At 45.9% G+C, this 144,179-nt stretch overlaps 1 protein-coding gene and 1 non-coding gene across 6 annotated transcripts; both read right to left on the bottom strand.

Annotated features, from left to right (window-relative positions):
* Positions 1 to 35,472: 35,472 nt before the first annotated feature.
* LOC140719258 (somatostatin receptor type 5-like) lies at positions 35,473 to 116,455 on the bottom strand. 5 transcript variants are annotated; one of them, XM_073033749.1, is made up of 3 exons: positions 116,311 to 116,455; positions 51,767 to 51,830; positions 35,473 to 37,858 (listed from the first exon to the last, which is right to left on the bottom strand). In XM_073033749.1, the coding sequence occupies exon 3, from the start codon at positions 37,831 to 37,833 to the stop codon at positions 36,649 to 36,651; it is 1,185 nt and encodes a 394-aa protein (XP_072889850.1). In that variant the 5' UTR covers positions 37,834 to 37,858; positions 51,767 to 51,830; positions 116,311 to 116,455; the 3' UTR covers positions 35,473 to 36,648. The 5 variants fall into 5 exon arrangements, 4 of the variants coding, with proteins under 4 accessions (XP_072889850.1, XP_072889849.1, XP_072889851.1 ...); XM_073033748.1 differs by lacking the exon at positions 51,767 to 51,830; XM_073033750.1 differs by lacking the exons at positions 51,767 to 51,830; positions 116,311 to 116,455 and adding an exon at positions 115,844 to 115,968.
* On the bottom strand, positions 63,024 to 63,147 carry LOC140719526 (U8 small nucleolar RNA). Its single transcript, XR_012096941.1, has one exon. It is a non-coding gene; the product is annotated as a U8 small nucleolar RNA (small nucleolar RNA).
* Positions 116,456 to 144,179: the final 27,724 nt, after the last annotated feature.

Raw genomic sequence — 144,179 nt, 5'->3', positions numbered from 1 at the left:
GTGCCATACATGAAGTTCAGTAGAAAATATTAAAAATAATGCTGACCATAAGACAGGAGATCAGAATTAGGCCAAAGTTCAAAGTAAATTTATTATCAATGTATATGTCACCAAATACTACCCTGAGATTCATTTTCTTGTGAGCATTCCCAACAGATACAAATAAACACAATGGAATCAATGAAACAAACAAAGACAGACAAATAGCCAACGGGCAAAAGATGACAAATTGTGCAAATACAAAGAGAGAAACAAACTGGTGATAATAACCATATAACCATATAACCATATAACAATCACAGCACGGAAAAATGAGTTGTCAAGACCTTAAAAGTGAGTCCTAAGGTTGTGGAATCGTTTCAGTGCCATTCAGCCCATCTGGTCTGCTCCATCATGGCCGATGTATTAACCCCCTCATTTCCATTCCCCAGCCACCTCCCCTTACTAATCAGGAACCTATCAATGTCCACTTTAAATATATCCACCACCACCCAGTTTCCACCCCCCCCCCCCCCCGAGTATAGGTGTAGAGCCATCAAACGCTGCACACACATTAACCTTTTCATTACCAGGATCATTCTCATGAACCTCCTTTGGACCTTATGGCCATAAGATGGTTGGCATCCATCTGTCTTGAAGGACAATGGGTGATTTTCATCATCACAAGCCTGGGTGGAAGGTATGGGGACCCTGAGAAGCTCGGTCATCAAGATCCCCCTCTAGCTTCACCGGTATAGTCCAAAGGAAAGCTTATGATGCAATACATTTGGCACCAGCTTGGCTGCAGGAGCTGTTGAAAGGATGTTCAATGACGTCCAGTCCCCTTGGGGGCTGCACTCCGAATTTGCTGTCTGGCCTTACTCCTGGAGCCTTCGTCTCTCCCAAGGCAGTGGGGCTATTTACCCATAGCTGGGGATCCGGTTCATGAGCACCAGGGTGTGTCAACATGTGTAGGGGCCAGACCTTCTCAGTAGTTCAGCCTGAGTCTGAAAGGAGTTCATTTTCCATGTGTCGTCAGCAAGGAGGCACTACACGAGGCTTGCTGCTGGAGAGGCGATGTACTGGTGGGGAGAGACTTACACATCCTGCGCTCCTTTTTGCAAGACTGCTAGCTAGCGGTGGAAGCTGAAAGTGAGAGGGACAAGCACTACCCACTACACTACCACACCAGGTGCATCACAACAAGCATTTTGACCGTAAGATATAGCAGTAGATTAGGTCACTTGGCCCATTGAGTCTGCTCCACCATTTCATCATGGGTGATTCAATTTCCCTCTCAACTCCTTCTCTCCATATCCCTCCACTTTCTGACTAATTAAGAATCTATCAACCTCTGTCTTAAATATACCCAATGACTTGACCTCCACAGGTGTCTATGGCAATAAATTCCACAGATTCACCACCCTCTTGCTAAAGAAATTCCTCCTCATCTCCATTCTAAAAGGATGTCCCTCTATTCTGAGGCCATCAATTCTGTCATCCAAGTCATTGATTTATAACATAAAAAGAAGCAGTCCTAAACAGACCCCTGTGCTATACCGCTAGTTACAGCAGCCAACCAGAAAAGGTTCCCTCTATTCCCACTCTTTGCCTCCTGCTCTATCCATGCTAATATCTTTCCTGAAATACCATGGGTTCTTAATTGTTAAGCAGCCTCACGTGTGGCACCTTCTAAGGCCTTCTGAAAATCCAAATAAAGAACATCCATCGATTCTCCTTTGTCTATCCTGCTAGTAATTTCATCAAAGAATTCCAACAGATTTGTCAGGCAAGATTTTCCCTTGACAAAACCATGCTGACTTTGGCCTACGTTATCATGTGCCTCCAAGTACCCCAAAACCATGTCCTTAACAATCAACTCAAGCATCCTCCGTACTCCTCCAAGTAACCTTATACCTCATTCTTAATAATCGACTCCAATATCTTCCCAACCACTGAGATCAGACTAATTGCCTATAGTTTCCTTTCTTCTGCCTCTCTCCCTTCTTGAAGAGTGGAATGACACTTGTAATTCTCCAGTCCTCCTGAACCATTCCAGAATCAATTGATTCTTGAAAGATCATTACTAATGCCTCCACAATCTCTTCAGCCACCTCCTTCAGAGCTCTGGGGTGTAGACCAACTGGTCCAGGTGACTTATCTACCTTCAGACCTCTCAGTTTCCCTTCTCCCTAGTAAAGGCAACTTCACTCACTTCTGCCCCCTGACACCCTCAAACTTCTGCCATCCTGCTATTGTCTTTCACAGTGAAGACAGTGAACCGTACTCTCTCCGGTCCTGTTCACCCTGTACACATCAGACTTCCAATATAACTCGGAGTCCTGCCATGTGCAGAAGTTCGCTGATGACACGGCCATAGTGGGGTGTGTCAGGAATGGACAGGAGGAGGAGTATAGGAAACTGATACAGGACTTTGTGATATGGTGCAACTCAAACTACCTGCGTCTCAATATCACCAAGACCAAGGAGATGGTGGTGGACTTTAGGAGATCTAGGCCTCATATGGAGCCAGTGATCATTAATGGAGAATGTGTGGAGCAGGTTAAGACCTACAAGTATCTGGGAGTACAGTTAGACGAGAAGCTAGACTGGACTGCCAACACAGATGCCTTGTGCAGGAAGGCACAGAGTCGACTGTACTTCCTAAGAAGGTTGGCGTCATTCAATGTCTGTAGTGAGATGCTGAAGATGTTCTATAGGTCAGTTGTGGAGAGCGCCCTCTTCTTTGTGGTGGCGTGTTGGGGAGGAAGCATTAAGAAGAGGGACGCCTCACGTCTTAATAAGCTGGTAAGGAAGGCGGGCTCTGTCGTGGGCAAAGTACTGGAGAGTTTAACATCGGTAGCTGAGCGAAGGGCGCTGAGTAGGCTACGGTCAATTATGGATAACTCTGAACATCCTCTACATAGCACCATCCAGAGACAGAGAAGCAGTTTCAGCGACAGGTTACTATCGATACAATGCTCCTCAGACAGGATGAAGAGGTCAATACTCCCCAATGCCATTAGGCTTTACAATTCTACCGCCAGGACTTAAGAACTTTTTAAAAGCTATTATTAATGCTTTTTGAGATAGTGATTTAGATGCATATCATATTTTTTTTACTGAGTTAAGTATTGTATGTAATTAGTTTTGCTACAACAAGTGTATGGGACATTGGAAAAAAAAGTTGAATTTCCCCATGGGGATGAATAAAGTATCTATCTATCTATCTATCTATCTATCTAAATTACTTATTCATCTACCATTTCGATGTCCCCCATTACTACCTTTCCAGCTTTGTTTTCCAACGGTCTGATAATCACTCTCATCTCTCTTTTACACTTCAAATATCAGAAGAAACCTTTGGTATCCTCTTTAGAATTATTGGCTAGCTTACTTTTGTATTCCTTCCTTCTTTTTAGTTGCCTTCCATTGGTTTTTAAAAGCTTCTAACTACCCACTAATTTTTTGCTGTAATATATGCCCTCTCTCTGGCTTTTGTGATGGCTTTGACTTTTCTTGTTAGCCACAGTTTTGTCATCTTGCCATTAGAGTATTCCTTCCTCCTTGGGATTGTCACGATCATGATCGTTAATTCCCTATCTTTCTCCTAATTTCCTTTGATTGGGTCATGGTTCCGACTATTAAATTCTCATTAGCTTCTAACTTTCTTTGATGACGCCACACCTAGTTTCCATGAAGACTTGCAACTTAAGAACCCTGACATCGCAACCACTAGTTGCCAGATCATTGATTTTGCCTGTGTGGTAATTAATGCTTCCCGGCCGCTTACGACTGTGTTTTGTAAGCTTTGCTCCAGTTTCAAGGTTTACCTATGAAACTCCATCTCTCCATGTCAAGATCCCACCTGTTTGCTGTTCAACATTCACGTCCACGTAAGCATCCTAACTCAATCTTCGTGCGTGTGTCCTGCATTTGGGTTTGCTTCATTCACTCATTGCAACAGAACGATCTGGCCACAATGGACCCAGTGGACACGAATACCCTGCAACAAACCCTCGCCAGCCAGGGCTCCCTACTGGGTCTGCACCATCAACCGGGATGTCGTGGAGAACCTCTGTTCCCTGTCTGCTAACATAACGAAGGTCGGTGACCAGGTGGACCATGTATCCACTCATTTTACCACATCCACTCCTGGAACCCTGTCTAACCAGCCCAGACAATCTGTAATGGCAACCCCTCCATGTCAACAACAACCTCCCCGCCAAGAGAGCCGCACGTACCTAAACTAGAACACTATGCTGGGGATTTGGGGAAGTGCCGGGCCTTCCTTCTGCAATGCTCCTTGGTGTTCAAACAGCAGTTATCCACGTACTCCACGGGCAAGTCAAAGATAGCTTATATCATGGGGTTGTTGTGGGGAAGTGCCTTAGCGTGGACTACAGCTGTTTGGGATAATGCTCTTCTTTCCCTACCTTTATCACGGAGATGAGAAAGATCTTTGACCACCCCGTCCATGGTAAAGATGCCACTAAGCTTCTACTCACTCTCCGTCAGGGCTCACGCAGTGTTGCCGAATATTCTGTGGCATTCCGGACGTTAGCGGCCAGCTTGGAGTGGAACAATGAGGCACTCCAAGGGGTATTTCGGAATGGTCACAGTGACATGGTGAAAGACAAGTTGGCGGCAAGAGATGACACCAACAGCCTGGATTCCTTGATCTCCCTAGCCACCAGGTTGGACAATTGTCTCCGAGAACGCCATAAGGAAAGATCTGGTTGTCCTCCATCTTTGGCCACTCCATGGTACTCATTACCGTTTCCCTCCAGCACAAGCCTCTCTTCTCCTCCTGCTCCTAGTATAGCTCCCAGCCCGGCCGTTTTTACCACCCCGGGAAAGGAACCCCTAAAGCTGGGACAGGACCAGCTTTCTCCCACAGAGTGACTCCGAAGACTATTGTGGCCAGTCCGACCACTTCCGTGCTACCTTTTCCCTTCAGCCAAAAGGGAAGGCTCACCAGTAGAAAGGGAGATCCTGGTGAGCCAGACAACATCCCCTTCCGTCCCCCGAACCCACCAAGCATATTGGGCATTATTTTTTCAGCCGATTCAGATCCTCACTCACCTATCGTCCGGGGTCCAAGAACAGGAAGCCCGATGCTCTTTCACATCAATATGTCTCCAGGGAGGGCCTTCCCAACCCCAAATCCATTCTTCCACCATCCTGTGTAGTGGCTGCCCTCACCTAGGAGATTGAATCCATGGTCAAAGAGACCCAATAGACTCAACCTGACCCAGGAAATGGACCCTCCAATCGCCTCTTCGTGCCTGACTTGGTTCAGTCTCTGGTTCTCCAGTGGGGGCACACTTCTCGTTTCGCCTGCCATCCCGGAATCGATCGAACTCTGTTACTTCTGAAGAGACATTTCTGGTGGCCCTCCATGGATGTTGACACTCACTCCTTCATCTCTGCCTGCTCTGTTTGTGCCCACAGAAAAGCCTCCTGCTGGGTGGTTTCGTCCCCTACCTGTCCCTAGCTGCCCTTGGTCTCAAATTGCGCTGGATTTCATCACGGGACTACCCCCTTCACATGGGAACACTGCCGTACTCACCGTGGTGGACCACTTCTCCAAAGCTGTGCACTTCACAGCTCTTCCCAATCTCTCTACAGCCTGTGAAACAGCCGACCTTCTTGTTGATTATGTCCTCTGCCTTCATGGAATTTCCTCTAACATTATTTCTGACCGGGGCCCCCAATTCGTCTCTCAAGTCTGGAGATCCTTTTGTCAAGCCCTTGGACCCTCAGTAAGCCTGTCTTCCGGCTTCCATTGCAAACTAATGGTCAAACAGAACGAGCAAACCAGGATTTGGAAGCAGCACTGCGCTGCATAATCGCCAACAACCCATCATCCTGGAGCACCCATCTCGTTTGGGTGGAGTACGCCCACAATTCCCTGGTCAGCACCGCCACTGGAATGTCTCCCTTCGAATGCTCCCTCAGTTACCAACCCCCTCTGTTTCCCACACATGAAGATGACACTGCTGTGCCTTCAGTTCAGGCCCATCTCCGCCAGTGCTGCAAGATCTGGAAGGATGCACACGCAGCCCTGCTCCGCTCAGCTGACCGCAACCGGAGGATTGCCAATCGCCATCGGATTCCTGCACCTAATTATCAGCCTGGGCAGAAGGTTTAGCTCTCGTCAAAACACATCCCCCTCAAGAATGAACCCAAGAAACTCGGCCCTCGCTACCTGGGACCATTCAAGATTGAGAGTGTCATCAACCCCTCGGTGGTCAGACTCAAATTGCCAGGAACCATGTACATTCATCCCACGTTCCACGTCTCCCAGTTGAAACCTATATCTGTCAGCCCTTTGTTCCCTCCTGCCAAACCCCCTCCACCTGCCCGGATCATTGACGACCACCCAGCGTACACCATTCGGCGATTACTGGATGTGCGCCACCAAGGCAGGGGCCTCCAGTACCTGGTCGAGTGGGAGGGATACAGCCTGGAGGAATGTTCCTGGATTCCCCGCTCCTTCATCCTGGACCCTTCCCTCATCTGTGATCTCCATCGAGACAATCCAGACAAGCCTGGTGGTTCACCTGGAGCCTCCCACTGGGAGGGGGGGGGGGGGAAGGTATTGTCACAGTCCCAATCATTAATTCCCTATCTTTCTCCTAATTTCCTTTGATTGTGCCACGGTTCCAACCGTTTATTTCCATTTGCTTCTAATTCTCTTTGATGACGGCACACTTGGTTTCCATCAAGACCTGCAGCATAAGAACACTGGCGTTACAACCACTAGTCGTCAGATCGTTGGTTTTGCCTGTGTGGTGATTAATGTTTCCCAGCCACTTAGGACCGTGTGTTCTAAGTTTTGCTCCAGTTTCAAGGTTTATCTATGAAACTCCGTCTCTTCGTGTCAAGATCCCACCTGTTTGCTGTTCAACATTCATGTCCACGTAAGCATCCTAACTCAGTCTTCGTGCCTGTGTCCTGCACTTGGGTTCATTTCATTCGCTCATTGCAACAGGGATGTATATATCCTGTGCCTTCCAAATTGCTTCCAAAAATTCCAGCCATTGCTGCTCTGCCATCATCCCTGCCGGTGTTCTTTTCCAATCAATTCTGCCCAACTCCTCTCTCATGCCTCTGTAATTCCCTTTACTCCACAATAATACTGGTACATCTGACTTCAGCTTCTCCTTCTGAAACTGCAGGGTGAATTTGATCATATTACGACCACTTGCTCCTGTGAGCTCTTTTACCTGAAGCTCTTTGATCAAGTCTGGTTCATTGCATACCACCTAATCCAGAATAACTGATCCCCCTAGTGGGCTCAACCATGAGCTGCTCTAAGCAGCCATTTTGTAGGCATTCTAGTAATGCCCCACTTAGGATCCAACACCAACATGATTTTCCCAATCTACCTGCATATTGAATTCCCCCATGACTATTGTAACGTTGCCCTTTTGACATGCATTTTCTATCTCCTATTGTAATTTGTAGACCAAATCTTTACTACTGTTTGGAGGTCTGTATACAACTCCCATCAGGATCTTTTTTACCCTTGGATTTCCTAAACTCTACCACAATGATTCTACACTTTCCAACCCTATGTCACCTCTTTCTAATGATTTAATTTCACTTTTTACCAACAAAGCCATGCCACTTCCTCTACCTACCAGCCTGTCCTTTCAATACAATGTGCATCCTTTAATTTTAAGCTCACCACTTTAATCTTCTTTTAGCCAGGATTCAGTGATGCCCACGCTGTCATACCTGCCCATCTGTAACTCTCCAATGTCTGCACAACCTTTCTTAGATAAGGGGCTCAAAGTGCTCACAAGTGTGAACTAACCAATGCCTTTGTTTTTTATATTCCAGTCCTCTTGAAACAAATGCTAATGTTTCATTTGCCTTCCTCACCACTGACTCAACCATTAGGGAATCCTGCACAAGGAGTCCCAAGTCCCTTTGCACCTGAATTTCTGATTTCTCTATATGTTTGGAAAATAGTCTAAGCCTTTATTTCTTTACCAAAGTGCATGTCCTTACACTTCCCGACATTGTATTCCATCTGCCATTTCTTTGCCCGTTCTCCTAATCCACCTGTCTGTCTGCAGACTCCATACTTCCTCTGCCCTACCTGTCCACAAACCTGCCACGTAACCATCATCCAAACTATTGGCACCAATAGTGCAAAAAAATAGAGCAAAATAGTGAGGTGGTCTTCATGGACCATTCAGAAATCTGATGGCGGAAGGAAAGGAGCATTTCTTAAAAAATTAAGTGTGTTTCTTCAGGCTCCTGTACTTCCTCCTTGATGGCAGCAATAAAATGTTGGGTGTAATGTACTGGAAAGGGAGGGAGATCTTGTTGAAACCTATCCAATATTGAAAGGTCTGGATAGAGTGGATGCTTCCTATAGTGGGAGAGTCTAGGACCATAGGGCACAGCCTCAGAATACAAGGGCATCCCTTTAAACAGAGATGAAGAGGGATTTATTTTTCTGGAGGAGGTGAAGCTGTGGAATTCATTGCCAGAGGTGGCTGTGGGGCCAAGTCACTGGGTATACTTAAAGTGGAGCTTGATAGTTTCTTGATTATAATAGCTATCAAAAGATACAAGGAGAAGCCAGGAGAGTGGGGTTAGAGTTACAGAGTCATAGAAAATGACAGCGCAGAAACAGGCCCTTCAGCCCATCTAGTCCATGCCAAACCAATTAAACTGCCTGTTCCCTTTGACCTGCACTGGGGCCATAGGGAAAATAAATTAGCAGATTTGTTGGGCTGAATGGCTTAATTCTGCATGTCTGTCTTATAGTCTTACAGACTATAGAACAGTGTAGCTCCGGATCAGGCCTGTTGGCCCAAGGTATTGCGCCAGACTCATTAAATCAGTAACCTTGGTGTAATGATGAATCAGGTTTGCAAGTCTAGGAAGGTCTGAACAGGTATATTAATCATTTATTTACAAAGAGTAAAAATTCCACCAAACATTCGTGTTCCCCAAGTTACAGAAACTACAAAGCTAAATACACAGCAATCATAGACACGTTCAACAAACACACGTAGTTAAAAGTGTGTGCAGAGCATATCTTCCCCGTCGTCTTGCCCGAAACAAAAGGAAGAGAGCGAACCTCCCACACGTGCTCTCTATATATGCAGGATATTTGAAACTGGACACCAGGCAGCTAACCAATGGGAAAAGCATCTGCAGCTTCGAAACTACCTAATCAAGACAAACTGATTTTCAACAGACAGAATAAGGCACCCCCCACCCACAGAACACATGGCCAACTAAACTAATCCATTCTCCCTAAACAATGTCCATATCTTTCCATTTCCCTGTGGAGCGTTGGCCAGAAGAAACTACAATCTGTTCAAGGATAGGGGAAGCAGACAAGCCAGTTGTCTTTGTTTCCCCCCTTCTCCACCATTTTGTGGACTTTGAACTGATTCTTGCTCTTGGATAATCTAATCAGCAACTGAGTGTGGACACAGGAAGCTTCAGGTAATGATCTGCTAAACCTGAGACCATTCTCAAAGAAGTAGCCATTTGTTATGTAAAGGAAATGGACTCTGAACCGATTCTTAACTCTGGAACAATAAAGTCAGAGCAATAAACCTGAGACCATTCCCAAAGGAGTAGCTACTCATTATGTAAAGTGACAGAGCCACCAAAGAAGCAATATGTAATCTCGTTAGACTCTGTCTGGGTTGCCTCATTTAACTGGTTTGGACCAGTCGGAGTGTAAAGACTCAAATACACAAGGCTGGGGTGGGCAGAGCCATGAAACATTGTTGTCTGTAGCCCTGTACAATGACCAGAAAGGAGGTGACCCAGGTAGGTCAGGTGACCTTGAGCCAATGGGGTGGAGATCCAATGGTTCAATTGATGAGGAACAGTATAAGAGCTTCATATACACAGGGGCGATAAGTCTCCAGCAGCCAAAGACTAACCATCACGGAACACGATGACCCCACGGACACGTGGAGATCGGGACCACGAGGAACGCCTGGCTAGTATGGACTTTTTCCCGGGTAATACCTTTTCTCTTCGTTAACTGTTCATGGAGAGTCAGGGATTCTAGTAGGGTGCACACAGGTGAATAGAATGTGAACCCATGTCCTTTTTAGTTGAAATAATAAAAGTTACTTGTTGGTAACTACAGATTCTCTGTGCCTCACTGATCATTATTTCAAGGGGTGATTCTTGTAACAGGAGCCTCTTGATCTCCTCTCTCATGACTGCCCCAGCAATGTTATCCAGGCGCTCACTACTCCACGTGAAAAAAAATGTCCCACACATCTTCTTTGAACTTACCTCCTCTCACCTTCAATGCATGCCCTCTGATGTTAGACTTTTCAACCCTGGGAAAAAGACTCTGCTTGTCTATTCTATCTATGCCTCTCATAGTTTTATAAACCTCTATCAGATCTCCCCTCTGTCTCTCCCGCTCTGGAGGAAAAAGAAACACAATCTGTGCTTCCCACCTCATTTCTCTCTTCCCTTCCTCTGTCTCATTGCCTCTCCCTCTTTCTCTCACACACACAAAACTCCCTCACTCCTTCCTCTGCCTCCTCCCCTCCTCCTTTCCAATACCCCTTACATGCCCCACATCCCTGCACTACCTTTCTCAAATGTTCAGATGGTCTGCACCCTAGGGTACTAAAGGAGGTGGCTCTGGAAATTGCGGATGCATTGGTAATCATTTTCCAATGTTCCTTAGATTCAGGATCAGTTCCTGAGGATTGGAGAATGGCTAATGTTATCCCACTTTTTAAGAAAGGAGGGAGGGAGAAAACAGAGAACTATGAACCTGTCAGCCTGACATCGGTGGTGGGAAAGATGCTAGAGTCCATTATTAAGGATGAAATAGTGGCATATCTAGATAGCACTGATAGGATTGGGCCAAGCCAGCATGGATTTACCAAGGGTAAATCATGCTTGACTAATCTGTTGGAGTTTTTCGAGGATGTAACCAGGAAGTTAGACGGGGGAGATCCAGTGGATGTAGTGTACCTCGATTTTCAGAAGGCATTTGATAAGGTCCCACATAGAAGATTGGTGGGTAAAATCAAAGCTCAGGGCATCGGGGGGAAGGCATTGACATGGATAGAAAACTGGTTGGCAGATAGAAAGCAAAGGGTAGCGGTGAATGGGTGTTTCTCGGAATGGCAGGTGGTGACTAGTGGGGTGCCACAGGGCTCGGTATTGGGACCACAGCTGTTTACCATTTACGTTAACGATTTGGATGAAGGCATAGAAAATAACATCAGCAAATTTGCTGATGATACTAAGCTGGGTGGCAGTGTGACATGTGATGAGGATGTTAGGAGAATTCAGGGTGACTTGGATAGGCTGGGTGAGTGGGCAGATACTTGGCAGATGGCGTTTAATGTGAATAAGTGTGAGGTTATCCACTTTGGGAGTAAGAACAGGAAGGCAGATTATTATCTGAACGGTGTAGAGTTAGGTAAGGGAGAAATACAAAGAGATCTCGGAGTCCTTGTTCATCAGTCACTGAAGGTGAATGAGCAAGTGCAGCAGGCAGTGAAGAAGGCTAATGGAATATTGGCCTTTATTACAAAGGGAATTGAGTACAAGAGCAAGGAAATCCTCTTGCATTTGTACAGAGCCCTGCTGAGACCACACCTGGAGTATTGTGTACAGTTTTGGTCCCCAGGGTTAAGGAAGGACATCCTGGCTGTAGAGGAAGTGCAGCGTAGATTCACGAGGTTAATTCCCGGGATGTCTGGACTGTCTTACGCAGAGAGGTTAGAGAGACTGGGCTTGTACACACTGGAATTAAGGAGATTGAGATGGGATCTGATTGAAACATATAAGATTATTAAGGGATTGGACAAGATAGAGGCAGGAAATATGTTCCAGATGCTGGGAGAGTCCAGTACCAGAGGGCATGGTTTGAGAATAAGGGGTAGGTCATTTAGGACAGAGTTAAGGAAAACCTTCTTCTCCCAGAGAGTTGTGGGGGTCTGGAATGCACTGCCTTGGAAGGTAGTGGAGGCCAGTTCTCTGGATGCTTTCAAGAAGAGGCTAGATAGGTATCTTATGGATAGGGGAATCAAGGGATATGGGGACAAGGCAGGAACCGGGTATTGATAAGGAATTGATCAGCCATGATCTCAAAATGGCGGTGCAGGCTCGAAGGGCCGAATGGTCTACTTCTGCACCTATTGTCTATTGTCTATTGTCTATTGACATTCCCTCCCTCCCTTCCACACTTGCTCTACAATTTCAGCACATTTACTACCCCCCACCCCAATGACTGGCAGACAAATAATCACAGCTGGCAAAGCATGAGTCATTTCTTCTCGCTAAACGCACCAGCTTGGAGAGTAATCACAACAGTTTAATTGAGATTATATTGCACATCACTGGTGGTGTTTTACCTCCGAGTATTGTGAGTCTGATCTGCGCTTCCACTGATATCGCAAGGATTTATTAAGCCTAAAGGAATTTACCATAGAAACACTGACGTTATCCACTAAAAATAACAGCACACAAATACCTCACCAAAATCCACCCTAACTTTGGCATGTGGCAGAGAAGTGGTTGAAATAATGATTGCAGACAGAGATGTGCTCGTCTCTTTACAGTGTAAAGATGTAGCCCAGACCTTCAAAGGAGAAGTCCTCCCCACCATTGAGCACATTTACAAGCTGCACCCATCATCAAGAATCTCCCCCACCCCCACCACCCAGGACATGCTCTCTTCTCGCTGCTGCCATCAGGAAGAAGGTGCAAGAGCCTTAGCTCCCACACCACCACGTTAAGAAAGTTATTACCCTTCAACCATAGAACATAGAATATAGAATAGTACAGCACAGTGCAGGCCCTTCAGCCCACAACATTGTGCTGACCCATAAACCCCATCTCCCATATATAACCCCCACCCTAAGTTCCTCCATATACCTGTCTAGTAGTCTCTTAAATTTCACTAGTGTATCTGCCACCACCACTGACTCAGGCAGTGCATTCCACACACCAACCACTCCCTGAGTCAAAAACCTTCCTCTAATATCCCCCTTGAACTTCCCACCCCTTACCTTAAAGCGATGTCCTCTTGTATTGAGCAGTGGTGCCCTGGGGAAGAGGCGCTGGCTGTCCACTCTATCTATCCCTCTTAATATCGTGTACACCTCTATCATGTCTCCTCTCATCCTCCTTCTCTCCAAAGAGTAAAGCCCTAGCTCCCTTAATCTCTGATCATAATCCATACTCTCTAAACCAGGCAGCATCCTGGTAAATCTCCTCTGTACCCTTTCCAATGCTTCCACATCCTTCTTATAGTGAGGCGACCAGAACTGGACACAGTTCTCCAAGTGTGGCCTAACCAGCATTTTATAGAGCTGCATCATTACCTCATGACTCTTAAACTCTATCCCTCGACTTATGAAAGCTAACACTCCATAAACTTTCTTAACTATCCTATCTACCTGTGAGGCAATTTTCAGGGATCTGCGGATATGTACCCCCAGATCCCTCTGCTCCTCCACACTACCAAGTATGTATCCTGCCATTTACTTTGTCCTCTGATTTGGAGTTTGGCCCTCCACCTCACACTTCTCTGGGTTGAACTCCACTTGCCACTTCTCAGCCCACTTCTGCATCCTATCAACGTCTCTCTGCAATCTTCGACAATCCTCTACACTATCCACAATACCACCATGCTTTGCCAATCCACCCTTCTACCCCCACATCCAGGTCGTTAATAAAAATCACGAAAAGTAGAGGTCCCAGAACAGATCCTTGTGGGACACCACTAGTCAACACCCTCCAATCTGAATGTACTCCCTCCACCACAACCTTCTGCCTTCTGCAGGCAAGCTAATTCTGAATCCACCTCGCCAAACTTCCCTGGATCCCATGCCTTCTGACTTTCTGAATAAGCCTACCGTGTGGAACCTTGTCAAATGCCTTACTAAAATCCATGTAGATCACATCCACTGCACTACCCTCATCTATATGCCTGGTCACCTCCTCAAAGAACTCTATCAGGCTTGTTAGACACAATCTGCCCTTCACAAAGCCATGCTGACTGTCCCTGATCAGACCATGATTCTCTAAATGCCCATAGATCCTATCTCTAAGAATCTTTTCCAACAGCTTTCCCACCACATACGTAAGGCTCACTGGTCTATTTTTGAACAAAGAGACAACATTTGCCTCCCTCCAATCCTCCAGTACCATTCCTGTGGACAACGAGGACATAAAGATCCTAGCCAGAGGCACAGCAATCTCTTTTCTCATGTCATGGAGCAGCCTAGGGAATATTCTGTCAGGCCCCAAGGACTTATCCATCCTAATGTATTTTAACAACTCCAACACCTCCTCTCCCTTAATATCAACATGCTCCAGAACATCAACCTCACTCATATTGTCCTCACCATCATCAAGTTCCCTCTCATTGATGAATACCGAAGAGAAGTATTCATTGAGGATCTCGCTCGCTCTACAGCCTCCAGGCACATCTTCCCACCTTCATCTCTAATCAGTCCTACCTTCACTCCTGTCATCCTTTTGTTCTTCACATAATTGAAGAATGTCTTCAGGTTTTGCTTTACCCTACCTGCCGAGGCCTTCTCATGCTCCCTTCTTGCTCTCCTCAGCCCCTTCTTAAGCTCCTTTCTTGCTACCCTATATTCCTCAATAGACCCATCTGATCCTTGCTTCCTAAACCTCATGTATACTGCCTTCTTCCACCTGACTAGATTTTCTACCTCACTTGTCACCCATGGTTCCTTCACCCTACCATTCTTAATCTTTCTCGCTGGGAGAAATTTATCCCTGACATCCTGCAAGAGATCCCTGAACATCGACCACATGTCCACAGTACATTTCCCTGCAAAAACATCATCTCAATTCACACCTGCAAACTCTAGCGTTATAGCCTCATCATTTGCCCTTCCCCGATTAAAAATGTTCCCGTCCTTTCTGACTTTATCCTTTTCCATAATAATGCTAAAGGCCAGGGAGTGGTGATCACTGTCCTCCAGATGCTCACCCACTGAGAGATCTGTGACCTGACCCAGTTTGTTACCTAATACTAGATCTAGTATGACATTCCCCCAGTCGGCCTGTCAACATACTGTGACAGGAATCCATCCTGGACACACTTAACAAACTCTGCCCCATCTAAACCATTGGAACTAATCAGGTGCCAATCAATACTAAGGAAGTTAAAGTCACCCATGATAACAACCCTGTTATTTTTGCACCTTTCCAAAATCTGCCTCCCAATCTACTCCTCGGTATCTCTGCTGCTACCAAGGGGCCTATAGAATACTCCCAATAGAGTAACTGCTCCCTTCCTGTTCCTGACTTCCACCCATACTGACTCAAAAGAGGATCCTGTTACATTACCCACCCTTTCTGTAGCTGTAGTAGTATCCCTGACCAGTAATGCCACCCCTCCTCCCCTCCCCCCCATCCCTTTTAAAGCACTGAAATCCAGGAATGTTGAGAATCCATTCCTGCCCAGGTGCCAGCCAAGTCTCTGTAATGGCCACTACATCATAATTCCATGTATGAATCCAAGCTCTCAGTTCATCATCTTTGTTCCTGATGCTTCTTGCATTGATGTACACACACTTTAGCCCTTCTACCTTACTACCTTTACACCCTTTATTCTGCTTCTCTCTCCTTAAAGCCTCTTTATATGTTAGATCTGGCTTTACTCCATGCACTATACTTGCAGTTCTCTCATGACCTTTATCTTCCTCCACCTCACTATCTGCTCTAACGTTCTGCTTCCTCTCCCCCTGCAAATCTAGTTTTAACCCCCCGGAGCAGCACTAGCAAACCTTCCCGCAAGGATGTTAGTGCCCCTCCGGTTCAGGTGCAGCCCGTCCTGTCGGAACAGGTCCCACCTTCCCTGGAGCAAGGCCCAATTGTCCAGAAACATGAAGCCCTCCCTCCTGCACCAACTCCTTAGCCACATATTTAGCTGCATTATTTCCTATTTCCAGCTTCACTAACATGTGGCACGGGTAGCAATCCTGAGATTGCAACCCTGGAGGTCTTGTCCTTCAACTTTGCACCTAACTCCCTAAACTCTCTTTGCAGGACCTTCTCCTTCTTCCTATCTATGTCATCGGTCCCTACATGGACCACGACATCTGGCTGCTCACCCTCCCTCTTGAGAATACCAAGAACTCGATCTGAGATATCGTGGTCCCTGGCACCAGGGAGGTAACAGATCATCCAGGATTCTCGATCTCTCCCACAGAACCTCTTATCTGTCCCCCTAACTATCGAATCCCCTATCACTACTGCTCTCCTCCTTTCCCTCCTTCCCTTCTGAACTGAGGGTCCAGTCTCGGTGCCAGAGATGCAACCACTGCAACTTGTCCCTGGTAGGTCATCCCCACCAACAGCATCCAAAATGGTATACATATTATTGATGGGAACGGCCACAGGGGTGCTCTGCTCTTCCTGTCTATTCCCCTTCCCTCTCCTAACAGTCACCCAGCTACCTGTCTCCTGACTTTTAGGGGTGACTATCTCCCTGAAACTCCTGTCTATTTCTGCCTCTGCCTCCCGAATGATCCGAAGTTCATCCAGCTCCAGCTCCAGTTCCCTAACACAGTTTGCCAGGAGCTGTCAGTCTCCTCAACTGGCGTGAACAACTGAACTCACCTCAACAATGAACACAGCCTGTGGACTCACTTTCAAGGTTCTCCATATTATTTATTTATTTGGCTGTTTTGTATAGTTTGGTTTCTTTTGCACATTGGCTGTTTGCCAGTCTTTGTGTGTAGATTCAATTGTATCCTGAATGCCTGCAAGAAAATAAACCTCGTGGCAGTGTATGAGGAGATACAGTATACTTATGTCGATAATCAATTTACTGTGAGCTTTAAGGGCCTTTGATGTGTAGATTTAATTGTTCATTAGCACCTGATACATTGGTATGTCACTTAAATATGCAAACGTCAGGATTCAGAAGTGCCTGTTCTCTATTGGGTCAATATCTATATAAAACAAGTCAGTTTCTGAATAAGAATGTCATTTCTTTGTTCAAACCAGAACTGTCTGGTGATATGGGGATGGGCTGCTCATGTTGCGTACAAGTAAATAAAGTCAGATTGGGACCGAGTGTGAGGCTTCATGGTCCGGTTAATCGGCGATGACACCAATACCAACAATGAACAATGCTATAAAATGATGCAGAGGTAGATCGGAAACGTTCTTGAGAAGCGACAGAACAGGCTCAAGGGGCCAAGTAGCCTACTGCTGCTCCTTTTTTATCACCCTTTTCATTTTACCCACCTTATTCACTCCCCCTCCACAAACCACAGCCGCCGTTCCTAATCGCTGAGCTGGCAAATTCCATGCCCGTTGCCTAGTGACAATGGTTTCTCCATCACTCTTTAGAGTCACTTCAATTAGCAGTAGGTTGTTAAATGTAAGATGCAAATGTATGCTGTCAGTAGTCTTCACTAACAAGTCCTTCCATTTAATGTCGTTGACACCCAGAATGGCGAGTGTGCGAATTAACATCAGTCTGGCATTATTCCACTCAGGGGTGAAATGTTAGGTACTTTATTGAAAGTCTTCTTCCATTGTTATCTTCAGCATTGAATCCTGGGAATTATTAAATTGCACATCCATTTTCACAGTCTAATGTCTTTGTGCTCCTAATTCATCTATCCCCTCAGTTTATCCTTTACATTTCAAACAGTGATGAAACTGTCCCTTTTGACCAAATTTACCAACTGTGATGCCTAGTCAAACTGATCCCATTTGCCTGTATTACCCCCGTGACTGTGGGGGATTTCCCTGAATGCTATGGCTTCCTCCCACATCCCAGCACAGTGTGTATTGGTGGGTAAATCTTCACTGTAACACGCCCAGACCCTCACTTATGTACACAGCTAGATACTCGCACTATCTCACACACACCCCCCCAACACACACACACACACACACACACACACACACACACACACACACACACACACACACACACACACACACACACACACACACACACACACACTCTTCTTCGGTTGTCCATCGAAATCCGATGACGATGTCCACTCCTTTAACGGTGAGAACTTTGATGACTATACAGTCCTACCCTGGACCCACAAGTTCTATTGCAGGTGGGACATGTATATGTGGTAGTGGTGGTAGAGGTGGCAACCATGGCTGCATTTCTCCTGGCTCTCTTCTGCTGTCTTCTGGTTGTTCTTTCCATCTCCAGAATACGAACCCCGTCCCTACACAGCTGTCACCAAGTGATACGGTCAGCAGCAACATCCTCCAGGTCCACGGGTCTGATCTTGCACTTCCTTAAAGCATTCTTTATCTGATCCTTACAGCGCTTCTTCGGCCCTCCAGCTGAGCGTTGACCATGATGTAGCTGGCTGTATAACACTCTGCGGGGTAGCCAACATGGGGGCATCCTTATCACGTGCCCCAGCCACTGCAGCTGACGCTGGGTGATCATGGCCTCAATACTTCTGCAGTTGGTCTTTACAAGTATTTCAGTGTGAGGCACCCGCTCACTCCAGGAAATTCCCAGGATGCGCTGAAGGCAGCTTATGTGGAAGCGCTCCAAAGACTTGATGTGACAGCTGTAGGTTACCCAAGCTTCACAGCCACAAAGGAGGGTGGTGACACAGACCGCTTGGTATACAGCAACCTTAGTGGAGGGACGAAGGCTCCTGTTCTGAAAGACTCTACGCCGAAGTCTCCCAAAGGCAGCTGATGCCTGTTTAATGCGGCTCTGGATGCCGTTGTGAATGCCGCTATCCTCAGAGAGAATGCTCTCCAGATATTTGAAAGATGGCACTACTGACAGCTTTTCATCACCAACAGTGAAGGCAGGTAGGGTGGGTGGGACACTGGTACTCCATTGGCAAACCACTTGTGTCTTGGTGGTATTGACAGTCAGCCCCATCCTGCTGTACGCTCTCACCGCCACAGCAAGGACAGTCTGAAGATCCTCCGGAGTATGGGCCACAAGAGCACAGTCGTCTGCATACTGCAGCTCCAGGGTCCGTTCTCTATGGAGTTTGGTGGTTGTGTGGAGCCTCCTGATGTCAAAGAGGTCGCCATCTAATCTGACGTCCACTGCCACACCGCTGCTGTCTTCAATCTCGTTGTGGAGAAGCTGGATAACACACGAGAGGAAGATGTTAAAGATCACTGGCGCTAGCACACACCCTGCCTCACCCCTGTGCGTACAAGGAAGGGCTCAGACTCTTGTCCTCCTATGGTCACCCGAGAAGTCATCCCATCGTGGAACACACACACACAGACTTCCAGACATTCAACACCCAAGTTCATTGGATTCAGTGGAGACAACTGCTGAAAGCAGTGTGCTCTCTGCCTCTGGGCTGGACAGCCAGTGAGACATCTGTTACTTTTCATTTCAGAACATGACATTCTCAGACAACAAGAGCACATCGCAGAACAGGACCAAATATTGAGCTCAGTGCTGTCAGCAGTCAGCCTCTGGAGAAAATACTTTGCAACCTAAAGTCAAGTCAAGTCAAGTCACTTTTTATTGTCATTTTGACCATAACTGCTGGTACAGTACATAATAAAAATGAGACAACGTTTTTCAGGACCATGGTGTTACATGACACAGTAGACTGAAACTAGACTGAACTACGTAATAAAAGTACACGGAGAAAACTACACTAGACTACAGACCTATACAGGACTGTGTAAAGTGCACAGAAACAGTGCAGGCATTACAATAAATAATAAACAGGACAGTAGGGCAAGGTGTCAGTCCAGGCTCTAGGTATTGAGGAGTCTGATAGCTTAGGGGAAGAAACTGTAACATAGTCTGGCTGTGAGAGCCCGAAGGCTTCGGAGCCTTTTCCCAGGTGGCAGGAGGGAGAAGAGTTTGTATGAGGGGTGCGTGGGGTCCTTCATAATGCTGTTTGCTTTGCGGATGCAGCGTGTAGTGTAAATGTCCGTGATGGTGGGAAGAGAGACCCCAATGATCTTCTCAGCTGACCTCACTATCCGCTGCAGGATCTTGCGATCCGAGATGGTGCAATTTCCTAACCAGGCAGTGATGCAGCTGCTCAGGATGCTCTCAATACAACCCCTGCAGAATGTGATGAGGATGGGGGTTGGGAGATGGACTTTCCTCAGCCTTCGCAGAAAGTAGAGACGCTGCTGGGCTTTCTTTGCTATGGAGCTGGTGTTGAGGGACCAGGTGAGATTCTCTGCCAGGTGAACACCAAGAAATTTGGTGCTCTTAACGATCTCTACCGAGGAGCCATCAATGTTCAGCGGGGAGTGGTCACTCTGTGCCCTCCTGAAGTCAACAACCATCTCTTTTGTTCACATTCAGAGACAGGTTGTTGGCTCTGCACCAGTCCGTTAGCTGCTGCACCTCCTCTCTGTAAGCTGACTCCTTGTTCTTGCTGATGAGACCCACCACAGTCGTGTCATCGGTGAACTTGATGATATGGTTCGAGCTGTGTGTTACAGCACAGTCGTGGGTCAGCAGAGTGAACAGCAGTGGACTGAGCACACAGTCCTGGGGGGCCCCGTGCTCAGTGTGATGGTGTTGGAGATGCTGCTCCCGATCCGGACTGACTGAGGTCTCCCAGTCAGGAAGTCTAGGATGCAGTTGCAGAGGGAGGTGTTCAGGCCCAGTAGGCTCAGCTTTCCAATCAGTTTCTGAGGGATGATTGTGTTGAATGCTGAACTGAAATCTATGAACAGCATCCGAACGTGTGTGTCTTTTTTGTCCAGGTGGGTTAGGGCCAGGTGGAGGGTGATGGCGATGGTGTTGTCTGTTGAGCGGTTGGGACGGTACGCAAACAGCAGGGGGTCCAGTGAGGGGGGCAGCAGCGTCTTGATATGCCTCATGACGAGCCTCTCAAAACACTTCGTAATGATGGATGTAAGTGCAATGGGACGGTAGTCATTTAGGCAGGACACTGAAGACTTCTTCAGCACGGGAACAATGGTGGCGGCCTTGAAGCACATTGGAACGGTGGCGCTGCTCAGGGAGATGTTGAAGATGTCAGTGAGAACATCTGCTAGCTGGTCTACACATCCTCTGAGCACTCTACCAGGGATGTTGTCTGGTCCAGCAGCCTTCCATGGGTTGACTCTGCACAGGGTTCTTCTCACATCGGCCACGGAGAGACACAGCACCTGGTCATTTGTAGGAGGGGTGGACTTCCTCGCCGCCACGTCATTATCCGCCTCAAACTGGGCGTAGAAGTTACTCAGCGCATTTGTGAGGGAGGCATCACCTGCACCTGTAATTGGTGATGTCCTGGATGCCCTTCCACATGCGCCTGTCCTGGAAGTGGCTGTGGATTCGCTGGGCATGTGCACGCATTGCCCCTCTGATGGCTTGGGACAGTTTGGCCCTTGCTGTTGTTAGAGCTACCTTGTCGCCTGCTCTGAAAGCAGAGCCACGGGTCCTCAGCAGCGCACACACCTTCGCTCTCATCCATGGCAGAATCTCCAACAAAAAATCATAGAATCTGCCAGGAAATATTCAGCAGGACAGGCAGCATCTGTGGCGACAGTTAATGTCTCTGCCCCTGTAATGTTAATTGTCTCTCTCTCTCTCTCTCTCTCTCTCTCTCCCTCTCTCTCTCTCTCTCTCCAGATGCTACCTGACCTGCTAAGTGTTTCTCACAGTTTCTGTTTTTATTTCTGATTTGCTGCATTTGCAGTTTATGGATTTACAGAATTTCCAACAATATATTTGCTGTTACCTGTTTGAAGATACTGACAATAGGAAGACCAATGAAATAGATTCAATTCATCTTTATAAAATATTAAAGTTTTATTTTGATTAATAGATATTCCAATTTATAAGGTATAATAAATTAATAATCTTTAAAATGTGCCAAAGTTATCTGTTTAAAGTTGAGTCAAAGCCTTGCACTGTCTCTTAAACTATTTATAAACTGAGCACAGGAGGTTCTGCAAATGCTGGAAATCTTGGGCAACAGACAAAATTCTGGAGGAACTCAGCAGTCAGGCAGCATCGATGGAAGAGAATAACAGTCAATGTTTCAGGCTGGTAGGCAGCCTTATAGGAAAATGTCACCATATATTACCCTGAGATTCATTTTCTTGTAGGCATTCCCTGTAGAACAAACAAAGACAATAGAATCAATAAAGATCTACACACAAAGGCAACCAACGTGCAAAAGAAGACAAACTGTGAATAAATAAAAATAATTAAATAACACTGAGAACATGAGTTGTAGAGTCCTTGAAAGTGAATCCATTGGTTGTGGAATCAGCTCATTGTTGAGGTGAGTGAAGCTGTCCACCCTGGTTCAGAAGCCTGATGGTTGATGGGTAATAACTGTTCCTGAACCTCCTCTCCAAGACAGCAATGAAAAGTGAGTGGGGATTCTAATACATGAGAATTAGTATAGTAACTGCCCAAAAGTCAGCATTGCCCCAGAATCCTTCATTTGCATCTTTATCTTGGCTGGGTGACCTTGGGTGCCAGGCTTGAACAGAAATGCTGTATGAGAGTTAGGTTTTCAAGAGCCACATTCAGCCGGGGTGACCGCACTATGTCCGCACACCGACCCTGTCTGCTTCTCCTTGCCTGTTTCCACACACACAGAAGGCTGTACACAGTGTCTGCACCATCTTACCCCTTTCCTTGCCCAACTTCCACACTGGCACTGGTATTGGTTTGTAATGACCACAAGTACCACTACACAGAGAAAAGCTTGTTCATACAGATCAGAGAAGAGTAGATGTGCAGAGAATGTTTCCAATAATGGGAGAATCTACCAGCACAGGACACAGTCTCAGAACAGAAGGAACAGAGATGAGGAGGAATCCCTTTAGCCAGAGGATGGTGAATCTGTGGAATGCTCTGCCACAGGCAGCTGTGGAGGCCAAGTCATTTGGTATATGTGAAGTGGAGGTTGGTAGATTCTTGATTAGTCAGGCTATCAAAGATTATGGGAGAAGGCAGGAGAATTGGGATGAGAGGGAAAATAAATCAGCTGTGATTGAATGGTGGCCTCCAAGAGGACCACAACCTTGTCGTGGTTTGGAGGCTTGCATGTCTCAATAACCTGGAGAGCCATGTTGGCTGGAGTCCGGGCTTCATGCTTTGGCTGCACACACAAAAAGAATGAGAGACTCAGAAGGCCAGGCAGCATCTATGGAAAAAAATGAACAGTTGATGTTTCAGGCCGAGACTCTTCATCAGGACTGGAAAAAAGGATAAGAAGTTAGAGTAAGAAGATGGGGGGGAGAGAGAAGTAGAAGTACAAGGTGGTAGGTGAGAGGTGAAACCAGGAGAGGGGGAGGGCTGAAGTGAAGAGCTGGGAAGTTGACTAGTGAAAGGGCTGGAGAAGCAGGAATCTGGTAGGAGACGGTGGAAGACCATGGAAGAAAAGGAAGGGGATGGAGCACTAGAGGGAGGTGATGGGCAGGTAAGCAGGTAAGGTGAGGGAGGGAAACAGGAATAGGAATGGTGAAAGGGGGGGGGGGGAGACAATTACCAAAATTTTGAGAAATCAGTGTAGAGATGTTTATGCTTTGGCTCTTGGTAGGGTCACCCATACCAAACAGGTCAAAGGGTAGAGGCCAGACTAAGAGTGGTCACCTGCCCTCCAGGTTCAGGGGGTTCAACTTAGGGTTAACAACCCTGACTGGTAAAACAAAACTGCTACAGAAATAGCAATGAAGAATCCTTCTATATCCGAGTGAAGCAGTATTCCTGAGTCTCCACCCAGGACTTGCATGACTGACAATAGTGAAAATGAAGAGAAAGATGAAGGAAGATCTGAACACCACCAGAGATGAAACATCTTAATTTCTTCCCCAAGTGCCAGTGGCGTAATGGTCAGTAAGTAGGATTGAATGGTGAAGTAGATTCGATGGACCGAATGGCCTAATTCTGCTCCAGACAGAGAGCCCCAGGAATGATGTGGATAGTCAGCATTAGAACCAGTCTTCAAAAATAAAACCTGTTTTGAGTGTAAAACTAAAAGGGGTGATCAGTTTTGAAATTAAAACTACAGAAATCTAAATAAACAGTACTCCCTGAAGAATGCAGGCTACTCAGGAGATGTGGTTTGCAAACTGACATGTCCTGAGACCAAAGGCAGCAACGTCCTCCTCGTGACCACGTGGACTTCGTCCAGCTGCTCCAGTTTCTACCCAAGACATATATGGGCATGCTATAATGGTGCTTGGCCACAACTCACTAAAATAAATTTATAAAATAGTGAGGTAGTGTTCATAGGTTCAGAAATCTGATGGTGGAAAGGAAGAAGGTCTTCCTAAAGTGTTATGTGTGTGTCTTCAGGCTCCTGTTACCTCTTCTCAGATGGTAGCAAAGAGAACAGGGCATGGCCTAGGTGGTGGGGGTCCTTAATAATGGATGTTGCTTTTTGAAGGCGTCCATGATGGTGGGTGGCTGGTACCCATGATGGAGCTGGACGTTTTACAACTCTCTGCAACATTTTCTGATCCTGTACCAGATGGTGTTACAAGTTTTTTAACGTACGTCAGTAATGTGACAGTAATGAACCAATTTCTCATATGCATCAACCAAGCAAGACACCAGGATTATACTAATTGGCTCACATCAAATCAGGCGTCAGACACCTGTTAAGTTACACCATTGCGACTGAGATCAAGGAAGCTTCCAGCGAGGCTTAATATTTTTTAGCACATCAAGCAGAGTTATAGGCATACACTTTATTAGGTACTTCCTGTGTATGTTCATGGTCTTCTGCTGCTGTAGCCCATTCATTTCAAAGTTCTAAGTGTTGTGCGTTCAGAGATGCTGTTCTGCACACCACAGTCGTAACGTATGATTATTTGAGTTTCTGTCACCTTCCTGTCAGCTTGAACCAGTCTGGGCATTTGCCTCTTATTAGCAAGGCACTTTAGTCACCGAACTGCTCACTGTTTTTCACTCCATTCTCTGTACACTTTAGTGACTGCTGTTAGTGAAAATTCCAGGAAATCAGCAATTTCTGAGACACTCAAACCATCCCATTTGGCACCAGCGATCATTCCATGGTCAAAGGCACTTTGATCACATTTCTTCCCCATTCTGATGTTTGACCTGAACAACAATTGAACCTCCTCACCATGTCTGCAGGCTTCTATGCAATGACTGGTTGATTAGATGTGTGCATTTATGAGCAGGTGTACAGGTGTACCACTGAGTGTCTCTATCTTACAATAACTAGAACATTTCAATTCTGGTGATGTGCTATTAGGAGTCTCTGTACGTTCTCCCTGTGGAATGTGAGGTTTTTCTGGGTGCTCCAGTTTCCTCCCACAGTCCAAGGACCATAAGACATAGGAGCAGAATTAGGCCATTCAGCCCATCAAATTTGCTTCACCATTCCATCATGGCTGATCCTGGATTCCACTCAACCCCATACACCTGCCTTCTCGCCCTATCCATTGATACCCTGACCGATAAGGAAACAATCAACCTCTGCCTTAAATATACCCACGGACTTGGCCTCCACCACAGTCTGTGGCAGAACATTCCACAGATTCACCACTCTTTGGCTAAAAAAATTCCTCCTTACCTTTGTTCTAAAGGGTTGCCCCTCAATTTTGAGGCTGTGACCTCTAGTTCTGGATACCCCCACCATAGGAAATATCTTCTGCACATCCACCCTACCTAGTCCTTTTAACATTTGGTAGGTTTCAATGACATCCCCACACATTCTTCTAAATGATGTGCCAGGTAGGCTAATTAGTCATCGTAAATTTGCCATGATTAGGTTAGGGTTAATTGGGTTTGTCGGGGGTTGCTGGGGAGGGGTGGTTCGAAGGACCAGAAGGATCTACTCTGCACTGTATAGCAAAATAAAATAAAATTTGTGGACTCAAAGCAACACCACACCACTTTCGTGTGCCCAGATTCTCTGTCTTTAGAAAGCTTTTAGATGATCTTTGTGAAGTACTCTGTAACAGCAAAGTGTTTGAACATTCAAAGGCTTCTTGTCAATTACAGTGTACTCCCATTGTAACCTTCTAATTCTAGAGAAGCATTTGTCAGACACAAAATATTGAAGCAAATGATGTCATTCAAGCTATTGAACAGCATTGAATCACTCAGTGTTATTTTGTTCTTAGGAGTAAAGAAACCTGATGTACTGAGATTGAAAAATTTTCTACTGAGTGGATCTCAAATAGAATGGTGACTAATTATGATGGATGAAGGTCTATTGATGTCCCAGAATCAGGTTAAATATCACCAGCATATGCTAAGCTTCAACATCTTCATCACCAGCTCAACACCCTCAAATAAATTGCTGATGAACAGCAATACAAAATACTGGAGGAAGCCACAAGTCAGACAGTATCTTTGGAAATGAACAAAGCATCAAGGTTTTAGCCAGGACGGGTGTTACGTACCCCGTAACTGGGTCACTTACCAGCAAAGATAGAGAGGTCCGTTGAAGTCTGATGGTACTATTTTTAACAGTATTTATTGATAAAAATACACAAAATAATATCAATGCAAACATACAGATAATATACGTTGTCAATACTAAATCTAAAAGCACGGGTCTAATAATAATCAATAAGAAATAGCTCTATCGTTGTCTAGGGGATAATGTATTGTCCGATGGAAATATAAAAGTCACTTTAGTTCATTCAAGTTGCAGCTTTTGGGTTGGAGAGAAAGACGGGTTAAAACTTGCCCATTCCTTTTATGATGTCAATCCTTCGAGAGTCGTTGGGAGTTGATTTCCCCGTTGTTAGCTAAAAACTGTTCTGCCGTGGTAAAGGGCCCACCGATTCCGGGGCAAACGGAAAAGGACGCACGTGGCCTTCCACTGGTTTTTGCTATTACGGGATCGCTAGCGTTTCTTCTGGTGCGTCTGAAGGGGCTGTTCCCACAGACCCTCTTTTTATCCTGATTCACAGGGTCTCAGCTGTCAATCAGGTTGGGATGATGCAATCCCTCCACCAACCTCCCCCTCGGTTCATTGCCTGGGGGCTTCGATGCATCGTGCAGGATGCAATACACAAGTCCGTCTCCAAGAGACAATAGCCGGTATCAATGGGTCCGCCTTTCGGAGGCCAGGACACATTCCAACTCTTTGTGGATTCTGCATGTCTTTCTCTCATTTCCTGGGTCTCCTGAACTGACTTAATAGTGATCTTGCGATTCTCACAAAGGAGGGGGCTACCCCGCACCCTTCGGCCCCTCAGAGCTGTGGCACATTCGTAACACGGGAAAGGAAGGGAAAGAATAAAAAGGTGGAGGGTGTGAAGAAGGACAAGCTGGAAGGTGGTAGGTGAAGCCAGGTGGGTGGGAAAGGTAAAGAGCTGGAAGGTGATAGGTGAAGCCAGGTGGGTGGGAGGAGGACAAGCTGGAAGGTGATAGGTGAAGCCAGGTGGGTGGGAGGAGGACAAGCTGGAAGGTGATAGGTGAAGCCAGGTGGGTGGGAAAGGTCAAGAGCTGGAAGGTGATAGGTGAAGCCAGGTGGGTGGGAGGAGGACAAGCTGGAAGGTGATAGGTGAAGCCAGGTGGGTGGGAAAGGTCAAGAGCTGGAAGGTGATAGGTGAAGCCAGGTGGGTGGGAGGAGGACAAGCTGGAAGGTGATAGGTGAAGCCAGGTGGGTGGGAGGAGGACAAGCTGGAAGGTGATAGGTGAAGCCAGGTGGGTGGGAAAGGTAAAGAGCTGGAAGGTGATAGGTGAAGCCAGGTGGGTGGGAGGAGGACAAGCTGGAAGGTGATAGGTGAAGCCAGGTGGGTGGGAAAGGTCAAGAGCTGGAGAAGTGAGAATCTGACAAGTGAGAGGAATGAACTATGGGAGAAAGTAAAGGAGGAAGGGCACCATGGGGAGGTGATAGGCAGGTGAGGAGAAGAGGTAAGAGGCCAGAGTGGAGAATAGAAAAGGGAAGGGAAGGGGAAAAATACTGGAAGGAGAAATCAATGTTCATGCCATCATGAGGTGTTGCATCTTCACCCCAAGAGTAGCCTCATCATGGCAGAAGAGGAGGCCATGAACTGACATGTCAAAATGGGCACAGCAATAGGAATTAAAACGGTTGGCAACTAGGAAATTCCACTTTTGGAACAAAGGTGCTTGACAAAGCATTGCCCCAGTTTACGTCAGGTCTCACCAATGGGGCAGAGTTCTGAGAACAGGCCAAGCTCAACAGTGGAGAATAACATATTAGGACATAAACCTTTTACAGTTTTCAGAAATATAATAATGCATTGGAATAGGAAGAAAAACATCAGTAATAAACTATAATAATCAGTAATAATGGCATGTAATGCAAAAAGTAATAAGAATAAAATAAGCTTGCTGGAATTATATGCAAGTACAAACAAGTATGATATAATAGCAATAACTGAAACCTGGCTGTGCTCAAAGGATGGTGATGAATATAGTATTAAAGGATATATTTTACTTAGGAAAGATAGGGAAGATCGTAAAGGTGGAGGAGTAGCCATATACATAATAGAGAATTTAAACACGAGGCTGCTTATAATAGGAGATGAATTAAGACTTAGTGAAGATATCTGGGTGAGAATTGAAAGCTATAAGGATAAAGGAATAACACTGGGTGGATGTTATAGATGCCCTAATGCTGGATTTTAGTAAACAACTCTATCAGAATATTAGAAAAGCAAGTTCTGAGGGTGATGTTATGCTTATGGGTGACTTTAATTTCCCAAATATTGAGTAGGCGATCCCAGTGATTAATAGATTACAGCAAAGTGAATTCATTGAGCTATTGACTGATTGTTTTTTGACCCAGTATATTAATCAACAAGAGGGCAGGTCTGTCTAGATTTGTTATTCTTTAACAATCAGGACAGAATTTTGATTACAGAAGTTGTTGAGCCTTTAGAAACAAGTGACGAAGGGTCTCGGCCCGAAACGTCGACATCGCTTCTCCCTATAGATGCTGCCTAGCCTGCTGTGTTCCACCAGCATTTTGTGTGTGTTGTTTGAATTTCCAGCATCTGCAGATTTCCTCGTGTTTGCTGATCATAATATTGTTAGTCTGAAAGTACTTTGGGGGAGTATATCTGTAAAAAACAAAGTTATTAAATTGAATATCAGAAAGGTAAAGTTTGTGCCGATGCAGCACCAACATCAGAAGAAAAACTGGAAGGATCTGCTTGGACACTGAGGCAGCTGAGGAACAATGGGGTCGATTTAAAGAGGTAATACACGCAATGCAGGAAATGTTTACACCCAAGGTCAGGAGAAGCAATAAAAACAACAGATCAACTACATGAATGAATAAAGATACATAAAAATTATAGAGAAAAGACAGCAATATAAGGAATACAGAAACAATAGTAATGACATTAGACGTGGGGCATATGAAAATATGAACAAGTGGGAAATTCATAGTCAAAAGACAGGTCAAGAAGGATATTGCTGATAATGCTGATTGACCCTAAGAGATGTTTTCAATGCTTTAGTAGTAAAAGAAACATCAAGGATGAAGTTAAGCATATTAGGAATAATAACAGGGTGTTAAATTATGCAGAGAAGGATATAGTGGACACTCTTAACTCATATTTTGTTAAAGTATTCACCTATGAAGATGTAATCAATATGCCACCAAGTGTAGAGAAAAATAAGGTTGTTTTAAGTGACTTGGTGAACTTAGAAAGTGAGGTGATCTGAAAAGGCTGAAAGCTAATAAATCTCCAGGGTCAGACAACGTATATCCGAGGGTACTTAAAGGGGTCTGTGATTATATATACAAACTCCTAACATTTATTTTTCAAAAGTCACTAAAGACTGGTGAAATCCTTAAGGACTGGAAATGGGCTAATGTTGTCCTGGTATACTGTATAAAAAGGGTGACTGTACTGACCCTGGTAACTATAGACCAGTAAGGTTGACATTTGTGAAGTGGGGTGACGTGCGTAATCATAATCGATTGAAAACGGATGTGGAAGCACGGAGAAACATCGGGAAATTCCAGGAAGACCTGCACGAAGACCTTCTTCATTGCTGCTGCTGTGAGGTCCAGGACTCTGCTGGGAAGAACAGGCCCCCAGTCCTCAGGGTCGCATTGCCCATGGCTGTTGGCAGGGCCGTCTTAATACGCTCGGCAGAGGATGGTGCTCGGAGAAGCTGTGCCGGAGGGGATGGTCGTCGGCTCGGAGGTTCGACGGACTCAGGTCGCTTTCGGTGTGTGCTGCGTCTGCGAGGCTGAGTGAGGCGGCGCCTTGGAAGTCCATAGCGGGTGGTACTCCCTTCTGCCGCCGGCGTGGGAGGGTGAGTCTGTCGGGACCCTGGGGACTTGTGGAAACTGTGGTGATTTCTTTTGAACATCTTTAACATCTTGGACTACTTTTACTGTGCCCATAGTCTGTTTTTTTTAATCAATTATGCTATTGTTTGCACCATTGTAACTGTGTGTGTGTGTGGCATCCGTCGGTCTCGAGAGACCATGGATCTGCGCCTGGAGTTTCCAGGGCGCAGGCCTGGGCAGGATTGTATGGGAGACCGGCAGTTTCCCAAGCTGCAGGCCTTCTCCTCTCCACACCACCGATGTTGTCCAAGGGAAGGGCACTAGGACCCATGCCGGTTGGCACTGGTGACGTCGCAGAGCAATGTGTTATTAAGTGCCTTGCTCAAGGACACAAACACGCTGCCGCAGCTGAGGCTCAAACCAGTGACCTTCAGGTTGCTAGTCTGATGCCTTGCCCACTAGGCCACGCGTTGTAATTATGTGGTTTTGTGCAGGTCTTGTAGCTTTAGTTTTTGGTCTTGTTTTTTTCTGGTTGATTTGGAGCTCCTTTCCGGGGAACACGCTAGACGGTAGCGCGATATTAGTACGCAGCAGCCTCTCCGGACTCTGGATTGGGGATTGCCAAACGTTACGTGGATTTTCTGGTGTACTCTGTTTTGTCATGTGCTTTTGTGATATCATTCTGGGGGAACGTTGTCTCATTTTTTAACTGCATTGCATTTGTGGTTTCTAAATGACAAATAAACTGAAATCTGAATCTGAATCTGAATGTACCACTGGCAAGATAATGGAAACAATAATAAAGAATGAGATGGAAAAGAAGATAATAAGAGCAGGCATGTTAACAGAAAGCCAGCAGGAAAGGCAAAATCATGTTTTACTAATATGCTGGAGTTCTATGAAGATGCAGCTTCATTAGAGCGATTGATATCATTTAGTTGGATTTTCAGAAGGCTTTTGCCAAGGTACCCCACGAGAGGTTAATATTCTAATTACAGGAGGTAGGGATGAAGAGTAAGATGTGCAAATGGGTGCAGAATTGGCTCAAAAGCCAGTTATAGTGAGAGGATCATTTTCACACTTAGAAGATGTTAAAAGTGGGGCTCTGCATGGATCAGTTTTGTGGCTGCTGCTGTTTATAATTCACATTAATGATTTGGATAAACCAGTAAAGTTTGCCGATGACACAAAATTAGGGGGGATGGGCTAATGAAATTCTGGCAGCAGAATCAATACAGTTAGATTTAAACAAAATCCAGATGTCGGTAGATAAATGGCAGATGAAATTTACAGACAGACAGACAGACATACTTTATTGATCCCGAAGGAAATTGGGTTTCGTTACAGTTGCACCAACCAAGAATAGAGTAAAAATATAGCAAAATAAAACCAAAAATAATTAAATGATAATGAGTAAATTATGCCAAGTGGAAATAAGTCCAGGACCAGCCTATTGGCTCAGGGTGTCTGACACTCCGAGGGAGGAGTTGTAAATTTTGATGGCCACAGGCAGGAATGACTTCCTATGACGCTCAGTGTTACATCTCGGTGGAATGAGTCTCTGGCTGAATGTACTCCTGTGCCTAACCAGTACATTATGGAATGGATGGGAGACATTGTCCAAGATGGCACGCAACTTGGACAGCATCCTCTTTTCAGACACAACCGTCAGAGAGTCCTTGTAAATAAATGTAAAGTGTTATATATAGGAAGTAGAAATACTAGATATAAATATGCACTGGGGGGGGGGTTCTCGAGTTAGAAAGTGCTCTGTATGAGAAGGATTTGGGTGCCCTGGTAGACCCATCACAATCAACATCTAGACGATGCACAGAAGCGATTAGGAAGGCTAATAGAACGTTGGGCTATATAATGCACTCAGTGGAGTTCAAGTCTAGACACATTCTCCTTAAGCTGCATAATACGTGTGTGAGGCCACACCTTGAATACCGTGTACAATTTTGGTCCCCATATTGTGTAAGGGATGTGAAGGCACTGGAGAGAGTCCAGAGAAGGGTGACTAGACTCACTGCAGGTCTGCAGGGTATGAGCTGTGAAGAAATATTGAAAGAATTAAATCTTTTAAGAATGTGAGGAGACATGATAAAAGTGCTCAAAGTCATTAAGGGTATAAGTAAGGTGGATGCCAGCTGCTGCTTCAAAATTAATCCATCAGCAAGGACACGGGGCCATAGGTGGAGGAGCTAAAGGGAGATTTCAGACTAACATCAGGAAGCATTTCTTTACATAGCGAGTTGTGGACACATGGAACAACCTAGTTGTGTAGTTGAGAGTAGTAGCTTAGAGACTTTCAAATCCAAACTTGATAGTTATTTCAACACACTATATGAATAGGAATGCAGCAGGCTTTGTGGACTGTATGTCCTGTTCTTGTCAAAGACCTTCTAATGTTGTAATGTTCTAACGTAGAGAAGGTTGCATCGGGAGCGCCAGATACAACAGATGACCCCCCAGGTTTGCAGGTGAAGTGTTGCCTCACCTGGAAGGACTGTTTGGTGCCCTGACTGGAAGTGAGAGAGGAGGTGAATAGGCAGGGTAGAATTTCAGCTGCTTGCAGGGGTACATGCTGGGAGGGAAATCAGTGGGTAGAGACAAATGGACAAAGAAGTTATGGAGGGTGCGATCCCTGTGGAAAACCGGGGGGGGGGGGGGGGGTTGGGTTCCGTTGAAGATGGCAGAAGTTGCAGAAGATCATGTGTTGGATGCAGAGGCTCCTGGGGTGATAGGTGAGGACAAGAGGAACTCTACCGTTGTTATGAAGCTGGGGAGAAATGTGAGTGCTGATGTCCGGGAAATGGAGGAGATGGGGGTGAGGGCAGCATGAATGTTGGAGGAGGGGAACCCCCATTCTTTGAAGAAGAAGGACACCTCTGAGTCCTGGAAAGGAAAGCCTCATCCTGGGAACAGATGTGGCAGAAACGAAGGACTGAGGAAAGTGAATACACAGGAGGCAGGATGGGAAGGGTTATAGACAAGATAGGCATGGTTTATAAAAGGTGCTGGTACACAGTTTGTCTCCAGAGATGAGAACAGAGAGATCAAGAAAGGGGAGAGAGGTGTCAGAAATAGACCAGGTGAAAGTTAGGGCAGGATTTAAGTTGAAGGCAAAGTTGATGAAATTGACGAGCTCAGCATGGGTGCATGAAGCAGCACAGGAAGAGCTGGGAGGCATTAGCAGAGGCGGCTAGGAACATGGACTGTTCTACATAGTCAATGAAAAGGCACACATTAGCTAGGACCCATGCAGGTGCCAATGGCCACCCTTGAGGTTAGAGAAAGTGGGAGGAGTGAAGGAGAAGTTGTTGAGAGTGAGGACCAGTTCTGCCAGACAGAGGGGGGTGATGGTAGACGGGAAATGGATGGGCATTGGAGAGCTTTAAAGCCTTTTGAAATGTATAGGGACAGAATATCCATAGTGAAAATGTGGCGGTCAGGGCCAGGGAATTGATAGTCTTTGAGGAGACTGAGAGCACGTAAAGTGTCATGGATGTCGGTGGGAAGGGACCAAACTAAGGGGAACAGAATGGAGTTGAGATGTGCTTACCTGAGTTCAGTGGGCAGTAACAAGCAAAGACAATGGGCCTACCGGACAGATTGTGGCCCAGCAGTACCCCAACAGCATAAACACAAACAATTCTGCAGATGATGGAAATCCAGAGCAACACATACAAAATACTAGAAGAACTCAGCTGGTCAGGCACATCTATAGAGGAGTGGTAAATAAACAGTGATCTGAAATAAATTTCCTGATAGCTTGGACATCCATTTTGCTAACTTACAGTAATGTCTACCCCTTTCCCCCTTCTTCTTTTAACATTCCCCATTCTGGCTCCCCTCCACACTTTCTCTTTTCACCTGCCCATCACCTCCCTCTGATTCTCCTTGCCCTTCCCTTTCTCCCATGGTCCACTCTCCTCTCCTATCAGATTCCTTCTTCTTCAGCCATTTATATTTTCCACCTATCACCTCCCCCCTTCTCACGCACCCACCTTTCCCCTCACCTGGTCTCACCTCTCAGCTTGTTCTCCTTCCCCTCCTTATTCTGGCTTCTTCCTGTTCCTTTCTAGTCCTGAATGAAGGTCTCAAACTGAAACGTCAACTGTTTATTTCCCTCCATAGATGCTGCTGACATGCTGTGTTCCTCCTGCATTTTGTTGTTAGTGTATTGCTCTGTATACCAACAGTCACAGTCTGCCATCTAAGAAGGATCTATTTACAAAGGACTCCTCTGCTATCTAAAGATTTGAAGATTAGCTTTATTAATCACATCAAGACATCAAAACATACAGTGAAATGTGTCGTTTTCATCAATAACCAGCACAGACCAAATATAATGAGGGGAAACCCACAAGTATCACCATGCTTCCAGCACTAAGACAGCATGCCCACAACTTACCAACCTTAACCCATGTGTCTTTGGAACGTGGGAAGAAACCGGAGCACTTGGAAGAAGCGCACATGGTCATCAGAGAATATACAAACTTCTTACAGACAGCAACAAGAAATAACCCCCATCCTATTGCTGCCACTAGTGTTGTTCAGTTGTGCTTGGGTTAACAGGAAAACATGTTAAAATCTGCAATAGTCAATGAAAGAGAGAGATTTGAAACATACCTTATTCATACTTCATCCCTCCCCCTCCAAGTTTCACCTATCACCTCTCTCCCCTCCACCCCCACCTTTTAAATCTACTCCTCAGCTTTTTTTCTCCAGTCCTGCTGAAGAGTTTCGGCCCGAAACATCAACTGTACTCTTTTTCATGGATGCTGCCTGGCCTGCTGAGTTCCTCCAGCATTCTGTGCGTGTTGCTTTTGGAATTCCAGCATCTGCAGATTTTCTCTTGTTTGTTCTTTTAGTGATTTTTGTGTGGGTGTGCACACGTGTGTGTACATGTGAGTCTATACTCACAGGAATGAGGAGGAATTTCTTTAGCCAGAGGGTGGTGAATCTGTGGAATTCATTGTTATAGGACAAATCATAAGGTTATTTAAAGCAGGGATTGATAGGTTCCTGATTAGTAAAGGTGTCAAAGGTTATGGGGAGAAGGCAGGACACTGGGACTGAGAGGGATAAAAAATAGCCAGGATGGAATAAACTCAATGGGCTGAATGGACTGTCTGCTCCTACGTCTTATGGTCTTGTGGTCAAGGACAGAGAGGGGTAAGTTGACCTTGTAGCTTCCTTGGGTTATGGTTACTCAATGGTTAGGTTAGTGTGGAAGTCTTGGATGCACTTTAAACGTCAGAGTTTTCGATCTGGCCTTGTAAAGCACTGATACTTCACACAAGATTTGAAAAGTTTAATCAACGGGAAATAATGAAGCCAACAATAACAGCGATGAAACAAACTGTCATGTATCAGGTATAGGCTCTGAGCATCAGAGGTACAGGCACCAAACAGTACAGGCAGCAGGTTGTACAGATACATGTACAGGCACCTGGTAATACAGGCGGCTGGCCGAACAGGCACTGATGTGGTCAATACAGGTACAGTCAAGATACTACAGGTGTAGACACTAGGCTGTGCTGGTCCAGCTTTTACAGGTAACAGAAAGACACCCAACAATAGACAAAAGGGTATTAGGCAGTACAGTGTAACAGCCAGGCAATGGAGGTACAGGCATATGACAGTACAGCTACATACAGGCACCTAGTAGCAGAGTTCAGGCACCCAGGAGTACAACTGTCAGCACAGTACAATGACCAGGCAGTTCAGGCACAGGAGTCAAACACCATAGACAGGCACCTTGAAGTACAGGCAAGGGCACCAAGGACTCAGTACAGGCACCTGCCAGTACAGGCACATGTATCTGGGTGAACATGGAATGCAGTACAGTTACAGAAACTATCTGTGATACAGTACACAAAAACGTCACTGCAAACGGCACTAATGTCCAAGTGTCTGGTTGTGACGGCAACAAATCACAGCATCGGCTTAGACGTCAGATCCGATCCCCCTGCTAGTGATAGGCTCCAAGTTCTTCACATGTTCCTTCACAAGGTGAGGATCAATCCACTCCTTGTGTATCACGAAGTACGACTTGCATTATACTTACATCCAGGGTCTTAAAGGTGGTAGAACATTTTCATTGGCTTTTACGTCCTGTCAAAGATAGCTCACTGTTATATTTTCCTTGAAGAACCATTTCCCACCTTCACCTTGACCAGTGAGGTGTACGTTGGTGGAACTTGGCATGTTTGGTTTTGGGGTTGGGAAAGCAACTGTCTGTGCCACTGGACCCCGCCTCTCAGTCCACCTCATCCTCAACATGGTGCGAGACTGTAGAAAGTTGCCCCCAGTGGACGAAGGGTTCTGACCATCCCGTCTTCCACCTGGAAGAAGTTCAGCTAAATCGGCCCAGAACCTTTCCTACACTGGGTGGTCCAATCCCAAGGTGGAAGGGTCTGTTCATCACAGGAGGGGAGTGGAAAGAAACAGACAGTCCTTCGATCCCGGCGGGTTACAAGTCACTGATCTCCAGTGGCCCGCTTTTGACACTGTTGGGCAGGACTTCCCCGGGCATTTGCTGCTCTGGGCTCCTCTCCGAAAAACCCACTTGGGCTTGTGCCCCCTGCGCAATATTGTTGACGTGGCACATCTCCACGTAGCTGCTGCCCGTGGCCTTGCTGCCCACGTTCTTGTCGTCCACTCGTCTGGTGGTGCGGCAGAGAATCTTGCGGAAGCCCTGCTTGAAGTTGTCCGAGAGGAAGCTGTAGATGAAGGGGTTGGCACAACTGTTGGTGTAGGACAGGAGCACCACGAAGAAGTAGAGGCCGACCAGTGATGGCTCTGAGGGCATGGTGGACACCAGATTGACAATGTTCATGACGTAGAAGGGCAGCCAGCAGAAGACAAACACAGCCACCACGATGACCACCATCCAAGTTACCTTCCTCTCTGACTTCTTCCTCTTGGTGGAGGTGGCCCTCACCTTCCGGCCCGAGGACTTTAGCTTGATCACAATGAGGAGATAACAGAGGCAGATCACCAGCAAGGGTCCAAAGAAGCCCAGGGTGGCTGTGTAAATGATGAAGGCCGTTGACCAGACCATGATGGGCTCCGGCCAGTTAATGTTACAGGTGTGCATGCCGATCTTCACGCTGGAGAAGATGATGACTGGGAGGACCACCACAAAGGAAATGGCCCAGACCATGACATTGATGACCTTGGCCACCTGAGGCTTGCGCCACTTGATGGACTTCACTGGGTGGACCACGGCCAGGTATCTGTCGATGCTCATGACAGTCAGGCAGAAGATGCTGGTAAATTGGTTGATGCCATCCACTGTCATCACCAGTCGGCACATCAGTGAGCCAAAGGGCCAGTAGGACAAGGCATTCTGAATGGCAAGGAAGGGGAGGCCAAGCATGAACAGCTCATCAGCGATGGCGAGGTTCAGGATGTAGATGTTGGTGACCGACTCCATCTTGGCATAATGCAGGATAACGTGGATAACAAGGGTGTTGCCGCCCAGGCCGATTACGCAGACAGTGAAGTAGATGACGGGAATCAGGATGGCACTTCCACTGGTACTGGCCGTGGGTTGCGCGGTGCCGTTCTCGGATATATTTTCGATCCACGGCGTGGGAATGTTGAATCCTTTGGAAGGTGCTGCTGTGGCCAGATATGGTAAAGGTTTCTCCATTTCCTACTGCAGATGTTGAGGATTCCTGCAAAAATAAACAACATTCTTCTATTTGTGTTATGTTATTTTTTTTAGAAATTTGGCACAGATACAGGCCCTTCCAGCCCAATGAGCCCACACTGCACCCATGTAACCAATTACCCTACTAACCTGTACATCTTTAGAATGTGGGAGGAAATCGTATCACCCAGAGGAGATACACTGGTCACAGGGAGAACGTCGAAACTCCTTACAAACAGCAGCATGAATTATGAGGGTTAATATCTACCCAGGCCTCTGATTTTCCACACAAAAACACCTTTATTCACAGAGTAAATTTTACATTACATTATTCCGTAAAAGTGGCGTCACAGTTAGATAAGGTTGTAAAGAGAGCTTTCGGCACATTAACCTTCAAAAGCCCCTATTGACATCAATGGATCTGGGGCTGAGAGGGTAAACAGCTTCAAGTTCCTCAGCATCCACATCACCGAGGTCCTCACGTGGTCTGTATACCAGCTGTGTGGTGAAAAAGGGCACAACAACATCTCTTTCACCACAGACAGTTGAGGAAGTTCAGTATGGGCTCCCAACTCCTAAAGACTTTCTACAGGGGCACAATTGAGGGCATCCTGACTGGCTGAATCTCTGCCTGGTATGGGAACTGTACCTCCCTTAACTGTAGATTCTGCAGAGAGTAGTGTGGACAGCCCTGCGTATCTGTAGTGTGAACTTCCCATGATTCAAGACATTTACAAAGACAGGTGTGTAAAAAGGGCCCGAAGGATCATTGGGGACCCGAGTCACCCTAACCACAATCTATTCCAGCTGCTACCATCCGGGAAACGGTACCACAGCATAAAAGCCAGGACCAACAAGCTCCGGGGACAACTTCTTCCACCAGGCCATCAGACTGATTAACTTCCACTGATTTGAGTGTATTTCTATGTTACATTAACTGTTCTATTTATTATAAATTACTATGATTGCACATTGCACATTTAGATGGAGATGCACCATGAAGATTTTTACTCCTCATGTATGTGAAGGATGTAAGAAATAAAGCCAATTCAATTCAAAGTATTGAGTACAGGAGATGGGATGTTATGTTGAAGTTGTATAAAGTGTTGGTGAAGTCTCATTTGGGGTACTGTTTACAGTTCTGCTTACCTACCTACAGGAAAGATGTCAATAAGACAGAAAGAGTACAGAGGAAATTGACAAGCTTGTTGCTGGGGCTTGAGGATCTCAGTTGAATAGTTAAGAGTTTATTTCCTGGAGCACAGAATGAGGGGGGATTTGTTAGAGGTATACAAAATTATAAAGGGTATAGACAGGGTAAATGCAAGCAGTGAGGTCAGGACAGACTAGGTGAAAGGTGAGAAGTGAAATATTTAAGGGGAACCTCTTCACTCCGAGGGTGGTGCGAGTTGGAATGAGCTCCCAGCAAAAGTAGGGGATGAGGGTTCGATTGCAACATGTAAGAAGAGTTTGAATGAGTACGTGGATGGGAGGGATGTAGAGGAGCAGGGTCTCTGCAGGACTTAGGGACTAGGCAGAATAATAGTCCGGCATGGACAGAATGGGCTGAAGGTCCTCTGCTCTATGACACTTTGACTGGTTAATTTATGCCACTTGTGTACTTTATGCTACTTTAACTATCTTTGCACTGTTCATTTATTTTTTATAATTTATAGATGTTTCTGTCTTTGCACAGTTTGTCTCTGCTGCCACAAAAAAAGCAAATTTCATGTCATATGTCAGTGAGAATATACCTGATCGTTGACGTGAACAGTATTTTTTTCAGTCAACCATTTTAATCACTCCAATAACCAATAAACCACCTCCATCAGCTCCATCTACTCTTTGGGAAAGCAGCCAAAGTAGTCAAGGACCCCTCCCACACTGGTCATTCTCCCTTCTCACCCCTTCTGTCAGAAAGAAGATGAAAGCATGTACCACCAGGCTGAAGGACAACTTCAATCCCACTGTGACCAGTCTCTAACAGACATCTCATACACTAAAAAGTGTAGTTTTGATTTCCCAACTGACCTTGCAGTGACCTTTGCATTTGAGAGAATGGCAGAGCAGACTCAATGGGCTGAATGGCCTAATTCTGCTCCCATGTCTTATGACCTTATGGTCTTATTTGTCTACATGCACTGCGCTTTCTCTGTAATGGAAACACTGTAATTCTACATCTGGTTTCCTTCCCAAAGTTTGAAACATAAGAGATGTGACTCGTGGTGTGTCTCGGGGATCGGTGCTGGGTCCTTTGTTGTTTGTCATCTATATCAATGATCCGGATGATAACGTGGTTAACTGGAACAGCAAATTTGGAGATGACACCAAGGTTGGGCAGTGAGGAAGACTATTAGAGCTTGCAGAGGGGTCTGCATCAGCTGGAAAATAGGCTGAAAAATGGCAGATGGAATTTAATACAGACAAGTGTGAGGTTTTGTACTTTGGTCAGACCAATCAGGGTAGATCTTACACAGTCACTGAGGAGTGTAGCTGAATAACGGGATCTGGAAATTCAGCTGCATAATTCATAAAACGTGCAGATAGGGTCATAAAGAAAGCTTTTGGCTCATTTCCTGCTGCTGTCTGTAAGGAGTTTCTACGTTCTCCCCATGACCACATAGGTTTCCTCCCACAGTACGAAGATGTCCCAGTTGGTAGGTTAATTGATTATTGTAAATTGTCCTGTGATTAGGCTGGTTTAAATCGGGGGTTGCTGTGCAAAAAAAAAATAGAGAGAGTACAGAGAAGATTTACTAGAATGTTACCTGGGTTTCAGCACCTACGTTACAGGAAAAGGTTGAACAAGTTAGGCCTTTATTCTTTGGAGCATAGAAGGTTGAGGGGGGACTTGATAGAGGTATTTAAAATTATGAGGGAGATTGAGTTGACGTGGATAGGCTTTTTCCATTGAGAGTAGGGGAGATTCAAACAAGAGGACATGAGTTGAGAGTTAGGGGGCAGAAGTTTAAGGGTAACACAAGGGAGAATTTCTTTACTCAGAGTGGTAGCTGTGTGGAATGAGCTTCCAGTAGAAGTGGTAGAGGCAGGTTCGGTATTGTCATTTAAAGTAAAATTGGATAGGTATATGGACAGGAAAGGAATGGAGGGTTATGGGCTGAGTGCAGGTCGGTGGGACTAGGTGAGAGTAAGTGTTTGGCACGGACTAGAAGGGCCGAGATGGCCTGTTTCCGTGCTGTAATTGTTATATGGTTATACGGCTCAAAGGGCCAGGTCCGCGTTACCTCAATAAATAAATCAATAATTTGAATGGGTAGTTTCTGAGGTGTGTTGATACTTGCCTTACGAGTAAATATGGCCAATGACTATGACTATAAATATAACTATGACAGTCAATCTGTGATGACACCATCATCCCAAATACATCTCACAAATAACCCCAGCAAAGCCTCCAGGTGTCAGAAGGGAAGATGGGCCTTCAAATACTAGCATTTTTACAATCTTCTGAAAGAGTCAGTGAACTTAACTCTCAGGAATGCAGGTATGGCACCTTGCAACGGATGAATGGTGGCCACTGGCAGAAGAGAGAGCACCCATTAAAGCAACAAGTGGATGAAAGCGCCAAGTGCTGAATCCTTAAAGCAGAAAACAAAGCAGAGTTCGGCCCCACTACGCCAAGGCAGCCAAGACGCCCCACCTGAGCCCAGTTTGCCTGCATTTGACCCATCTCCCTCTCTTCTTGCTACTACCATCGAGCTGGAGCTGCAGGAGTCTTGTCAACATGTCAACAGGTTCGGGAGCAGTTGTTGTCTTGTACCCAGCGGGCTCCTGGACTGGCTTCACTTATCCTAACGCGAACTGTTTCAGGTGTGGACTCACATTCAGGGACTCTGGAACTCCCGTTCTAAGTATTATTTGTTTACCTGTTTTATCATTTACATGATTTGTCCTCTCTTGTTTGTTGGTCTTTGTTAAGCGTGGCTTCTCCTGGATTCTATTGTATTTTTTGTTTGTCTACAGGCACCCACAAGAAAATGAATCTCAAGGCTGTGTATGGTTGATACACTTTGATAATCGACCACTGTGAACTTTGGCATCAAAATAGGATTTGATATCACTTGGGGTCCACGTGGACAGAATGTTGAAAAACAGCAAATTAAAACTTTTTGAGAATTCTGCTCAGGGGATATTTTTTGGCTGGTTTAGCCCATCAAAGACACAGTAAAAAACAGAGTCCTTTGAAAAAGACAGGTCAGTTTACATCATTTCACACAGCCACCTAGAAATCTACTGTTCTTGGTTCTCTCTGTTCCCTTCTGAAGAGTCTTTGTGCCAAATTTAGCAGTGCTGATACACACAGGACTCACAGCCTTTGGTGATTCAGACCCAGGGGGTCAGTCCATGGATCATCAGATGCCATTAAATGCAAACGTGCTCCCTCCTATCACTGGAAGTAGATGTCACGCTGGAATTTAACTCTTTCTATACTCCTAACCCTGAGTGGTCGTGCACTAGTATCGAGGCCAGTGCGTAAGAGCCCTTAGAAAGAAGGCACAGCAGTGCCTCTACTTTCTTAGATGTTTGAGAAGAATCGGCATGTTATCTAAAGCTTTGACAGACTTCTATAGATGTGCATTGGAGAGTACACTGACTGCTTACGTCACAGCCTGCTATGGAAACACCAATGCCCTTGAACAGAAAAGCCAACAAAAAGTAATGGATACAGCCCAGTACATCACAGGAAGAACCACTGAGCAGATCTGTATATAGCAGTGTCGCAGGACAGCAGCATCCATCATCAAGGACCCCCACCATCCAGGTCACGCTCTCCTCTTGTTGCTGCCATCAGGACAGAGGCACAGGAGCCTCAGGACTCACACCACCAGGTTCAGGAAGATATATTACCCTTCAACCATCAGGCTCCTGAACTACAGTGGATAACTCTATTTATTATTTATCTCAATATTGATTATTTTTTACTATTCACTTTTGTTCTTTTTTGTATTTGTACAATTGGCTGTCCTTCACACATTGTTTGTCCGTCTTTGTGTGCAGTATTTCAGTGACTCTGCTGTGTTTCTTTGTATTTACTGTGAATGTCCACAAGTAAATGAATCTCAGGGTAGTCATGGTGACATATAAACACTTTGATAATAAATTTATTTTAAACACTGACCTTTGAGTCCTGCTGTACCACTGTTCATATGGTGCATCAAACTGGTGCCAATACCTCAGGCACTCACTCCAACACTGATTCAGATATTGATTTATTTACTATGTGTACACTGTTTGCTTTAACAACCTACACAACAGAAGGAAGTGCTGGGGGCAGCCCGCAAGTGTTGCCACACGTTCCTGCACAAACATAGCCTGCCCACGATGCTCAGCAGAACAACACAGAACACAACAAACAACAACAGCAAGATGAGCTTGGTCCCACCCAGACACAGACACACAGTCTTTCTCAGCCTCCAATGGGGCTGCAGATACTGGGCTTTGACATTCCCAAGGGACTTGCAGAGATTCGCAGACTTGGCTTCAGCCAATGGGCCTCAACATCTGGACTTCCAATTTAATCCTCAGGACTTGATCCTCGGCATTGATCCCGGAACACACCCATCACTGAACTCCGAACACTGGCCATTAAAAACATCGAACTCACCGATGACGGGAACCCAAGCAGAAAGCCTTGACCTCTACATTCAGTCTCACCATCAGGGTCAGTGATCAGCAACAATGCCTGGACTGGCTAAAGTCCTGGGCCTGTGATTTCCCCATTCCACTGGGTAAGTCAGAGGCTCAATATCTCTATGTCCATGAGTTCACAGGAGGCTGAAGGGCTGGAGGCAGCTTGTCCTGGGGTTGGAGGACTGCTTGTTTGTGTGAGTTGGTGAGTGGGCAGTTGGGTGGGAGAAAAGGGGCTTGTTTTGTGGTTGTGGTTATTATTCTGCCAAGCATGGTGGGCAAGTTGTATTTGTGCCAGATTCTGTGGTGAATCATGTGGGCTGTCCCAGTCCATCCTAGGTTGTGTTGATTAACACAAACAATGCTTTTCACTGTATAACCATATAACCATAACCATATAACAATCACAGCACGGAAACAGGCCATTCCGGCCCTCCTAGTCCGTGCCGAACTCTTAATCTCACCTAGTCCCACCTACCCGCACTCAGCCCATAACCCTCCACTCCTTTCCTGTCCATATACCTATCCAATTTTACCTTAAATGACACAACTGAACTGGCCTCTACTACTTCTACAGGAAGCTCATTCCACACAGCTATCACTCTCTGAGTAAAGAAATACCCCCTCGTGTTTCCCTTAAACTTTTGCCCCCTAACTCTCAAATCATGTCCTCTCGTTTGAATCTCCCCTACTCTCAATGGAAACAGCCTATTCACGTCAACTCTATCTATCCCTCTCAACATTTTAAATACCTCGATCAAATCCCCCCTCAACCTTCTACGCTCCAATGAATAGAGACCTAACTTGTTCAACCTTTCTCTGTAACTTAAGTGCTGAAACCCAGGTAACATCCTAGTAAATCGTCTCTGCACTCTCTCTAATTTATTGATATCTTTCCTATAATTCGGTGACCAGAACTGTACACAATATTCCAAATTTGCCCTTACCAATGCCTTGTACAATTTTAACATTACATCCCAACTTCTGTACTCAATGCTCTGATTTATAAAGGCCAGCGTTCCAAAAGCCTTCTTCACCACCCTATCTACATGAGACTCCACCTTCAGGGAACTATGCACTGTTATTCGCAGATCTCTCTGTTCCACTGCATTCCTCAATGCCCTACCATTTACCCTGTATGTTCTATTTGGATTATTCCTGCCAAAATGTAGAACCGCACACTTCTCAGCATTAAACTCCATCTGCCAACGTTCAGCCCATTCTTCTAACCAGCATAAATCTCCCTGCAAGCTTTGAAAACCCACCTCATTATCCACAACACCTCCTACCTTAGTATCATCGGCATACTTACTAATCCAATTTACCACCCCATCATCCAGATCATTTATGTATATTACAAACAACATTGGGCCCAAAACAGATCCCTGAGGCACCCCACTAGTCACCGGCCTCCATCCCGATAAACAATTATCCACCACTACTCTCTGGCATCTCCCATCTAGCCACTGTTGAATCCATTTTATTACTCCAGCATTAATACCTAACGACTGAACCTTCTTAACTAACCTTCCATGTGGAACTTTGTCAAAGGCCTTGCTGAAGTCCATATAGACTACATCCACTGCCTTACCCTTGTCAACATTCCTCGTAACTACTTCAAAAAATTCAATAAGGTTTGTCAAACATGACTTTCCACGCACAAATCCATGCTGGCTACTCCTAATCAGATCCTGTCTATCCAGATAATTATAAATACTATCTCTAAGAATACTTTCCATTAATTTACCCACCACTGATGTCAAACTGACAGGTCTATAATTGCCAGGCTTACTTCTAGAACCCTTTTTAAACAATGGAACCACATGAGCAATACGCCAATCCTCCGGCACAATCCCCGTTTCTAATGACATCTGAAAGATCTCCGTCAGAGCTCCTGCTATCTCTACACAAACTTCCCTCAAGGTCCTGGGGAATATCCTGTCAGGACCCGGAGATTTATCCACTTTTAAATTTCTTAAAAGCGCCAATACTTCCACCTCTTTAATTGTCATAGGTTCCATAACTTCCTTACTTGTTTCCCACACCTTACACCATTCAATATCCTTCTCCTTAGTGAATACCGAAGAGAAGAAATCGTTCAAAATCTCTCCCATGTTGGATGTAGTTGTGATTAATAAATAAAGCTGAATCTGAGTCATTGCTGCAATGCAGGTTTGAGGAGCCAAAGGAGGTGTAAGGTGCTCCTTCCCTCCGCAAGCCTGCAGGTCACCCTCGGGCAAGGTGTAGCACCTGCTTAGCACCCCCCCCCCACCCCCAATGATCATGGTCATGTGACGCCATGAAGATATGACAGCAGGTGGTGGATGGTCGTATGAGCAGCCGGTGCATATCACAAGTCCTGGTTATGCGACCACTGACACCAGACAGACAGTCTCTGAAGAGTATTGATAACGGCTGGGTCACTTGTCTTGTAAAGACACTGCCCAGAAGAAGGCAATGGCAAACCACTTCTGTAGAAAAATATGACAAGAACAATCATGGTCATGGATAAGACCCTGATCACCCACGTCATACGAAACGGCACACAATGGATGATGGTGAAGATGATGTAGGGTATAGCAGTGGATGTTGAATGTATGGATTTCAATAAAGCTCATGACAAAATTTCTCATGGTAGGCAAAAGATTAAGACACTTGGTATCCATGGAAACTTTCAATTCTACACATCCATCCCATCTTCTTTGCAAATATTTGGCTCCAAGATGGTCGAGCTACAACTTCCATTGAGGTACAGCTCAGATTTAGTTGGTTTTTAGTTTCTTCTTTGGTTCATAGAGATGGTTTTGGCAACAGAGACAGGAATTAGGGGCCAGGTTAGAGTTTAGAAGCAGGGATGTGGGAGAATTAGAGGTCAGACCAGAGTCCAGGTCTCTGCTTCAAGTTCAAAGGCCAGTGAAGCAGTTGTGGGCCATCCCATGATAAGTAAACTTGAATCTTGAGATGTAAAATAACATACTTTCTCTCTTTCACAGTTCAGATGAAGGGTTTCAGATCTGAAACATCAAATCTGTTTCTCTGCTAGCTGACCTGAGAACTGTTTCCAGCATTTCTAGTTTCATTCGAACATCAGGGTTATTGCCTCACCTACCAACACTAATATTTAATGTACCAATTTTAACCTCTCCTTCTCCAAGTGCAGAGCACTCTCCAAAACATCCACCATTGTCCCTGTACCTAAAATGACCAAGGTAACATGCCTGAACAACTGGCGTCCTGTCGCACTCACCTCAATAATAAGTAAATGATTTGAGAGGCTGGTCAAGGATTACATCTGCAGCTTGCTACCACACACACTTGGCCCCCTACAATTCACCTACCAACACAACCGATCGACAGATGATGCAATAGCCACTACTCTACACAGTGTCCTTACACACCTGTAGAGCAGGGATGCTTATGGGAGAATGCTGTTCTTGGACTACAGTTCAGCACTCAACTCCATAGCATACCTTCCAGGCTTGCCAAGAGGCTCAGAGACCTTGGCCTTCACCCTGCCTTGTGTAGCTGGATCCTAGACTTCCTGTCAGATCATCGGTAGGTGGTAAGAGTGGGCTCCCTCACCTCTGCCCCTCTGACCCTCAACACAGGAGATCCCCAGGGCTGTATCTTAAGCCCCCTCCTTTACTCTCTGGTAATGACTGTGGGTGCCGCCACCCACAGCTTCAATCTGCTAATTAAATTTGCTGACGATACTACATTTTTTGGCCTTATTTCAAAAAGAGGCAGCCTACAGAGAAGAAGTCATCACCTTGACACAGTAATGTCAAGAAAACAATGTGGCAAAAACAAAGGAGCTGGTTGTGGATTACAGGAGGAATGGAGACAGGCTAACCCCTATCGACATCAATGGATCTGGGGTTGAGAGGGTGAACAGCTTTAAGTTCCTCATTATACACATCACCGAGGACCTCACTTGGTCTGTACATACTGGCTGTGTGGTGATAAAAGCACCAGATGGGTTAATCCTGCTAAATCGCAGGATTATGCATAGAGTGGTGCGGATAGCCCAGTGTATCTGTAGATGTCAACTTCCCACTATTCTGGACATTTACAAAGACAGGTGTGTAAAAAGGGTCCGAAGAATCATCATCCCAACCACAAACTGTTCCAGTTGCTACCATCCTGGAAACGGTTCTGCAGCATAAAAGCCAGGACCAACAGGCTCTGGGACAGCTTCTTCCACCAGGCCATCAGACTGCTTAATTCATGCTGACACAACTGTATTTCTATGCTATATTGACTCCTGTTATACATACAATTTATTATAGATTACTAGGATCGCACATTGCACATTTAGACAGATGTAACATAATCTGACATTCTGACATCGGTGGTGGGGAAAATGCTGGAGTCAGTTATCAAAGATGTGATAACAGCACATTTGGAAAGAGGTGAAATCATCGGACGAAGTCAGCATGGATTTGTGAAAGGAAAATCATGTCTGATGAATCTTATAGAATTTTTTGAAGATGTAACTAGTAGAGTGGATAGGGGAGAGCCAGTGGATGTAGTATATTTAGATTTTCAAAAGGCTTTTGACAAGGTCCCACACAGGAGATTAGTGTGCAAACTTAAAGCACACAGTATTGGGGGTATGGTATTGATGTGAATAGAGAATTGGTTGGCAGACAGGAAGCAAAGAGTGGGAGTAAACGGGACCTTTTCAGAATGGCAGGCAGTAACTAGTGGGGTACCGCAAGGCTCAGTGCTGGGACCCCATTTGTTTACAATATATATTTATGATTTAGATGAGGGAATTAAATGCAGTGTCTCCAAGTTTGCGGATGATATGAAGCTGGGCGGCAGTGTTAGCTGTGAGGAGGATGCTAAGAGGATGCAGGGTGACTTGGATAAGTTAGGTGAGTGGGCAAATTCATGGCAGATGCAATTTAATGTGGATAAATGTGAGGTTATCCACTTTGGTTGCAAGAACAGGAAAACAGATTATTATCTGAACGGTGGCCGATTAGGAAAAGAGGAGGTGCAACGAGACCAGGGTCTCATTGTACACCAGTCATTGAAGGTGGACATGCAGGTACAGCAGGCGGTGAAAAAGGCAAATGGTATGTTGGCATTCATAGCAAAAGAATTTGAGTACAGGAGCAGGGATGTTCTACTGCAGTTGTACAAGGCCTTGGTGAGACTGCACCTAGAGTATTGTGTGCAGTTTTGGTCCCCTAATCTGAGGAAAGACATTCTTCCCATAGAGGAAGTACAGAGAAGGTTCACCAGATTGATTCCTGGGATTGATTCATATGAAGAAAGACTGGATCGACTAGGCTTATACTCACTGGAATTTAGAAGATTGAGGGGGGATCTTATTGAAACGTATAAAATTCTAAAGGGATTGGACAGGCTAGATGCAGGAAGATTGTTTCCAATGTTGGGGAAGTCCAGAACGAGGAGTCACAGTTTAAGGATAAAGGGGAAGCCTTTTGGGACCGAGATGAGGAAAAACTTCTTCACACAGAGAGTGGTGAATCTGTGGAATTCTCTGCCACAGGAAACAGTTGAGGCCGGTTCATTGGCTACATTTAAGAAGAAATTAGATATGGCCCTTGTGGCTAAAGGGATCAGGGGGTATGGAGAGAAAGCAGGTACAGGGTTCTGAGTTGGATGATCAGCCATGATCATACTGAATGGCGGTGCAGGCTCAAAGGGCCGAATGGCCTACTCCTGCACCTACTTTCTATGTTTCTATGTTTCTATAAAGATCTTTTACTCCTCATGTATGTGAAAGATGTAAGAAATAAAGTCAATTCATATTCAAATTCAATGGAGATGTGATAAACTACAGATGCTGAAATCTAGAGCAAGAAAAATACAAAATGCTGGAGAAACTCGATATGTCAGGCAGCATCTATGGAGAGAAATGGATATTGAAATTTAGGGTCAAGATCCTTATCTGGACTATCTCCTCAAACCTAATGAACCATAGTCACTGGTGTGCCTTCTTTGTGATTGATTCTATGTTGGGCCCATGATAGATCCTTGGGGATATTGATGCCCAGGAAGCTTATTGTTTTTTTCCTGCCTTGCACAACTCAACCCTACCTCAGCAACGGAAGACTACTGACCATCCCTTCCACTACCATGGACTAGCCTCTGAATGCACCAGTGTTTTGTTTTAGAACACAGAACACAGATGTTGTGCTGACCTTTTAACCTACTCTATAACCTTTGCCTCCTACATCACCATCATTATGTGTCGTGTCGTATGACACAGGCAATCGTGGTCTCATCACCATGGTTACTCTTGGCAATTTTTTCTCTGGAAGTGGTTTGCCTTCTTCTGGGCATTGCCTTTACAAAATGGGTGACCCCAGCCATTATCAACACTCTCCAGAGATCGTCAGCCTGGTGTCATAACCAGGGCTTGCAACATGCACCAGCTGCTGCACCACCACCCCGGTAATGTATTCCACCCGCACACCATTCTCTGTGTGAAGAATTTACCTCTGACAACCCCTCTGTACTTTCCTCCAATCACCTTAAAATTATGCCCCCTTGTAGTAACCATTTCTGCTGGGAAAAAGTCTCCAGTTATTGACTCGACCTCTGTTGTACACCTCTATCGAGGCACCTCTCATCCTCCTTCACTCCAAAGGGAAAGCTGTCCTGTATCATATAATTGATAATTGATATACAGAGGTAAAGAGCTTTTAGACCACAAGACAGAGCAGCAGAATTCGACTCATCGAAACTGCTCTGCCATTCCACATGGCTGATTTATTATCCCTCTCAACTCCACCCTCCTGCCCTCTCCCTGTCTCCTTTGATGACCTGACTAATCAAGAACCTATCGACCTCCGCTTGAAATATACCCAGTGATGATTCTACAGCCATCTACGGCAATGAATTCCACAGATTCTCCACCCACTGGCTGAAGGAATTCCTCCTCATTTCTGTTCTAAAGGGACGTCCCTCCATCCTGTGGTTGTGCCCTCTGGTCCTAGACTCCCACGTTATAGGAAACATCCCCTCCACATTTATTAGGTCTTTCGACATTTGATCGGATTCAATGTGTTTGTTTGTACCCCCCTCCTCCACCACCTCTCGTTCTTCTAAGCTCCAGTGCATATAGACCCAGAGCCATCCAAGCTCTCGTACATTAACCCTTTCATTCTCAGGATTATTCTCTGGACCCTCGTTTCTGCTTGCGTGCTATTGAGACTGATCTATCCGTACACTAGTACTTACATTGGGGAACTGCACATCAAGAGGAAAACAGAATATGGAATATACTGTTACAGAGAGAGAGTGATGCAAGCAGACCATGACAAAGCAGACTGAGAGGTCAGGAGGTCCATTCGGACTTTGCATTTTGAGTGGCACAGTTACGTAGCAGTTAGCATAACGCTTTTCAGTGCCACCGAGCCAGGTTCGATTCCTGCTGCTGTACGTTCTCCCTGCGACTGTGTGACCTTCCTCCGGGTGCTCCCGTTTCCTCCTCCCACATCCCAAAAAAAAGATATAATGGTTAATTGATTAACTGGTTAATTGGGCATGTGGGCAGGACAGTTCATTAAGTAGGAAGGTCCTGTCACCACACTGCATCTCCAAATAAAAAATAAATTTTTAGAAAAATTAAGAGGGGTTTAGTAACAATGCCCTTGTGTTAAATTAGAAACCTGCCCTATTTACCCAGAGACATCCAGAAACCCAACAAATGGAGAACTTAAACTCAAGAAATTAAATAAATCTGGAATAAAGATCTATCATCAATAAATAACCAAACTGCTGTATAAACCCATCTGCTTCAAGAATGTTCTTCCTGGAAGGAAATCTGCCAAATGTGACAAATGGGAATTTAGTTAGAATAGGCCGGTTGGGCCAAAGGGCCTGTTTGCACGCTGTATGCCCCTGAGCATTTGTTGTCTAATAGAATTACATGTTTATTTTATTTTATTTAGAGATAACAGGGCTTTCTGTCCTAATGAGCCTGCGTCTCCCAAATATATTTAAATATAGTAAATATATTTAAGACAAAGTTGGTGAGATTTTTGCATAGTAGGGGAATTAAGGGTTATGGGGAAAGGCAGGTAGGTGGAGATGAGTCCATGGCCAAATCAGCCATGATCTATTGAATGGCAGAGCAGGTTCGACAGGCCAGATGGCCGACTCCTGCTCCTATTTCTAGTGTTTTATGTGAATACACTCATGTGACCAAATAATCTACTAACACGTACATCTTGGGGTGTGGGAGAAAACCACAGCACCCGGGGAAAACCCACTCGGTCACGGGCTGAACGTACAAACTACTTACCTGCAACATTGGGATTGAAGTCAGGTAATAGCATTACACTAACCACTACGCCTCCAGGCTGCCCCTATAGATACAAAAAAAGCACCAAGTTCTTTGCTTAAAAGTACTTCACTCTCTCCGAGTTAGACAATAAATTACGTTCAGGAGAAGGCTGCTTGGACCTTTTGCTTGTATGGCTATATAACAAGATCAAAGCTGACCGTTTGGTATCCACAACCATGCATTTCCTTCAGTTTCTGGTAACCTTTTGCCCTTTGTATGTCAGGAACCTGTCTCCAAGCCTCTGCTGCCACTGCACTTTGACGGTGTGAGATCAGCATCCAAATTATTAGTAATGGTCATTTTCCTGAGTTCAACTTTCTTTGAGCTTGTTTGTATGTTTGCAACGTCAGCTGTCTGTCTGTAAATGTTAAGTGTAATTTGCAGGAGAGCTGGAGTTATATTTCCACATTTTGTCCATAAGCCAGTATAAATCAAGACTGGCCTTGTTGTCACACTGGCTGTTCTTTTCAGAGAAGTCTCCTTCTCCTGTACACAAACACACGAGTTTCGGCAGATGCTGGAAATCCAGAGCAAGACACAAGATGCTGGAGGAACTCAGCAGGACAGGCAGCACCTCTGCGGGGGAATAAACAGTTGATATTTTGGCCTGGACCCTTCATCAGGATGGGAAAGGAAGGGGGAAAGTGGTGGAGTCTAAGCTGGCAGGTGAGGCTGGGTGAGGGGATAAGTACCACATCATCCGTAGGATGTCCTTCTATTCTGAGGCTGTGCCCTCGAGTCCTAGACTCTCCCACTATTGGAAACATACTCTGTCTCTCAAAATGTGGAAAGGAGCATTGTGCCTGCAGCAAGCACAGATCCCTGTAGTGAGAGCACCCTCTCGTACGCATCCCAGCAGGGTGCTTCAGGCTCGCTTAGCACCCTGTCGTACACATCCCAGCGGGGTGCTTCGGGCTCACTTAGCACCCTCTCGTACGCATCCCAGCAGGGTGCTTCAGGCTCGCTTAGCACCCTGTCGTACACATCCCAGCAGGGTGCTTCAGGCTCGCTTAGCACCCTGTCGTACACATCCCTTAGCACCCTGTCGTACACATCCCTTAGCACCCTGTCATACACATCCCAGCAGGGTGCTTCAGGCTCGCTTAGCACCCTGTCGTACACATCCCTTAGCACCCTGCCGTACACATCCCAGCAGGGTGCTTCGGGCTCGCTTAGCACCCTGTCGTACACATCCCAGCGGGGTGCTTCAGGCTCCCTTAGCACCCTGTCGTACACATCCCAGCGGGGTGCTTCGGGCTCGCTTAGCACCCTGCCGTACGCATCCCTTAGCACCCTGTCGTACACATCCCTTAGCACCCTGTCGTACACATCCCAGCGGGGTGCTTCAGGCTCCCTTAGCACCCTGTCGTACACATCCCAGCGGGGTGCTTCGGGCTCGCTTAGCACCCTGTCGTACACATCCCAGCAGGGTGCTTCGGGCTCGCTTAGCACCCTGTCGTACACATCCCAGCGGGGTGCTTCGGGCTCGCTTAGCACCCTGTCGTACACATCCCTTAGCACCCTGTCGTACACATCCCAGCAGGGTGCTTCGGGCTCGCTTAGCACCCTGTCGTACACATCCCTTAGCACCCTGTCGTACACATCCCAGCAGGGTGCTTCGGGCTCGCTTAGCACCCTGTCGTACACATCCCAGCGGGGTGCTTCGGGCTCGCTTAGCACCCTGTCGTACACATCCCAGTAGGGTGCTTCGGGCTCGCTTAGCACCCTGTCGTACACATCCCAGCGGGGTGCTTCAGGCTCGCTTAGCACCCTGTCGTACACATCCCAGCGGGGTGCTTCGGGCTCACTTAGCACCCTCTCGTACGCATCCCAGCAGGGTGCTTCAGGCTCGCTTAGCACCCTGTCGTACACATCCCAGCGGGGTGCTTCAGGCTCGCTTAGCACCCTGTCGTACACATCCCTTAGCACCCTGTCGTACACATCCCTTAGCACCCTGTCATACACATCCCAGCAGGGTGCTTCAGGCTCGCTTAGCACCCTGTCGTACACATCCCTTAGCACCCTGCCGTACACATCCCAGCAGGGTGCTTCGGGCTCGCTTAGCACCCTGTCGTACACATCCCAGCGGGGTGCTTCAGGCTCCCTTAGCACCCTGTCGTACACATCCCAGCGGGGTGCTTCGGGCTCGCTTAGCACCCTGCCGTACGCATCCCTTAGCACCCTGTCGTACACATCCCTTAGCACCCTGTCGTACACATCCCAGCGGGGTGCTTCAGGCTCCCTTAGCACCCTGTCGTACACATCCCAGCGGGGTGCTTCGGGCTCGCTTAGCACCCTGTCGTACACATCCCAGCAGGGTGCTTCGGGCTCGCTTAGCACCCTGTCGTACACATCCCAGCGGGGTGCTTCGGGCTCGCTTAGCACCCTGTCGTACACATCCCTTAGCACCCTGTCGTACACATCCCAGCAGGGTGCTTCGGGCTCGCTTAGCACCCTGTCGTACACATCCCTTAGCACCCTGTCGTACACATCCCAGCAGGGTGCTTCGGGCTCGCTTAGCACCCTGTCGTACACATCCCAGCGGGGTGCTTCGGGCTCGCTTAGCACCCTGTCGTACACATCCCAGTAGGGTGCTTCGGGCTCGCTTAGCACCCTGTCGTACACATCCCAGCGGGGTGCTTCAGGCTCCCTTAGCACCCTGTCGTACACATCCCAGCGGGGTGCTTCGGGCTCGCTTAGCACCCTGTCGTACACATCCCAGCAGGGTGCTTCGGGCTCGCTTGGCACCCTGTCGTACACATCCCAGCGGGGTGCTTCGGGCTCGCTTAGCACCCTGTCGTACACATCCCTTAGCACCCTGTCGTACACATCCCAGCAGGGTGCTTCGGGCTCGCTTGGCACCCTGTCGTACACATCCCTTAGCACCCTGTCGTACGCATCCCAGCAGGCTGTTTCGGGCTCGCTTAGCACCCTGTCGTACACATCCCAGCAGGCTGCTTCGGGCTCGCTTGGCACCCTGTCGTACACATCCCAGCGGGGTGCTTCAGGCTCGCTTAGCACCCTGTCGTACACATCCCTTAGCACCCTGTCGTACACATCCCAGCAGGCTGCTTCGGGCTCGCTTGGCACCCTGTCGTACACATCCCAGCGGGGTGCTTCAGGCTCGCTTAGCACCCTGTCGTACACATCCCTTAGCACCCTGTCGTACACATCCCTTAGCACCCTGTCATACACATCCCAGCAGGCTGCTTCGGGTTCGCTTGGCACCCTGTCGTACACATCCCTTAGCACCCTGTCGTACACATCCCAGCAGGCTGCTTCGGGCTCGCTTGGCACCCTGTTGTACACATCCCTTAGCACCCTGTCGTACACATCCCAGCAGGCTGCTTCGGGCTCACTTAGCACCCTGTCGTACACATCCCAGCAGGCTGCTTCGGGCTCGCTTGGCACCCTGTCGTACACATCCCAGCGGGGTGCTTCAGGCTCGCTTAGCACCCTGTCGTACACATCCCTTAGCACCCTGTCGTACACATCCCAGCAGGCTGCTTCGGGCTCGCTTGGCACCCTGTCGTACACATCCCTTAGCACCCTGTTGTACGCATCCCAGCGGGGTGCTTCGGGCTCGATTAGCACCCTGTCGTACACATCCCAGCAGGGTGCTTCGGGCTCGCTTGGCACCCTGTCGTACACATCCCAGCAGGCTGCTTCGGGCTCGATTAGCACCCTGTCGTACACATCCCAGCAGGGTGCTTCAGGCTCCCTTAGCACCCTGTCGTACACATCCCAGCAGGCTGCTTCAGGCTCGCTTAGCACCCTGCCGTACACATCCCAGCAGGCTGCTTCGGGCTCGCTTAGCACCCTGTCGTACACATCCCAGCAGGCTGCTTCGGGCTCGCTTAGCACCCTGTCGTACACATCCCAGCAGGCTGCTTCGGGCTCGCTTGGCACCCTGTCGTACACATCCCTTAGCACCCTGTCGTACACATCCCAGCGGGGTGCTTCAGGCTCGCTTAGCACCCTGTCGTACACATCCCAGCGGGGTGCTTCGGGCTCGCTTAGCACCCTGTCGTACACATCCCAGCAGGGTGCTTCGGGCTCGCTTAGCACCCTGTCGTACACATCCCTTAGCACCCTGTCGTACACATCCCAGCAGGGTGCTTCGGGCTCGCTTAGCACCCTGTCGTACACATCCCTTAGCACCCTGTCGTACACATCCCAGCAGGGTGCTTCGGGCTCGCTTGGCACCCTGGCACTGCTGCAGTTCTCCAACATGGACAGCCGTTGTACCAGTCACCTGCATCAGGTGACATTCCTGCGGCTAATCCCATTGAAAGTGGTCCTTTTATTTGTAAGTCTGAATCAGAATCAGAATCAGGTATAATATCACTGACATACACCCCTATGCAAAAGTCGTCAGCACCTATACGTGCACAGTATTGTCTTTGTCAACGTGGGGCAGACAGCGAGTCTGGTAATCTGGCGGGAGCAAAGGATGTTGGGAATGGCGAGGGTGAAGCGTTGTGGGAGGGGTGTGAGACAGGCGGCAGAGGAGTGAAACACCATGCTATCGCCATTTGATTTATTGATCATTACAGAATACCTCTCTGGTGCTTCCCGCCTCCTCCCCTCTCCCTTCCCCTTTCCCCAACCATGATTCCCCTCTCCCTGCCCCTTCCCTCTCTCAGTCCACAATAGAGACCCACATCAGAATCAGGTTTATCATCACTCACATGTCAGGAAATCTGTTTTTGTTTTGGCAGCAGTACAGAGCAATACATGATATAAAAAATCTACAAATTACAGCAAGAAATACACTATATATATATATATACACACACACACATATACATATTATTAAGTAATAAGTGCAAAAAGAGAGCAGAAAGATAGAGAGATAGTGTTCATGGGTCCATTGTCCATTCTGAAATCTGACAGTGGCAGAGACAATCAGCAGGATGAACATCACCTTTTGTCAGCTCAGCAGTTCTGGTTGAGTTTGTTAATCTACCAGTAAAAGTGCAAGTTTATCACCCAAAGTACAATCTAAAATTACAATGCAAGGACAAGCCTTGAAGGATTTGTTGTTCTCACTGACTGTGTCAGGCTGCTTCTGGCTCCTTGTCACAATCTAAGTGAAGCTTATTGCCATCTGCACAAGTACATGCAAGCACAGGTGCGATGAACAACTTACTCACAGTAGGATCACCAGCACATAACGTCAGATAAGTAACATTTCCAAGAAAAGCAAAATTTAAATAAAAATGCAGAGCAACAAACTCTAAATACCAGAGGCACTCAGCAGGTCAGACAGCATCTATGGTGTTGAATAAACAGTCAATGTTTCGGACCGAGACCCTTCATCGGGACTGGAAATGAAGGGGCAGAAGCCAGAATAAGAAGATGGGAGGAGGGGAAGAAGTACAAACTAGGTGATAGATGAAACCTGGTGACGGGGAAGGTAGATGAGTGGGTGTACAACCATAAGCTATCCACAACCTTTACAAGAAGGAACACTATTAAAGCAAAAGGTCCAGTTTCAGGCTGTGCTCAATGTGGTCATAGTGTTGGCCGTACTGAGATAGTGCTGAGGGTGTTGCCGGTTGGTTCAAGAACCGAATGGTTAAGGACGTATCTGTTCTTGAAGCCGGTGGGGTGAGATTTCAGGCTTCTGTACTGCCTGCCCAATGCGAGCTGTGAGAAGTTGGCATGACCCACGTGATGGGAACTTCTGATAACGGGATTTGCCTTCCTGGGGCTCCAGATGCTACGGTACTATGGCACAGGTACGGTTAACGCAATCGTGTTAAAGCACTAGTGATCACTGATCAGGGTTCGATTGGTCTCAAAGGGATGTCATTCCATTCTGAGGCTGTGACCTCTGGTCCTAGACTCCTTCCCTCAATATCCACTCTATCTAACCCTGTCAACATTTGATAGGTCCTCCCCATTCCTCTAAACGCCAGTGAGTATAGGCGCAGCCATCAAATGCTCCTCATACATTAACCCTTTCACTCCCAGGATCCACAAACCCATCTGTATTGTATCAGCCTCTACCACCACTCTCTGCCTCTAATATCTCCCCTAGATTGTGCGTGAGTCTGGTAGTGGCCTTTGCTGCCCTGGGAAAAGGGTGCTGGCTACCCACTCTGTCTCTGCCTCCCACACCTCCATCACGTCTCTCATCCTCAGCCCAGATGGTCACGGCACCACATGCTGTCTGCGCTAACCGTAGCGAGGACGAGACAGTTGCTCACCTCCTTGCAGACTGTGGGTTTGCGAAGAGGAAGCTGCAGGGACCGGTTCATCCCAAGCAGCAGTGTGAGAGAGGACTCTCCGATCCACGGACATCAGGTGCAGCTGGAAGGTCACGAGCCCAGTGGTCTGCCGGACACTGCCTGCCCATCAGGTTGTCCGTGGCACTGACTGGCACCTTCCAGGCTGCAGGAGGACATGCTGAATGGGGAAGGACCTTCAGCTACTGGACAGGGCTCGGTGAGGAAGCCCCTCGTTATTTATTTATTTAGAGACTCAGCGAGGAGCAGGCCCTTCCAGCACTTTGAGCTGCAGTGCCCAGCAAACCACCAGTTTAACCCTAGCACAGTCACAGGGCAACTTACAATGACCAATTAACCTTCTAACCAGTGATGTATTCTGGATTAGTATTGGTGTCAAAGGTTACAGGGAGAGTGCAGGAGAATGGGGTTGAGAGGGAAAATAAATCAGCCATGATAGAATGGCAGAACAGACTCGAAGAGCTGAATGGCCTAATTATGCCACCATCTGTAATAGTCTTATGGTCTAACAGAAGGACAGAATCTGTCCTCGAGCCTGTAGTGACATGTTCCAAAGTGTTTGTATCGTTGAGTAGGGCATGTCCCACCGGTCTCAATGACTGTCCTGCTGTTATCAGACTCTTGAGCTCATAATAAAAAATACTTACAAGAATAAACCACTTTAATTCGTACACCCATGACACCCTGGGGTAGTACAGTACCACAATAAGTGAAGGCTTCCTCATCCAACCTGCCGTCTCCCTATTCCTGGATTCTGATTTTCTTCCTGCCACCTCTTTGGACTGGTGCATGGCATGAGAAGGGACTCCAAAACTACGGGGCATAGACTTAGGGTGAGACGGGAAGGATTTGAAAGGGACCTGGGGAAGATCTTTCTCATGCATAACTCTGCCATGGACAGTCCCAAGCCTGGCTGCGAAAGGAGGAGGGTTGGGTACGAGGCTGTCAACCCATCCCGTAAAAACGCAGAACTACTGAAACACCAACAGAAGCTCCAAAGACCTCATCCCTGGATACAGCAAGATGAGCCACACCTGGGACAACTTGAAAGAGCAGCCCAGGACAGAGGACTCTAGCAAGCTGCTTTTGGCGGTCTATGCCCCAGTCGGGATGATGGGTTAAGAGAAAAGATGGTAGGTAGGTAGAACTATGATTTGTGGCCATTACCGAGACTGGAAGTCTCAGGAGCAGGAATGGCTGCTCAATGTGTCGGGCTTTTGATGTTTCAAAAAGGACAGGGAGGGTGGCAAAAGAGGTGGGGCGTGGCATTGCTAATTAGAGATAGTATAATGGCTGCAGAGAAGGAGGAAGTCATGGAGGGATTGTGGGTGGAAGTCAGAAACAGGAAGGGGGCAATAAGTCTACTGGATATTTTTATAGACCCCCCCAATAGTATTGAGGAGCAGATAGGGAGGCAGATTCTGAAAGGGTGCAATAATAAGAGAGTTGTTATGACAGAAGATTTTAACTTTCCTAATATTGATGGCATCTCTTTGGCATAAAGGGTTTAGATGGGGTGGAGTTTGTCAGACATGTTTAGGAAGGTTTCCTGACACATTGTGTAGATAAGCCAACTAGAAGAGAGGCTGTACTTGATCTGATACTGATAAATGAACCTGATCAGGTGTCAGACCTTCTGGTGGGAGAGCATTTTGGAGGTAGTGATCACAACTCTATCTCCTTTACCTTGATGCTAGAGTGCCAGGAAGGAGCCCAAGAATGAAATTAGGAGAGCTAGAAGGGACCATGAGAAGGCCTTGGTGAGCAGGATTAAGGCATTCTTCAAGATCACTTTCAGCAGACTGAAAAGCTTGAGCATGTAGATATTAAGAAAGAGGATATGCTAGACCTTTTGGAAAGAATGAAGTTGGATAAGTTGCCGGGACCATATGAAATGTACCCCAAGCAACTGTGGGAGATGAGGGAGGAGATTGCTGAGCCTCTGGTGATGATCTTTGCATCATCAATGGGGATGGGAGAGGTTCCGGAGGATTGGAGGGTTGAGGATGTTGTTCCCTTATTCAAGAAAGGGAGTAGAGATACCCCAGGAAATTATAGACCAGTGAGTCTTACTTTAGTGGTTGGTAAGTTGATGGAGAAGATACTGAGAGGCAGGTTTTATGAACATTTGGAGAGGTATAATATGATTAGGAATAGTCAGCATGGCTTTGTCAAGGGCAGGTCGTGCCTTACGAGCCTGATTGAATTTCTTGAGGTTGTGACTAAACACATTGATGAAGGTAAAGCAATAGACAATAGACAATAGGTGCAGAAGTAGACCATTCGGCCCTTCGAGCCTGCACCGCCATTTTGAGATCATGGCTGATCAGTTCCTATCAATACCCGGTTCCTGCTGTGTCCCCATATCCCTTGATTCCCCTATCCATAAGATATCTATCTAGCTCCTTCTTGAAAGCATCCAGAGAATTGGCCTCCACTACCTTCCGAGGCAGTGCATTCCAGACCCCCACAACTCTCTGGGAGAAGAAGTTTTTCCTTAACTCTGTCCTAAATGACCTACCCCTTATTCTCAAACCATGCCCTCTGGTACTGGACTCTCCCAGCATCTGGAACATATTTCCTGCCTCTATCTTGTCCAATCCCTTAATAATCTTATATGTTTCAATCAGATCCCCTCTCAATCTCCTTAATTCCAGCGTGTACAAGCCCAGTCTCTCTAACCTCTCTGCGTAAGACAGTCCAGACATCCCAGGAATTAACCTCGTGAATCTACGCTGCACTTCCTCTACAGACAGGATGTCCTTCCTTAACCCTGGAGACCAAAACTGTACACAATACTCCAGGTGTGGTCTCACCAGGGCTCTGTACAAATGCAAGAGGATTTAGCAATAGATGCAGTGTATATGGATTTCAGCAAGGCATTTGACAAGGTACCCCATGCAAGGCTTATTGAGAAAGTAAGGAGGCATGGGATCCAAGCGGAAATTGCTTTGTGGATCCAGAACTGGTTTGCCCACAGAAGGCAAAGAGTGGTTGTAGACGGGTCATATTCTGAATGGAGGTCAGTGCCCAGTGGTGTGCCTCAGGGATCTGTTCTGGGACCCTACTCTTTGTGATTTTTATAAATGACCTGGATGAAGAAGTGGAGGGATGGGTTAGTAAATTTGCTGATGACACAAAAGTTGGAGGTGTTGTGGATAGTGTAGAGGGCTGTCAGAGGTTACAGCGGGACATTGATAGGATGTAAAACTGGGCTGAGAAGTGGCAGATGGAGTTCAATCCAGATAAGTGTGAAATGGTCCATTTTGGAAGGTCAAATATGATGGCAGAATATGGTATTAATGTTAAGACTCTTGGCAGTGTGGAGGATCAGAGGGGTCCAAGTCCATAGGACGCTCAAAGCAGCTGTGCAGGTTGAATCTCTGGTTAAGAAGACCTTCATCAATCGTGGAATTGAATTTAGAGCCGAGAGGTAATGTTGCAGCTATATAGGACCCTGGTCAGACCCCACTTGGAGTACTGTGCTCAGTTCTGGTCGCCTCACTACAGAAAAGATGTGGAAACCATAGAAAGGGTACAGAGCAGATTTACAAGGATGTTGCTTGGATTGGGGAGCATGCCTTATGAGAATAGGTTGAGTGAACTCAGCCTTTTCTCCTTGAAGTGTTGGAGGATGAGAGGTGACCTGATAGAGGTGTATAAGATGATGAAAGGCATTGATTGTGTGGATAGTCAGAGGCTTTTTTCCAGGGCTGAAATGGTTGCCACAAGAGGACACAGGTTTAAGGTGCTGGGGAGTAGGTACAGTAAGGTTAAGTTTTTTACTCAGAGAGTGGTGAGTGCGTGGAGTGGGCTGCCAGCAACGGTGGTGGGGGCGGTTACGATAGGGTCTTTTAAGAGACTTTTGGATAGGTACACGGAGCTTAGAAAAATAGAGGGCTATAGGTAAGCCTAGTAATTTCTAAGGTAGGGACATGTTTGACACAACTTTGTGGGCCGAAGGGCCTGTATTGTGCTGTAGGTTTTCTATGTTTCTAAGTACATGAAGAGCAAGAGGATGAGCCATGTGAGAATTGGACCAATCAGGAGCGAGAGTGGGAACATGTGCATGGAGCAGGAGCAGGAGCAGGTAGCGGAGGGAATTAATGAATACCTTTCTTCAGCATTCACCACAAAGAACCTTGGCAATTGTGGAGATAACTTACAGTGGACTGAAACACTTGAGTGTATAGACATTAAGAAAGAGGATGTGCTGATGGTATTAAGTTAGATGAGTCACTGGGACCGGCTTGAGGTATACCCCAGACTAGCATGGGAAGTGAGGGAGGAGATTGCTGAGCTTCTGGCAATGAGCACCCAGAAGACTGGAAGGTTGCAAATGTTGTTCCCTTGTTCAAGACAGGGAGTAGAAATAACCCAGGAAATTATAGTATAGGCCAGTGATTCTTACTTCAGTGGGTAAGTTGTTGGGGAAGATGCTGAGAGGCAGGATCTTTGAGCATTTAGAGAGACAGTGCAGTGCAATTCTCATAAACACAAGAGATCCTGCAGACACTGCAAACTTGATCAACACACAGAAAATTCTGGAGAAATTCAGCAGGTCAGGCAGCATCTTTCGGATTTCCAATTTAGATTCATTTACACGTGTAAAAATCCATGTTCCAGGGCTGACAGCATGGTGCGCTGAACAAGACAGAACAAGCTCATTTCTCTTCTTCCCACCCACACGCAGTCTTCCAGTCCCAGGAGGGAGTTCCTGCAGCCATTTTACCTGCGTTGCAGGGCTCCCTCAGTACGCATCTGCAAAACCTCACTATTGAAAATTATTAAACATGAACAGAGAAGGTAGTGGCATTATGACTACCGCTATTCAGCATAACTTTCACTTTCACATAACGGCCCCCTGGCAGCTCCGCCTCCTGCCCTATCAGTGCAGTCTCCTAGAGCTCGCAATTAGCCATTACACACCATTGTTTGACGTTGAGAAAAGATTGCTAGCAGTCAGAATGGTCCTGAGGGGTTGTCAGACCCACAGGGTGGGAGCAAGTTAATCACCAGCTCATTATCGCCATTCATCATTTCTGCTGCAAAAGAGCAACAGGTAAGGATATACCTCACTGATAACAGCGACAGTCTCTCGGCAGAGCAATACCAACAACTAGCCACACACATTTAGGTTACAGTACTCAGCGTATAAACTATATTGTCTACAGTTCACTGTAGTGCTTTTTCACATATATGGACAAAACTCGATTCAAAAGCTAAAGATTATAAACCGTTTGCTTTTTTCCCCCGGATCAGGGAACCCATAATGCATTGCAGATTATGTGCCTGCGTCAAACAAATCAGGGTCCACGGGCGGAGCAAACTCCTCGAAACTTTGAACTTCTTCCAGCTTTGAATTTACGAGTTTTTTTTAGCATCAATTGTTTTATTTTAATTGATTGCTCGTGTCAAGGTCGACCAGATGGGAAACTTTGGAGCTAGAAGGAGATTTACTTTTCAAAATTAAATAGAACAAAATAAAGCTTTTATTTCATAAATTAGAATTGGTTTATTATTGTCAGATGAAGGGAGATACAGGCTTGTCTTGCCTGCTGTTCAGACAGATCAATCAGTGAGGAAGATCAATGACTGAATGCACAATAAACATAAAAAGATTGAAATAAATTTATTACCAGAGTACATATACGTCACCATATACAACCCTGAGTTTCGTTTTCTCCTGATGGTTGAGGGGTAATAACTGTTCCTGACCCTGGTGGTGCGAGTCCTGAGTTTCCTGTACTTTCTTCCTGATGGCAGCTGCGATAATGGCAGCGGTCACTTGTCTCGTAAAGACACTGCCCAAAAGAAAGCAAAGGTAAACCACTTCTGTAGAAAAGTTTCTCAGGAACAATCATGGTCGTGGTTAAAGAGTAACTGAATGAAGGGGGGCTTCCCCACAGGCAATGGTCCCTTGCTCGGTAGACAGATGGAAGACCGTGATTGCCCACATCATACAATACCTGATGAAGATGGATTCATCTCAGAAAAGTGTGAAGTGATTCACTTTGGAAGGTCAAATTTAAAGGCAGAATACAGGATTCTTAACAGTTTGGAGGAATAGAGAGATCTTGGGGTCCACATCCATAGATCGCTGAACATTGCCACACAAGTTGATAGGGCATTTGGTGTGTTCCCGACACATTATTCAGAGGATTGAATCCATGTGCCATGAGGAAATGTTTATACATTACTGGTTAAACTTATAGGCACCCGTTAGTCTCGACAGACCATCATTTGTGCCTTGGAAAGTGCCAGGGCGCAGGCCAGGGCATGGAAGACTGGCAGTTGCCCAAGCTGCAAGTCTCCCCTCGCCTCAGCACCGATGTTGTCCAAGGGAAGGGCCGATACAGCTTGGAACTGGTGTTGTCGTAGAGCAATGTGTGGTTAAGTGCCTTTCTCAAGGACACAACACACTGCCTTAGCTCGAACAAGCGACCTTCAGATCACTAGACCAATGCCTTAACCACTTGGCCATGCGCCAACACCACTGGTTAAGCTACACTTGGAGTACTGTGGTCAGGTCTGGTCGCCTCATTATAGGGAGGGACGTGGAAGCTTTAGAGAGGGTGCAGAGGAGATTTACCAAGATTAGTGAACATGTCTAATGAGGATGGGTTGAGTGAGCTGGGGCTTTTCTCTTTGGAGCGAAGGAGGGCAAGAGGTGACTGATAAAGTTGTACAAGATCATATGAGGCATAGATCTAGTGGATAACCACAACATTTTCCCTGGGCATAAATTACTAATATAAAGGGGCTTCATTTATTTCTCTCATCTGGTGGCAATCAGTGGGAGAGGTCATTCATTCGTTGGTGAAGCAGCGTGAGGCTCAATAAGGGTTCGGGTACTTTTTGGATTTTTTCTCGTCTGGTGGCAATCAGCATGACAGGTCGTTCGTTGACGACGCAGCACGAGGTTTAAAAAGGGCTCGGGTACTTTTTGGCTTTCTCTCAGTGGGCAGCAATCAGCTCGGGTCGATAAAAAGAAAGGAGGTTGAAGCAGAGCAGCCATTATTGGAGTTGGGCATTGTTAGAGTGGTCTGGCTTGGGCAAGCAAAGGTGGAGGTTCTAAGTAAGAGAGATTCTAATAAGTTTTTTTTGTTAGTACACAGCTAGTGCACTGAGAATGGGTCCAGAGTCAGTGGTATGTTCCTTGTGAGAGGTGTGGGAAATCTGGGAGACACCCAGTCCCCCTGACAACTGCATCAAGCTGCAGCTCCTGAGAGATCGCGTGAAGCTCGGTTACCTTCAGCTGATACGGGAGAATTAGGAGGTACTGGGAGGTAGTTACCCTGAGGTTGCAGGAGGAAGGTCCATGGGTGAGCATCAGTAGAGGGAAAGGGAGTAGGCAGTCATTGTAGAGTACCCTTATGCCCTTCCCTTCAATAATAAATATACCTCTTTGCATATCTTTGCATAAATAGGGAGAAAAATTCAAAAAAATCAGAGGTGCAGAGGGACTTGGGAGTCCTCATGCAAGATTCCCTAAAGGTTAACTTTAGGTTGAGTCAGTGGTGAGGAAGGCAAATGCAATGTTAGCATCCATTTCGAGAAGACTGGAATAGAAAAGCAAAAGTAATGCTGAGGCTTTGGTCAGATCGCACCATGAGCGGTTTTGGGCCCCTTATCTAAGATGGAATTGCTGGCACTGGAGAAGGTCCAGAGGAGGTTCATGAGAATAATCCCAGGAATGAAAGGGTTAACATATGGGGAGTGTTTGATGGCTCTAGGCCTTTACTGATAGGAGCTTAGAAGAATGGTGGTGGTGGGGGGAATCTCATTGAAACCTATCGAATATTGAAAGAGTGGATGTGGAAAGGAAGTCTAGGACCAGAGGGCACAGCCTCAGAATTGAGAGACATCCATTTAGAACAGAGATGAGGAAAATTTTCTTTAGGCAATGGGTGATGAATCTGTGGAATTCTTTGCCTTAGATGGTTGTGCAGGCCAATTCATTGGGTTTATTTAAGGTGAGGTTGATAGGTTTTTAATTAATCAGCGCATCAAAGATTACAGGGAGAAGGCAGGAGAATGGGGTTGATAAGGATAATAAATCAGCCATGATGGAATGTTGGAACAGACTCGATGGGCTAAATGGCCTAATTCTGCTCCTAGGTCTTATTGTATTAATTTTAATGTGATTGGAGGGAAGTATGGAGAGAATGCCAGAGGCAAGTTATTTTACACAACAGATGGTGGAATGCCCTGCTAGGGATGGTGGTAGAGACAGATACATTAGGAACATATTTAAAAACTCTTAGATTGGCACATGGATGATAGAAAAATGGAGGGCTGTGTGGGTGCTGTAGGGTTAGATTGGTCTTTGAGCAAGTTTAAAAGGTGGCCGAACATTATGGGCTGAAGGGCCTGTTGCTGTTGTTGTTCAGTCATTAAGTCGAGTCTGACTCTTTGTGACCTCATGGACACCAAGCCTGCATACCAAGCCTTCTTGCTGGAAACTGCCTCTCTAAGATCCCCCAAGGTCATACGCATTGTCTGAGTAATATTATCTATCCACTGTAGACTCTGTCGGCCTCTCCTTCTCTTACCTTCTGTTCTACTTAACATGAGAGTCTTCTCCAAGGAATCATGATGTGGCCAAAATATTTGAGCTTTTGTCTCATAATAAAGCCTCCTAGTGAGCAGTCTAGCTGTATTTCTTCAAGTATTGACATGTTGGATCTTCTTGCTGTCCAACGAACTCGAACACTTTCCTCCAGCATCCAAGTTCAAAGGCATCGATTCTTTTGTGTTCAGCCTTACTGTCCAGCTCTCACAGCCATATATCAGAACTGGAAATACCACAGACATCACTATACGAATCTTCATCGTCAATGCTATGTCTCTGCTCTTCAGTATCTCATCTAAATTTACCATTGCTGCCCTTCCCAGAAGTAAGTGGCATTTAATTTCATGGCTGCAGTTACCGTCTATAGAAATCTTTGAACCGAGGAAGACACCTGATGGATAAAAGTAACCAGAGAAGGGCTAGTGCTGTGATGCAGTGTGTCTGTAATAAAGTGTAACATGTAGACACTAAGGTGCAAGATCATAACAAGGTAGATTGTGAGGTCAAGAGTCCATTTTATCATTCCAGCCCTCTGGCTGTGGGGATAGAAGCTGTCCTTGAACGTGCATTCAGGCTTTTGTATCTTCTGCCCAATGGGAGAGGGGAGAAGAGAGAATTAGGTCATTTTTGAGTGTGACGATGGTTCACAATACCTCCAACACTCTTTTCAGCAAATAGTTTTAGACCTCACCACCCTTTATGTGAGAAATGTTTCATCATCCAACTTGTCATCCATCTTCCAATGACTTAAAACTGTTTTATAAGGCATTGGTCAGACCACATTTTGAAACACTGTGAGCAGTTTTAGGCCCCTTATCCAAGAAAGGATGTGCTGGCACTGGAGAGGAGATTCATGAGAGTGACCCCGGAATGAAAGGGTTAACATACGAGGAGCGTTTGATGGTCCTGAGCCTGTATTTGCTGGAGTTTTGAGGTATAAGATGGGGAAACCTCTCATAAAAACCTATCGAATATTAAAATGCCTCAATAGAGTAGATGTGGAGATGAGTCTTTGACCAGAGGCACAGCCTCAGAATACAAGGATGTCCCATTAGAATAGAGATGATGAGGAATTTATATAGCCAGAGGTTGGTGAATCTGTGGAATTTATTGCTACAGATGGCGGTGGAGATCAATTCATTGGGTATATTTAAAGTGGAGTTTGATAGGTTCTTGATAAGGGTTTCAAAGGTTACAGGTAGAAGGCATGAGAATGGGGTTGAGAGGGAAAATTAATCAGTCATGATGGAATGGTGGAGCAGACTCAATGAGCCGAATGGCCTCATTCTGCTGCTGTATCTTATCATCTTTTGGGTCAGGCAGCATCTGTAGGGAAATGGACATCAGTGATCAGGGTTCAATTCCTGCTGCCGCCTGTAAGGAGTTTGTACATACTCCCCGTGACCATGTGGGTTTCCTCTGGGTGCTCTGGTTTCCTCCCACATTTCAAAGGCACACGTGTTAGGGTTACTAAGTTGTGGGCATGGCAACACTTGGAATCCTGGAACATCCGCAGAATGTGTTGGCAGTTGATACAAATGACACATTTCACTGTATGTTTTAAAGTTCATTTGATGATTAAAGCTAATCTTTATCTTTACCTGTAAAACTGTTGTCTACCAATAGATACTGGCTGTCTATTCCATCTGTGTTTCTAAACTTTCACCAGCTCTCCCCTTGGCCTCTGCCACTCCAGAGAAAGCAACCCACACAGTGTTTGCTGGTGATGGGAGCTGCATTGTTGCCACACTCTCAATTCTCAACAATCAGGAAACTGCGCTTTGGTCTCACTTCACTGGAAGACTGAAAATATTTTACACCCAATTAATTGTGTTTATATTGAAGCATTCTTACTGTGCCGGCACAGGTAAAGAGAAAACAAACATTGCAAGCTGCTGTAAATATCAAATCTGAGTTCAAAATTCAAGGTAAAGTCATTGCTTTATGTCACTATAGACTACCAGGATTCATCTTCTTGTGAGCATTCACACTGGAACAGAGAAATACAGTGGAATCAGTGAAAAACTGCACAGAAACTGACAACCAAAGTGCAAATGAAGAGAGACTGTGCAAATACAAAAAAATAATAATTAATAAATAGATAGATGAATAAATACATGCTACTGAGAAGATGTGAGAAGATGAGTTGTAGGTTAAGTGAGTCGATAGGTTGCAGAATCAGTTCACTGTTGTGGTGAGTGAAGTTGTCCATGCTGGTTCAGCAGACTGATGGTAATAACTGTTCCTGAACCTGATGCTATGGGCCTAAGACTCCTGTACCTCCTTCCCAAAGGCAGGGGCGAGAAGAGAACATAGACTACATGGTGGGGGCCCTTGATGATGGATGCTGCTTTCTGGTGGCAGTGTTGAACGGTGGGGAAGGCCTTACCTGTGACGGACTGGGCTAGATGCGGTATGAGTCAGACAAACTGCTGTTCCTTGAGGGGTGACGATCGCCAGAGTACCAAGAACTATCTTTGCTCTCAGTCAGTAAGGTATCTTGTGTTCATGTTGTGTCCATGGGTCAGCAAAAGCTTTAACAAACTTCTATAGTGGCACAGTGGAGTGGATACTAACCGGTTGCATCACGGCCTGGTATAGAAACACCAATGTCCAGGACAGAAAGGTCAACAGAAAATGGTGGATAGAGCCCAGTCCATCACAAGCAAAGCCCTCTCCACCATTGAGAGAATATACCTGGGGCGCTGCCACAAGAAAGATAGATAGATAGATAGATAGATAGATAGATAGATAGATAGATAGATAGATAGATAGATAGATAGATACTTTATTCATCCCCATGGGGAAATTCAACATTTTTTTCCAATGTCCCATACACTTGTTGTAGCAAAAAACTCATTACATACAATACTTAACTCAGTAATAATATGATATGCATCTAAATCACTAACTCAAAAAGCATTAATAATAGCTTTAAAAAAAGTTCTTAAGTCCTGGCAGTTGAATTGTAAAGCCTAATGGCATTGGGGAGTATTGACCTCTTCATCCTGTCTGAGGAGCATTGCATCGACAGTAACCTGTCGCTGAAACTGCTTCTCTGTCTCTGGATGGTGCTATGTAGAGGATGTTCAGGGTTTTCCATAATTGACCGTAGCCTACTCAGCGCCCTTCGCTCAGCTACCGATGTTAAACTCTCCAGTACTTTGCCCACGACAGAGCCCGCCTTCCTTACCAGCTTATTAAGACGTGAGGCGTCCTTCTTCTTAATGCTTCCTCCCCAACACGCCACCACAAAGAAGAGGGTGCTCTCAACAACTGACCTATAGAACATCTTCAGCATCTCACTGCAGACATTGAATGACGCCAACCTTCTAAGGAAGTACAGTCGACCCTGTGCCTTCCTGCACAAGGCATCTGTGTTGGCAGTCCAGTCTAGCTTCTCGTCTAACTGTACTCCCAGATACTTGTAGGTCTTAACCTGCTCCACACATTCTCCATTAATGATCACTGGCTCCATATGAGGCCTAGATCTCCTAAAGTCCACCACCATCTCCTTGGTCTTGGTGACATTGAGACGCAGGTAGTTTGAGTTGCACCATATCACAAAGTCCTGTATCAGTTTCCTATACTCCTCCTCCTGTCCATTCCTGACACACCCCACTATGGCCGTGTCATCAGCGAACTTCTGCACATGGCAGGACTCCGAGTTATATTGGAAGTCTGATGTGTACAGGGTGAACAGGACCGGAGAGAGTACGGTTCCCTGTGGCGCTCCTGTGCTGCTGACCACCGTGTCAGACCTACAGTCTCCCAACCGCACATACTGAGGTCTATCTGTCAAGTAGTCCACTATCCAATCCACCATGTGAGAGTCTACTCCCATCTCCGTTAGTTTGTGCTTTAAGATCTTGGGCTGGATGGTGTTAAAGGCACTAGAGAAGTCAAGGAATGTAATCCTCACAGCACAACTGACCCCATCTAGGTGAGAGAGTGATTTGTGCAGCAAATACATGATAGCATCCTCCACTCCCACCTTCTCCTTATACGCAAACTGAAGCGGATCCCGGGCGTGCCTGGTTTGTGGCCTCAGATTCTGTATTATCAGCCGCTCTATGGTCTTCATCACGTGCGACGTCAGGGCAACAGGTCTGAAGTCATTCAACTCCTTTGGTTGTGGTTTCTTCGGTACCGGGACAATACAGGATGTTTTCCACTGTCTGGGTACTCTTCTCTGATCTAGACTCATGTTGAAGATGCGCTGTAGTGGTTCTCCCAGTTCAGTCGCACAGGCCCTCAGTAATCGTGGGGAAACTCCATCCGGTCCAGCCGCCTTGCTGGTACAGATCTTCCTCAGTTGACCTTCCACCTGTGCAGCCGTAAACCTGGGCGTGGGCCAGGTCTCCTGTGAGTGGCTATTTTCCTGTGAGGGAAGTAAGCCTGGTGTGGATTTCTGCGGTGAGGATAAGATTGAGCTGTCGAACCTGTTGAAGAAGTTGTTCAGCTGGTTCGCTTTCTCCACATCTCCACTTATGTTCGCCCCCCCGCTTTGCACCACATCCGGTGATGATCTTCATCCCATCCCACACCTCCTTCATGCTTTTTTTCTGCAGCTTTTGTTCTAACTTTCTCCTATACTGCTCCTTTGCCCCCCTTATCTGTACTCTGAGTTCCTTCTGAACTCTTTTAAGCTCCAACCGATCACCATCTTTAAAGGCCCTCTTCTTCTGGTTTAGGAGGCCTTTGATGTGACTAGTGATCCAGGGCTTATTATTGGGATAGCAGCGAACAGTTCTAACAGGAACAACGGCATCCACACAAAAATTAAGCAGCATCTATCATCAAGGACTCCCACCATTCAGGCTCTGCTCTCCTCTCGCTACTAACCGTTGAGAAGGAAGCACAGAAGCATAAGGTCCAACACCATCAGGTTCAGGAACAGTTATTAATCAGGCTTCTGAACCAGTGTGAGTCTTTCATTCACCACAACTCTGAAATGAATCTGTGACTTACAGATTCACGTTTAAAGATTTTTGCAACTTGTACTCAGTATTCTTTTTCTTTTATTTGTAGTTTGTCTTCTTTTGCACATTGGTTGTTTGTCAGTCTTTGTTTATATATGGTTTTTCATAGATTCTATTGTATTTCATTATTTTACCTGTAAGTACCTGCAAGAAAATGAATCTCAAGGTAGTATATAGTAACATACTGTAAATGTACTTTGATTACACATTTATTTTGAACTTGTGTGGTAAACTGTGTATACCTGTCTGGACACGCCCCTCTGCTGACTGCTCCTGTGGCTCCTCCACAGACCCCTGTATAAAGGCGATTGGAGGCACTGCTCCTCCCTCAGTCTCCGAGATGTCGTGCTCCCTTTTGCTGCTAATAAAAGCCTATCATTCACTTCCAGTCTCCGAGAGTTATTGGTGGTCCATCAATTTTATCAGCAGCAATTTTAAAACATGGAGAGTGTTTTACGACCCGACAGATTGGATCTCGACCCTCAATCCCAGGAAGCCGGCGACGCTTTCGAACTCTGGCTAGCATGCTTCGAATCCTACCTGGAGGAGATTCACGTGACCGACCCTGCCACAAAGCGCAGGGTTCTCCACTCTAGAATCAGTCCAAGGGTCTACTCCATGATCAGGGACCAAACGGACTACCAGGGTGCGATGGATGCCCTCAAAAGACAATACCTGCGGCTGGTGAACACCGTCTATGCAAGACATCGCTTAGCGACATGGCGGCAGCGGACTGGAGAGTCGAGCGCTGAGTTTGTCCGGGCCCTACAGACACTCGTGTGGGCCTGCGACTGCAGGGGACTGATGGTGGAACAGCATGTGGAGCTCGTAGTGAGAGACGCCTTCGTTACGGGGATCAGGTCAGTGTACGTGCGCCAGCGGCAGCCAGAACACGCCGATCTTACCTTACATTTGGCGATTGAGCTAGCCGACACGCTGGAGGCTGCTCTGCACAACGCTGACGCTGTCCTGGCACGCGATCTCCCGCCGGCGAATCGACCACGGCTGCTGCCAGTCGCAAGTCTGCGCAGTGTTACTTCTGTGGACTCGAAAAGCACCCCTGAGACACTGCCCGGCCCGGGACGCTACCTGCTCCAGCTGCGACAAGAAGGGCCACTTCGCCAAGGCCTGTAGGTCCAAACCACGAGTGGGGTCGAGCAGCACCGCGTGCGAGGCATGGGGGGTCGCCATCTTGGTCACCGCCATCTTGCCTGTCCGCCGCGTGCGAGGCATGGGGGCGGCCATCTTGGTCGACCCACGGGTGCTTACCGGGCACCAAGGCGGCAATTCAACTCTGGCCTCCGTGACCCTTGACCAAAGTGCTCCACACCAGCTTGCAAGGTCAATGATGGACATCCTGGTGGAGGGGCACAGGACTAGCTGCCTGTTTGACACGGGCAGCACTGAGAGTTTTATTCACCCGGACACGGTGCAACACTGCGGACTCATGACATGGCCGGTAAGCCAGAGGGTCACCATGGCTTCTGGATCGCATTTCACAGACATCCGGGGGTGGGGGGGGGGGGGTTGTGTAGTGACATTGGTGGTGCAGGGCACAGAATATCGGGACTTTACATTACTGGTCATGCCTCAACTGTGTGCCCCTGTGCTATTGGGGCTCGACTTCCAGAGCCACTTGAAAAGTGTGACAATGGAGTATGACAGGCCCCTCCCACCAATCACTGTCAGAAATCCTCAGTTCTGTGGGACTTCGTCACATACCCCACTACTGACCACACACACACACCGACACACACATCCCACCCAACACCATGCCAACAACCGCGCTACAGACACCACTTGCAGCCTCTCCACCCTCAAGATCCCTCCCCCACCGCTGTTCACCAACCTGACCCCCGACTGTAAACCCGTGGCAACTAAAAGCAGGAGGTACAGCGTGGGGGACAGGGCCTTCATTCAGTCGGAGGTGCAGCGGCTGCTCGGGGAGGGGATCATTGAGCCAAGCACAAGTCCTTGGAGGGCCCAGGTGGTCGTTGCTCGGACCGGGCAGAAAAACAGGATGGTTGTGGACTATAGCCAGACCATCAATAGGTTCACACAGCTTGACGCGTATCCCCTACCCCGCATCGCGGATATGGTCAATCAGATAGCTCAGTACAAGGTGTACTCGACCATAGACCTAAAATCTGCTTACCATCAGCTCCCCATCCGCCCGGAGGACTGCCCCTACACTGCCTTCGAGGCGGGCGGCAGGCTCTATCACTTCCTGCGCGTCCCCTTCAGTGTCACGAATGGTGTCTCTGTCTTCCAGAGGGAAATGGACCGGATGGTGGACCAGTGCCAACTGAAGGCCACGTTTCCATATCTGGATAACATCACCATCTGCGGTCACGACTGGCAGGATCACGACACCAATCTCCAACAATTTTTCCAAGTGGCCAAAGCTCTTAACCTTACCTTTAACATGGACAAGTGTGTGTTCGGAACCACCCAACTTGCTATCCTTGGGTATGTCGTGGAGAACGGAGTCATTGGCCCTGACTCGGAGTCAAGTCCACCACATTTCCTCTCTCAGCCGAGGCCTGCGCGTCCTTCAGCCGCATTAAAGGGGACATTGCCAAAGCAATGATGCATGCGGTGGACGAGACCATTCCCTTCCAAGTAGAGAGTGACGCCTCCGACTTCGCGCTGGCTGCTACCCTCAATCAGGCAGGAAGGCCGGTAGCATTCTTCTCTTGTACCCTTCAAGGCCCCAAAATTCGGCACTCTGCGGTGGAGAAAGAAGCCCAGGCCATAGTGGAAGCTATTAGGCACTGGAGGCACTATCTCGCCGGCAAAAGGTTCACCTTGCTGACCGACCAGCGCTCAGTTGCATTCATGTTTAGCAACCAACAGCGGGGCAAAATCAAAAATGATAAAATTCTGAGGTGGAGAATAGAACTCTCCACCTACAATTATGATATCCTGTACTGGCCTGGAAGGCTCAATGAGCCCCCTGATGCCCTATCCCGGGGAACGTGTGCCAGTGCGCAGCTCGACCAGCTGTACGCCCTCCATGCAGATCTTTGCCACCCGGGGGTCACCCGATTTTACCATTTCGTGAAAGCCCGGAACCTGCCTTACTCCCTTGAGGAAATCAGGACGATGACCAGGGACTGCCAAGTCTGCGCTGAGTGCAAACCGCACTTCTACCTTCCTGAAAAGGCCCAACTTATCAAGGCCACCCGCCCCTTTGAGCGACTGAGTGTCGACTTTAAGGGCCCCCTTCCCTCCACTGACCGCAATGTCTACTTTCTCAACATTATCGATGAGTACTCGTGGTTCCCCTTTGCCATCCCCTGCCCTGATACCACTGCCACGTCCGTCATAAAAGCCCTGCACCAGCTCTTCACTCTGTTTGGATATCCCTGCTATACCCACAGTGATAGATGGTCCTTGTTTATGAGTGACGAGCTGCGCCAATACCTGCTGGCTAGGGGTATTGCTACTAGTAGGACCACGAGCTATAATCCCCGGGGGAATGGACAGGTGAAGAGGGAGAATGCCACAGTGTGGAAGGCCACACTCTTAGCCCTTAAGTCAAAGGGGTTGCCGGTCTCTCGATGGCAGGAGGTCCTCCCCGAGGCACTCCACTCCATCCGCTCCCTGTTATGTACGTCCACCAATGCCACCCCTCATGAGCGACTCTTTTCTTTTCCCAGGAAGTCTGCCACTGGGACCACCCTACCGGCTTGGCTGACGTCCCCAGGGCCAGTGCTGCTCCGGAAACATGCGAGGAGCAATAAATACTCCCCGATGGTCGAGAGGGTTCACCTACTACATGCAAACCCCCAGTATGCCTACGTGGTCTTACCTGATGGGTGGGAAGACACGGTCTCCGAACACTCCGGTCTCCCTACCCCGAACACTCCATGGTGACTATGAACCCCATACAATCGATGCAATGCTCCTCAGACAGGATGAAGAGGTCAATACCCCCCAATGCCATTAGGCTTTACAATTCTACCTCCAGGACTTAAGAACTTTTTAAAAGCTATTATTAATGCTTTTTGAGAGAGTGATTTAGATGCATATCATATTTTTTACTGAGTTAAGTATTGTATGTAATTAGTTTTGCTACAACAAGTGTATGGGACATTGGAAAAAAAGTTGAATTTCCCCATGGGGATGAATAAAGTATCTATCTATCTATCTATCTATCTACCCACCGATGTATATACCCACGAGACACCGAGCACGCCAAGCCCTACACAGACTCCTCATGACACTCCCATACCGGGCGCCACGCACACGCATGAGGGATTACTGATGCCTAACGGGCTGGCACCTCAATTCAGGCCGGAGCCAGCACAACCACCATCACCGGTGCTACGTAGATCGCAGCGACAGACTCGACCGCCTGATAGACTTGACCTGTAAATATACTTGTAAGAAACTTCACCCCGTGGGGACTCGCTTTTAAAACAAAGGAGGGGTGAATGTGGTAAACTACGTATACCGGTCTGGACCTGCCTGGACACGCCCCTCTGCTGACTGCTCCTGTGGCTCCTCACACAGACCCCTGTATAAAGGCGATTGGGGCACTGCTCCTCCCTCAGTCTCCGAGATGTCGTGCTCACTTTTTGCTGCTAATAAAAGCCTATCGTTCACTTCCAGTCTCCGAGAGTTATTGATGGTGCATCAACTTGGAACTTTGAGTGTTTGATTTTGTTGTATTTGAAAGACTGCACACCTCCAAAATGGCAGCAATCGGCCAGTAGAGCATATGGGACTGTGGGAGGAAACCCTCACAGGCAGAACCTTATGGACAGAGGCAGAAACTGAACCCAGCCTGCTGGCGCTGTAAAGTGTTACACTAACCACTATGCCACTTACACTTTGTGGATGGCGTTGCAGTCCCTTTGGTAAGTCTTGGGAAGCATTGTGATGTGAGAGGAGCCACATTAATGTTTGTGGTTGCTGGAGGAACCTCCGGGTAATCTGTGTGTTAATGTAACACAGTCCTGCCATTATGCCAGCCTTCCGTCTCTCATCCCACGTAGAACATCATAACATCTGCTCAATAACAGCAAAGATCAAGGATTCCAGCCTAGCATTTGCTCTGAATGTGAAGCTAATATTGCTCACCTTTACACAGAGCCGTTGACATTTGGAAGAGTTCAGGGTGATGTCACTGCCCTTCGGGGATCTTTGTGCGGTTAAATACAGATGGCAGTGGTCTACATGCTTAAATGAGAATTATGGTTAAAATATATGCCTGGGACATATGGTGAGCGGTAGAGCACCGAGGAGTGTGGTAGAACAGGGGGATCTGGGAATACAGACAAAGCATTTGTTGAAAGTGGTGTCTCAAGTAGAGAGGGTCACAAAGAGAGCTTGGGTGCATTGGCCTTCAAATATCAAAGTACTGGGTACAAGAGTTGGGATGTTATGTTGTATAACACATTGGTGAGTATTGTGTGCAGTTCCGGTCACCTACCTACGGGAAAGATATTAATAAGATTGAATGTCTACTGAGAAAATTTACAAGGGTGTCGCTGGGACTTGAGGAGCTGAGTTGTAGGGAAAGGTTGAATAGGTTTGGACTTCATTCCCTGGAGACTAGGAGAATAAGGGAAGACTTAGTAGATGCTGTGGTGAACTACATATACCTGTCTGGACACGCCCCCTGCTGACTGCTCCTGTGGCTCCTCCCACAGACCCTGGTATAAAGGCGATTGAGGCCTGAGCCCGGCCCTCAGTCTCCAGGATGTAGCATGGTGGTCAACTACTGCTTGTTCTTTCTTCCAGTCAATAAAAACCGATATCTCGCCTTTACGTCTCAGAGAGAGTTATTGATGGCGCATCAGATGTACAGTATATACAATTATGAGTGGTATAGACAGGGTTAATGTAAACAGGAGTTTTCCACAAGAGGTTGAGTGAAATTATAACTAGGGGGTCATAGGTTAAGAGTGAAAGATGAAATATTTAAGGTAAAATTCTTCACTCAGAGGGCAGTGGGGGTGTGGGGTGAGCAGCCAGCAGAAGTGGTGGGTAGAGATTTGATTGCAACAGGCTTTATTTTATATGCTGTGTGTTCTGTGACTCTTCAGCAGCACACTGGTACCCTGAACATCACTGAAACTGCTCAGTCATTTCCTTAAGGGCTCAGATTCAGTGTCAGAATCGGGTGAGACATATATCATGAAATTTGTTGTTTTCATGGCAGCAGTACATTGCAATACATTGAACATAGAAATCTACAGGCCCTTCGGCCCACAATGCTGTACAGACCATGTAAGCTACTCTAAAACCTGTCTAGAATTTTCCTAGCGCATAGCCCTCTATTTTTCTAAGCTCCATGTACCTATCTAAGTGGCTCTTAGAAGACCCTATTCTATCCGTTTCCACCATTGCTGCCGGCAGTGCATTTCACGCACCCAACACTCTCTTGTGAAAAACTTACCTCTGATATCCCCCGGTACCTACTTCCAAGCACCTTAAAACTATGTCCCCTCGTGTTAGCCACTTCAGACCTGGGAAAAAGCCTCTAGTTATCCATACAATGCCCCTCATCATCTTGTACATAAATACATAATACTAATAAATAGCAGTGGGAAGTATGTATAAAAATTAAATTAAAAAGTAGTACAAAAAGTGAGAGAAAGTGAGGTAATGTTCGTGGGTTCATGGTCCATTCAGAAATCTGATGATGGAGGGGAAGAACCTGTTCCTGAAATGTTGAGTGTGTGCCTTCAGGCTCCCGTACCTCGTCCGTGACAGTAGCAAAGAGAAGAGGGCAGGCCTCAGAGGTTCCCAGCCTTTATTATGCCATGGACCCCCACCATTAACCGAGGACACCAGGTTGGGAATCCTTGTGGTGGGGGTCATTAACAATGGATGACGTCTTCTTAAGGTATTGCCTCTTGAAGGTGTCCTGGATGCTGGGGAGGTGAGTACCCATGATGGACTAGGCTGAGCTTTCAACTTTTTGCAGTTTGTGCAATCCTATGCTGTGCCCGTTTCTCTCCAGGCGGTGATGCAACAGTTAGAATGCTCTCCACAGCACATCTGTAGAAATTAGGGAGAGATGATGACACTGGCTCTCAGCTCCTGTGACCCAGGTTCAATTCTGACCCCAGGTGTGGCCAGGAGTTTTCATATTCTCCCTGTGACTTCACGGCTTTCCTCCACTGCTCCAATTTCCTGCCACAGCCCAAAGCTGTGCAGGATGAGTGCTCTTAATTGCCCCCGATGTGTAGGTGAATGGGAAGTTCAAAGTGAATGGGATACAAGCAAAAAAACTGGGGAGAGCTTATTGATGGGACTGATCTGAGACTGTATACAGGGAGTCATTGATCGGGACTCAAGGGGCTGAATGGTCTCCCTCTATAATATTAGCATACACACTCAGTGGCCATTTTATTAGGTACACCTGTAACCTGCTCATTAATGCAAATATCTAATCAGCCAATTATGTGACAGCAACTCAGAATTGAAAGCATGAGACATGGTCAAGAGATTCTGTTGTTGTTCAGACCAAACATCAGAATGGGGAAGAAATGTGATCAAAGGACTTTAACCATTGGTGCCAGATGAGGTATTTCAGAAACTGCTGATCTCCTGGGATTTTCACACACAACAGTCACTAGAGTTTACAGAGAATAGAGTGAAAAACAAAAACCATCCAGTGAGCAGCAGTCCTGAGGGTGAAAACGCCTTGTTAATGAGGGAGGTCAGAGGAGAATGGCTAGACTGATTCAAGCTGACAGGAAGGCAACACTAACTCAAGTGACCACACGTTACTACTGTGGTGTGCAGAAAAGCATCTCTAAGCACACAACACTGAACCTTGAAGTGGATGGGCTGCAGCAACAGAAGATCACGAACATACACTCAGTGGCCATTTTATTGGGTACAGGAGGTTTGTAATAAAGTGGCCACTGAGTGTATGAAAGCAGCTGGAACCACTATCAGTGCTGATTGATCACGTGTGAGGCATAGATACTGTAGCATCGAGAGTCAGAATCTTTCTCCCAGGGTAGATATATCAAAAATGTCAAGTACTACAGGATATGTAATTAAAGGTGAGGGGAAAATGTAAGAGAGATTGGCAGGGCAATTTGTTTCTCTTGAAACACAGAGAGTGGTGGTTGCCTGGAAAATGATGCCAGGGTTGGTAGTGGACGCTGATAAGATGAAGGCAGTTAGATAGACAGGGAATTGAGGAATATGGATCATATCTAGGTAGTAGAGAGCAGGAAGGAGGTACAGGAGCCTGAAGACCAACATAGTTTTTCCTCCTCTACTATCCAATTTTTGAACAGCCGATCAACCCCCTGAACACTACTTCACTATTCCTCTTTACAAACTACAGTATAAATTTATTATCATATTATATGTCACATATACTACCCCGAGTTTAGTCTTTGCACTAGTTATTTATTTTATTTCTTATTGTAACTTATGGTATTTTTATGTCTTGCAACTTACTGCTGTCACCGAACAACAAATTTCATGACATCCTGTGTGTCAGTGATAAACCTGATTCAGATTTAATGAGGTCCATGAACCAAAGAACACCAGCTCATTATTCAATTGTTTTGCACTTGTGATTTTGTCATTTATAGTAATTTTATGTCCTTGCACTGCACTGCTGAGGAGAAAAGACAATTTTCACATCATATATGACAGCGATAATAAACCTTATTCTGATTCATTCCACATATTTTTGACAACTGATAAGCAGCTGTGCCTGCAGCCCTGAACATACAAGTGCACAGGCAGGTAGACAATGAGGATGAAGAGGGAAGGAAGGGCAGCCTCTGTGATAGGGATCAGGTCAACCTGTGCCTTTGTGCTTCAATGCCTAAATCTCTCACTGGTGGCAACAACCTTTCCCATTTAGAACACAGAACATAGAACCCTACAGCACAGGGACAGGTCCTTTGGTCCACAGCGTTGTGCCAAACCAATTCAATTAGTCATCGTGGCTAACTAAACTAATCTCACTAGGGAAAAGATACTCTCTGTCTATTCTATCTATGCCTCTCATAATCTCTATAACAGCTTCCACTGCTTCAGAGAAAACAACTCAAGTTTGTCCAGGCAGCATCCTGGTAAATGTCTTCTGCACCCTCTCCAAAGCCTCAACATCCCTCCTATAATTGGGCGACTAGATCTATATGCAATACTCCATATGTGGCCTAACTGGAGTTTTACATAGCTACTACAAAACTTCCTGGCTTTTGACTCTCGACTAATGAAGGTAAGCTTGTCATATGTGTTCTTAACCACCGTATCAACCTTCACAAGCACAAGAAAATACGCTGATTCTGGAAATCCCGAGCAACACACACACAAAATGCTGGAGGAACTCAGCAGGTCAGACAGCATCTATATTAAAAAGTAAATAGTTATTCTCAGCAGGTCAGGCAGCATCTATAATAGAGAGGAAATAAAGAGGATGGGGGAGATTTTGAACAATTACTTTTCTTCGGTATTCACTAAGGAGAAGGATATTGAATTGTGTAAGGTAAGGGAAACGAGTAGGGAAGTTATGGAAACTATGATGATTAAAGAGGAGGAAGTACTGGTACTTTTAAGGAATATAAAAGTGGATAAATCTCCAGATCCTGACAGGATATTCCCTAGGACCTTGAGGGAAGTTCTTGTAGAAATAGCAGGGGTTCTGACAGAAATATTTCAAATGTCATTAGAAACAGGGATGGTGCCGGAGGATTGATGTATTGCTCATGTGGTTCCATTGTTTAAAAAGGGTTATAGACAATAGACAATAGGTGCAGAAGTAGACCATTCGGCCCTTCGAGCCTGCAGCGCCATTTTGAGATCATGGCTGATCAATTCCTATCAATACCCGGTTCCTGCCTTGACCCCATATCTCTTGATTCCCCTATCCATAAGATACCTATCTAGCTCCTTCTTGAAAGCATCCAGAGAATTGGCCTCCACTACCTTCCGAGGCAGTGCATTCCAGACCCCCACAACTCTCTGGGAGAAGAAGGTTTTCCTTAACTCTGTCCTAAATGACCTACCCCTTATTCTCAAACCATGCCCTCTGGTACTGGACTCTCCCAGCATCTGGAACATATTTCCTGCCTCTATCTTGTCCAATCCCTTAAAAATCTTATATGTTGCAATCAGATCCCCTCTCAATCTCCTTAATTCCAGCGTGTACAAGCCCAGTCTCTCTAACCTCTCTGCGTAAGACAGTCCAGACATCCCAGGAATTAACCTCATGAATCTACGCTGCACTCCCTCTACAGCCAGGATGTCCTTCCTTAACCCTGGAGACCAAAACTGTACACAATACTCCAGGTGTGGTCTCAGCAGGGCTCTGTACAAATGCAAGAGGATTTCCTTGCTCTTGTACTCAATTCCCTTTGTAATAAAGGCCAATATTCCATTAGCCTTCTTCACTGCCTGCTGCACTTGCTCATTCACCTTCAGTGACTGATGAACAAGGACTCCGAGATCTCTTTGAATTTCTCCTTCACCCAACTCTACACCATTCAGATAATAATCTGCCTTCCTGTTCTTACTCCCAAAGTGGATAACCTCACACTTATTCACATTAAACACCATCTGCCAAGTATCTGCCCACTCACCCAGCCTATCCAAGTCACCCTGAATTCTCCTAACATCCTCATCACATGTCACACTGCCACCCAGCTTAGTATCATCAGCAAATTTGCTGATGTTATTTTCTAGCCTTCATCCAAATCGTTAACGTAAATGGTAAACAGCTGTGGTCCCAATACCACACCCTGTGGCACCCCACTAGTCACCACCTGCCATTCTGAGAAACACCCATTCACCGCTACCCTTTGCTTTCTATCTGCCAACCAGTTTTCTATCCATGTCAATGCCTTCCCCCCGATGCCCTGAGCTTTGATTTTACCCACCAATCTTCTATGTGGGACCTTATCAAATGCCTTCTGAAAAATTGAGGTACACTACATCCACTGGATCTCCCCCGTCTAACTTCCTGGTTACATCCTCGAAAAACTCCAACAGATTAGTCAAGCATGATTTACCCTTGGTAAATCCATGCTGGCTCGGCCCAATCCTATCACTGCTATCTAGATATGCCACTATTTCATCCTTAATAATGGACTCTAGCATCTTCCCCACCACTGATGTCAGGCTGACAGGTCGATAGTTCTCTGTTTTCTCCCTCCCTCCTTTCTTAAAAAGTGGGATAACATTAGCCATTCTCCAATCCTCAGGAACTGATCCTGAATCTAAGGAACATTGGAAAATGATTACCAATGCATCTGCAATTTCCAGAGCCACCTCCTTTAGTACCCTAGGGTGCAGATCATCTGGACCTGGGGATTTGTCAGCCTTCAGTCCCATCAGTCTTCTCATCACCATTTCCTTCCGAATGTCAATCTGTTTCATTTCCTCTGTTACCCTATGTCCTTGGTCCATCCATACATCTGGGAGATTGCTTGTGTCTTCCTTAGTGAAAACAGATCTAAAGTACTCATTAAATTCTTCTGCCATTTCTCTGCTTCCCATAACAATTTCACCCAATTCATTCTTCAAGGGCCCAACATTGTTCTTAACTATCTTCTTTCTCTTCACATACCTAAAAAAGCTTTTGCTATCTTCCTTTATATTCCTGGCTAGCTTGCATTGGTACCTCATTTTTTCTCCCTGTATTGTCTTCTTAGTTAAGTTCTGTTGAGTAAACCTAGTAATTATCGGCCTGTAAGTTTGACGTCAGTGGTGGGTAAATTAATGGAAAGTATTCTTGGTATATATAATTATCTGGATAGACAGGGTCTGATTAGGAACAGTCAGCATGGATTTGTGCGTGGAAGGTCATGTTTGACAAATCTTATTGAATTTTTTGAAGAGGTTACAAGGAAAGTTGACGAGGGTAAAGCAGTGGATGTTGTCTATATGGACTTCAGTAAGGAAATTATGAAAGGTTCACAAATGACTTCAGTATGGAAGGTTAGTTAGGAAAGTTCAATCGTTAAGTATTAATATTGAAGTAGTAAAATGGATTCAACAGTGACTGGATGGGAGATGCCAGAGAGTAGTGATGGATAACTGTTTGTCAGGTTGGAGGCTGGTGACTAGTGGTGTGCCTCAGGGATCCATACTGGGTCCAATGTTGTTTGTCATATACATTAATGATCTGGATGATGGGGTGGTAAAATGGATTAGTAAATATTCAGATGATACTAATTTAGGTGGCGTTGTGGATAATGAAGTAGGTTTTCAAAGCTTGCAGAGAGATTTAGGCCAGTTAGAAGAGTGGGCTGAGTGATGGCAGATGGAGTTTAATGCTGTTAGGTGTGAGGTGCTACATTTTGGAAGGAATAATCCAAATAGGACATACATGGTAAATGGTAGGGCATTGAAGAATGCAGTAGAACAGAGTGATCTAGGAATAATGGTGCATAGTTCCCTGAAGGTGGAATCTCATGTGGATAGGGTGGTGAAGAAAGCTTTTGGTATGCTGGCCTTTATAAATCAGAGGATTGAGTATAGGAGTTGGGATGTAATGTTAAAATTGTACAAGGCATTGGTAAGGCCGAATTTGGAGTATTGTGTACAGTTCTGGTCACCAAATTATAGGAAAGATGTCAACAAAATGGAGAGAGTACAGACAAGATTTACTGGAATGTTACCTGGGTTTCAGCACCTAAGTTACAGGGGAAGGCTGAACAAGTTAGGTCTTTATTCTTTGGAGCGTAGAAGGTTGAGGGGGGACTTGATAGAGGTATTTAAAATTATGAGAGGGATAGATAGAGTTGACGTGGATAAGCTTTTTTCATTGAGAGTAGGGGAGATTCAAACAAGAGGACATGAATTGAGAGTTAGAGGGCAAAACTTTAAGGGTAACATGAGGGGGAATTTCTTTACTCAGAGAGTGGTAGCTGTGTGGAACGAGCTTCCAGTAGAAGTGGTAGAGGCTGGTTCGGTATTGTCATTTAAAGTAAAATTGGATAGGTATATGGACAGGAAAGGAATGGAGGGTTATGGGCTGAGTGCGGGTCAGTGGGACTAGGTGAGAGGAAGCGTATGGCATGGACTAGAAGGGCCGAGCTGGCCTGTTTCCGTGCTGTGATTATTATATGGTCATATAGTTGATGTTTTTAGCCAAGACTCTTTATCACACACAATTTTGTCTGTGTTGCTACCAACCTGTGAGCTATGACCTTCAACCCCAAGATCCTTTTGCGCACCGAGACTCTTTACATTTGACCTGCCAAGATTCAACACACCTGTCTGGGTTAAATTCCATCTGCCATTTCTCCTCCCATGTCTGCAACTGATTTACCAGTCCCTGTATGAGTAACAGAGCAGGCAGGCAGGGGAAGTGAATCGGTCATTAGTTATCTGAGAAGCGGGGCAGCGGCTTGTGATCACCCTTCTTTTGTGATGTGCATTTTAAGAGGATAATGAACGGCTAGTGTCTGATGTTTATCACTGTCCTGGTAAAGTACTAAACAGAGTCTGGCATTGAGTAAAGTATTGCTCAGGTACTGCGGAATGTACGTCTGTAAAAGTGGAGTGATCATTCAGTCGAGTACGATGTTCTCCTGAGGGGTTGTCTACTGGTGGGTCTTCAGGTGGCTGTAGAGGCCAATCTGGGTTCCACATATGCTTAGGGGCTGATACGTGGGCAGACACCACATGGTGCTTGACGGATCAGGGTCAGGCTCCAGCGTCATGGGCCGAGCAGCGTCCGCGAGAGGAGGGTGGGAATCAGATGCCGACTGGGCAAAGTCTTTTCGTTTCAGACATTGCAGGGTTGAAAGGGTTAACTGGCATCCTGCAGTAAGGGTTAATAGATTCATCGAAGTAAGCAGTTTGCCACTGTAGGAATGCCACACCAGCTTTTGTCCCACTTTAGATAGATAGATAGATAGATAGATACTTTATTCATCCCCATGGGGAAATTCAACTTTTTTTCCAATGTCCCATCCACTTGTTGTAGCAAGTTTAGGCATTTTTCTCTCCCCCCTCCCCACCCTCCATCAGGCAAAAGATACAAAATCCTGAAAGCAGGTATCGCGGGAGCAATGTCAGCTTCCATCCTGCTGTCAAAGGCCACTGAATGGACCTCTCACATGGTGATGATGACCTCACAAGTGGCCTTTGTACCCTACTGTCTCATCTGTTGCTGCTTTCCTCTTGGACCATGAGGAGCATTAATCAGGGAAGGATCTTGCGTTGCAAGCCTGTAGTTCCCTGAAAGTGACAATGCAAATGGACAGGGTTGTAAAGAATGTGCACACACACCATACTCGTCTCCATTGGTTGGGGCCTCAAATATAAAACTATCAAGTTATATTGCAGCCATACTAAACTTTGATGTACCACAATAGTTAGACCCCACTTGGAGTACCGTATTCAGTTCTGGTCGCCTCTCTACAGGAAGGATGTGGAAGCCATAGAAAGGGTGCAGAGGAGATTTACAAGAATGTTGCCTGGATTGGCGAGCATGCCTTATGAAAACAGGTTGAATGAACCTGGCTTTTCTCCTTGGAGCAATGGAGGTTGAGAGGTGACCTGATAGAGGTGTATAAGACAATGAGAGGCATTGATCGTGTGGATAGTCAGAGGCTTTTTCAAAGGGCTTAAATGACTAACATGAGGGGGCATAGTTTCAAGGTGCTTAGAAGTAGGTACAAGGTGGATGTCAGGGGTAAGTTTTTCCACACAGAGAGTGAAAGGCACTGCCAGCAGCGGTGGTGGAGGTGGATACAACAGGGTCTTTCAAGAGCCTCTTAGATAGGTACATGGAGCTTAGAAAAATGGAGGGCTATGTGGTAAGGAAATTCTAGGTAGTTTCTAGAGTGGATTACATGGTCGGCACAACACTGTGGGCTGAAGGGCCTGTAACATACTGTACATCTTTATGTTTCTACTTCCTATTTATACAATTCTGGTCACATCACAGAAGGGTGTGGTGGCTTCAGAGAGGGAGCAGAAGAGGTTCAGAAGGTGTTACCTGGATTGGCGTGTATTAGCTACAAGGACAGGCTGAACCATAAGACACAGAAACAGAATTAGTCCATTTGATGCATCTGCTCCACCGCTCCGTCATTCCCTCTCAAACCCATTCTCCTGTAACATTTACTGCCCAGACTAATCAAGCACCCATCAGCCTCACTTTAAAGATACCCAAAGACTTTCCCTCCAAAGCCAACTTTGATAATGAACTAGAACCATAGAAAATTACAGCACAGAAACAGGCCTTTTGGCCCTTCTTGGCTGTGCTGAACCGTTTCTCTGCCTAGTCAAACCAACCTGCACCTGCACCCTCCAAACCCCTCTCATCCATGTACCTGTCCAAGTTTTTCTTAAATGTTAAAAGTGCATTTACAACTTCATCTGGCAGCTCATCCCACACTCCCACCACTCTCTGTGTGAGGAAGCCCCCCCCCCAGTTTTCCCTTTAAACATTTCCCCCTTCACCCTTAACCCACGTCCCCTGGTTTTTTTCTCCCCTAGCCGCAGAGGAAAAAGCCTGCTTGCATTCACTCTATCTATACCCATCATAATTTTATATACCTCTATCAAGTCTCCCCTCATTCTCCTACGGTCCAGGGAATAAAGTCCTAACCTATTCAACCTTTCTCTGTAACTCAGTTTCTCAAGTCCTGGCAACATCCTTGTAAACCTTCTCTGCACTCTTTCAACCTTATTAATATCCTTCCTGTAATTAGGTGACCAAAACTGCACACAATACTCCAAATTCGGTCTCACCAATGTCTTATACAACCTCACCATTACATTCCAACTCTTATACTCAATACTTTGATTTATAAAGGCCAATGTACCAAAAGCTTTATCTATCTATCTCTACCCTACCTACCTGTGATGCCACTTTTAGGGAATTTTGTATCTGTATTCCTAGATCCCTCTGTTCTACTGCACTCCTCAGAGCCCTACCATTTACCTTGTATGTTCTACCTTGGCTTTTCCTTCCAAAGTGCAACACCTCACACTTGTCTGTATTAAACTCCATCTGTCATTTCTCAGCCCATTTTTCCAGCTGGTCCAGATCCCTCTGCAAGCTTTGAAAACCTTCCTCAATGTCCACTACACCTCCAATCATAACTCTGTTATGTTTTGTAACTCCAAACACATAAAACTGATGGAAAGCAAAAACACAGAGCCAGGAGAAACAGTGTACGATTCATCTTTACTTGAAGCGAGGCGCACACGCATGGTGTGGTGGCGTGATGTCATTATTATTCAAGCAAATGAATTATTTAATTGTACATATTAATTATTTAAACAAATAAAGAATACTTAATCAAATATATTTACAATATTACTCAAATATTAAATGCACAGCAATCCTCGCTACTTAGCTACAAACTCCAACTCAAAAACAGAATGGATCTCAACTTATGTACGTGTACGTGTATATCTGTATACAGAGTCGTCTGGTGGTGTGGTGCCATCCTCACTGGACCTTGAGGCGAGTGGTCCTGGGTTCGAATTCTGCTGGCTCGTTGCACGCCTTCCGTCTGTGCTGGGTTGAGCTTTGAGCTACCAATCCGGCCTCATAAAAAACAAAATGCCAAAGAAACAGCAAGGTTGCCGCCCGATGCACCACAAGGCGCCGAGAGGAAGAGCACACACAGACATATTTTATATATGCATTTATATTCTATATAATGCAGCTACTATATAGACATCCATTGCATAGTAAATTTTATACCTGTGGCCATCAAATAACCTCAGGTTCTGGGGCCTCCTCCGTGGTGGATGCTTAGCATCGTGAACAGCGCACAGCAATCTTCACTAAATGATGTGTGAGCACCGTGTCTGACAGCACCATTTCCTTTATCTTTTGGAAAGCCACCTCACCCTGCTTTGTCCATTGCCACTTTCTCCCAATCTGCAGTAATGAGTACAAGGTGTGGAGCACCGTAGCCAGCTTTGGCAGGAACCTGTTATAGTCATTGACAATTCTTAAAAAGGATCACAACTGTGACATGCCATTTGGCCTTGGGGTGTCCAGCACTGCTTGAATTTTTTCAGCACATCTATGTAATAATTCTGTGTCAATGATGTGACCACAGTAAGTGATGCTTGGTTTAAAGAATTCACACTTGCTGCATTGTGCTCTGAACCCATAATCCTCCAATCTTTTTAACACTGAGATTTTGAGCATGTTCTTTGTCATCCTCACCAGTAGCAATGATGTCATCCAGGTAACACTGAGTGCCTGGGCAGCCTTGACGCACCTGGTCCATGGTTTTCTGCCAGAGTGAGGGTGAGATGCCACTACAAAAATAAGCCTATTATAGTGATAAAGCCCCTTGTGAGGATTTCTGGTGAGAAACACTTTGGACTCTTCTTCCATCTCCAGCTACAGGTAGGCCTCAGAATAAGTCCACTTTGCTGAAGTGTTTACCTTCAGAAAGGTTTGCAAAGATATCCTCTATCCTGGGCAAAGGGCATTGGTCTACTTTCAGTACTGGGTTGATGGTGACCTTAAAGTCACCACAGGTCCTACCAGATCTATTCGTTTTGGCTACTGGGAGCACTGGCATTGCCCATGGGCTCCACTCAACCTTGGAAAACCACCATGTAATCTCTTGTACTTGGTACTTTATCACTGATGGTGGAAGGAATTGAATGGGCTTTGTAAAAGTTGGGTGTGACATTTCCATTTTACACTATTTTACCCTTGAGATGTTTAAGTGTCATCCTTAAACACTTCTGTGGCACCTTTCTTAGTCTGCTTTCAGTTGACTCTGTTGCAGGGACCTGGCATGCAAATGATCTCCAGTCAAATTGTCGTTGCCTTAGCCCACAATGTTGATCCTTCTGTTTTTACAACATACAAGCCCAAAGTAGCTTGTTGGTTGTGTGTTTCACTGTTGCAAATATCATTCCCACAGGAGTTATCTTTTTTCCAGTATAAATTCTTAGTTGGATATCTACAGGCTTCAGTTCAGTATCTTTAAAATTCCATTCATTATTTTGTGAAATGACTGAAACAGCTGAGCAAATATCCAATTCCATTTTAATTAATTTGCCATTCACTTCTGGTGTAAGCCATATTGCTTGTCTACTGTCAGTTATTATGTTGTTAAGTCTCAAATCTATGCAGTCCTTGTTACTCTAATCGTTATCAGATTTTTCAACAGCATGTAGATCAGAGCTCTTTTTGAATCTGCAACTTCTTATCTTTTTCTCTTCCCTTACAAGTCCATTTATTCTCATCTGCCCAGCATGCTCTTTGTATGTGTCCTGCTTTGTTACATTTTCTGCAAATTTCACCCTTAAGTCTGCATTTGTTTGATGTATGTGAGTCCCTGCTACAATGGTAACACAATTTGTTTGGCTAGGCGGGTTTCTGTTTAGATGTTGCAATTTTATTCACTCTCACTTTTATTCCTGACTGCAACTCAGTTGTATCTGTTTGTTGTTTCCATTGATATAGCAATTTCAAGTGCTCTTTTAAACGTGAGTTGTGCTTCAGTTAGAAGCTGTCTTTTAATGCTTTCTTGTAAGATTCCACAAACTAAACGATCTAAGCCCATCACTGAACTGACAGGCTCTTCTATTCAGCCACGTAAGCTGAAATAGAAACCCCTTCCTTTTGATTCTGCTTAGGATCACCCATTCTAAAGATTCACTACCCATGACAAACTTGGATTGTTTTATTTGGAGAATTGGAGACTGAGGCCTACCTAATAAAGGTATATTTTTGTAATTAAAATAAACTTTATTCATCATAACAATAACAAGCATAAACCATTACAATGCCCTTCCATTCTTACATTCATAAACAAAGTGTTAAGCAGTGTCAAATTAATTTCTTAAAGCCAACAGCACTATTGCCACTCATGTGGCCCTCTGGGGTTGTACACTACAACAATAACTGAGGGGCTTCCCTCAGCCGTGCCCTGCCTTGTAGCACTGTGTTCCCCCTCCAGCACGGGGCCCACGTGTTGGCTGCACCAAGCTAGGGTGGCATAGACCGAGTGGACCCTTCGCATTGTCAAGGATCTATCCCATCCGTCCCAAGATCTCTTTGACCCTCTACTATCATGCAGGATGTACCGTAGCATTAGGAAAAGGTCTGTTAGGATGGGAAACAGCTTTCTCCCCCACACTGAAAGACTACTGAACTCCCCGGTACTACCCAAGTCTCATCATATCTGAGGCACAAATAGCTTTTTAAACTTGCTTCACAAGTGCACCTTATGCTAAGTGCCAATCTCCCGGAATATATATTTTTCTTTATTAATTTGTTTGTGGTAATATTACTTTATGTGGTGTGTGTGAGTTATATGTACTGTGTTGTGTACCTTGGACTGGAAGAACATTGTTTAATTTGGCAGTATCCATGCATATGGTTGAGTAACAATAAACTTGAACTTGAATAGTCTTTTTCCCCAGGGTGAAAATGTCAAATACCAGGGCATAGCTTTAAGCTGAGAGGGGGAAAGTTTAAAGCTGAATTGTAAGGCAATTTCTGGCCCACACAGAGTAGTAGGTGCTTGGAACACACTGCAAAGGCTGTCAAAGTCAAGGCACATTTTTTAATCAAAGTACATATATGTCACCTTGAGATTCATTTTTTTTGCAGGCATTTAGAGGAAAATAAAGAAATACAATAGAATTTATGAAAACACTTACATAGAACATAGAATAGTACAGCACATTACAGGCCCTTTGGCCCACAATGTTGTGCTGACCCTCAAACCCTGCCTCCCATATAAACCCCCACCTTAAATTCCTCCATATACCTGTCTAGTAGTCTCTTAAACTTCACTAGTGTATCTGCCTCCACCACGGACACAGGCAGTGCATTCCACGCGCCAATCACTCTCTGAGTGAAAAACCTTCCTCTAATATCCCCCTTGAACTTCCCTCCCCTTACCTTAAAGCCATGTCCTCTTGTACTGAGCAGTGGTGCCCTGGGGAAGAGGTGCTGGCTGTCCACTCTATCTATTCCTCTTAATATCTTGTATACCTGTATCATGTCTCCTCTCATCCTCCTTCTCTCCAAAGAGTAAAGCCCTAGCTCCCTTAATCTCTGATCATAATCCATACTCTCTAAACCAGGCAGCAACCTGGTAAATCTCCTCTGTACCCTTTTCAATGCTTCCACATCCTTCCTATAGTGAGGCAACCAGAACTGGACACATTACTCCAACTGTGGCCTAACTAGAGTTTTATAGATGCACATTACATCACATCTCTTAAACTCTATCCCTTGACTTATGAAAGCTAACACCCCATAAGCTTTCTTAACTACCTTATCTACCTGTGAGGCAACTTTCAGGGATCTGTGGATATGTACCCCCAGATCCCTCTGTTCCTCCATACTACCAAGTATCCTGCTATTTACTTTGTACTCTGCCTTGGAGTTTGTCCTTCCAAAGTGTACCACCTCACACTTCTCCGGGTTGAACTCCATCTGCCACTTCTCAGCCCACTTCTGCATCCTATCAATGTTTGTCTGCAATCTTCGACAATCCTCTACACTATCTACAACACCACCAACCTTTGTGTCGTCTGCCAACTTGCCAAACCACCCTTCTACCCCCACATCCAGGTCGTTAATAAAAATCACAAAAAGTGTAGGTCCCAGAACCGATCCTTGTGGGACACCACTAGTCACAACCCTCCAATCTGAATGTACTCCCTCCACCATGACCCTCTGCCTTCTGCAGGCAAGCCAATTCTGAATCCACCTGGCCAAACTTCCCTGGATCCCATGCCTTCTGACTTTCTGAATAAGCCTACCGTGTGGAACCTTGTCAAATGCCTTACTAAAATCCATGTAGATCACATCCACTGCACTACCCTCATCTATATGCCCAGTCACCTCCTCAAAGAACTCTATCAGGCTTGTTAGACACGATCTGCCCTTCACAAAGCCATGCTGACTGTCCCTGATCAGACCATGATTCTCTAAATGCCCATAGATCCCATCTCTAAGAATCTTTTCCAACAGCTTTCCCACCACAGACGTAAGGCTCACTGGTCTATAATTACCCGGACTATCCCTACTACCTTTTTTGAACAAAAGGACAACATTCGCCTCCCTCCAATCCTCCGGTACCATTCCCGTGGCCAACGAGGACATAAAGATCCTAGCCAGAGGTTCAGCAATCTCTTCCCTTGCCTCATGGAGCAGCCTGGGGAATATTCCGTCAGGCCCCGGGGACTTATCCGTCCTAATGTATTTTAACAACTCCAACACCTCCTCTCCCTTAATATCAACATGCTCCAGAACATCAACCTCACTCATATTGTCCTCACCGTCATCAAGTTCCCTCTCAGTGGTGAATACTGAAGAGAAGTATTCATTGACGACTTCACTCACTTCCACAGCCTCCAGGCACATCTTCCCACTTTTATCTCTAATCAGTCCTACCTTCACTCCTGTCATCCTTTTGTTCTTTACATAACTGAAGAATGCCTTGGGGTTTTCCTTTACCCTACTCCCAAGGCCTTCTTGCTCTTCTCAGCCCCTTCTTAAGCTCCTTTCTTGCTACCCTATATTCCTCAATAGACCCATCTGATCCTTGCTTCCTAAACCTCATGTATGCTGCCTTCTTCCACCTGACTGGATTTTCCACTTCACTTCACCCTACCATTCTTTATCTTCCTCACCGGGACAAATTTATCCCTAACATCCTGCAAGAGATCCTTAAACATCGACCACATATCCATAGTACATTTCCCTACAAAAACATCATCCCAATTCACACCCACAAGTTCTAGCCTTATAGCTTCATAATTTGCCTTTCCCCAATTAAAAATTTTCCTGTCCTCTCTGATTCTATCCTTTTCCAAGATAATGCTAAAGGCCAGGGAGCGGTGATCACTGTCCCCCAGATGCTCACCCACTAACTGATCTGTGGCCTGACCCAGTTCATTACCTAATACTAGATCTAGTATGGCATTCCCCCTAGTCGGCCTGTCAACATACTGTGACAGGAATCCATCCTGGACACACTTAACAAACTCTGCCCCATCTAAACCCTTGGAACTAATCAAGTGCCAATCAATATTACATATTACACATATACAAAGACTGACAAACAACCAATATGCAAAAGAAGACAAATCGTGCAAATTTATTTAAATACTCTGTTAACATAAGTTGTAAATAATCCTTGTAGATGAGTCTGTAGGTTGTGGAATCAGTTTGGAGTTAAGGTCAGTGAAGTTATCCATGCCAGTTCAGGAGCCTCATGGATAACTGTTCCTGAAGCTGGTGATGTGGGAGCTCAGGCTCCTGAACCTCCTACTTGTTGGTAGCAGTGAGAAGGCTGAGTGGTGAGGTTCCCTGTGGCAGTGCTCTACGGTATATAAAGGTGCTGAGTGGTGGGAGGGCTTTCTCTCTGATGGGCTGGGTGGTGAGGTTCCCTGTGGCAGTGCTCTACGGTATATAAAGGTGCTGAGTGGTGGGAGGGCTTTCTCTCTGATGGGCTGGGTGGTGAGGTTCCCTGTGGCAGTGCTCTACAGTATATAAAGGTGCTGTGGTGGGAGGGCTTTCTCTCTGATGGGCTTGGTGGTGAGGTTCCCTGTGGCAGTGCTCTACAGTATATAAAGGTGCTGAGTGGTGGGAGGGCTTTCTCTCTGATGGGCTGGGTGGTGAGGTTCCCTGTGGCAGTGCTCTACAGTATATAAAGGTGCTGAGTGGTGGGAGGGCTTTCTCTCTGATGGGCTGGGTGGTGAGGTTCCCTGTGGCAGTGCTCTACAGTATATAAAGGTGCCGAGTGGTGGGAGGGCTTTCTCTCTGATGGGCTGAGTGGTGGGAGGGCTTTCTCTCTGATGGGCTGGGTGGTGGGGTTCCCTGTGGCAGTGCTCTACGGTATATAAAGGTGCTGAGTGGTGGGAGGGCTTTCTCTCTGATGGGCTGAGTGGTGGGAGGGCTTTCTCTCTGATGGGCTGAGTGGTGGGAGGGCTTTCTCTCTGATGGGCTGGGTGGTGAGGTTCCCTGTGGCAGTGCTCTACAGTATATAAAGGTGCTGAGAGGTAGGAGGGCTTTCTCTCTGATGGGCTGAGTGGTGGGAGGGCTTTCTCTCTGATGGGCTGGGTGGTGAGGTTCCCTGTGGCAGTGCTCTACAGTATATAAAGGTGCTGAGAGGTGGGAGGGCTTTCTCTCTGATGGGCTGAGTGGTGGGAGGGCTTTCTCTCTGATGGGCTGGGTGGTGGGGTTCCCTGTGGCAGTGCTCTACAGTATATAAAGGTGCTGAGAGGTGGGAGGGCTTTCTCTCTGATGGGCTGGGTGGTATGACAGCAACAATTAGAAGCACTTAGTCAGTCGCACGAAGCGGCAAGGAATAGAGGGGTACCGACAGGCAGGATTCGTTTAGGTCAGCATTACGGCCAGTGCAGGAGAATCTTTTTCATGTTGTATTCTTCAGTGACTGATGATATTCCACTGCGGTACTATCTTCCAGATACCATATTAAAACCAAAGTCTTATTCACCTCAGCCGACAATGAACGATAATGATTATAGAACATCATGTGGAAGGGCAGAACATTTCTCCACTGTGCTCTACTTGATAATCACCCATTTTTCACTCTCTCAGCAAAATGACAGGACACCATCAGTCTGTGCACACACACATACACACTGTAAGCACAGCTCAGATAGATACACACTCACAGACATACACACAAACACACACTCACAGACACACACTGCAAGCACACATTCACCCATACACAAACACACACACTGTAAGCACACACTCACACAGACACACACGAACACACACACTGTAAGCGCACACTCACACACACTGATACAGACAGACACAGATGGACACATGGACATAAATACAGTTTATTTACTTATTACACGTACATCAAAACAGACAGTGAAATGTGTCATTTGCATTGACAACCAACACAACCCAAGGACGTGCTGGGGGCAGCCAGCAAGTGTCTCCACACATTCTAATCCCAACATTGCAGGATGTGGGAAGTCAGGGAGACCTCCGGTGTCCCTGACAACGATACCTGCAGGAAGTGCATCCAGCTGCAGCTCCTAATAAATCGCGTTAGGGAACTGGAGCAGGAGCTGGATTACCTCCGGATCATTTGGGAGAGTGAGCAGTTTATAGATAGTAGCTTCCGGGAGGTAGTTACACCTAAGGAACAGGGCACAGGTAATTGGGTTACCGTCAGGTGAGGGAAGGGGAAACGGCAGGTAGTGCAGGGTTCCCCTGTGGCCATTCCCCTCCAGAAAAGGTATACCAACTTAGATACTGTTGGGGTGATGGCTTACCTGGGACAAGCTGCGGCAGCCGGATCCCTGGCACTGAGTCTGGTTCTGCAGTGCAGAAGGGAGGGAGGAAGAAGAGGAAAGTGGTAGTGATAGGGGACTCCATAGTCAGGGGTACAGACAGGAGATTCTGTGGTCGTGACAGAGACTCCCAGATGGTTTGTTGCCTCCCGGGTGCCAGGGTCAGGGATGTCTCTGATCGCGTGCACAGCATTCTGAAATGGGAGGGTGATCAGCCAGATGTCATGGTACCATTGGTACCAATGACATAGGTAGAAAGAGTCAGGAGGTCCTGAAGAGTGAGTACGGAGAGCTTGGTAGGAAGTTGAAAAACAGGACCTTGAGGGTAGTAATCTCCGGATTGCTGCCTGTGCCACGTGCCAGTGAGGGTAAGAGTAGGATGCTCTGGCTGATGAACATGTGGCTGAGGAACTGGTGTAGGGGGCAGGGTTTCAGATTTCTAGATCATTGGGACCTCTTCTAGGGCAGGTGGGACTTGTACAAGAGAGACGGGTTTGCACCTGAACTACAGGGGGACCAATATACTTGCAGGGAGGTTTGCTAGTGTTATTGGGGAGGGTTTAAACTAGATTTGCAGGGGTATGGGAACCAGAGTGCCAAAGTAGATAGTGGAACGGGGGTAAAAATAAATGATGTTAGTAGTTCATGCAAAGTCACAAATAGTAAGGTTGTGTGTGGTGGTAATAATCTTCTGAGGTGTGTGTATTTCAATGCGAGGAGTATTGTGGGAAAGGCAGAAGAGCTGAGGGCCTGGATTGACACGTGGAATTATGATATCATAGCCATTACTGAAACTTGGCTACAGGAGGGGCAGGACTGGCAGCTCAATGTTCCAGGGTTCCGATGTTTCAGACGTGATAGAGGCAGAGGGATGAAGGGTGGGGGGGTGGCTTTGCTCGTCAGGGAAAATATTACAGCAGTGCTTCGGCAGGACAGATTAGAGGGCTTGTCTACTGAGACCATATGGGTGGAGCTGAGAAGGTATGACCACATTAACAGGATTGTATTATAGACCACCCAATAGTCAATGAGAATTGTAGGAGCAAATCTGCAGAGAGATAGCAGACAACTGCAGGAGACAGAAAGTTGTGATTGTAGGGGATTTTAATTTTCCACACATTGATTGGGCCTCCCATACTGTTAAAGGTCTAGATGGGTTAGAGTTTGTGAAATGTGTTCAGGAAAGTTTTCTAAATCAATATATAGATGTACCAACTAGGGAGGATGCAATATTAGATCTCCTATTAGGAAATGAGTTAGGGCAGGAGATGGAAGTGTGTGTAGGGGAACACTTTGGTTCCAGTGATCATAACGTCATTAGTTTCAACGTGATCATGGATAAAGATAGATCTGGTCCTCGGGTTGAAGTTCTAAACTGGAAAAAGGCCAAATTTGAAGAAATGAGAAAGGATCTAAAAAGCGTAGATTGGGACAGGTTGTTCTCTGGCAAGGATGTGATTGGTAAGTGGGAGGCCTTCAAAGGAGAAATTTTGAGAGTGCAGAGTTTGTATGTTCCTGTCAGGGTTAAAGGCAAAATGAATAAGAATAAGGAACCTTGGTTCTCGAGGGATATTGGAACTCTGATAAAGAAGAAGAGAGAGATGTATAACATGTATAGGCAACAGGGAGGAAATAAGATGCTTGAGGAGTATAAAAAGAGTAAGAAAATACTTAAGAAAGAAATCAGGAAAGCTAAAAGAAGACATGAGGTTGCTTTGGCAGTCAGGGTGAAGGATAATCCTAAGAGCTTCTCCAGGTATGTTAAGAGCAAAAGGATAGCAAGGGATAAAATTGGTCCTCTTGAAGATCAGAGTGGTCGGCTATGTATGGAACCAAAAGAAATGGGAGAGATATTAATTTTTTTTTTGCATCTGTATTTACAAAAGAAACTGGAATGGAGTCTATGGAAACAAGGCAAACAAGTAGGGAGGTCATGGAATTTATACAGATTAAAGAGGAGGGAGGGCTTGCTGTCTTGAGGCAAATCAGAGTAGATAAATCCCCAGGACCTGACAGGGTATTCCCTCGGACCTTGAAGGAGACTAGTGCTGAAATTCCAGGGGCCCATGGCAGAAATATTTAAAATGTCAATATCCACGGGTCAGGTGCCGGAGGATTGGAGGATAGCTCATGTAGTTCCGTTGTTTAAAAAAGGCTCAAAAAGTAAGCCGGGAAATTATAGGCCGGTAAGTTTGACATCGGTAGTAAGTAAATTATTAGAAGGAATACTAAGAGATAGGATCTACAAGTATTTGGATAGACAGGGACTTATTAGAAAAAGTCAGCATGGCTTTGTGCGTGGTAGGTCATGTTTAACCAATCTATTAGAGTTTTTTGAGGAAGTTACCAGGAAAGTGGATGAAGGGAAAGCAGTGGATGTTGTATACATGGACTTCAGTAAGGCCTTTGACAAGGTCCCGCATGGGAGGTTAGTTAGGAAGATTCAGTCGCTAGGTATAAATGGAGAGGTAGTAAATTGGATTAGACATTGGCTCAATGGGAGAAGTCAGAGAGTGGTAGTGGAGGATTGCTTCTCTGAGTGGAGCCTGTGACTAGTGTTGTGCCACAGAGATCAGTGCTGGGTCCATTGTTATTTGTCATCTATATCAATGATCTGGATGAAAATGTGGCAAATTGGATCAGCAAATTTGCTGATGATACAAAGATTGGAGGTGTAGTGGACAGTGAGGAAGGGGGATTTGGAGCAGTTGGAGGAATGGGCTGAAAAATGGCAGAAGGAATTTAATTTGGGCAAGTGTGAGGTATTGCACTTCAGAAGGTCAAACCAAGGTAGAACATACAAGGCAAATGATAGGACACTAAGGAGTGCAGTAGAACAGAGGGATCTGGGAGTACAGATACATAATTCCCTAAAAGTGGCGTCACAGGTGGATAGGGTCGTAAAGAGAGCTTTTGGTACATTGGTCTTTATAAATCAAAGTATTGAGTATAAGAGTTGGAATGTAATGGTGAGGTTGTATAAGACATTGGTGAGACCGAATTTGGAGTATTGTGTGCAGTTTTGGTCACCTAATTACAGGAAGGATATTAATAAGGTTGAAAGAGTGCAGAGAAGGTTTACAAGGATGTTACCGGGACTTGAGAAACTGAGTTACAGAGAAAGGTTGAGTAGGTTACGACTTTATTCCCTGGAGCGTAGGAGAATGAGGGGAGATTTGATAGAGGTGTATAAAATTATGATGGGTATAGATAGAGTGAATGCAAGCAGGCTTTTTCCACTGAGGCTAGGGGAGAAAAAATCCAGAGGTCATGGGTTAAGGGTGAAGGGGGAAAAATTTAGAGGGAACATTAGGGGGGGCTTCTTCACGCAGAGAGTGGTGGGAGTGTGGAATGAGCTGCCAGATGAAGTGGTGAATGCGGGCTCACTTTTGACATTTAAGAAAAACTTGGACAGGTATAGGGATGAGAGGGGTTTGGAGGGATATGGCCCGGGTGCAGGTCAGTGAGACTAGGCAGAAAATGGTTTAGCACAGCCAAGAAGGGTCAAAAGGCCTGTTTCTGTGCTGTAATGTTCTATGGTTCTAATAGTGTGCCCACAATGCTCTGCAGAACAGCACAAAACACAACAGGCAACAAAACAATAACAGTAAAACAAATGTTCAGGGGATATTTGTGTGGAGTTCTGCATAGTTATGTTCCAATGAGACAGGGAAGTTATGGTCGGGTACAGGAACCGTGGTGTACAAAAGCTGTAATAAATCTAGTCAAGAAGAAAAGCTTACAAAAGGTTCAGAGAGCTAGGTAATGTTAGAGATCTAGAAGATTATAAGGCTAACAGGAAGGAGCTTAAGAAGGAAATTAGGAGAGCCAGAAGGGGCCATGAGAAGGCCTTGGCGGGCAGGATTAAGGAAAACCCCAAGGCATTCTACAAGTATGTGAAGAGCATGATAAGATATGAAAGAATAGGACCTATCAAGTGTGATGTGGGGAAGTGTGTATGGAACCGGACGAAATAGCAGAGGTACTTAATTCAGTATTCACTATGGAAAAGGATCTTGGTGATTGTAGTGATGACTTGCAACAGACTGAAAAGCTTGAGCATGTAGATATTAAGAAAGGGGATGTGCTGGAGTTTTTGGAAAGCATCAAGTTGGATAAGATGCTGGGACTGGATGAGATGTACCCTAGGCTACTGTGGGAGGTGAGGGAGGAGATTGCTGAGCCTCTGGCGATGATCTTTGCATCATCAGTGGGAACGGAAGAAGTTCCCAAGGATTGGAGGGTTGCAGATGTTGTTCCTTTATTCAAGAAAGAGAGAAGAGATAGCCCAGGAAATTATAGACCAGCGAGTCTTACCTCAGTGGTTGGTAAGTTGATGGAGAAGATCCTGAGAGGCAGGATTTATGAACATTTGGAGAGGTATAATATGATTAGGAGTAGTCAGCATGGCTTTGTCAAGGGCAGGTCGTGCCTCACGAGCCTGATTGAATTTTTTGAGGATGTGACTAAACACATTGGTGAAGGAAGAGCAGTATTGATAAGGTTTATTGAGAAAGTAAGGAGGCATGGGATCCAAGGGGACCTTGCTTTGTGGATCCAGAACTGGCTTGCCCACGGAAGGCAAAGAGTGGTTGCAGACAGGTCATAATCTGCATGGAGGTCGGTCACCAGTAGAGTGCCTCAGGGATCTGTTCTGGGACCCTTACTCTTCGTGATTTTTATAAATGACCTGGATGAGGAAGTGGAGGGATGGGTTAGTAAATTTACTGATGACACACAGGTTGGAGGTGTTGTGGATAGTGTGGAGGGCTGTCAGAGGTTACAGAGGGACATTGATAGGATGCAAAACTGGGCTGAGAAGTGGCAGATGGAGTTCAACCCAGATAAGTGTGAAGTGGTTCATTTTGGTAGGTCAAATATGATGGCAGAATATGGTATTAATGGTAAGTCTCTTGGCAGTGTGGAGGATCAGAGAGATCTTGGGGTCTGAGTCCACAGGATGCTCAAAGCAGCTACACAGATTGACTCTGTGGTTAAGAAGGCATATGGTGTATTGGCCTTCATCAATCGTGGAATTGATTTTAGGAGCCAAGAGATAATGTTGCAGCTAAATAGGACCCTAGTCAGATCCCACTTGGAATACTGTGCTCAGTTCTAGTCGCCTCACTACAGGAAGGATGTGGAAGCCATAGAAAGGGTGCAGAGGAGATTTACAAGGATGTTACCTAGATTGGGGAGCATGCCTTATGAGAATAGGTTGAGTGAACTCAGCCTGTTCTGCTTGGAGTGATGGAGGATGAGAGGTGACCTGATAGAGGTGTACAAGATGATGAGAGGCATTGATTGTGTGGATAGTCAGAGGCTTTTTCCCGGGACTGAAATGGTTTCCACAAGAGGACACAGGTTTAAGGTGCTGGGGAGTAGGTACAGAGGAGATATCGGGGTCAGTTTTTTACTCAGAGAGTGGTGAGTGCATGGAATGGGCTGCCGGCAACGGTGGTGGAGGCGGATACGACAGGGTCTTTTAAGAGGCTTTTGGATAGGTACATGGAGCTTGGTAAAATAGAGGGCTATGGGTAAGCCTGGTAATTTCTAAGGTAGGGACATGTTTGGCATAACTTTGTGGGCCGAATGGCCTGTATTGTGCCATAGGTTTTCTATGTTTCTAAGCCCTTTCCTCCATCCCTCCCATCCAGCCACACAAGCGGACCCTGGGCCACCAGTCTCCAGGTACTCGTCCACTAAGGCCTGCCCAATGTTATCAGTTCTATCAGTGCTCTGTATATCAGCACCTTCCAAACAATGTCTGTACCTTCAGCTGTTGGGCATGTTCCCCACTAATCCTCTCTCCCACCCCTACTCCTCTAAAACGATCTTTAACTGTTATCTAATTGAAAAGCAAAATAAAAACCGACTAACAGTTTTCATTCTGAAGATATTAGCTCTGCTGCCTGACCTGCGAGTGTTTCCAGCATTTTCTGCATTTATGTCATCAGGTCTTCTGCTGAAGCCGCTGTGCACGTGGCTGATGTCTGCATTTTGAATGGCACACTGAACCATCGTACAGTATCGCAGCCCTCAAATATTGGACTTTAATGTAAAATGACCTAGAGACATTGACAACTTCATAACAGACCAGCCAATTTACAATATGTTCATTTTATTCATAGTTAAGAAAAAGTAAATAATTAAGTTGTTTCCTTATTCATTATCCAGAATAATCTTATCAGAGATATTCCCTCATTCCACACAACCCCTCCCCACTTTCTCTGGCACATAACATAAACTAATTTCTTCATTTCTCTGTTCCTGTTTAATATTGCCAGCTTCTATTTCAGATTTACGACATCTGCAGTATTTTTATTTTCAGTAATTCGATTACTGGGAAGAATAAGTGAAATGTTATGTCCCTTGACTATTAGCTACAACCACAACCAGAAGCACAAGTTATTGTACGGAGGAGCCACCTGTGAGACGGCAGCAAAGAAAGGAAGCTCTTGACCCCTTGTGTAAGTCTGGTTGCATCATGCTCTGGTATTGTAGTCTGAATGCACAGGAACGCAAGAAGCTGCAGAGAGTCGTGGACACAGCCCATACACCACAGTCACATCCCTCCCCCCATCAGCAGTATCTACAGGGGGTGTTGTAATATCCACCATCCAGGTCACAAGCCATCTTCTTGCAGCTACCATCAAGCAGGAGGTCCCACACCACCAGCTATTTCCCTTCACCCAGTTGGTTCTCAAACCAACGGGTACAACCCTACACACCACCTCCGTATAGCAACACTATGACCACTTTGCACTACAAAAGACTTTGGTTTTTAGTGTTCTAATGAAGTTCTGTCTTGTAAAAGATGTGTATAATTTATGCTATTCTTGCGAATGCTGTTTCTCTGATACTGTGTGCCTGTGACCCTGCTGTAGGCTTTTCACTGCACCCGTGCACACATGCAATTGTGCAGATGACAATAAACTTGACCTTCACTTTGACCTTGAATGTCTTTTGACCATCTGCTGTCATCAAGGTCCATGGGCAATGCCAGCCTTTATTATCTATCCCTTATAATCCCGAACTATAGGCAGTATGGACACAGGCCATTCAGCCCATCAACCACCCATGTACTAATCCTACATTTCATCCAGTTTTACTTATCCCACATCCCCATCAACTCTCTCACACTCACGAGCAGCAACTTACAGAGAACATAAATCAGTATAGGAGCAGGCCATTCAGCCCATCAACCACCCATGTACTAATCCTACATTTAATCCAGTTTTATTTATCCCACATCCCTGTCAACTCTCTCACACTCACGAGGAGCAACTTACAGAGAACATAAATCAGTATAGGAGCAGGCTATGATATTCTGTTGAACTAATAAATTAATTCCCAAGTCTGCATTTACCGCATTTCCTGCACATTCATATGCCTATCTGGGAATCTCTTAAACACCACTATTGTACCGCCTCCACACCACCTACAGGTACCTACTACACCCTGTGTCAAAAATGCGCCCTACGTTCAGAGCATTTATCCTACCAACCAGTCAGTCTTTGGGGATGTGGGATCAACAGGAAAGCGTGAAGACTCCACACAGACAGCACCAGGGGTTAGGATTGAACCCAGAGTTCTGGAGTTGGAAGGCAGCAGCACTCATAAATGTAAGAGATCCTGCAGATGCTGGAAATCCAGAGCAACACACACAAAATGCTGGAGGAACTCGTCAGATCAGGCAGCATCTAAAGAGATGATGTTTCAGCCCAAGACCCTTTATCAGGATTTCATCAGTGAAATGAAATGGTCAATGTACGAGAAGTGTTTGATGGCTCTAAACCTGTACTTGCTGGAGTTTAGAAGAAAGGGGGATCACACTGCAACCTATTGAATACTGAGAGGTCTAGGTAGAGTGGACATGAGAATCCTTCCTATACTGGGGGAGCGTAGGTCCAAAGCGCACAACCTCAGAATAGAGGGACATCCATTACAGAGATGAAAAGGAGCTTCTTTAACCAGAGGATGGTGAACCTGTGGAATTCATTGTTACAGACGGCTGTGGAGACCAAGTCATTGAGTACATTTAAAACGGAGGTTGATAAGTTCTTGATTAGTAAGGTTGTCAAAGGTTACGAAGAGAAGACAGGAGAAAAGGGTTCTGTGTGTTAAAAAAAAATCAGCCATGATGGAATGGCAGAGCAGACAGTGGGCTGAATGGCCTAATTCTGCGGCTATATCCTCTGGTCTCTGCATACCACGCAGGCACATTCCTCCAGGCAGTAGCTGTTCCAGTTGGATCACCGTACAGTGGAGTTACCAAACAACCACCGTACAGTGGAGTCACCAGACAACCACCGTACAGTGGAGTCACCAGACAACCACCGTACAGTGGAGTCACCAAACAACCACCGTACAGTGGAGTCACCAAACAACCACCGTACAGTGGAGTTACCAGACAACCACCGTACAGTGGAGTCACCAGACAACCAGTGTACAGTGGAGTCACCAGACAACCACCGTACAGTGGAGTCACCAAACAACCACCGTACAGTGGAGTTACCAAACAACCACCGTACAGTGGAGTTACCAAACAACCACCGTACAGTGGAGTTACCAAACAACCACCGTACAGTAGAGTCACCAGACAACCACCGTACAGTGGAGTCACCAGACAACCAGTGTACAGTGGAGTCACCAGACAACCACCGTACAGTGGAGTCACCAGACAACCAGTGTACAGTGGAGTCACCAAACAACCACCGTACAGTGGAGTCACCAGACAACCACCGTACAGTGGAGTCACCAAACAACCACCGTACAGTGGAGTCACCAAACAACCACCGTACAGTGGAGTTACCAGACAACCACCGTACAGTGGAGTCACCAGACAACCAGTGTACAGTGGAGTCACCAGACAACCACCGTACAGTGGAGTCACCAAACAACCACCGTACAGTGGAGTTACCAAACAACCACCGTACAGTGGAGTTACCAAACAACCACCGTACAGTGGAGTTACCAAACAACCACCGTACAGTAGAGTCACCAGACAACCACCGTACAGTGGAGTCACCAGACAACCAGTGTACAGTGGAGTCACCAGACAACCACCGTACAGTGGAGTCACCAGACAACCAGTGTACAGTGGAGTCACCAGACAACCACCGTACAGTGGAGTCACCAGACAACCACCGTACAGTGGAGTTACCAAACAACCACCGTACAGTGGAGTCACCAGCCAACCACCGTACAGTGGAGTCACCAGACAACCACCGTACAGTGGAGTCACCAGCCAACCACCGTACAGTGGAGTCACCAGACAACCACCGTACAGTGGAGTCACCAGACAACCACCGTACAGTGGAGTTACCAGACAACCACCGTACAGTGGAGTCACCAAACAACCAGTGTACAGTGGAGTTACCAGACAACCACCGTACAGTGGAGTCACCAAACAACCAGTGTACAGTAGAGTCACCAGCCAACCACCGTACAGTGGAGTCACCAGACAACCACCGTACAGTGGAGTTACCAGACAACCACCGTACAGTGGAGTCACCAGACAACCACCGTACAGTGGAGTTACCAGACAACCACCGTACAGTGGAGTCACCAAACAACCAGTGTACAGTAGAGTCACCAGCCAACCACCGTACAGTGGAGTCACCAGACAACCACCGTACAGTGGAGTTACCAGACAACCACCGTACAGTGGAGTCACCAAACAACCAGTGTACAGTAGAGTCACCAGCCAACCACCGTACAGTGGAGTCACCAGACAACCACCGTACAGTGGAGTTACCAGACAACCACCGTACAGTGGAGTCACCAAACAACCAGTGTACAGTAGAGTCACCAGCCAACCACCGTACAGTGGAGTCACCAGACAACCACCGTACAGTGGAGTTACCAGACAACCAGTGTACAGTGGAGTTACCAGACAACCACCGTACAGTGGAGTCACCAAACAACCACCGTACAGTGGAGTCACCAGCCAACCACCGTACAGTGGAGTCACCAAACAACCAGTGTACAGTAGAGTCACCAAACAACCAGTGTACAGTAGAGTCACCAGCCAACCACCGTACAGTGGAGTCACCAAACAACCACCGTACAGTGGAGTTACCAAACAACCACCGTACAGTGGAGTTACCAGACAACCACCGTACAGTGGAGTCACCAAACAACCACCGTACAGTGGAGTCACCAGACAACCACCGTACAGTGGAGTTACCAGACAACCACCGTACAGTGGAGTCACCAAACAACCACCGTACAGTGGAGTCACCAAACAACCACCGTACAGTGGAGTCACCAAACAACCACCGTACAGTGGAGTCACCAGACAACCACCGTACAGTGGAGTCACCAAACAACCACCGTACAGTGGAGTCACCAGACAACCACCGTACAGTGGAGTCACCAGACAACCACCATACAGTGGAGTCACCAGACAACCACCGTACAGTGGAGTCACCAAACAACCACCGTACAGTGGAGTCACCAAACAACCACCGTACAGTGGAGTCACCAGACAACCACCGTACAGTGGAGTCACCAAACAACCACCGTACAGTGGAGTCACCAAACAACCACCGTACAGTGGAGTCACCAAACAACCACCGTACAGTGGAGTCACCAAACAACCACCGTACAGTGGAGTTACCAGACAACCACCGTACAGTGGAGTTACCAGACAACCAGTGTACAGTAGAGTCACCAGCCAACCACCGTACAGTGGAGTTACCAGACAACCACCGTACAGTGGAGTTACCAGACAACCAGTGTACAGTAGAGTCACCAGACAACCACCGTACAGTGGGGTCACCAGACAACCACCGTACAGTGGAGTCACCAGACAACCACCGTACAGTGGAGTCACCAGACAACCATCGTACAGTAGAGTCACCAGACAACCACCGTACAGTGGAGTCACCAGACAACCACCGTACAGTGGAGTCACCAGACAACCACCGTACAGTAGAGTCACCAGACAACCAGTGTACAGTGGAGTCACCAGCCAACCACCGTACAGTGGAGTCACCAAACAACCACCGTACAGTGGAGTCACCAGACAACCAGTGTACAGTGGAGTCACCAGCCAACCACCGTACAGTGGAGTCACCAGACAACCACCGTACAGTGGAGTCACCAGACAACCAGTGTACAGTGGAGTCACCAGACAACCACCGTACAGTGGAGTCACCAGCCAACCACCGTACAGTGGAGTCACCAGACAACCACCGTACAGTGGAGTCACCAGACAACCAGTGTACAGTAGAGTCACCAGACAACCACCGTACAGTGGAGTCACCAGACAACCACCGTACAGTGGAGTCACCAGACAACCACCGTACAGTAGAGTCACCAGACAACCAGTGTACAGTGGAGTCACCAGCCAACCACCGTACAGTGGAGTCACCAAACAACCACCGTACAGTGGAGTCACCAGACAACCAGTGTACAGTGGAGTCACCAGCCAACCACCGTACAGTGGAGTCACCAGCCAACCACCGTACAGTGGAGTCACCAGACAACCACCGTACAGTGGAGTCACCAGACAACCACCGTACAGTGGAGTCACCAGACAACCACCGTACAGTGGAGTCACCAGACAACCACCGTACAGTGGAGTCACCAGACAACCACCGTACAGTAGAGTCACCAGACAACCACCGTACAGTGGAGTCACCAGACAACCACCGTACAGTGGAGTCACCAGACAACCACCGTACAGTGGAGTTACCAGACAACCACCGTACAGTGGAGTCACCAAACAACCACCGTACAGTGGAGTCACCAGCCAACCACCGTACAGTGGAGTCACCAGACAACCACCGTACAGTGGAGTTACCAGACAACCAGTGTACAGTGGAGTCACCAGACAACCACCGTACAGTGGAGTCACCAGACAACCACCGTACAGTGGAGTCACCAGACAACCACCGTACAGTGGAGTCACCAGCCAACCAGTGTACAGTGGAGTCACCAGACAACCACCGTACAGTGGAGTCACCAGACAACCACCGTACAGTGGAGTTACCAGACAACCAGTGTACAGTGGAGTCACCAGACAACCACCGTACAGTGGAGTTACCAGACAACCACCGTACAGTGGAGTCACCAGACAACCACCGTACAGTGGAGTCACCAGACAACCACCGTACAGTGGAGTTACCAGACAACCAGTGTACAGTGGAGTTACCAGACAACCACCGTACAGTGGAGTTACTAGACAACCACCGTACAGTGGAGTTACCAGACAACCAGTGTACAGTGGAGTTACCAGACAACCAGTGTACAGTGGAGTTACCAGACAACCACCGTACAGTGGAGTTACTAGACAACCACCGTACAGTGGAGTCACCAGACAACCAGTGTACAGTGGAGTTACCAGACAACCAGTGTACAGTGGAGTCACCAGACAACCACCGTACAGTGGAGTTACCAGACAACCACCGTACAGTGGAGTTACCAAACAACCACCGTACAGTAGAGTCACCAGCCAACCACCGTACAGTGGAGTCACCAGACAACCACCGTACAGTGGAGTTACCAGACAACCAGTGTACAGTGGAGTCACCAGACAACCACCATACAGTGGAGTCACCAGACAACCAGTGTACAGTGGCGTCACCAGACAACCACCGTACAGTGGAGTCACCAGACAACCACCGTACAGTGGAGTCACCAGACAACCAGTGTACAGTGGAGTCAACAGAAAACCACCGTACAGTGGAGTCACCGTACAGTGGAGTTACCAGACAACCACCGTACAGTGGAGTCACCAGACAACCAGTGTACAGTGGAGTTACCAGACAACCAGTGTACAGTGGAGTTACCAGACAACCACCATACAGTGGAGTCACCAGACAACCAGTGTACAATGGCGTCACCAGACAACCACCGTACAGTGGAGTCACCAGACAACCACCGTACAGTGGAGTTACCAGACAACCACCGTACAGTGGAGTCACCAGACAACCAGTGTACAGTGGAGTCACCAGACAACCACCGTACAGTGGAGTTACCAGACAACCAGTGTACAGTGGAGTTACCAGACAACCACCGTACAGTGGAGTCACCAGACAACCAGTGTACAGTGGAGTTACCAGACAACCACCATACAGTGGAGTTACCAGACAACCAGTGTACAGTGGCGTCACCAGACAACCAGTGTACAGTGGAGTCACCAGACAACCAGTGTAAAGTGGAGTTACCAGACAACCACCGTACAGTGGAGTCACCAGACAACCAGTGTACAGTGGAGTCACCAGACAACCACCGTACAGTGGAGTCACCAGACAACCACCGTACAGTGGAGTTACCAGACAACCAGTGTACAGTGGAGTTACCAGACAACCACCATACAGTGGAGTTACCAGACAACCAGTGTACAGTGGAGTTACCAGACAACCAGTGTACAGTGGAGTTACCAGACAACCACCGTACCGTGGAGTTACCAGACAACCAGTGTACAGTGGAGTTACCAGACAACCACCGTACAGTGGAGTCACCGTACAGTGGAGTTACCAACCACCGTACAGTGGAGTTACCAGACAACCAGTGTAAAGTGGAGTTACCAGCCAACCAGTGTACAGTGGAGTTACCAGACAACCACCGTACAGTGGAGTCACCGTACAGTGGAGTTACCAGACAACCACCGTACAGTGGAGTTACCAGACAACCAGTGTACAGTGGCATCACCAGACAACCAGTGTACAGTGGAGTCACCAGACAACCAGTGTACAGTGGAGTCACCAGACAACCACCGTACAGTGGAGTCACCAGACAACCACCGTACAGTGGAGTTACCAGACAACCAGTGTACAGTGGAGTTACCAGACAACCACCGTACAGTGGAGTTACCAGACAACCACCGTACAGTGGAGTTACCAGACAACCAGTGTACAGTGGAGTTACCAGACAACCACCGTACAGTGGAGTTACCAGACAACCACCGTACAGTGGAGTTACCAGACAACCAGTGTACAGTGGCATCACCAGACAACCAGTGTACAGTGGAGTTACCAGACAACCACCGTACAGTGGAGTCACCAGACAACCAGTGTACAGTGGAGTTACCTGACAACCAGTGTACAGTGGAGTCACCAGACAACCACCGTACAGTGGAGTCACCAGACAACCACCGTACAGTGGAGTCACCAGACAACCAGTGTACAGTGGAGTTACCAGACAACCAGTGTACAGTGGCGTCACCAGACAACCAGTGTACAGTGGAGTTACCAGACAACCAGTGTAAAGTGGAGTCACCAGACAACCACCGTACAGTGGAGTCACCAGACAACCACCGTACAGTGGAGTTACCAGACAACCAGTGTACAGTGGAGTTACCAGACAACCACCGTACAGTGGAGTCACCAGACAACCACCGTACAGTGGAGTTACCAGACAACCAGTGTAAAGTGGAGTTACCAGACAACCAGTGTACAGTGGAGTTACCAGACAACCACCGTACAGTGGAGTTACCAGACAACCACCGTACAGTGGAGTTACCAGACAACCAGTGTACAGTGGCGTCACCAGACAACCAGTGTACAGTGGAGTTACCAGACAACCAGTGTACAGTGGAGTTACCAGACAACCACCGTACAGTGGAGTCACCAGACAACCAGTGTACAGTGGAGTTACCAGACAACCAGTGTAAAGTGGAGTTACCAGACAACCAGTGTACAGTGGAGTTACCAGACAACCACCGTACAGTGGCGTTACTAGACAACCACCGTACCGTGGAGTTACCAGACAACCAGTGTACAGTGGAGTTACCAGACAACCACCGTACAGTGGAGTTACCAGACAACCAGTGTACAGTGGCGTCACCAGACAACCAGTGTACAGTGGAGTTACCAGACAACCACCGTACAGTGGAGTCACCAGACAACCAGTGTACAGTGGAGTTACCAGACAACCAGTGTAAAGTGGAGTTACCAGACAACCAGTGTACAGTGGAGTTACCAGACAACCACCGTACAGTGGCGTTACTAGACAACCACCGTACCGTGGAGTTACCAGACAACCAGTGTACAGTGGCATCACCAGACAACCAGTGTACAGTGGAGTCACCAGACAACCAGTGTACAGTGGAGTCACCAGACAACCACCGTACAGTGGAGTCACCAGACAACCAGTGTACAGTGGAGTTACCAGACAACCAGTGTAAAGTGGAGTTACCAGACAACCAGTGTACAGTGGAGTTACCAGACAACCACCGTACAGTGGCGTTACTAGACAACCACCGTACCGTGGAGTTACCAGACAACCAGTGTACAGTGGAGTTACCAGACAACCACCGTACAGTGGAGTTACCAGACAACCAGTGTACAGTGGCGTCACCAGACAACCAGTGTACAGTGGAGTTACCAGACAACCACCGTACAGTGGAGTCACCAGACAACCAGTGTACAGTGGAGTTACCAGACAACCAGTGTAAAGTGGAGTTACCAGACAACCAGTGTACAGTGGAGTTACCAGACAACCACCGTACAGTGGCGTTACTAGACAACCACCGTACCGTGGAGTTACCAACCAGTGTACAGTGGAGTTACCAGACAACCACCGTACAGTGGAGTTACCAGACAACCAGTGTACAGTGGCGTCACCAGACAACCAGTGTACAGTGGAGTTACCAGACAACCACCGTACAGTGGAGTCACCAGACAACCAGTGTACATTGGAGTCACCAGACAACCAGTGTAAAGTGGAGTTACCAGACAACCAGTGTACAGTGGAGTTACCAGACAACCACCGTACAGTGGAGTTACCAGACAACCAGTGTACAGTGGAGTTACCAGACAACCACCGTACAGTGGAGTTACCAGACAACCACTGTACAGTGGAGTCACCAGACAACCAGTGTACAGTGGAGTTACCAGACAACCAGTGTACAGTGGAGTTACCAGACAACCACCGTACAGTGGAGTCACCAGACAACCACCGTACAGTGGAGTCACCAGACAACCAGTGTACAGTGGAGTTACCAGACAACCAGTGTAAAGTGGAGTTACCAGACAACCACCGTACAGTGGAGTTACCAGACAACCAGTGTAAAGTGGAGTTACCAGACAACCACCGTACCGTGGAGTTACCAGACAACCAGTGTACAGTGGAGTTACCAGACAACCACCGTACAGTGGAGTTACCAGACAACCAGTGTACAGTGGTGTCACCAGACAACCAGTGTACAGTGGAGTTACCAGACAACCAGTGTACAGTGGAGTCACCAGACAACCAGTGTACAGTGGAGTCACCAGACAACCAGTGTAAAGTGGAGTTACCAGACAACCACCGTACAGTGGAGTTACTAGACAACCACCGTACCGTGGAGTTACCAGACAACCAGTGTACAGTGGCGTCACCAGACAACCAGTGTACAGTGGAGTTACCAGACAACCAGTGTAAAGTAGAGTTACCAGACAACCACCGTACAGTGGAGTCACCAGACAACCACCGTACAGTGGAGTTACCAGACAACCAGTGTACAGTGGAGTCACCAGACAACCACCGTACAGTGGAGTCACCAGACAACCACCGTACAGTGGAGTCACCAGACAACCACCGTACAGTGAAGTTACCAGACAACCAGTGTACAGTGGAGTTACCAGACAACCAGTGTGGCTGGTCTGGAGCCACGAACATACTAGAGTTTCCTCCCCTTTCCTTCTGTCAGTACACATGGCTGGTTTTTCACAAAGCTAAGTCCAGGTTTATTTAATAACTTTCCTCAGCTCGGAAGGTTGTTTTTATATATTCATTCAAGGGAGGTTGTGCTGTCCAGCATTTGATTGATACTGAGAAGGTCATATTGAGCTGCTTTCAAGGACCAGCGTTATTCACCATGTACATTTACAGAGATTAGGGATTTGCTGTGGTGTGTTCGCATGACATAAAGCAAAGAAACAACATTCATCAAGTGTAAAAAATAAAGAATTATATAAAAAAAGTTAGAGATTAAAATATGGATACAGATAAAATATGCTTAAATACATAAATTCTTCAACTGCTGCAGACTTGTGGGTAATACCCATAATACTGTTGGGGGTGTTGTGGGGGTTAAGGTCCAGGATTTTCACTCAGCATCTGTGAGGGAAATGTAATCTCTTTCCACGTTAGGATGGCGTTCGGTTTGGAGAGCCACTTCCAGGCGGTGGCATCTGTGAAAAGGAGTAATCGGTTGACGTTTCTCATGAAGGGTTGCTGTCTGAAATGTCGACTGTTCACTCTTTTTCATAGATGCTGCCTGGCCTGCTGAGTTCCTCCAGCGTGTGTTGCTCGGATTTCCAGCGACTGCAGGTTTTCTTGTCTTTGAACTTCCAGGTGGCGATGCTTTCGGTGCACTGTCCTTCTAGCTGACAAAGGCCACGAGTTTGCAAGGCTCACCAATGTCTGTACTTTCTTAAGAGGTTCAGCTTGTCTCTAAACCCTCTAACATACTTCTACCGATGTACCATTGAAGGAGTGGTACAGCAATTCAAATCAGGCCCTGAGCCGGTGTGGATAACTTCACCACCCCCCACCCCCGACAACACTGAGCTGACTCCCCAACACAAAGACTCACTCGGCAACTCATGTTCTCAGTGTTATTTTGCACATTAGTTATTTGTCAGTCTTTATGTGTGTACAGTTTTTAAGTAAATTCTATAGTATTTCTCAGGGTAGTGGTATATGGTGACAAGCAGTTTAAGTAATTTGATAATAGATTTACGTTGAACTTTGACCTAAGACACTGCAGAGTAGTGGACTCAGCCCAATATGTCGCAGGCATACCACTGGGGATACCTACACGAGGCACTGCCATCATCAAAGATCCCCATCACCTGGGCCATGCCATGTCCTGGCAGCCACCATCGGGCAGGAAGTACAGTAGCCTGAGGTCCCACACCACTGGGTTCAAGAACAGCTACTTCCCTTCAGTCATTCCTTTCTTACACTAACCAGCACAACCCTGATCACTACCTCAGTAAAACAACATTGTGACCACTTTGTCTTCAATGGACGTTAGTTTCTCTTGTTCTAATAGTGCTCTTTGTTAGAGCATAGAACATAGAAGAGTACAGCTCAGGAACAGGCCATTCAGCCCACAATGTTGTGCCCAACCAGCTGAAAATCAAATCAGAAACACCCAAACACTAACCCCTCCTACCTACACCATGTCCATATCCCTCCAACTTCCTTACATCCATGTACCTATCCAAACGTCTCTTAAAAGCCTCTAATGTATTTTTCTCTACCTCTACACCAGACAGTGCATTCCAAGCACCCACCACTCTCTGAGCAGAGAATTTAACTCTCACATCCCCCTTGAACCTTCAAAGCATGTCCTCTGGTATCAGACATTTCAACCCTGGGAAACAGATATTCTGTCCACTCTACCTGTGCCTCTCATAATCCTGTAAACCTCTGTCAGATCTCCCCTCAGCCTCTGGTGCTCCAGAGAAAACAACCCAAGTTTATCATGTTTACGATTTTTTAATGAATATCTGATGCCATGTGCCTGTAATGCTGTTCCTGGCAAGCTTTTCACTGCACTGGTACACACAATGATAAACTCAACTTGACGTCATCCTCAGTAAACTGCTGCTACTACGTGTAGATGGTGGACTGGTGGGTCAGGCATCATCAGTTGTGGTCGACATTTCAGCCCGACACCCCACATCAGCTTGTTTTACATAGAACATAGAAATCTACAGCACATTACAGGCCCTTCGGCCCTCAATGTTGTGCCAACTACTCTAGAAGCTGCCTAGAATATCTCTACCCTCTATTTTTCTAAACTCCATGTACCTATCTACGAGTCTCTTAAAAGACGCTGTTGTATCTGCCTCCACCAGCACTGCCAGCAGTGCATTCCACTCACCCGCCACTTTCTGAAAACCTTATCCCTAACATCACCTCCTTAAAACTATGCCCCCTCCTGTTACCCATTCTGGCCCTGGGAAAAAGCCTCTGACTATCCACACGATCATCTTATACACCTCTATCAAGTCACCTCTCATCCTCCATTGCTCCAAGGAGAAAAGGCCAAGTTCACTCAACCTGTAATAAGGCACACTTTCCAATCCAGGCAACATCCTTGTAAACAACACACACAAAATGCTGGTGGAACGCAGCAGGCCAGGCAGCATCTATAGGAAGAAGCACTGTTGACGTTTCGGGCTGAGACCCTTCATCAGTCATTTTGTGTGTGTTGCTTGAATTTCCAGCATCTGCAGATTTCCTCGTGTAACATCCTTGTAAATCTCCTCTGCAGTCTCTCTTTAGTATCCACATCCTTCCTGTAGTGCGGTGACCAGAACTGAACACAGTACTCCAAGTGGGATCTGACCAAGGTCTTATATAGCTGTAACATTACCTCAAGGCTTTTGAACTCAATCCCACAGCTGATACATCATACTCCTTCTTAACAACACGGTCAACCTGCGCAGCAGCTTTGAGTGTCCTATGGACATTGACCACAAGATCTCTCTGATCCTCCACACTGTTAAGAGTCTTAACCACTAATACTATATTCTGTCTTCAAATCTAACCTACCAAAATGAACCACTTCACACTTATCTGGGTTGAAGTCCATCTGCCATTTCTCAGTCCAGTTCTGCATCCTATCAATGTCCCGCTGTAACCTCTGACAACCTTCTACACTATCCACAACACCTCCAACCTTTGTGTCATCAGCAAACTTACTAATTCACCTACTTCTTCATGCAGGTCATTTATAAAAATCACAAAGAGGAGGGGGTCCCAGAACAGATCCCTGCGGATCACCGCTGGTTTTACGCCCCAGATTCCAGCAGGTTTCAATCTGCATCCGGGTTCTCAGCCATTAACCGCTTCTCCTAAATGCAGAAATGTCAACAATGCAGTGTGGCGGACTGAGTTCCCCGTGCCATCTGCTCCCGGTGTGGAGTTCTCCCGCCACGGGGAAAGAGTAGCGAGGAAGACTAGAACTTATCTACCACGGCCAGCCTTCTCCAGTTCTGGAGGATTCTATTTTGGGGGCCGGAGAATAACTTACCGGGCGCTGTGGGAATCCCGCACCTGAGTCCACAAGGCTGTGTCAACCTCCCGCCCGTCGCCCGCTCCGTGAGGCTCAATTTCACCATAATCCCATCGCCAATCCCTCTCAGGTGACTACTGTTATTTTCCCTGCACCGACGAATGGGGGAGGGAGGGGGGGGGAGCAAATCCTAAAGTTGTCCTCAGAACAAAGCGTGGGAAAAATTGGAGTTCTTTGAAACAGACCGTGCTATTCTAGCGTTCGACGTACCCTACATTGGGGTAACTACTTAAAATAAACACGTTCGAACAGCCTTCATAAGTTTTTGGAGAGTCTTGCAGATTTCCACATTCCCACATGATACAAATAAAACCATTCCCATTCAGACACGGTTCTCCAAAACGGGAGAAAAGCCCCTCTTTGCTCTGTGTCCCAAATCGAAAACACACTTTGTCCTTAGAATGGGCACATTCCCGTCGCCTTACCTCTGGGCTGGAGTTGTCCCGTTCGAGCCTCACACGCTCCCGGGTGGATCTGTCAACGCTGCTGGCGCCACAGATTCACCAATTCTTTGCAAACAGTGCCTCAGCGCTCTGACACTCTCATAAATATTGCCACAAACCCTGTCAATCCGTCAGAGCGACAGTTCTGAGACCCGTTCAGAAGCTCGACTGGATCCAGCCAATTAGCTCCTTCGTGGTGAGCAATACAACCAATCAGACTACAGTGTAGGGGCGGAGATTGACAGGGTTTGGGGGGCTGACTTTACTATGTTTAGACGTTTGCCGTAGTTTTCCTTTAATATTTATATAAAGAACTTGCTGTACCTACAGTGTGTTCACCGACAGCAGCACACATTACCATGGCTACCTTCTGAAACTGACTCTCTAAATGCTGGAGTTTTTCTTGGAAGTGGAACCAACTAGGATGGATGCATGGTCTCCCCCATCCCTTCCTCCTCCAACTCTCCCTCCAAAGTCTTTTACACTCCTCCACAGTCCTGACCTTATTACCAATCTACATTTAATCACCCCAATCCAGTGCAGCTGCTTGGGGCCTGAGCTTGCACACCCCTCTCTAAACCCCTCCGCCTGTCAGACCTGCAGATGCTGGAAACCTGAAACAAAATCAGGCACTGTGGGGGAACAATCTGCAGGTCAGGCAGTATCTGTGGGGAGAGAAACAAAGGAAGCAAAGGTCTGGTACAGAGGTGCCAATGCACAGGATCAGGGAAAAACCTGCGGAGAGTTGTAGACACAGCTACTGGGTCATGATGGGCCCGAGCCTCCAGCATTAAGACTTCAAAGGGCAATGCCTCAGGAAAGCAGCATCCATCATTAAGGACCCTCATCACTCAGGATATTCCCCCACTTCTCATTACTACCATCAGAGAGGAGGGACAGGACACACACTCAATGTTTTAGGGACAGCTTCCTTTCCATCATCTGATTTCTGAATGGCCCATGATTCATGGACACAATCTCACCATAATTACTCTCTTTTTGAAAACTTGTTTATTTTTAAATATGTATCTAATTGCAATTTATAGCACAGTTTATTTATTGGACTGAACTACTGCTGCAAAACAACAAATTCCACAATAAATAAAAACACAAAATGCTGGCAGAACTCAGCAGGCCAGACAACATCTATGGGAGGAGGTAGTGACAACGTTTCGGGCTGAAACCCTTCATCAACAAATTCCACAACAATGGTGACAATAAACCTGATTCTGGTACACTTCAGGTTGAAGAGTCTTTGTTAGAACATTCATTAAAGCAAGGATCTTTGGAGGAAGATGAACAGCAGGCATTTTGGGTCAAATGGAGGTTTGTGATCTGAATTGTCAGTGGTCCATTTCCCTCCATTGATGCCTCCTGACCTGCTGAGTTGCTCCAGCACTTTTTCTATGTTGCTTTAGATTGCAGCATCTACAGGCTCTTGAACCTCCATTCTATAAAACAATTTTCTTTATTCAAGTCTTTGGTTGCACATCTAAATACCTCATAAAGCATTGACCATTACAGCACCGGAAGAGGCCATTCAGCCCCAGTTGTCTGTGCTGAATATGATTGACAATTTAAACTCATCATTATTTGACAATCTCATGAAAGATCTTCAGCCTGAAATGTTAACTCTCCTTCTCTCTTGACAGATGCTGCAGGGTAAATTATGAACATTGGTAAATTGGTTTATTATTTCTACAGGTGTCAAAGTAAAGTGAAAAACTTTGATTTACACTCTGTTCATACAGATCTTTCATCACGTCAGCACATTGAAGAGGTACGAGGGAAACAATAACAGAGTGTTGCCATTACAGAGACCGTGCAGTGCAAAGTTCAAAGTCAATACCACCCTGAGATTCACTTTCTTGCAGGTATTCACAGTAGAACAAAGAAGTACAATAGAATCAACAAAAAACTACACAGATTGAAAAGCAACCAATGAGTAAAAGACGACAAACTGTGTAAATATAATAAAAAAACAAATAATGACAATAATAAATAGATACTGCAAAGATGAGTTGCAGTGTCTTTGAGAGCCAGTCCATTGGTTGTGTCCAGTGATCAGTTTGGTGATGTGCTGAGTGAAATTAAGCAGGCAGACAATCGGGTGTATTGATTGTTGTGATCTGGAATGTTTTGTGTGATATTTTGAGATGAGGAGCTCTGGGCCTGGACTCCCTGGAGTTCAAAAGAATGACTAAGGGACGAGGATTGAAACCTATCAAATATGGAAAGTTCAAGGTAGAGGATGTTTCCAGTAGTGGGGGAGTCTACAGCCGGAGGGCACAGCCTCAGAGTTCCCTTTAGAACAGAAATGAAGAGGAATTTCTTTAGCCAGAGGGTGGTGAATCTGTGCCACATACACCTGACGGGCTGTCATTCAGATTATTCAAGGCAGTGCTTGATAGCTTCTTGATTAGTAAGGGCATCAGAGGTTACAGGGATAAGGCAGGAGAATGAGTTTGAGAGGGATAATAATTCAGCCACAATGGAATGGCAGAGCAGAATTGATAGGGCAAATGTTGAAATTCTGCTCTGACAACTTCTGATCTTAAGGGGACTACATTGAAGTTGTGCTGATTAATGTGCATTGACTTTTTCATTTGACCTAAATTTCCTTAGCAGAGTTTTAATTTCATTTATTCATGACTATGTTTTAGTTAACACTTCCATTTGTCAAAGCCTACGTAATAGAGCATCTTTTTGTATTTTTAGATCTCTGAAGGTCCAGGAAGGATTGTGGAGGAGGCTCAATGATATGGTTCCCGAGGTAAAGGATTTTGGGTTCCATTATTAGAAGGGCAAAGTGAGGGATGTTATTTAGAGATGTAATGTGGTAACATGCGATGCCTAATCACCCCCATGTGGCCAATTAACCTACTGACCCATATGACTTTGGAATGTGGAAGGAAACCATGCAGTCACAGGGATATGTAAAAACTCCTTATGGATAGAGATGGGAATTGCATCCATTTCACTGGCACTATAATGGTGTTGTGTCACCTCTACACAAACATGCCACCCCCTGACGTTGTGATGAAGTTTTTGAAGTGGATGAGAAGATAAAAGTTTTCAGTGGGGTAAGGAAAAGGAAGTAGTTCAAGTACCATAGGGTCACAGATTAGTACAGCACAGAAACAGGCCCTTTGACCCATCTCAATCATGCTAGCCATCCTATTTGCCTGTGTTTGACCCATATCCCCCTCAAACTCTCCTATCCATTACTTATACAGATATTTTTAATTTTGTTATTGTACCTACCTCCCATGTACACTAACTCTTTCCTGAAATAACTTCTCTTTCCTCACTATTACTTTCTGTTTTTGCTCTTTTTTGCAATCCTTATTTAATTTGTTATAAATATATATTTCTTATTGTAATTTATAGTTTTTAAAATTATGTATTGCAATGAACCACTGCTGCAAAACAACAAATTTCATGACAACACGAGTGAATCTGCAGATGCTGGATTTCATGACATATCATTCGTCATCATAATGTGCCGAGTCGTATGATGTGGACAATTATGGTCTTCCATCTCTCTTTAATCTGAGAAGTTCCAATAAGCTCTTTAAAACTTTTCATGTCCTGATGTAACTCAGGAATATCATGCACTGGACACTGTGACTCTGTGACACAGTGGACACTGTGACTCTTCCTTCCATCACTTTTTCCCATCACTGTGAGATGTTCGGGCTTCTCTTTCCTCAGTACGAGTTGCAGAAATTCCAGCTGCCGTTGCCTGATTGATGATTTTAGCTCTCTTCTTATTCCGGCTTTTCACAACACTTCCTCATTTGTTACTCTGTTCGTGACATATAGCAGTGATATTAAACCTGCCTCAGATTCTGATTTAACCAGACACAATAATAACATTAAAAATACAGCTGTGTATGTACTGATTACTGTTTAGGAGTCCAGAGGGATATGGGTCAAACACAGGCATCTGGCAGCTCATTCCATACACACACCATGAAGAAGTTGACCCTCTGTTCCCCTGTAAAACTTTCACCTCTATCCTTAAACCCATACTCTCTATGTCTTAGAGGGAAACTGATGTAAAGGTTTTTTTTAATTCAGAGACTCATTGGGTTCTGGAGCTCACAGCCAGGAGAGATGGCAGAGACAGGTCCAATGATGTCTTCGAAAGAATGGGTACTTTAAAGACAATAGCTTCCAGTCTGGTACACAGTGATGTAGCAATCACAGCTTCTGTGACACACACACAAAGTACTCAGCAGGTCGAGTAGCATCTATGGAGGAGAATAACTAGACAATATTTCAAGCTGAGACCCTTCATCTGGACTGGGAAGGAAGGGGGGGGGTGGTTGATGTCAGAATAAGAAGTGGGGAGGGGACGAAGACAAACAGGCAGGTGATAGGTGAGACCAGGTTAGTTGTAAGTGGTGGCTGGTGAGAGACTGGGAGGTAATGGACAGAAGGAAACAGCTGAGCAAGAAGGAATCTGGTCGGAGAGGACAGTGGATCATGGGATAGAGGGAAGGAGAAGGGGAGCCAGAGGAGGTGATGGGCAGAGGGAAGGAAGAGAAAGGGTGAGAGGGCCACTAGAATGAGGGAAATGTAAAGACGGGAGTGGTGGGTATACAGAAGGGAAATGTTACCTGATGTTAGAGCAATCAATGCTTATGCCATCAGGTTGGAGACTACCAGATGGGAAATGAAGTGTTGCCTCTCTAATCTCTGTTTGGCCTCATCATGACTCCAGACCTGCTGAGTTCCTCCAGCATTTTGTGTGTGTTGCTCAAGTTTCCAGCATCTGCAGAATCTCTTGAGTCATTTCTTCAGTAACCCAGGTTTAATTCTGAGCTTGGGTGCTGTCTGAGCTGAGTTTGCACGGTCTCCCTGGGACTAGGTGGGTTTCCTCTGTGTGCTCCGGATTCAACCCAGATCCCAAAGAAGCAAGGGTTGCTGGGTTAAATGGGCCCTGGGATGAGTTGACAAGATCGTCGGGAGAATAAAACAGGATTAATCTAAATGGATGCTCAATGGTCAGCATGGACTCAATGGGCTGAAGGGCTAGTTTCCATGTGCATAGCAGGTGATGTAACACCTCTGCCCGTTTGTGCATAGAAAGCTCCCGTATGCGGCACAATGATACCAAGCAGACACTCAGTTTCATTAAAGCTGAGTTGGGATTACTATGGACACCGGGGCTGAACAATGCAGCACAGTATAGGCCCTTTGGCCTGGAATATTGTGCTGACCTTTTAATCCACTCGAGATCAGTGTAACACATCCCTCCCACATAGCCCTTCCTTTTTAAAATTTCTAAAAGTCTCTAATGTATCTGCCTCTGCCACCACCCCACCACCCACGGCAGTATGTCCTGAGCACTCACCACTTCCTGTGTAAAAAGCGTACTTTTGATTTCCCTCTGAACTTTCTTCCAATCACCTTACAATCACACCCTCTCATATTAGCCATTTCCACCCTGGGAAAAAGGCTCTGGCTGTCCACTCTGTCAATGCCTCATATCATTTAATGCATCGCTATCATCAGCTATCAATCCTCCTTCGCAAGCTCACTCAACCTTTCAGGCTGGAAGTGAGAAAGCATTCAGGAGCTCAGCTTAATGTCCCACCAGGAAGGGTAACGTATTCAATAATGACCAGAGGCACGGATCAGGACATGAAACCGGACACACTGAGATACAAGAGACTGCAGAAACTGGAATCTGGAGCAACACAGAAAGCAGTGGAAGAACTGAGCAGATTGGGCAGCATCTGTGGAAGGAAATGAGCAGTTGATGTTTCAGGTCTTCTCCTTTCAACCTTAAACTGGCTAAGGTTAGCAAGTGAGTTTATTCACAAAAGAACCTGTAGATGCTGAAAATGCTGGAGGAACACAGTGGATCAGGCTGCATCTATGGAGAGGAATAAACAGTTGATGTTTCAGGCCTTCATCAGGACTCTGATGTGAATTAATATAACCTGTTTGGCCTGGTTGTGTGGAGGGTGAACAGAGGTTAGTAAATAGGCTTGGGATAAGAATGCGGATGAACACTGGCTGGAGAGAAAGAGGAGTATGCGGAAGGGTAGGAAATAGAGCTGAGAGGAAGAGGGGGGAGCTGAGGAGGTGAGAGAGGGAGGTTGTATGAAGGGGCACTGTCAAAGTAAGGGCCAGGTTCTGATAGGACAGGGCTGCTGGAAGGAGAGGCCAGGAGATATCTCTGAGATAGACAGCAGGCCACACAAATGGAAGGGCTAAGAAAGGGGCTGAGGGAGAGAGGGGCTTAGAGATGGGGATTCAGAGGGAAAAGTCAACATGGAGAGAGCGAGAGAGAGAGGGAGAGGAGAGAGAGAGAAGGGAGAAGGGGATGAGAGAGAGAGTATGCTGTATTCATGGGTGTGGCTGTTTCAATATGTGTGTTGGTGCATGCGTGTGAGCATGTTGGTTTGTGTGTATGTGTGTGTGTGTCTGTCTGCCTGTCTGTCGGCATCTGGCATGTCTCTCGACCTGGAAGCAAAGCATTGCCTCCCTGAGAGAGAATCTATGAGGGAAGAATTAAAATGACAACATAGCATGTACAGAATTAGTGAAGGCCATCAACACCACTACCCATCTACCCCGACACCCCTCACCCCCACTACCCATCTACCCCGACACCCCTCACCCCCACTATCCATCTACCCCGACACCCCTCACCCCCACTACCCATCTGCCCTGACACCCCTCACTCCCCACTACCCATCTTCCCCACACCTCTCACCCCCATTACCCATCCACCTTCACACCCCTCATCCCCGCTACTCATCTATCCCCACACCCTCACCCCACACTACCCATCTACCCCGACACCCCTCACCCCCACTACCCATCTGCCCTGACACCCCTCACCCCCACTACTCATCTACCACCACATCCCTCACTAGCTATCTACCCCAACACCCCATCTAACCCCACACCCCTCAGCCCCATTACCCATCTATCCCCACACCCCTCACTCCCCACTACCCATCTTCCCCACACCTCTCACCCCCATTACCCATCCACCTTCACACCCCTCATCCCCGCTACTCATCTATCCCCACACCCTCACCCCACATTACCCATCTATCCCACACCCCTCAGCCCCACCAGCCATCTACCCCCACATCCCTCATCCCCCACCTGCCAATTAACCCCACCTCTCAGCCCCCACTAGCCATCTACCCCATACACCTCACCCCCCCACCAGCCATCCAACCCCACGCCCTTCACCCCCAATTACCCATCTACCCTCCACCCCCACTTTTTGTCAAGTGGTTTCTATGGTGATCACTAAATAACTTTCTTTTCCTGCCTCATTGAAGCAGGGAGAGGTAATACGCAGTGAGATAGCTTCGATGACAGACAGGATGGGGCATCGAGTCTTGTGAAAACCAGCACTCGCGCCAGGGTAATTAAGCGCAGTGCTGGAACTAATGCAGTTATGCGCTTGCAAGATGACAAGGCTTTAGGCAGGCCTTTGGATTAATGGCCCTTTCTCTATCAATGTTAATTCTGCCATACAGTGTCAGCCTCTGAAACTCCCACAGCAGTCATTCCAATAATGTCAACTGTCGCTTCTGATTAGACAGCAGGTGAAGAATTTCCAGGGAAGCTGTTAAATTTAGAGTGCATAAAAAATATCATGAGTGCTAATAAGCAAATCCAGGGCTTGGAAGAGTTAAACAGGGCAATCAAATTATTTGTTGTGATCCACAACACTGGCAAGTAATCATACTCTTGCAATTAGAACAAGTGTGTAAAGGTATTACAGGAACCATACCAAAGACAGTTTCAGACCAATATTAGATCAGGGGTGTGGAGCAAGGACCGGATGAAAGATGAAGGTTAAAAAAAAAAGCAGCATATCATCTTTGAAGAAGAGTCTGAAACATTCCCACTCACTGATGCTGCTCAACCCCCTGAATAAGTGCTTCTGACTGGCACACTCTATACTGTAGATGTACATGCTGAGGGATACACTGGGGAGTTTAGTTACAGGTTTGAACCTGGTCACAACGTTTTGGATCAGCCTGTGTTGATGATTTCTCGGTAGAGTGAGGATAAGAACTGAAGCATTGGAGGCTGAGGGACGATGCAAGAGAATTATAATATATACAATTGTGAGAGGCATTGATAAGATGTGTTCAGTTTGAAGGACAATCATCTTTACCTATCTTGAAGCATGTTATAGAGTCAGAGCATTACAGCCCAGAAACAGGCCCTTCATCCCATCTACTCCATGTTATTTTGCCTAGTCCCATTGACCTCTGTAGCCCTCCATACCCCTCCCATCCATGTACCTATCCAAACTTCTTTTAAATGTTGAAATCGAACCTGCATTCCTCACTTCCAATGACAGCTAATTCCACAGTCTCACCTCTCTCTGAATGAAGAAGTTTCCTTTAAACATTTCACCTTTCACCCTTAACCTATGACCTACAGTGCTAGTCTAACCCACTGCCTGTGGAGAAAGCCTGCTTGTATTTACCCTGTCTATACCCCCATAATTTTGTGACAATAATAAACCAACACCAATACCAATAAAGTAGATTGTCAGCCTTTTCCCTCGGTGGAAACTTCAATACCAGACAGCATCGGTCTACGGCAGGGGTTCCCAAGCTTTTTTATGTCAAGGACCCCTACCATTAACCGAGGGGTCCATGGACCCCAGGTTTAAGGTGAGAGGGAAGACTTTAAGATGCAAGTTTTGTTACACGGTTCCTGGACAATGCTACTGGGGAAGCAGAGTAGTCGAAGCAGATATGATAGCAGTGTCTTTGAAACATTTATATAGGAACATATAACATAGATCAGTACAGCACAGTACAGGCCATTCGGCCCGTGATATTGTCCCAACCTTTCAACCTGCACTCAGATCAATCTGACATCTCCCTCCTGCAGAGCTGTCAAGCATTTCAGTTAACACAAAGTACACTGCAGATGCTGTGGTCAAATCAACACGTACAAAAGCTAGATGAACTCAGCAGGTCGGGCAGCATCCGTTGAAATGAGCAGTCAACGGATGCTGCCCGACCTGTTGAGTTCATCCAGCTTTTGTAAGCATTTCAGTTACATTTACTGTAAACTTAAAGTCACCAAGCTGTAGTATCCCTGAGCCATTGTATTTTTAATACAATCATGTCATTTCAGAATCAGGATTATATTCACTGACATATTGTACACTCAGTGGCCACTTTATTATGTTTTTACCTGTGCTCCTGTTCATTAATGTAAATATCTAATCAGGCAATCATGTGGCAGCAACTCAATGCATAAAAGCATGCAGACAAGGTCAAGAGGTTCAGACTAAACATAAGAATGGGGAAGAAATGTGACCTGAATGACTTTGACTGTGGAATGATTGTTGGTGCCAGATGGGGTGCTTTGAGTATCTCAGAATGCTGTTCTCCTGGAATTTTCATGCTATGGTCTCTAGAGTTTACAGAAAATGATCTGAACAACAAAAAGCATCCAGTGAGTGGCAGTACCATGGGGGAAAACGTTTTGTTAACTTGCGAGGTCAGAGGAGAATGGCCAGACTGGTTCAAGCTGACAGGAAGGTGACAGTAACTCAAATAACCACGTGTTACAACAATGGTGTACAGAAGAGCATCTCTGAATGCACGACACATTGATCCTTGAAGTGGATGGGTTACAGCAGCACAGACTATGAGCATACATTCAGTGGCCACTTTAATAGGTACAGGAGGAGCCAAATCAAGTGGCCATTGCATGTACATCCTGACATTTGTTGTTTGGTGGTAGCAGTGCAGATCATTCATCATGTGTCGTGTCATATGACAGGGGTGATCACATTCTTTCCACGACCATGATTGTTCTTGGCAACTTTTTCTACAAAAGGGGTTTGCCATTTCTGTCTTCTGGGCAGAGTCTTTACAAGACAGGTGACCCCAGTCATTACCAATACTCTTCAGAGACTGTCTGCCTGATGCCAGTGGTCACATAACCAGGACTTGTGATCTGCACCGGCTGCTCATACGGCCATCCACCTCCTGCTCCCACAGCTTCATGTGACCTGATTTGGTGGGAGGGCGTACTTTGCAGGTACCACACTTGCCCGAGGGTGACCTGCAGGCTAGCAGAGAGAAGGAGTTCCTTACACCTCCTTTGGTAGAGACATATCTCCACCCCACCGCCCTAGAAGTGCAAATATAAAAATTACTATGTTACAATAAGAAATATTTAAAAATAAATAATGGAAAAAGAAACCAAACAAGATAGTGAGGTAGCGTTCATGGGTTCACGGCCCATTCAGAAATCTGATGATGGAGGAGGAGGCATAGGAAGATGAGGAGGAGGAGGAGGAGGAGGAGGAGGAAGAAGAAGAAGAAGAAGAAGAAGAAGAAGAAGAAGAAGAAGAAGAAGAAGAAGAAGAAGAAGAAGAAGAAGAAGAAGAAGAAGAAGAAGAGCCCTTAACTCGACAGTGGAGTTATTGGGGCACCGTCATTTGATGGTGTTTCCTTAGCAAGCTATTCTTGTTTTGACGAGGCCGAGTTGCTAGCTCCACACTCAACCTGACCTGGATTCTAACTCAGGAACCTTCACTCCGGAGTCCAGCACTGATATTATTGCGTCACCAAGCGGGATGGAGGGGAAGATGAAGCTGTTTCTAAAATGTTAAGCATGGGTCTTCAGACTCCTGTACCTCTTCTCTGATAAGAGTAATGAGAAGAGGCCATCTCATGGATGGGGTGGGTCTTAAAAATGGATGACGCCTTCTGGAGGCATCTTTTGAAAAGGTGCCTAGTGCCCATGATGGAGTCTGCTGAATCTACAACCCTCTGCAGCTTGTTTTCAATCCTGTGCATTGGTGTGCCCACACCAGGCAGGCAGGCATGCAACCAGCTAGGAATGCTCTCAGCAGTACCTCTGCTGAAATTTGCTGGAGATTTGGCGACATAACAAATCTTCTTGCATCCCTAATGAAATAAAAGCACAGGTGTGTTTACTTCTGGATTGGATCAGTACGTTGGGCCCAGGACAGATCCTCATAAATGTTTTATTTAAGTATTTTATTTATTGAGATTCAATGTGGAAAGGCCCTTCAGCCCTTTGAGCTGCACTGCCCAGCAATCCTTCAATTTAGTCCTGGCCTCATCACGGGACAGTTTACAATGACGAATTGTAACCTACCAACCGGTACATTGTAGGACTGTGGGAGGAAACCAGAGCACCCAGTGGAACCCATGCAGCCATGGGGAGAACATATAAACTGTTTGCAGGCAGTATCAGGAATTGAACCTGGGTCGCTGATTCTGTAAATCATTGTGCTAACCACTGTTACTGTGCCATCCCAATGTGGACGCTCAGGATGTTACATTCCAGTCCTGATGAAGCATCTCAACCCAAAATGTTGACTGTTTATTCCTCTCCATAGATGTCATCTGACTTGCTGAGTTCCTCCAGCATTGTGTGTGTCTTACTCACCAAAGCCATGTATCCCATGTAGCCCTTAAACTCATCAGAAGCACTCACCAGGTTCACAGAGAAAGTTTTCATACTGCATGTAGTGCCAACATACCACAGCAAATTCCTAATGCACGTAAATGTATATGGGGAATAGAGGTGATCCTTGACCCGTGATTAAAATCCATCAGTATTAATATGGCCATTGTTGGAGCGGACCTGGGACAAAATCGAAATGTCAGGGCCCAAGCCTTAGAGTGAGGAACAAGCTGAAGCTTGGCCAATTTAAGAGCCCGGCCAGATTGTAAAGCTCTGTGAGGTCGACTCGACTCTGTGTGGAACTGAGGCAATTAACAGACTCCTGGACCAGCTGCAGCCATGAACTGGCTTTGAGACTGTGGACCCCATTTCATTCTGAGTGTTACTTGTTTATTTTTTATTGTTCCCATGATTTGTTTTTTTAAACACATATTGGGTGTTTGATGGTCCTTTTCAATGGATTCTGTTCTTTGTTTTGATGGCTGCCTGTAAGAAGACAAAGTTCAAGCTTATATATAGAATTGAAGCTTTGATAATAAATGTACTATGAACTAATATCCAATAGTGTGGAAAAACCAGCCCCAACAAAGTCTTGAGGGTGCTCGTATTAAAAGGTCACTCAGATATTCGCATTGCTATTACCATAACTTCATCTCATGCAGGAGATACCAAAGCCTGATGTCCCCCACCAAAGATTCAAGATCAATTACTTCCCTTCAACCATTCTGTTCTTGAACCAACTGGCAAAGCCCTAATCACAACCACAATAGATAGCCCTGACCTGCTGTAAACTCGAATCATTACAGTTTAGTAACACTATGACAACTTTTGCACTACACTGATAAACACAAGAGATCCTGAAGATTATGAAAATATTGAGTGACACACACAAAAAAGGAGGAACTCAGCAGGTCAGGCTATGTCTATCGAGGGGAGTTAACAGTCAATGTTTCGGGCCAAGACCCTTCATCAGGACTGGAAAGGAAAGCAGCAGAAACCAATCAGGTGCAATAGTGGAAATACGTGCATAGAGTTGGAGAAGGTGGTGGAAGTAATGCATACTTTGCTTCAGTATTCACCAGGAAAAAGACCTTGGAAATTGTGGGGATGACTTACAGTGGACTGAAATGCTTGAACATATAGACATTAAGAAAGAGGATGTTTTGGAGCTTTTGAAAAGCATTAAGGTAGGTAAGTCACTGGGACCTGTTGAGATATAACCTAGGCTACTGTGGGAAGCAAGGGAGGAGATTGCTGAGCCTCTTGCGATGATCTTTGCATCATCAATAGGGATGGGAGAAGTACCAGAGGATTGGAGGGTTGCAAGTATTGTTCCCTTGTTCAAGAAAGGGAGTAGAGATAACCCAGTAAATTATAGACCAGTGAGTTTGACTTCAGTAGTTGGTAAGCTGATGGAGAAGATACTGAGAGGCAGGATTTATGAACATTTGGAGAGGCATAATATGAGTAGGAAGAGTCAGCATGACTTTGTCAAGGGCAGGTCGTGCCTTACGAGCCTGATTGAATTTTTTGAGGATGTGACTAAACACATTGATGAAGGAAGAGCAGTAGATGTAGTGTATATGGATTTCAGTAAGGCATTTGATAAGGTTCCCCATGCAAAGCTCCTTCAGAAAGTAAGGAGACATGGAATCCAGGAGACCTCGCTTTGTGGATCCAGAATTGGCTTGCCCACAGAAGGCAAAGGGTGGTTGTAGATGGTTCATATCTTGCATGCAGGTTGGTGACCAGTGATGTTCTGCAGGGATCTGTTCTGGGACCCCTCCTCTTTGTGATTTTTATAAATGACCTGGATGAAGAAATAGAAGGGTGATGACACAAGGTTTGCTGATAGTTTGCTGATGACACAAAGGTTGGGGGTCTTGTAGACAGTCTGGATGGTTGTCCAAGGTTACAGTGGGACAGCAATAGGTTGCACAAGTACTTGGAGTACTGTGCTCAGTTCTGGTCGCCTCACTACAGGAAGGATGTGAAAGCCATAGAAAGGGTGCAGAGGAGATTTACAAGGATGTTGCCTGGATTGGGGAGCATGTCTTATGAGAATAGGTTGAGTAAACTCGGCCTTTTCTCCTTGGAGCGACGAAGGATGTGAGGTGACCTGATAGAGGTGTATAAGATGATGAGAGGCATTGATCGTGTAGATAGAGACTTTTTCCCAGGGCTGAAATGGCTGCCACAAGAGGACACAGGTTTAAGGTGCTGAGGACTAGGTACAGAGGAGATGCCAGGGGTAAGTTTTTACTCAGAAATTGTGTGGAATGGGCTGCCGGCAACGGTGGTGGAGGCAGATACGATAGGGTCTTTTAAGAGACTTTTGGATAGGTGCATGGAGCTTAGAAAAATAGAGGGCTATAGGTAACTCTCAGTAATTTCTAAGGTAGGGACATGTTCAGCACAACTTTGTGGTCCGAAGGGCCTGTATTGTGCTGCAGGTTTTCTATGTTTCTTTGTTTCTAACTGGGCTGAGAAGTGGCAGATGGACTTCAACCCAGCTAAGTGTGAAATGGTTCATTTGGTAGGTAAATTTTGAAGTCAGAATATAGTATTAATGGTAAGACTCTTGTGGAGGATTTGACAGTTTGACAGTGTTGTTAAGAAGGTGTATGGTGTGTTGGCATTCATTAACCGTGGGATTGAGTTTAAGACCTGTGAGGTAATGTTGCTGCTATATAGGACCCTGGTCAGACTCCAGCTGGAATACTGTGCTCAGTTCTGGTCACCCCACTACAGGAAGGATGTGGATACTCTAGGGAGAGTGCAGAGGAGATTTACAAGGATGTTGCCTGGATTGGAGGGCGTACCTTATGAGAATAGGTTGAGTTACCGAGACCTTTTCTCCTAAGAGGTGGTCTGATAGAGGTGTATAAGATGATGAGGGGCATTGATCATGTGGATAGTGAGAGGCTTTTTCCCAGGGCTGAAAAGGATAACACAAGGGGGCATCGTTTTAAGGTGCTTGGAAATAGGTACCGAGGGGATGTCAGAGGTAAGTTTTTCACACAGAGAGTGGTGAGTGTGTGGAATGCACTGCTGGCGGCTGTGGTGGAAGCAGATACAATAGGGTATTCAAGAGGCTCTTAGGTAGGTACATGGAGCTTAGAAAAATAGAGAGCTATACGTTAGGGAAATTCTAGGCAGTTTCTAGAGTAGCACAACATTGTGGGCCGAAGGGCCTGTAATGTGCTGTAGATTTCTGTTCTACTTTCTCTGTTTAAGCCAGAATAAGAAGGGGGTCAGAGAGGAGTACAAGCTGGTGAGTGAGAAGTGAGATCAGGTGAGGGGGAAGGTGGGTGGATGGGGAAGGGTGTATGAAGTAAGAAGCTGGGAGGGGTTAAGTGGAAGAGATAAAGGGCTGAAGAAGAAGGAACCTAATAGAAGATAGAATCTGATGGGGTGAGAGGGTTTTCACTGGAACTTCGGAGGCTGAGGAGCGACCCAAGAAAATTATGTAATATTGTAAGAGTCATGGATAAGGTAGACTGTCCCAGGATGGAAGTGTCAAATATTTGAGACCATCAAAGGGGGCAATTTTTATTGAGATTTGCTCTTCTACAATAAACATAGTTTCTTTTGATTCTAATTGTGTTATTTCCTGTACCAGAATTGTGTATGATTTATGCTTTTCTCGTGAATGCTGCTTAGCTCGTAGTCCACATCTGTGACGGTGCTGGAAGAGAGATTTCACTGCAGATGTACTTGTGCTTGTGACAATAGACTCTACTCTGACAGTAGCATTATCAGTTTACCTATTTTTATCTGATACTTTTGTGCTTTGAGAAGAACTGACATTTAAGAGCTTCACATGAGATATGAACTTTCTACACTGGATTCAGTCAGCAATATAACTTGCCCACTGTGTTTCTGTCATATTTTGAGCAACTTTTTTTAATGGTTTTTCCAAACACCCAGAACACCAGGGTAAATACACTGTACCATTTGCCACCAGTGACTGGGGAACAGGAGAATTGGGAGCTGATGAGCAAGGATTTGTGATTACTGTTGCAGAAGATCGCAACAAAATAAAGCTAAAAATATTAGGGTCAACGCAAATCAGGTTTCTAGAGTTGAAGAAATGATCTGAGGCAGGGCTGGAGATCATTCTAACTGCAAGCTGAGGACGAGATATGGAAATAAATGGGTTGAAATTCTACCTCTTGCACTTACAAAGACTTGAAAAGTGGCTATTGTGCCTATAGAGTCCATGTTAGCTCGCATCACTCTCATTCCCTGTCTCCTTATTTCCCTGTACTCCTGCACAACCAGCAATTTCCCTTTGATCACTTTTTGAGGTTAAAGGGTGAGTAGCTTCAAGTGCCTGGATATCAGCATCTCGGAATATTTATACTGGGCCCAACATATAACCATATAACCATATAACAATCACAGCACGGAAACAGGCCATTCCGAGAGCCCTCCTAGTCCGTGCCGAACTCTTAATCTCACCTAGTCCCACCTACCCGCACTCAGCCCATAACCCTCCACTCCTTTCCTGTCCATATACCTATCCACTTTTACCTTAAATGACACAACTGAACTGGCCTCTACTACTTCTACAGGAAGCTCATTCCACACAGCTATCACTCTCTGAGTAAAGAAATACCCCCTCGTGTTTCCCTTAAACTTTTGCCCCCTAACTCTCAAATCATGTCCTCTCGTTTGAATCTCCCCTACTCTCAATGGAAACAGCCTATTCACGTCAACTCTATCTATCCCTCTCAAAATTTTAAATACCTCGATCAAATCCCCCCTCAACCTTCTATGCTCCAATGAATAGAGACCTAATTTGTTCAACCTTTCTCTGTAACTTAAGTGCTGAAACCCAGGTAACATCCTAGTAAATCGTCTCTGCACTCTCTCTAATTTATTGATATCTTTCCTATAATTCAGTGACCAGAACTGTTCACAATATTCCAAATTTGGCCTTACCAATGCCTTGTACAATTTTAACATTACATCCCAACTTCTGTACTCAATGCCCTGATTTATAAAGGCCAGCGTTCCAAAAGCCTTCTTCACCACCCTATCTACATGAGACTCCACCTTCAGGGAACAATGCACTGTTATTCCTAGATCTCTCTGTTCCACTGCATTCCTCAATGCCCTACCATTTACCCTGTATGTTCTATTTGGATTATTCCTGCCAAAATGTAGAACCTCACACTTCTCAGCATTAAACTCCATCTGCCAACGTTCAGCCCATTCTTCTAACCTGCATAAATCTCCCTGCAAGCTTTGAAAACCCACCTCATTATCCACATATTGATGCAATCATGACAGAGGCTCCCAGTGGCTATACTTCATTAAGAGTTAGAGGAGATTCGGTAGGTCACCAAAGACTCAGCAAATTTCTACAGATGTACGTGGAGAGCATTTTGAATAGTGGCATCACCATCTAGTATGGAGGTGCAATGCAGAGGATGCAGAGCATTGTAGGCTCAGCCAGCTCCTTCATGGGCTCACCAACGAGACAGCATCAAGAGGAGGTGTCTCATCCATCTTGAGTAACCTTCACCATCCAGGGCATGCCCTCTTCTCATTAATACCATCGAGGGGGTGTAACAGGAGCCTGAGGACCTTCACTCAATGTTTTAGGAACAGCTTCTTGTGCTCTGCCATCAGATTTCTGAATGGGCAATGAACCCATGAACACTATTTCACAATCTTGCTTCCTTCTTATATGATTTATTTATTCATTTTCATATTTCTTATTGTAAACCATGTTAACTTTAAAGTATTGCACTGTACTGCTGCTGTAAAACAATAAATTTCATGACATTTATCTGTAGTAATATAGCTGATTCTGATTCAGTTCAGTGTAAAGACATAATAATTGCTAGAAGTTGTGCAATAAAAAGGAATAACAATGTAGCGTACACGGACCATTGAGAAATCTGACAGTGGAGGGGAAGAAGCTGTTTGTAACACCTGTGTAATGCTTGTCTTATCTCATGTGACTGGTCGCGGCACTCTATGAGAAAAATCAAATTACATAGTACTCCACTAAGTGCTAGTAGGCCATCAAAAACTCTAGGTATTGGAAGGAGGCAGTGAATAGAAAACACACTCTTCTGGAAGTAAGTTTTGTTTCTAAAAAAGCAACATATACAAAATATTTACATGAGTAAGAACAATTCAAAATTCCAACATCCTGTTTAGGTTCCAAATCTCAGATATCAACAAAAACCAAATTCCTGTTTACTTAGAATCTGTGATATTCATTAGAATAACCTTTGTTAGCCCAATTTCTCTAACTAACTACATCTAGTGTTACTCCCTATTTATAGGTTTACTGATGAACCTTTCCTTTTTATTTATCCCTAGTTAGTTAAAAAACTAATTGAATTCCAATTCTTAAGTATTATGGTTAACTTCAGTTTCAGTTCAGCCAGTACATCTACAAATTTAAATTCAAAAATTATATGTCTATACGTATTATATACCCTTTACAAAAGAATTTTCCAACATCCCAACTTTTAAACAAAGTAAAGCTGTGTTAAACCCTCTATGTCATGAACCATTTCGTTCCCACGCTGGTTCTTCATCTTGGGTGGCTTGCCATCTTGGTTCTTGTTTTGTTGGATGAAATAGTTGATCATCCACAGAAAGTCAACTCACAAACTTATACAAAAAAAAACCGACCAAATCCCTTGGAATGATTTAACAGAACTAATTCCTAGTTACACGATAGTGTTTGTGGACACTCGCCTCTGCTGTTACTGCCACATTACAGCTGCCGCTTGTTATAGCTGTAGATTCAATAGATCTTTTATCACTATTGTCTCTCCGTCAGGGGTTTCACCCTGAGGTTTTACACTAATTAGGGTAGAGATACTCACTACTAATTTCACTTTTAACCATTTATATCTTTAGTTTCTCAATAGCTGTGTTTCTCTTGCTTTCTCGTGCTGCATCAGCCACACCCCTTTCTTGCATAGATTTTTTCTCCAAGTCCTTTTTTTAAAATTTGGTAAACCTCGTTTTCATCCCTCCACAGCTGGAGCTTTTTAACATTACATCTTTGGGTTTAATTAACCTGGGTTACATGTTCCTTAAACACTGAGCATGGGTCTTCTGGCTTCTGCATCCCTTTCCAGATGTTTTAATGAGAAGAGGGCATCTTCTGGATTGTGAGGTTCCTTAATGGTGGATGTCACCTTCTTGGGGCACCACCTCAGGAAGATGTCCTTCATGGCATGGAGGGTTGTGCTGTGATGTATCTACAACCATCTGCAACCTTTTGCAATGTTGTGCAATGGAGCCTCCAGAACAGGCTCTGATGCAACCAGTCAGATTTCTCTCTGCTGTACATCTATGGAAATTTGCAGAAGTCTTTGCTGACATACTCCCCTGTCCCCGGGTATGACATGGCTAAGAAGAGGGAGAAGCGCAGGCTCATCCGGGAGCAAGTGAGAGCAGCCACCAAAGCAGTGGACATGAGCAGCAGGGAGCTTGGACCAATTTGGAGCAGGCCATGGAGAGTGACATGGACTGATCTCTGGTGAGCAGAGCAACACCAAATCGAGTTCCTTGTCCAGGTGGTGTGTGGCATCTTGCCCAGCCCATCCAACATCCTACAGAGAAGGTTGATGCCCCAGACTGTCTGTTGTGTTCCAGGAGAGGAACCTTGGAGCACATCCTGAGCTGTTGTCCAAAAGCTCTTGGAGACGGCCAATACCACAGGAGACTGACAACGTATTATGGAAGCAGTCTCCTTAAGAATCAGTAACAGCAAATGAGCTCAACCTGCAATCGAGCCATTACCTTTGTGAGAGCAGGAGAACAACCAGAAGCAAGAGTAAAGCCACCTACAGGGATTCTGGCACCCGTTCACGACTGGCAGCTGATGACTAACCTGGAGAAACAACTAAGGTTCCCACAGCACATCGTCAAGGCCACAGTGAGATCAGACACCTTCCTGGTCTCAGAGGCAGCAAAACACATCATCTTGCCGGAGTGGACAGTGCCGTGGGAGGAGTGTCTGGAGGAGGAGCATGAAAGGAAATTTGCCAGATATGAGGAATGGGTCAGCGACTGTCAGGCAGGAATTGAAGGGTAAGTGCATGAGTGTTGATGTGGGCAGCTGGGGGTTTGCTGGGCAGGCTCTTCACAGAGCCCTCAGTGCATTGGGCATCACTGGTACAAGGAGGCAGAAAGTCATCAACAATATTATCAAGGCAGTTGAGAAAGCCTCAAGAAGGCCTGAGTGAAGAGAGCAACTCCATGGGGAGAGCACATACTACCTGAACACAAGTTGTGGCTTGATCGACCATGCCTGGGTCGTCTGGGAAAGACGCAAAACACCTGATGCCCTCAAGTTACATCACTGATGATGTGTTCAGAGCATCATGAGATGTATTCTTTAAAAAATTCTCTTCAAACTCTGAATGTAGCTGGTCAGTTCAACACTATGATCACTTTGCACAACAATGGACTTTAATTTTGTTTTAATTATGTTCTTTCTTGTATAATTTTGCATAATATATCTTTGATTTACATTTGTCTTGTGAATGTGCCTGCAATGCTACTGAAATATGATTGGCATTGCACTTGTGCATAAAATGAAATATAAAGGTAAACTAGCCAATAATATCAAGAGGAAACCAAAAGTTTTGTCAGATATATAAATTGTAAAAGTGAGGTAAGAGTAGGTACTGGACTGCTGGAAAATGACAATGGAGAGATTGAAATGGGGGACAAGGAAACGGTGGATAAACTGAGTAAGTATTTTGCATCAGTCTTCACTGTGAAAGACACTAGCAGTGTGCTAGATGTTTGATTGTTGAATGAGAAGTGAGTGCAGTTGCCATTACTAGGGAAAAGGTGCTTGGGAAGCTGAAAGGTCTGAAGGTGGAAAAATAACCTGGACCAGACGGACTACACCTGAGGGTTCTAAAGAGGTAGCTGAAGAGATTGTGGAGGCATTGGTAATGATCTTTCAAGAATCACCAGATTGGAAAATTGCAAATGTCACTCCATTCTTCAAGAAGGGAGGGAGACAGAAGAAAGGAAATTATAGGCTAGTTAGCCTGACCTTAGTAGTTGAATAGATGTTGGTGTCGATTGGTAAAGATATAGTTTCAAGGTACTTGGAGGCACATGATAAACGGTCCAAAGTAAGCAAGGTTTCCTTTAGGGAAACTGTTACCTGACAAATCTTTTGGAAATCTTTGAAGAAATAAAAAGCATGATAGATAAAAGAGAATCAGTGGGTGTTGTGTACTTGGCTTTTCAAAAGGCTTTTGATAAGGTGCCACACATGAGGCTGATTAACAAGATAAGAGCCCATGATATTGTAGAAAAGTTGCCAGCATGGATAGAGCACTGGCTGATTGGCAGGAAACAATGAGTGGGAATACAGCAAGCTTTCTCTGACTGGCTACCAGTGACTCATGGTGTTCCAAAGCGTTCAGTGTTGGTGCCATTTCTTTTTACATTATATGTCAATGATTTGGATGATGGAAGTGATGGCTTTGTGGCCAAATTTGTGGATGTTATTAAGATAGTTGGAAGAGCAGGTAGTTTTGAGGAAACAGGGAGGCTGCAGAAAGACTTAGTTTAGGAGAATGGGCAAAGAAGTGGCAGATAGAATAGAGTGTCAGGAAATGTATGGCCATGCTCTTTGGTAGAAGAAATAAAAATGCATTATTTTCTAAATAGACAATAGACAATAGGTGCAGAAGTAGACCATTTGGCCCTTCGAGCCTACACCGCCATTCTGAGATCATGGCTGATCATCTACTATCAATACCAGGTTCCTGCCTTGTCCCCATATCCCCATATAAATGTGGAGAAAATTCAAAAATCGGAGGTGCAGAAAGAATTAGGAGTCCTTGTACAGGAATCCCTAAAGGTTCACTTGCAGGTTGAGTCAGTGGTGAGGAAGGCACTTCCAGAGGACGAGAATATAAAAACAAGGATATAATGTTGAGACTTTATAAAGCACTGGTGAGGCCTCACTTGGAGTATTGTGAGCAGTTTCAGGCCCCTTATCTTAGAAAGGATGTGCTGAAACAGGAGAGGGTTCAAAGGAGGTTCATGAAAATGATTCCAGGATTAAACCCCTCGGGCTATGAAGTGTTTCATGGCTCCGAGTCCGTATTCACCAGAATTCACCATAAATTTGTAAGGAGATAGCAAATATTTGTAGTAAGCACAAGGTTGTAATTGTGGGAGATTTTAATTTTCCACATATAGACTGGGAAGCCCATTCTGTAAAAGGGCTGGATGGTTTGGAGTTTGTAAAATGTGTGCAGGATAGTTTTTTGCAGCAATACATAGAGGTACCAACTAGAGAAGGGCAGTGTTGGATCTCCTGTTAGAGAATGAGATAGGTCAGGTGACAGCAGTATGTGTTGGGGAGCACTTCGGGTCCTCTGATCACAATGCCATTGGTTTCAATATAATTATGGAGAAGGATAGGACTGGACCCAGGGTTGAGATTTTTGATTGGAGAAATGCTAACTTTGAGGAGATGCGAAAGGATTTAGAAGGAGTGGATTGGAACAATTTGTTTTATGGGAAGGATGTAATAGAGAAATGGAGGTCATTTAAAGGTGCAATTTTGAGGGTACAGAATCTTTATGTTCCTGTTAGGTTGAAAGGAAAGTAAAAGTTTGAGAGAGCCATGGTTTTCAAGGGATATTGAAAACTTGGTTAGGAAAAAGAGAGAGATCTACAATAAATATAGGCAGCATGGAGTAAATGAGATGCTCGAGGAACATAAAGAATGTAAAAAGAATCTTAAGGAAGAAATCAGAAAAGCTAAAAGAAGATACGAGGTTGCTTTGGCAAGTAAGGTGAAAATAAATCCAAAGGGTTTCTACAGTTATATTAATAGCAAAAGGATAGGGAGGGATAAAATTGGTCCCTTAGAGAATCAGAGTAGACAGCTATGTGTGGAGTCAAAAGAGATGGGGGAGATTTTGAACAATTTCTTTTCTTCGGTATTCACTAAGGAGAAGGATTTGAATTGAAAGTACATGTGGACTAAGATGTTAACTGTCCTGTGCTATCATCAGTGGGATCATCAGTTGATCTGCCACCTGTCCGCAGGAGTTTCAGCCCGCTTATGATCAAGACTCCCTCGAGGTGGTGGGCCAGCAGTGCTAAAGCACCACCTCCCACTGATGAGCTTAAAAACTTGGCATCAGAGTTGTTGGTCGCTTCCATCCAACAGATAGTCTACTTCAGGTATCTATGCAGCTACTGAAGAGTTTACAAAAGATGGATACACTGTCCGACTATCTGCCTCTCTGGACATACTTAGTCCACACCCATGATAATCCTGCCTCTGCTGCCTCAGCTACAGCCCTGCTGGTTGTCTTGATCTCTCTTCTAGTAAAGCCAAGGTCACGCAGCCACTTCTGGAAAGTGAATGCAATAAAGTCATGGCACCCTACTTTGAATGGATAGCATGAGACCTTCCACCCTCTGTCTCTGCACTCTGATCTCAATTCTGCATACTTGGTTAACTTGCGCTCATGGGCTTCATCGATGTTGTCTTACCAGGGGCCTGTGAGTTCACCAATAACCGCTGCTATACTGGTGTCAGACCAAACGATAATATCTGGATGCAATGTGGTGAAAACTATTTGCTCCGGGAAACTGCCTTTCCCATCCAGGTCGTCCTTGACACACCAATCATTGGCTGAAGAAAATATGCTTGATGGTGGGCCTGCGCTGTACACCCTTGACTTGGAGCCTTCTTTCACAAATGATATGCGATGTTCTGTGCAGCATGGGGCATGAGATAAGTTGTTCTGCAGTACCCTCTGCTCAACCGCTTCTGTTACAACTTTGAGAATGTTGTTATGTCTCCAAGTGTACATGCCGCTGGAAAGATTGACTCTGCATGCTCTCAAAATATGCTGAAGTGTTCCCTTCTCGCACAAGCAGCACACCTGTCTGCCTTATCTTCTTACCAGGTGCTGAGGTTGGCAGGTGTTGGGAGCAGGTCATACACTGCTCTACATAGAAAAGAAATGCGGAGCGGTTCCATCTGCCACAGAACATTCCAAGATAGATGTCGTTGTTCAACACTTTCCCACCAAGTCCAAGCCCCTTGTTTGGTCAGGCCAGCTGCTTTAGCTAACCTCTTCTCCTCTTCTATCTCTCGTATTTCATGCGTTACAAGCTCATGACTCTCCTTACCTGTAGAAGATGACCACCACTTGTGGGTTGTCCATCCAAGTCCCTGGTGGCCTAGCTGGGTAGCCCCAACCGTCTTCTTGTGCTTCAGTCTAGACCAGTGGTTCCCAACCTTTTTTTGGCCATGCCCCACCTAATCACCTCTAAAATCCTGATGCCCCCTGTGGTGATATATAATTCTTATTATTCAAAAAGTGAACTCCTATTCACCTGGAGGAAGCCTAAAAGACCATTAACTTGGTTTAAACAAGCTTCCAAAGAACATGGCATTCATGAAAGAGAAAAGTAAAAGAACCAAAGGACTGTTAAAGTTCTGAGGAAGAAATTACTAAGAAATTGTAAAAAAAAATTAAGTGATATTAAAATAATAATAACAATAAATAAATAAAACAATGCCGATTCGTTTCTACAGCATACAAAGACAGATACACCGTTTAAAAGAGATGACGCAATGTACACACCTTCACACCACCAAGAACCGAAAGCTACTGCAAAAAGCAGCATTGGCGCGACCTCGTACGAGTTTCTTACGCGTTTGGACTTGTTCATTCGTTCCTTCCTACATCAGTTAATTCATTAATTTAATTATGAAAGCCATTTGATGGTTGTAATGATGGTGATACACTATATATACAGTACATACGCAATTACACATGTACATACACACAAGTATTTTTATGTATACATACTGTATATACACATATGTATTAACTCGCACACACACTCATACTCACACAGACTTACTAGAAAAAATTCACTGTTAATAACTCATTCTCAAATTGCCCCCCTTAAAAATCAAATTACCCCCCTGTGGGGCGTACGCCCCAGGTTGGGAACCACTGGTCCAGACTCTGCCTCATCAACTGCTGCCCGGGCTGACCACTTCCTGCCTGATCTCACATCCGGCTGGATGTTCTTGATGACAGGGTCTTTTGAGTCTCGAAGCATCAAGAATGATCCTACCTTGGCTACCTTGACCTCTTCAACAAGTGATTGCACTGGGATGGTAAGCTTTGTTTGGCTACTGTGGATTGCAATATTAGTGAGGCTGCTCGGTACTCCAAGCCACTTCTTCACATACTTGTTGATCTTCCATTCCATTGCCTCAACATGGGACATTGCCACTTCATAGACAGTTAGTGGCCACATTATCCGTGGCATCAGTCCGTACTGCAAGCACCACAACTTTAACTTGTCAGGCAAGCCACACTTGTCAACAGATATTAGACCTCTGCTGATCTGTTCTCCTGTCTCTTGAATCCTCTTGGTGTCTCTCAGCTCCTCTGTGTACCATCGCCCAAGGCTCTTAACTGGTTGGTCCTGAATGGATGGAATCTCCTCTCCACAAAGGGTGAAATGAAAGTCAACCAGTTTTCCTCTCCTAAGAACAAGACTTCTTGGTCTTGAACTTCATTCTTCCCCAATCCATTAGCTCCTCGAGTCTAGATAGTACACTTTCCACTGCCTCCGTGCTAGGACCCAAAAGGGTGAGATTGTCCATGAATGCTCGTATTGGTGGCAACTCCCCTCCGCCATCAAGTGTGACACCTGGTCCCACTGATTCTGCAGCCCTCACAATGACCTCCATGGCTAACACAAAAAGGATGGGTGAAATCGTACATCCCATTGGAATACCAATGTCCAAGCTCTGCCACCGAGTTGTAAACTGCTGAGTGGAAAACCTCATATGGAAATTGTTGTAGTACTGCATAATGAAGTTCCTCACCTTAGCAGGAATCCACAGGAATTTCATCGCAAACTCAATCAAGACATGGGGAACGGAACCATACGCATTTGCAAGATCAAGCCAAACTACAGCCAGATTTCTTCTCAGCCTTTTCGATTCCTGGATGGTATGCCATATCATACTAGTATGTTCAAGGTATCCTGGGAAGCCTGATATTCCTGCCTTCTGCACAGATGTATTTACCAATCCATTCTGTATCACAAATGAAGATATTCTTTCTGCTAGAATGCCAAACATAATCTTCACCTTAACATTCAGGAGTGAAATTGGTCGGAACTGATTCAATGCAGTAGAAATCTCTTCCTTTGGGATGTATACTCCTTCAGCCTCACTCCATGACAAAGGAACAACACCTTGTCTCCACACCACCTTTAACAATCTCCACAAGTATTTCCTCAGCTCTTCACACTTCTTGAACACCTTATACGGCACTCCATTAGGTCCTGGCACTGAACCTGACCTTGTATTTTTGATGAACCGTTCGACTTCTGCCAACTTGGGTTCTGACAAATCGAACTTCACTCCTGGCTCGGTAGGAATGTCAAGCAGAGTTTCTGATGAACTGTTTGACTCCTATCAGTTCGGGTTCTGACAGATTGAACCACTCCTGGCTCAGTAGGCTTCACAAGCCCAGGAATATCAAGCAGAGGAGCCTCCCGCTGTTCATTAGAGTCAGTGTTTGCCAGGTGATCCTCAAGTTCTTGTTGAAAGTTGTTAAGCTGCCCGTTCTTATTTTGTTCAAACAATCTCTTTGTGAACTGGTGACGGTTCTCAAAGAATGCCTTTCTTGCCTTCTCTCTCTTCTTTCTCTTTTAACACTGACTCTGCATGACAGAGTGATGCTAACTTTATCCAAAACTGCTCTTGGAGATCAGCAATCCCTGGCTTGTTACCCGCACTTGCTACTTTCCACCTCTGTCTCAACAATCTAAGCTCTCTCCTCAACTTACTCATCTCCTTCTGGCGCCTGCTTGGTTGCTGTGTAGGCTTTGCTTTCTTCAACTCAACTAAACCAAACCTGTACTTTCCAACATTATAAATCATATCACCCATCACTTCCAACTTCCTCTTTGATGTTCCCCTGAGAGTGTTCTCCAACATCACACTGATATCCTCAGCAAACACATGCCAAGCCTTCTCGTCTGCCATTGCTGGCCACTTGACCTTCCTCTTCTTCTCTACCACCTCACCACCACCATCATGCGAAGGATCTACCTGGGTACTGTGGTCTGCAACCTGACCTGGGTTATCCCTCGTCTGACCTGGAGTATGATGCCTCTCTCCAGAGTGAATCGCTGTGGCTTGTGTATCAGTGGTTGAAAAGACCACATCTTCTGTTCTTGGTGAAGTAATTTCATCTTCATCCACTGGGATGGAATAGCACTTCAATTTGCTATTGGATATTGAATTGTGTAAGGTAAGGGAAACAAGTAGGGTAGTTATGGAAACTATGATGATTAAAAAAGAGGATGTACTGGTGCCTTTAAAGAATATAAAAGTGGATAAGTCTCCAGGTCCTGACAGGATATTCCCTAGGACCTTAAAGGAAGTTAGTGTAGAAATAGCAGGGGCTCTAACAGAAATATTTCAAATGTCATTAGAAACAGGGATAGTGCCGGAGGATTGGCGGATTGCTCATGTGGTTCCATTGTTTAAAAAGGGTTCTAAGAGTAAACCTAGCAATTATCGGCCTGTAAGTTTGATGTCAGTGGTGGGTAAATTAATGGAAAGTATTTTTAGAGATGGTATATATAATTATCTGGATAGGCAGGGTCTGATTAGGAACAGTCAACATGGATTTGTGCATAGAAGGTCATGTTTGACAAATCTTATTGAATTTTTTGAAGAGGTTATTAGGAAAGTTGACAAGGGTAAAGCAGTGAATGTTGTCTATATGGACTTCAGTAAGGCCTTTGACAAAAGTTCTACATGGAAAGTTAGTTAGGAAGGTTCAATCGTTAGGTATTAATATTGAAGTAGTAAAATGGATTCAACAGTGGCTGGATGGGAGATGCCAGAGAGTAGTGGTGGATAACTGTTTGTCAGGTTGGAGGCCGGTGACTAGTGGTGTGCCTCAGGGATTTGTACTGAGTCCAATGTTGTTTGTCATATACATTAATGATCTGGATAATGGGGTGATAAATTGGATTAGTAAGTATGCAGATGATACTAAGATAGGTGGCATTGTGGATAATGAAGTAGGTTTTCAAAGCTTGCAGAGAGATTTAGGCCAGTTAGAAGAGTGGGCTGAAAGATGGCAGATGGAGTTTAATGCTGATAAGTGTGAGGTGCTTCATTTTGGTAGGACTAATCAAAATAGAACATGTATGGTAACTGGTAGGGCATTGAGGAATGCAGTAGAACAGAATGATCTAGGAATAATGGTGCATAACTCCCTGAAGGTGGAATCTCATGTGGATAGGGTGGTGAAGAAAGCTTTTGGTATGCTGGCCTTTATAAATCAGAGCATTGAGTA

Source organism: Hemitrygon akajei, chromosome 31 (genome assembly GCF_048418815.1).
Source record: "Hemitrygon akajei chromosome 31, sHemAka1.3, whole genome shotgun sequence".
Classification (NCBI taxonomy): Eukaryota; Metazoa; Chordata; class Chondrichthyes; order Myliobatiformes; family Dasyatidae; genus Hemitrygon; species Hemitrygon akajei.
Note: the sequence above shows the minus strand (reverse complement) of the source record. Positions and strands in the feature narration are given on the sequence as shown.

Bases quoted from the DNA above. Each gene is read 5' to 3' on its own strand.
- LOC140719258 (XM_073033749.1), bottom strand. From the start codon at position 37,833: ATGGAGAAACCTTTACCATATCTGGCCACAGCAGCACCTTCCAAAGGA.